The sequence below is a fragment of the Astatotilapia calliptera genome, chromosome 22 (genome assembly GCF_900246225.1).
Source record: "Astatotilapia calliptera chromosome 22, fAstCal1.2, whole genome shotgun sequence".
NCBI lineage: Eukaryota > Metazoa > Chordata > Actinopteri > Cichliformes > Cichlidae > Astatotilapia > Astatotilapia calliptera.
The window spans coordinates 21057623-21201801 of NC_039322.1; positions in this window are offsets into that span (position 1 = coordinate 21057623).

Consider the following 144179-nt stretch of genomic DNA (forward strand, 5'->3'; position numbering starts at 1 on the left):
CCATGATGCATTGAGTATTTCTTCTTCAGTCACCTTATTGACTCACTTTGTGTTAATAGACCTCTCTGCATTGAATCATACTTGTTTTTAATCTCTGGCTCTCTTCTACAGCATGTCTTTTTGGCCTGTCTTCCTCCCCTCAATCCAACCGGTAGTGGCAGATGGCCGCTCCTCCTTGAGCCAGGTTCTAGTGGAGGTTTCTTCCTGTTAAAAAGGAGTTTTTCTTTCCCACTGTTGCCAAAATGCTCGCTCATAGGGGGTCATGTGATTATTGGGTTTTTCTCTGTATGTATTATTATAGGGTCTACCTTACAATATAAAGTGCCTTGAGCTAACTGTTGTATTAATTTGGTGCTGTATAAATAAAATTGAACTAAATAAACTACTTGAATACAATGCTAACATAGGGGGGAAAAGGTAAAGATCAGAATAAGCTAAAGGTACAGCATCTGATATGCATCTTTTAGAAACATGGTCCCTGTGTGGCTGAGGCAAGTTTGAAGACTTTGTTGGTTTATATTTAATTTAGATAATTAACCATGTTGATGGGGCTCCATTACAAAATTTAATTGTATTTGTATCATTATTCTCAGGTAGCTCATTATTCCTGTTAGATGTTCCACAACAGTTTCTATATATATATATATATATATAGATAGATAGATCTTTTTTCCGTGTGTGTGAAATGAGTCCCTGCCATTTGTCTTAATCCCTCTGCCCTCACCATCTTTCTTTTGACCTGTTTCAACCTTCGCATTACTGCCTCCTTCACCCTTTCTTTAACTCGCTCCCTATTTCGTCAAATAGAGGACAGAGGCCGCCTCCTCCAGAGGAATGCCATTTCCTCTGTGGATGTTGCCACTGCTCTAGGCCTTTCTTTTTTCACACCATTTCACTCACAAGTAATTTTTGTCTTTTTCTCTTTCTCTTATCTCCTGAGAGGAAGACAAGGGGAGGAGACCGCCAAACAGGCATGCAGCGGGTTGGAAAGATGGTACATGAGCTTCTCTTCTGAGCACTCATTTACTTGGTACGGCGTTGTTTCATCCTCACGTCCTTGGCTGTCTGACCTGACAGCCCCTCTGTCTTTTGGTTATACTATCCTCCACTCCACGTAAATTGTCAACGGTATGAGCAAAATCAACCAATCTTTTCTTCCCTCACCGTTGTCTCTACATAAACACATCCTGAAAATTCATTGTAGATATTATGGCTGTTGTCAGAGGTGGGAAGTAACGGACAAAAGTATCAGTTCTTTGTTATTGTACTTAAGTAGAATTTTCAGATATCTGTACTTTACTCTAGTAGTTTTATTTTCTGAGTACTTTTTACTTTTACTCCCTACATTGTTAAACAAACATCTATACTTTCTACTTCTCACATTTTCAAAATGGGCTTGTCACTTTTGATTTAACGGATTTGGGGGAGTTATCATTTCTTGTCACTGCAAGCCTCCAAACATCAAACCGATTTGATCCTAAACAGTAACGCATGAATGTCAGTCCTATTCGTCCTAATCATTTATAAAGAGATCATGTGTTCCAAAGTCAGGAGTTAAAAGTGGGACTTTTTTTTTTCCACAACACTGGATAGCATATACTAGTTACTGAAGATGAGTAAACATAAAGGGAGTAACGTGTTGCGGCAGGTAACATCAAATGCAACATTTCTATCAGCCCAACAAACATCCCCAAGCACAAACGGTGTGTTGCTAGCTAAAGGTCAAGCTGCTGTATTTCACAGGGAGTGAAAAGAAAGCAAGCTAACTTCACTCAGAGATGAGAAAGATAAGAAAGACAAGACGGAAGAGAAAGAAGAGAGGTTAGATTGTAGCAATAATCAACATATATTTTAGCTGATGATGCTTACATTCATTTACTGAATTCCAACCTTCATACCAACTTTATACCATCTAGAAAAAAGACAGCATAAACAGCGTACTCTCAGTATAGAGGATGGAAATCAGCCAGGAGAACTCATGAAACATCTGCAGACTTCTGCTTGAATTAAATTGTGTACATCTACAGAGAGCAGCGGTTCAGCTAATCACTGCTTGTACACTAAGAAAATCTACTAAAGCTCTAAAAAGAAATTATTGTGAGTTGTATTTCCCCACATTGACCCATTGTGTGTGTGTGTGTGTGTGTGTGTGTGTGTGTGTGTGTGTGTGTATATATATATATATATATATATATATATATATATATATATATATATATATATATATATATATATATATAACATCCAGCACGCCCCTGCGGGCGGTTTATCCTTCAAGCTCGGGTCCTCTACCAGAGGCCTGGGAGCTTGAGGGTCCTGCGCAGTATCTTAGCTGTTCCCAGGACTGCGCTCTTCTGGACAGAGATCTCCGCTGTTGTTCCCGGGATCTGCTGGAGCCACTTGCCTAGCTTGGGAGTCACCGCACCTAGTGCTCCGATTACCACGGGGACCACCGTTACCTTCACCCTCCACATCCTCTCGAGCTCTTCTCTGAGCCCTTGGTATTTCTCCAGCTTCTCGTGTTCCTTCTTCCTGATATTGCTGTCATTCGGAACCGCTACATCGATCACTACGGCCGTCTTCTTCTGTTTGTCTACCACCACTATGTCCAGTTGGTTAGCCACCACCATTTTGTCCATCTGTATCTGGAAGTCCCACAGGGTCTTAGCTCGGTCATTCTCCATCACCCTTGGGGGCATCTCCCATTTTGACCTCGGGACTTCCAGGTTATACTCGGCACAGATGTTCCTGTACACTATGATGGCCACTTGGTTATGGCGTTCCATGTATGCCTTGCATGCTAGCATCTTGCATCCTGCTGTTATGTGCTGGATTGTCTCTGGGGCATCTTTACACAGCCTGCACCTGGGGTCTTGCCTGGTGTGATAGACCCCAGCCTCTATGGATCTTGTACTCAGAGCTTGTTCTTGTGCTGCCATGATTTGTGCCTCTGTGCTGTCTTTCAGTCCAGGTTTGTCCAGCCACTGCTAGGATTTCTGGATATCAGCCACCTCCTCTATCTGCCGGTGGTACATACCGTGCAGGGGCCTGTCCTTCCATGATGGTTCCTCGTCTCCCTCCTCTTTCTTGGGTTTCTGCTGCCTGAGGTATTCACTGAGCACTCGGTGAGTTGGGGTCATCTTCCCAATGTATTCTTGGATGTTGTCTCATCCTGGACTGTTGTGCTGACACTCACCAGTCCCTGGCCCCCTTCCTTCCACTTAGCGTACAGCCTCAGGGTGCTGGACTTGGGGTGAAACCTTCCATGCATGGTAAGGAGCTTTCTTGTCTTTATGTCAGTGGCTGATATATATATATATATATATATATATATATATATATATGTACCGTATTTCCCGGACTACAGAGCGCACCTGAATATTAGCCGCACAAGCTAAAATCAGGGGAAAATCCTTTTTTGTACATACATTAGCCGCACCTGACTAAAAGCCGCAGGTGTTTCAATGTTGACTTATCATATGTAAGAGAATATGCACAAAGCAAATTGTCAGGAAGGAGAAGGCTGTTTGGAGACATCACCTTTATTAACCCTTTACAGCCGATCGGAGCGGGCACGCTCTGTTTTGCGTAACTATTTTTAAATCCCGGTAGCTCTGCAACCAAGTAAGCTAGCGCAATAATTGTTTTTGCATATGAAACTGGAGGAGTTGTACTTACATCTTATGCCATCAGCTTGTCCTAGGTCACAGTTTCCTTCCACATATAGCTTTGCAAAAACTGCATAAAAATCACTTGCAGCAACAAAAACATGATATTCCAGAAACACGCTTCGCCGATCCATCAGCTGTTTGTAACACTTCCTACGTCCATCAGCGCGAACTATCACATGACCACATGACCTGCCCGAAACCGGAAGTGACGTCATTTTGCGGAAATGTAGTTTTTTTACGATCGGGGCCTTATGAGCTTGTGTTTTACTTGTTATGTGTTTTAAAAAGTTATGTTTGACTTTATGACTTTCTGTGTCGTTTCTGGGATGCTGAGGACTCATATTGCACTGCTGGAAATAGTTTATTTTGATGCATATGCTGTTATTTTGCAAATTTGCACTATAATATTTATTTTCGTTTTTCCTGCAGTGTATAAAAATTGGTGTATTTCAAAAATAAAACTATGAAGACACTCAAAATAAATTTCCTGTGGTGGGAAACTAGTTTGTGTAACTTTTTTGTATTTACAGTTTTGAGGGATAAGCCTCTTACATTTCTCTAACTAGAAATATATGTTAAAAAAACAAAAACGATTTTCAATTTTTTTGTAGTTTATTGCACTTTTTTGCAATTTATGTAATTACTATGCACCTAATGCAGACATATTATTAAAGTTTGGGCTATAATGGTTGTATTGATGTATAGCAACTTGAAATGCTCCCAAAAATGGCTCCACAGCATGTAAAAATATAATATAAGCTCTGGCGGACTTGGTTCTATGGTAGGTCTTAAAGGGTTAATATTTTGAAAAACAAGTTATGGGTACATATTTGCACAACTTTTTAGGGTATATGTACAAGTACCGGTAATTACAAGTACAAAACATGTACTGTGCTTCATAAATGAGTAACAAATGTAGTACATAACAATAACCTACAGCACACCAGAAAAATTGATTCGGCCTACCTTTTAGGCTCAGGTGCAGTGACACGGCTTCAACAAGAAGAAAAGTCAGTCATTCACCACCATCTTTCTCTTCTTCCTGCGCACTAAAACCACCAAAGTCCTCTCCTCCTCCAATTTTTTAGCACTAGTATTTCTACTTCTACTTAAGTACAGAATGCCTGTACTTTTGCCAACTCTGGCTGTTGTGGTAATTAGTAATAAAAAGGTGACACATGCCAAGAGTTTATGTTACCTGCAACCATCCAGCAACATCAGCCATGTGAAATTGAGCAAGGAAAGGGGAGTAAATTACTTACATAATTAAGATTAAGGTAAATGCACCCTTAGGAAGTTGCTTGATCAACCGCTCAATGTAATATCCTTTGTGATATCATATGTGTCTATTTGTCTGTGCAAAAAAAGGGAGAGGAAGATGGAGAAGAAAGAGAGTCCTGCAAAGAGGGTCGGCTGTTTCCAGCATTCTAAGTTTGAAGGATATTGAGGTCATGGAGTTTCTGCCTGAGAAAAGACAGCTTTTCATTATGTGGCAAGTGGGAGGTCAGGCCAGGTCATCTTACTCCTACTCCCACACACCCTCTTTCTCACACACACAGAGCTGGTCAGTGGTAGGCAGAATCCCCAGAGGCCCACAGCCTTTATCTCATTAAGTTTAATCAACAGGCGATCAATGAGTGCTGCATAATAACTGATGATATCATATAACTAATGGATATTTAAAACATCTAGGAGCTGTAGTACCTGATCAATGGATGCTTTATGTGTTATGTCTATTTTTACTGCATTTTCACCAGCCTTCATGAAAAAGATTTCCATCACTTTATTTTGTATACACAATATACTAGGAATGATATTTCATATTTTTTTTTTAGTATTTAGTATTTAGTATTTATTTATTTATTGTCATTGTCAAGAACAATGAAATTGCGTTTGGGGCTTCCATACAACCCAAAAAAAAGAAGAAAGAAGAAAATAATAAATACCCCTTAAAACCCAAGTGTACATATTTAACCCAGTGTGACTCCAATGCAATAAGACAATCCTTAGCAATAATGTTCGTAGAAATTCAGACAAAGACCTGAGAAACATGACAAAATACAACAATGCAACCCATTCAATATTATTGTACTGTGAGATATGATATCAGATATGATAGTTATCTATTTAAGAAAGAGGGGGGGGGGGGGGGCAGGAGGGGGAAGAGAATAAAGATATGATGCACCAATGCAGACCAGTTCATTGCTATTAAGAAGTTGGATATGGTTATTGTCCGTGAGAGGGGGGCAGAGAGTTCAGGAGCCTCACAGCCTGTGGATACAGGCTGTTGGCCAGTCTGGATGTTCTGGCCTGTATAGACCTGTACCTTCTCCCTGAGGGCAGCAGATGGAAAAGGTGGCGCGCAGGGTGATGTTGGTCCCGCAGGATACTGTGCACCCTCCTCAGACAGCGAGTGGGGAAGATATTACTGATCTCTGGCAGACTTGTTCCAATAATTCTGCCAGCTTCTTTCACCACCCGCTGGAGTGCTTGCTGATCGGCCTTGGTGCAGCTGGGGAACCACACTAGAGATCCATACGTCAGAACGCTGCTGATGGCACAGTTGTAGAAGTTCAACATCAGAGATCTGGGAATGTGTGCGCTCCGCAGTCTCCTCAGGTAGTAGAGGCGCTGTTGGGCCTTCCGTACAACTGAGGTGATATGGTTGCCCCAGGACAGGTCCTCGGTCACAGTTACCCCCAAGAATTTAAAACTGCTCACCCTCTCCACCGCCTCACTGCCAATGAAGAGAGGCAGATGGTTGTTATGGCCCCTCTTCCGGAAATCTACAATGATCTCCTTGGTCTTTTTGGTGTTTAAGACCAAGTTATTGTCGTGGCACCATGACTCTAGTTGTTGCACCTCTGTCCTATAGTTTGTCTCATCATTGTTGGATATAAGTCCATATTTACACGACATGAAGAGAAACAGTATAATTATTGGGTTATTCTGGCTTTTTTAAAGATATATGTGAGCTCCTAATGTTAACCTATAATTTCACAATTTCCAAATTAGGAAATCCTTCACAACAGCACATCCACTGTGTAATAGCATGAAGCCATGTGCAGTTCCTGCTGTATTAGATTGAAGGTTAAAAATTCAGAAGATTGAAGCATACCTAACTTTGGCTTATTTGTCCTTGTGTTATGCAAGCTTGTCAGAGTCATGTTAGAAAAAAGGAGGCATTGTCAAAAGGAAGAACGTTTCTTTTTTCTTTGTATTGCACATTAGGCTAGTTAGTATGATATTGCAATAATGACATAATTGAGACCCTTAACAAGTTTTTGATTTTAAAATAAGTCACCAAGAACCATTAATGATGTAAGGCCGAGATTCTTCGTCCAATCTTTAGCCAGTTTGGGAGTTATATAGGGACCCATAGTTTTGGTGGGCAGCTAGCAGTAATTCATTATCATTAGCTGGAGTTAATCGCCTGCACATACACTTTGCTCTCCGAATTGATTTTTTGTGAACAGCTAAGGAAAGAGGAAGACAATCAACACTGGAGTTAGTTTTGGATCTTTTAAGTAGTGTTTTTACCTCATCAGCAGTGTGGCAGGATCAGTGAGTGTGTCAGGATAGCTCAATGTACAGTTTTCTAAGAGTCTCTTTAATTTGCATGTAATCCATCCTTGTATGAACTTTATACCCAACATTAAATTTCCCATCACCTTGTGAAATGAATACCTTTCTGAAGCATTTATAGTGTGTCATTTTGTTTAGCTAAATTTTTTTTTATTAATAACTGTTACTTACTGTTTACTAGTCAGTGCAAGTCATATATATGTGGTTGCTATTCTAACAGCAAGACATAAAGAAAACAAATCAAAGACATAAAGAAATGTAGAGACCTAATCCAAGTGCATCTTTAAATTTTTATGACTTTTCTCACATGTGTTTTGGATTATTTCTTTATTTTTTTACCAACATAAGAGCCGTGCATAAATTTGTCATATGAGGTAACTTTGTGTAGTACGCTTAGCTTTGTGTAGCACCTATCCTTGTTTGTGTGTGGTTTGAGAGCTAAGTCGGGCACTGTGATTGTGATCCACCATGTTGTTGTTGAGCAGAGGAGACAGGTCTGCGCCTGCGGTGTCAAGGGCTAGATGGATGTCAGGAGCGTGGGTTAAAATGTGTTCCTGCCTCCTGTCCTCGGTGCTTTCCACATCACAGTGAGTTGAGCACACAGTCCTGGCCAGGGGGCACCATTACTGCTGCCGTGCACAGGAAAGGTGTAGCAAATGTATCTGGATGTGATCCACAGCAGGACTGCTGACTCAAGACATGATTCCCCTCTCTTTGTCATGTTTCAAGTGCACTTTGATCTTAGCATTTTTTTGGTATAGTTTCCCCCTTTTTCCGTTTAATGAATTTAAAGGTAACACATGGGCAAAAAGATGAGTGAACAATGCGTCACAGAGGGAGAGCTGTTGTGCTTCCTCATTCCACATTCAGAGAGCGAAAAGCCCTGAAGGCACTGGATGCAGTAATTGATGCATTGCATTGGACATTCTAAATTTGTTGTGCTTTTTTAGCCCAGTGCAGATGGAAGATTTTAAGCACTAGACTTGACACCTGTTTTTCATTACTGCTCCACAGATGCAATCACATCTTATTTCTTTTAGATTTGAATAAACAGCAGTCAATGTCTTTTGCAGGCTGCCACATGTTAGACAGAGTGTTACTGTAACTTATGTGTATTTTCCATACGTAAATGTAATACTGCTTATTGCTATCTGATAACTACAATAATATATTTTGCACAAAGAAAACTAGGAAGGCTTCTATTGCTTTGATATCTTCATGTGAAATCAAAGCAATAGAAATCTAATTGTTTCTCATCAAAATGTAAAAAAGCGATTGTGAAATTGTGTGTGCGCATAAAACTATCGCCAACACATTTACCCTAAAATGCTTTGTGAAATATTAATATAAAACCCATTAATAGTAGCCTAATTTTTCTGACATTATCATTTAGGCAATAAGTAGAAGTATAAGTAGAATAAGTAGAAGTCACTGGAGTTGAAGGAAAAGACCCTAAAGCAGCTTCAGTTTCACTGACTGTGAAATTGAAACAGCAGAATTAAAAAAAAAAAAAAAAAAAAGTAGAGGAATGAAAAGATATGGTTTGAAGGTCTGGGACTTGGTATTTGAAACAAAAGAAAGAAATGAGCAGTAGAGGGTCACTGATGCAGCTAATCATGTCATTTTGGGGAACAAAAAGAATTAAAGAAATGGTATATAGCCAAAAAGGCAATAAAGCACACAGGGGCTGAAGGAGGGGGCAAGTGCATATTGGGACTATGGCCACCATCCTTCAAGACAGTGAGAGGGAACCTTTACAAACAAGACTGCAAGATGAAGTGATTTTTTTAAAGGTTTTAACCATATGATATACTGAATAGCACAATGAAGAAAAAATATCATCCTGCACTTATATCTCATTCTTGTATTTAAAATCTTTCTGGGGTTTTTTTGTGTTGGTTTTAAATGTATTTCTTTTATTTATTTATTTTGCATCTGTTCAGTTGTAGTTTGTCTTTAAATGACAAAATATGACACTTGGAAAATGTTCTGTAGGATTAACAACTGTCTGCCTAGCAGAGCTGCAATGTGTTTTCTCAAGCACATCAGAGAGTTGGGAAAGGGGGCAGGCACTTGAAAATGAAAGAACTTTAATTCCGATGATTGCGGTATTTAAATACTGACAACATACTGTACCGAACACAAATAAACAACGGTGTCTGCCTGAGCCTTAGAGGAAACCAAGCGATGCAAAAAATGGCTTCTCCTTGTCCTTGACTTTTGCAATAAAAGCCAAGACATACGCACAGTAATACTGACTTTTATACAATTTCTCTCTTTCTGTTTTAGAACTAGAGAACCACTAGAGTAGGTGACTCATATGCTGTGACATTAATGACGAGCCTCGAGTTTGAGTCTGCTCTCAGGCCTTTTACACTGCCACTCCCTTGGTCTTTCTCCCAGCTTTCCCGTCTTCTTTCCATTGTTTTATTGCAATAAAGGCTAAAAAGCACCAAAAGATATACTAAAAAAGAAAGGCCCTACAGTGGGGGAAATAATTACTTGATCCCCCGCTGAATTTATACGTTTGTTCATTTCTTTATAAGTGAGCAGTCTCTTATTTTTATGCTAGTTTCATTTTAATGGAAAGAGAGACTATTCGCCAAAAAATCCAGAATAAAAATGCACTGACATATATTACAATGAGTCAATAAGCCAATCAGTCAGTCTCAAATTTCAAATTTTTATTTGTCACGTACACAGTCATACACAGTACGATATGTAGTGAAATGCTTGGACAACTGCTCGTGACCTAAAGAAAACAAAAAAGGAAAAGGCTATGAATAAGATAGGAAATAAATATGAAAAATTAAAAAGGGTAAATTAAACTAGGAAGGAATAAAATATAAATTAAGGTTAAAAATGAAATAACTGTACAACACAAATTAGAATGAAGGTTAAATTTAACTGGGAAAGAATAAGATAAAATATATAAATTAAAGTTGAAAATAAAATAACTGTACAACAAAATACACAATATAGAACTATATAAGAATGTATGAAGAAATATAAATAAATATATACACAATAACAGCAGCTGTACAAGTATTAACTGGAAATGAAGAATACAATGTCCAGTGTTGTGCAATCCACATTATGTCTCGCACATGTACCCCTGATCTGAACTCATTTTGTGTATAACATACAACAGTCCATAGAATTAATTTCTTCCATTCTAACCACCACCGTAGAGCTGTCAAAGGATGTTAGGGACAAGACTATAGACCTTCATAAGGCTGGGATGAAGTACAAAAACATCAGCAAGAAACTTGATGAGAAGATGACAACAGCTGGTGCAGTTATTCAGAAATAGAAGAAATGACCATGATTTGCCTTTGGTCAGGAGTCCCATGGAAGTGTGTGGCTGATCATGAGATGATCATGAGAAAGGTAGTGGATCAGCCCAAAGCTACAAAGGAGGAGCTTTTTAATGATCTGAAGACAGCTAGGACCACAGTCACCAAGAACACCATTGGTAACACACTATGCTATAAAGGACCAAAATCTTAAAGCACCTGCAAGGTCCCCCTGGTCAAGAAGGCACTTGCACAGGCTCATGAACATCTAAGTGATTCAGAGAAGGTGTGGGTGGTCAGTGATGTGGTCAAATGAAACCAAAATCAAGCTTCTGGCATCATCTCAAACCATCGTGTTTAGAAGAAGAGAACTGCTAAGTATGATCCAAAGAACACCATGTACATCATCAAGCATGGAGGTGGAAAAATTATGCTTTCAGCTGTTTTTTGCTATTGGTACAGGGCAACTTCACTGCATTAAGGGTCAAATGGATAGGGCCATGTACTGTAAAACCTTAGGCAAGATACTCCTTCCCTCAGCCAGAACACTGTAGATGGGTTATCTAACATGACAGTGACCCAAACATACCACCAAGGCAACAAAGTAGTTAAAGAAGAAGTACACTAAGGTAGGCTAGTGGCCTAACCAGTCTCCAGACCTCAATCCTCTGGAAATTATGTGGAAGGAGCTGAAACTTCGACCAGGCAAGTGGCAGCCAATCACCTTAAATGATTTAGAGAGTTTGTATAAAGAGGAGTGAGCCAAAGTCCCTCCTGATATGTGCAAACCTGGTCACCAGCTACAAGAGGGGGTTTTCAACACCCATCCTATGTATATAAGTCAAAGTCAGGCACTCTGTTCTATTACAGGATAACTGGCCTTGAGGACCGTCTTCACCACTTGTCTGTCCTAATGGCCCCAAAATCCTTCTTTACCATCTCCCTGTATTATGCTTATTTGTGTCTTCAGTCATGTGAAGGTCAGAAACCTGAGCTGTAGGCAAAACATTACAAAGTAACTTACCTGAATACAGGAAAAAAAATCTAATTTGTCTGAGGGGTAAAAACGCTCACAGTGGAAGGATAACCTTGGAATTGATTATATGACCTGCAAGGGCTGTGGTTGCCCTGTTCTACAACTTAAATCTGAGTCTGCCGAGAGTGCTTCTGCATTGAGGAACTTCATCTCATTGTGAATTCCATTAACGCACCACATGATGTCTGTACTCTTGTATTTGTAGATGGACTTCTTGCTGATAAATAAATGAATGCAGCAGAAGCATGTTGAAGAAATTTACGACTGATGATAAGATTTAAATAAAGATTTAAAGTCTCATCTTTGCTTTTACCAATCAGAATTTTCTTTTTTTTTCCCTGTTTATTAAATGCATACATTCTTGATTTGAGAAGAATGTCTAATCAGAGATGGGCAGTAACGCGTAATCTGATTACTTTTTTCAAGTAACGAGTAAAGTAAGGGATTACTATTGCAAAATCGGTAATTAGATTACCGTTACTTTCCCATAGGAACGCTGCGTTACTGCGTTACTAAAACCGTGATTTTTTTTGCGAGAATGTCTCATGACAGTGACGTAAGCGAGTGCGCCGTTGGTGACATCAGCTGTGTGCAGATCAACAATGGATCATATATCGATTGTGGGAGAGAGTATGAACGTGCAGCGTTTAAAGCGTGGAAGTACTGACCTTACTTTGAGTTTGATTCCATAAAAAGTGACAAAAACATTAGCGTCCGTTGTGCGTGGGAAGAAAACTTTTTACAGCGAAAAAACCCCCTAAACTTCCAAGCAAGCACCGAGTGAGCTACCACGTAATGGGAAACTCACAGAGAAACTCGCGGATTCTTCAACTGACCGCGGCACACCTGCACCAGGGTAAACCTCCGCCTACCCTAGTCCTGCTTTACAGGTGAAAATAGAGCAACAGGACCACTGAGTCTTTGACTTTATTTATTTTCTGCTGTGTTTTACTTGCATCTATTTGAAAGATTGAGTGTAAACACAAAAAATATTTTATTTTATGTGCTGGAATGTGCAGAAAATAGGTTTAAATGTTAAACAAATTTATTCAAGTCAGAGAATGTTGCATATAATTAAATTTTTGCTTGATGCATAAAGTTAAAAGATTAAAACTGATAAAACAAGTAAAAAAAAAAGAGACTTTTCCATTTGATTACATTTTGTATGATGGATTATGCAGAAAAAGTAGAATTGGGCTGAAAGATCTATCGCTTTATCACCTCTTCAGGTTGTAAATCGTGTTTTTAAAAAGTAACTAAGTAACTAAGTAATTAATTACTTTTGAAAATAAGTAATCAGTAAAGTAACGGGATTACTTTTGGGGGAAGTAATCAGTAATTAGTTACTGATTACTTTTTTCAAGTAACTTGACCAACACTTTGTCTAATACATGGTGCTAAAACATTAGAAGATAACATTTTCCCCAAGTACAAACAAGTTAGTGAAAAAGTAAAAATTAAAAAAAAAAGAAAAATTAGCCCTAATGTTTATTTAATGGTAGTTTTATCACATGATGTAATCATAAAATAGTCACTAAATATATTTTATTAGTGAATAAATATTGGGTTGCACGCTGATAACCAAAATGGTCCCTACTTCTACTAAATTCAGCCATGCTGTATCATTCACACAAGTAGCTGGGCTTTGATAAATAATTTAGTTGCTTTGTGACGCAACCAAAACTGCTTATGATTTCTTCTTGATGTCAACATCACTTGTGCTAAATCCAAAGTATTTTAAAACCACAAAGGATGAGCCATGTTGAAGGATGAGCTCATCAGATTCTGCTGTGGCAGACATTTTCATTGTATATCTGTCTTTGAATGTACAGTTCCTCTTCCAGGCTAGTCTAGGACATGAATTTGCGTGGTGCAGGGAACAGCTATGATTAACACATGCAGGCTTGTGGTCTGACGCTGATTTAGGAACAGCTTGCTTTGCCTTCGCTTCCGTCTTAGATGGTGGAACTCGCTTTTAAATTATCACTCAGTCACACTGATTTAATGATGAGAATCCAAAATCACGATAAGATTAATAATTGAGCCTAATATAAATTATTTTTTAAGTTAAAAAAATATAATAACATTTGTGCATTTCGGCAATAAAATGCATATGCAAAAACCAAGAAAAGAAAAGAAAATACTAAGATAAATATAGCATACCTTTTAAATTACACTGCTATAATTGAGAACATATTATACAAATATCATGCAAAAGTCTTTTTAATACACCGGAGCGAAGACATAGATAAGTAGCTGTTAGGTGTTTTGTGTATTTATTTCTTCTTAAATGTTGCTGCAGGTTGCTGTGAAGGGTTCTTCTTCTTTAGATTTTTGTACTATTTAACATCTTCCACAGTATTGTCAATATCAGTGACTGTCACGTCCCCTCAAAAGGCCACTACTGTGTGTGTCATGGTACTTTATTTCACAGGTGTCATGGCATTGGCAGGTTAATAATTGCTTTAAAAAAAAAATATATATATATATATATATACACACACACACACACACACACACACACACACACACACACACACACACGTATTATTGTTGGAGCTTGAGCCTGGCTGGTGTGAAATTTTGTGAAAATGCATAACAAAGAGTGGAACAGGTACCGTAGGCTTATTTGTCAATTGGGAAATGATTATGTTAATAATTAGAGCCCCCTCAGAAAACAATAGATTGTCTTTACAGAAAAATAAAGGGAAGAAAGGGGATACAGGTGCATCTACTGTGCACTGTTAACATATTTTATCTGTTTTATTCCAAAAATGTGTACTAAAGATGTACATAGCAGGCTCACGTGAATGTGTAAAAGTGCATTCTTTGGAATGGCCAGTAGGGGATTGTTGTGTTTGCAAAATAAATCGCATTTTATTAAAGTCTAGGGGCAAATTACCTCCTACCTTACATGATTCATAACCTCAGTAAACACCTTCCTGATGGGCCTATGGTCTCAATTGCTAGTTTAAGTCTTCTTTAGTGCAAAATAGTGAGAATTTTATAATTTGCGGTCTTGTGTAGAGTAAAACAGGCAGTGTATATTTTAAGAAGTGGCTTTTTTTTCACAGTAGAGTCCACACTGTACTAATGACAAAGTGTCTAAAAGAAAAAAATAGATTGTGGTGGCCAAATTACTAAAGCTTCCAAACAAGACTTTGCCAAGCAACGTTATAGAATGTTATGATGGTTATTTTGGTCTTTTATTAAAAATCTATAGCTTCAAAACAAAAGCCATAACAGCCAAAACGAATGTCACAGCTATATAATTACAAGAATCCTTCTTGTAAATTTCATTTCATTTGTGTTTGTGCAATAAAACAAAACTAGTGCAATGGGAAAGTAATGCAATAAAACTAGTAGCACTTGACAAAGAAGACCAAGTAAACTTTAGCTCCCCTAAAGCGTTGGATCCTTGTAATAGTCTGCTCAACATGTTCTACCAGTCAGAGGTCAGTACACTGTTCTCTGCAGCATGAGCTGGGTAGAAAACATCAAGACAGTCACTGCAGGAAAGATTAATAATCCTGGTGAGGAAAAAGCATGGTTGTCTTGTGAAGGCTGAACACCCCGGAGGCAAGAGCAGATGGGGATATCAGGGTTAAAGTGAACTCCATCCTGGACAATACCTCCCAACTGTCTGCCCTGTGAGGAAGTGGGTGGCTGAAGACACCCCTGAGGTGTTACATTGAGTGCTTTAGGCTCTTCTTGTGGTCATAGCGATTACATTGCTCAATGCATCATGCTCAAATGACTCATATTTTACCCTACTGGGAGGAGATTGACTGGAATGCTGGGATGCGCTGGAGTGTGGTTATCATCTCTATCAACAATTGATGTTCATACATATTATCTGCTCAGGAGTCACTGTTAGTGATGATGTTACCTGTTCTCTGTTTTATGGGACGCAACAGCTCATAAAAGGCACATTACATTCATATGGTACATTGCTATTTTCATCTGATGATTGATTAGATTACACAGATCTGCAATTTATCACACTCTGAAGGGTTATTAAAATGTGAGGCAGACCATTTATGATGAACATTTACTGAAAAATATTCAGCTTTACTTTTTTTGTCAGCAATTTCCACAGTGACATGCATGCTATGACAGAAACTGGTTGATTTGGGATGTGATTTGAGCTCATTATGAGCTCAGTCTAAGATACCCACCAGTCCTGCAGGCAGTTTGTTAAATTTGCATGGCCTACTGATTTGAGTGTTCCCATATAGTCAAAAAGAGTTTAAATCAAGTACTTTTGTTGTTCAAATGTGGTCATTAGGCTTTATTAAATCGACCTCCTTTGATGGGCCTATGTTGCTTGCTTTTTTGTGGCATCATTTTCAAATTGAAATGAATACCTCAAAGTGAAAACTTCATGCAAAGATACGCGAACACTATCTAACTGTAATCAATGTTTAATTCGATTTTGATTGATTTAATATCGGTCAATGTTGCAATAAAAAGTGAACAGTTATGTGTGGAGGACAAGACTTTTCTGTGAAAATAACTTTTCCATTTACTTAAACGCTTATCCAGTTAACAGTTGCATGGGGCCTGAGCAAATTCATACCTACAGCTGATTCAGAATCATCATTAAATGTAACAAGTAGGCCTTTGGATTGCAGAGGGAAGTTAGAGTACCTGGATAGAACCCATGGGCATAGGGAGAAGTGACAAACTCTACCCATTATGGTCCCTTCCTTGCGTCCTTCCAGGACTTCATTTAAACTGAGGTTTGTAAGTTATCTACAACAAGTGGGACATAGGTAGCAAACTTTAAAGTTTCAGTTACACAACATTAAAGCTGGTAGTAAGGCAATTTCTTAATCCCTGAAAGAGGCTTGATTTTAAGTTGTTTTTTTGTTGTTTGCTTTGGTTATACAAACAGTTTTACCCATTAGTTTATTGTAAACATTTATGATATTGTGCAAAAGGCTTGAGCCTTCGTATTTCTTTGTATTTTGCTTCTAAAATGAATAATGTTGAAGCATATATTTTACAGTGGCCTTGAGCAATCGTTGTCCAAGATTTTCTTTCTGTCCAAGAGTTTTTCTTTAGATATTAACTGCTTTTTACTCATTTTCCACTTTGCCTTTGCATGTCACAAAAAACACACTTTTTTCATTTCTTTAGCTGAATGTATGAATAATTCTAAAGATAACACATTTTGACAGACAAAAAATAATATTTTTTTATAAGCACAATGTTGCCTAAAGCCTGCAGCAATAGGAAAAGTCGTGGAGAAAGAAGAGGAGGAATTGGAGAGGAGGCAAAAAAAGAACTGTCTACAGCAGATGAACAGTATGTGAAAGTTATGTCCTTCAGGAAAAAACAGACCTGACATGGGACCTGGGAGATGCATCTGGTCATTCAGTTTATCATCTGTCATAGTCTCAGTGGAAGGCTGCCAAGGAAGAGACACGTGGAGAAAAGGCTGAGCCAAATTACACAACTAGACTTAAAAAAAAGAGTGACAATGGGTGCTATAGCGTAATGAATCCAAATTAAAAAAAAAAATGGTCAAAATTCTGATTGTGATCAGTCAGAATAGAGATACAACAGTGAGTGGCTATAGCTATCTGTAAAACATGGTGCAGGCTCTTTCATGGTTTGGGTTTGCATTTCAGTCATTGGTGTTGGGTATATTGTCAAAATTGATGGCATTATAAACACAGAAAAGTACCATCAGATTTTCATCCACCATGCGATCTGGAAAGTGTCTTATTGGCAATGGCTGTCCATATCTGCACAGAAAAACACACAATGAGAACACTATCAGCCATGGGCTGGCCTCCCCACAGCCCACCTCAACATCATGGAGCAGTGTGTTCTGTTTTCTCTGAAGATGATCCCAAACGCCAGCCCAGACTACTTGAAGAAATTACAGGAATTTCAGAATGTGTTGAAGAATATCAGTGGTGATACCAAATACTGACTTTCAAGTTTGCTATAATTCTAGAATAGAATATTTTAGAATATGTTTGCACATTTTTCAATAAATCATTAGACTTATTTCCCAGTTCCTAATAAAATGTAAAGAAATAAGGGGTGGCTCATGACTTTTGCTCATCATGTAAGCTTGTCTGGACTTAAATTTCGTAAATCAGGGGACATGACAGAACATTTAAGCAGTGGTGCATAAAGTATTTATGTACAGTATACTTCTAAAAATAGTTGAATTCTGATGATACTATATTTCCTCCATACAACACAGAGTCCCCACACCTCACAGAAATGTTAGTAACATTTTTAATTTCTACTGTCAATCTGCAGCTGGTTACAGAGATTAAAACATTAAAAGTCCAACTTCAAATTTCCCCACACAGTCTATAAACAGTCTCAATAATGCTGAAGATGGCGTTGTGGTGGGACAGAGAGGATTAAAATGGTATAGACTGCAAACTGTTTGATATGGAGCAATATGGTGTGATTAAAAAACAAAACAAAAAACAACTTAGTGTTTTTTTCTGTTTGCATGGGAGCTAAAAGCTTCTTTAAGTAGATGCTGCATTCAAGTGTTTTAAGAAATGTGACAGTAAGAGTACTTCAGTTAGTTTTTCCACTAAGTTTACAGACCTTTTCTCCCATTAAAACCCATAATCTGCCTCACTTCTTACTGAGCTGCAATCTTAAGAACTTGTTATTAATACTACATAAATAATTGAATATAGAGACAGATTGTATAAACAGCTATCAAAGTGAAGTGGGAAGAATTTGAGGTCATTCTATTTAGCAGCTTTTCTGAGTAACATTTTTTTGCATGCTGTTAAGTTAATACTCCAGTTTTTAATAACACCTGAAAAAAAGAGTTAATATTTCAATACAAACAAACATGAAGAAAAATGTGGCCTTAAAATGTTTGCTTGTTTTTTTTTGGGCACTTCATAAAATCGTCACTTCAGTGCAGTAGTAGCTGTTTGATCTTAGCAACTCTGCAAATCCCCCATTAATGTGGCTCTTGTGGCCTATGATGAATGTTAACTTTGGGCTTTACACAACCAAACATGAATCATTACATGAATTATTTAAACGTTTGTTTGCCAGTCTGACTGAAAGTACACACAGAAATTAGCCATCTGGAACAGCTATTTTGCTAAATGCATCAGGGATCACCATCCGTGACAAGTTGCTGGTTGACCACACACACAGCTTTTCGTGCTGAGCTGCAGTGAAGGGACTGAGGATTTGTCTCTGTTAGGTTGGTTTTAGTGCCGTAACTTCATGGAATGGTGGAATCAGAGCCGCTGAATGGAAGAGTCACGTCATCGCCTTTCACTCCAGTGGACCATTTTTTTGCAGCAATGGTGGATCATTGAGTTTTGCTTAAGATCCAGAAGTTTTCAACATATGCTAGCCACGCTATAAAGATATATCAGCACACATTTCAACTGCCCGGAACTTTCTGAAGGCTACATGACCCACGTGACAACACTGAATTCTAACACCTGCTGAGACAACTCTGACTTACACTGTTAGACTTTTCATCGCCACTTTACGGTAACATACTGGCGTCACTGTTGCCAGCGTCATACCGTGACGCCGTGTTACAGTAGCTTACCGTTCTGCAGGATGATACCGTTTTTTGCAGGTGTGGTATAATACTCTTGGACAAATTATGGTAACGCACCGTAGCCTTTTTTACGGTATCTCACTGGCGACAGTGACACTAGTGAGATACCGTTATGTCGTAAATTACGTCAACATAGTAACATCATACTGTGATTGGTATACTACCGTTTATTCACGGTATGTCACTGTAAGCCCGCTGCAAGGTAATAAACTGCAATATATTAACCAGTAACTTACTGTCATCACGCATCATCAGTACCAAAAATATTCATCTCTGCTAGAGGATACCGTGTCCCAACAGGCGGTCATTTACTGTTTAACAGGTCGCAATTTACCGTAATTTCAGTTAACAGTAACATACTGTAAGAGACTGGAGGGTTCCAAAAAAATTGGATGGATGGATAGATAGACACACACACACAAAATATAATTCATGTGCTTTACACCACTTTATTTCAATTCTGATTTTTCCCTGCTGAAATACACATTTCCAAAAATCAAAAACTGAAAAGAACTGAAAACATTTTCATTGAGGAAGCAATCCATTATTTTCTCAGATGGTTGTACAAACAGTAACGATATTATGTCATATCCATATCATGGCAGACAACATATGTTCAAGTGTTGGGTTTTCTTAGTTATATTTTGTAGGGTCTTAAACCTACAGTGTGAAGTGCCTTGGCATTCATTTTGTTGGCACCATACAAATAAACTGAATTGTAATGAATATAATATCAAGCCCCACACTTCTGCCTTTATATACACTTTGTCCAAAATACTGGCTCACACCACCAAATCAATGCACAAAACAGGGTCCACAAGGACATGGATGAGCGTGTGTGGTGTGAAGGAACTTGACTGACCTGCACTGAACCCTGATCTTGCTTTGTGGACTGAGTTCATTGATTTGTAGGGTGAGCCAATACATGTGACAATTAAAGTGTAAGTAGCTGAAATAATTTTTAACAAACAGGTAAAAGAAGGAAAAAAAATCAAAACTGTTGCACTCAAAAAACCTATTGGACAGAGACAGCGTCTTGCAAGATGGCAAGAGAGCTTGTCTTCATTGTTGTTCGTCTTGTGTAAATGTCCAGAAAGCATGAGCCATGGATCATCTGTGGAGACACAGGTAACAACACATTGGACACTTAAATTATACAAGAAATTCACTAAAAATGGCAAAAACAGTTACCTAATTTGAAGTTCTCCACTCAAATTCAGTAAGCCGCTGGAGGAAAGTTGTGACATGAGGGTTAATGTGAACAACCTTTCACTTCACAGTGGTCCCAGGGCAACATGTTGTCATTATGCAACATAAAATAATTTCAATACTTCACTTCTTCACACTGTCTAGATAGTCATAAAGCAAATAGCTATGTACAGTTAATTATTAATGGCCTTATGTACATAAGTCCATTTTAACATATTATAATTGTACAAAATTGGGAATTATTCTGCACATTAAACACAATAGTCAGCCCAATTAAATTACCGGAGATAAATCAACTGTATGGTTATTTTGGAGTTTATAGTTTGTGCTGCTCTTAAACTTTACAGTATTGACTTCAGTATATCTGCTGTTGGTGTAGCTAGACTATATGTTGATCAGTAATATGTAATGTGAAATTTTATATTGTTACTTTGCTGGATTCACTGAGACACATGTCCAACAACCTTGGTTTATAAAGGAAATTACAGAAATTTGAGCTAACAAAACAGAGACTGGATACCTGTGTCCACGAAAAGCTCCTGTGCCAAACAGAAATTTTAATATGGTCTAATCAGCTCTATTTCATAAATGACTTCTTACCAAGCATAATCAGCCTTGGGGTGCTTGGCAGGCTTTTAACTTGCAAACTGAACAATATAAATTTGCATGCACTGAAGCCACAAAATTTAGAAATACACATAGTTGCAAGAAGTTCAGTGACCAATTACCTTTTCTAAATGACATATGCAATGCAAAAAATAAGAGTATTGTCAATAGGGACCAATTCCCAGTTTTTACATGATCAAAATTATTCACAAAAGGCTTCAATAAACAGAAAATGTGTGCCGACAAGAGAACAGTGCACAAAAATGAAAAGATATTTGAGCTCAGTGCTTTAATGGGTTTAACATGACTCAGTCAGCACTCCGCATCGGTAGTACAAGCACACCTGAAAACACTGACCAGCTAACAGCTTTAAGCATTTGGGCGCAACCTCGGTCACCGATTCACCTGTTGCAAACATCCAAGTTTCTATATCAAGTCTCATAAATCCATCGGCAACTATTACCAAACTAGTCTTTTGAGTCTCCACATTCATAGATATTGACATTTTGTCTTAGCATTTGAATGAAAATATCCTGGTAGGGTAGCTTAAAAGTCAAAACAAACAGTAATAGGAACGCATTTCGAACTTCTCTCGAATAAGTGAAAAAAACACTTACCTTCAGACTGATTAGCTGGTTCCGATCCAACTTTAATGTGTCCCATGTCAGTCGGTTTTAGGGAAAAAGTGTTAAGTGGTTTCATTTAATTTTGAGATACTCCCGCATGGATGAGCAATTTGGAGTCTAGCAGAGTTATCACGAATAGCATATGATCTTCAGATATAATCCAATCAACCTTGCATTTAACCCGACTGAACATCCAGTTACCTCTGACAACTTCTAGTTGCACATGTTAACGGTCTCATCATCACTCTGTGCTGCAGCGAACTGGATCTGTGGCACAGAATAGTTGATGGCCATGTTGTTCTCCTGCTTTGCAGCTTTGTTTGAGTCTGAATTGCGGCTTAAACGTGCAAAACTAAGAGAAGCAGATCAATATTTTCTTCTTGTTGTTATTTAATGGTGGTTGGCAACCAGCGAAAGAAGCATTAACCACTCGAGCAATATTTTCTATCCCCATTGTTGTTTAGAAAGTGAATACCCGACGTGTGCGTCACACGTCACGTTGTACGTCAGGTGAAGGTGTGGTGTCGGCTATCGCACCTGTCGCATTAAAAAGCTTTAAAAACGTAACAATCGCTTTAAAAACACAACCCAACGCGCTAAACTGTGATAACGTGTTACATTATCACGTATATCAGGACATCTCTTCTGAACCAAGACGAAGTGGTGCTACAAAGGAATTATTTCTTTAGGACAGTGCATTTAATAGCAGTCTGGCCTGCAACAAAATGCACCGCTAAAAATACAATTTTCTGCTTGTCCCAGAATTTATTAATTTTGAGAGTGAAGTTGTAGGACTGATGCTGGTTAGTGGTGTAGGTTTCATGGATGTGACACCTTAACTTGTGTAAAATGACGACCAGAGCATATTATTAGGTTAGTTCACTGTAGTTAGGCAGAGGTGTCTTAAAAAGTACTACCTTATACAAAACAAATGAAGGTCCAGTATAAGAAAGAATAAGAAGAGAAAAAAGTGCTAAATGAAGTCATTTTTAAACATTACTCCAAATGTAGCTATTAGTTTTTGTTGCTGGCCATACAAAAAATAAGTATACTTCAATTATATTTCCCAAGTATACCTTACCTAGTACGTATACTAATAATGCTTCTTGGGATTATATTGGCCCCCGTTTTACTACATAACAGTATTCTTGAAATTAACTTTTAAATGTACTTTTTGTTCACCATAATTGTACTAGCATAATGTCATAATGTCTACAAGAGTATAATTAAAATATACTCGACTCTATCACAATACTAACCTTACAAGTATACTATTAATTAATAGTATTAATAATGTTTCACATTGTTTGAATAAACAAATACATTTATTAATATATGAGGTTATATTCAGTTCAAGGAATTAAATTTTAGTGTGGCTGCAACTTACACCTTAAGTTAAAAATTGTGCTGTATATTGTAGTTTATATGTTATACTACTTTCACGGTGAATCACATTTTATAGTAATACACTCTGAATGAGGATTTAAGTAATTACTCTTAGATCTACAGTAGAACATCCTTTAGAGGTTTTTACTGTTGATTTTGCAGTACTAAGCTATGGAAATTACTGCAAAGGCTAACAGTGTACTTAAGGGCTCTGGGTGGAATAACAATCACTAGCCAGTTATCCTGAATAACATGTGAATAGTATAATTGACCTTAACCCAAATCTAACATTGATTATAATGTGCAGAACTGACAGCAGAAAACTGACTGAACATTCCACTCATATGCAATCTTGTGCTGTCACGTTGTACTAAATAACTCCTTTCATATATCTGTAACCATCTGAGTATGGTAGAAGGAAAGAATTGAATAATGGGAAGTTTTGTTTTGCATTTTTGAAATGTTGTAAAAAGTTGTGTTACATTTATAGTTTTAGTATCTTTGAATGAATGATTGAATACTCCTGGAGTGCAGTTAGTTTTCCGTGAACTTCAATTGTCATTTTGAGTATCAAAGTACTAAAAGTATACACTGTTGCAGAGATGTAACTGTGAATTAGTGCTCTTGTTGCCTCCAAAATGTATAGTTCTATCAGTCACAACAGATGTGTGAGCTGTATACTGTTTTTGTGTGTACAATATACGTGTGTGTGTGTGTCTGTGTGTTTGTTTATGCATGAGTGAGTCATGGTGACAGGGTTGCTCGTGAGGCAGGCGCTCTGGCACTATGACAGAATGAGGTCGCCACACTACAGAATGACACGCTCACCATGTCAGCCTCTCTTTCGCGTACACACACACCTCACCATGTCCCTGAATAAGTCAGCTTGGATAATAGTGATGCCTTTGGCTGTGAAACTTTGCCCCTCTCTCAAACATACACATAAACAAAGAAGAGAGAGTTTGCATAGGTGCACAAAACAATGATATGGTTACGCAGGAGTCCTAGCTGAGTCACGGTTTAGAAAGTCCTTTTTAGGTATTTTTGTTTCTTTAAAACTGTTACCACATTATGTGCCATGTCAGAAGAGTTTCTTCTCTGAAGAAAGGACAGTAAAGGAGAAGTCCCATTTCCCACGTTTGGTGTAGTGTGTTGCATCATGGGAATGATCAGAAGAGGCAGGATGAGTCTGAGATTATTCAGACTGCTTGGCTGAAACTACATCTATTGTATTACTCTTATTTAACACAGTCGTGCTCTACAGGTGGGCTGATAGTGGTGGTGGTGTGTCATTTCTGGAACGACTACAACGCATATTGGTCACAGTTAATTGATAAGCAAAAGGGAGGGTGAATATGTGGGGGAGGGAGTAACGGCAACAGCCAGTGCTGGAAATAAAGCTGTAATTGTGCGAGTGTCAAGCATACAGGAGGAACAGAACGGAGCTTACCTCAAGCACTAAATTAACAAAGGATAACCTTAAGGTGTTAGTGGTGTCTCAGGTATTAGTCATCGGTTATTTCAGCAGAAACCACCTCATTTCCATTTCAAGATAACTCTTTGTGGATATCAAAAAGAATTAAATAGAATAAATATAACAGTTTATTAGCGATGAAATTAATTTATAGATCAAAATGTATTCTAAAGTTTTGTCTCATCAAAGTTGCCACTTTTGGCTGTCATAACAGCTGAACACACCCTTGGCATTCGTCATACAACAGAAATCAAATAGTTTTCATAAAGTTCTTCCCATATCTGTTACAGAAGTTGCCATCCTTTTTGTATAAAGTTGGGGTCGGCTTCATCCTCTGTGGCCCCTCTGCTTTGGGGTGTGCCACAGGGATCTATTCTTGGGCCATTATTGTTTTCACTGTACCTTTTGCCTCTTGGCGTGATTTTACAAAAACATAAAGTGTCATTCCATTTATATGCAGATAACTTCCAGCTTTATTTACCTTTTAGTCATTCTGATAGTCTCCCAAGTCGACCTCTGCTTGACTGCCTTAGTGATGTTAAAGCATGGATGGCAAAAAACTTTTTAAATTTTAATGATCGGAAGACGGAAGTGATCTTATTTGGCCCAAATCGTTTTTCTCACTCTCCAGATGTTGATCTTGCAGCTTTGACTTCCCATTTAAAGAGTTCGATCACAAATCTCAGAGTAAAAATTGATTCTGCACTTACCGTTGATAGTCACGTAAACAGGGTGGCAAAATCAGCATTCTATCACGTCAGATGTTTGATGAAGGTTAAGCCCTTTCTTTACAAGTGTGACTTGGAAAGTGTTATTCATGCCTTTATCACTTCACGCTTAGATTATTGCAATTCTCTTTTAATAAGGGTTGGGCAGGGCACTTTGTCACGCTTGCAACTAGTGCAAAATGCCGCGGCACGATTTTTAACTGGCAGAAGGAAATTCGACCACATCACTCCCTACATTGGCTTCCAATTGATTTTAGGATCCGTTTTAAAGTCCTTTTATTGGTGTTTAAATCTCTAAATGGTCTGGAACCTACTTATTTGTCTAACTTGTTGAAGCTCCATGTCCCCACTCGTTCCCTTTGGTCAGCTGAGCAGTTGCTGCTTTCGGTCCCAAAGTCATAGCTGAAACTTAGAGGAGACCGAGCGTTCTCTGTTGCAGCGCCGATGCTTTGGAATAACCATCCTCTCAATATTAGACAGGCTACATCAGTGCCAGTTATCATTAAGTCCTTATTAAAAACCAATTTTTATTCCCTGGCTTTTAACTCTGTGGATAACTGACATTTTATTAATTTTATTGCTATGTCTGATTTTGGCTATTTTATTACTATATTTATATTTGTATTGTACAGCACTTTGGTCTACCGGGTGTGTTTTTAAAGTGCTATATAAATAAATGATAATGATTAATGTGTGGCACTTATAGATTGCTTTGCTTTCACTCTTCCATCCAGTTCATCCGAAACCAGCTCGATGGGGTTTAAGTCTGGAGACTGTGCTGGCCACTCCATGTTTTCAAGCTTGCCATCTTGTTTTTTCTTTCCTGAGGTAGTTCTGGCATAGCTTGGACTTATGTTTTGAGCCATTTTCTTGCTGTAGGATGAACCCCAGACCAACTAGTCACATACCAGAGGGTATTACATGGTGCTGCAGAATCCTATGGCAGCCGTTTTGGTTCAGGGTGCCTCTCGCTCTGTACAAGTCACCGATCCAGCAAAACAGCCCCAGACCATTACACTTCCTCATACAATTTTGACAGTTGAGGCCACAAACTGTACAACAACACCGTACAAAGATCCTGCGTGATGAAGCGAAGATTTAACCCTTGTATGGTGTTCGGGTCTGTGAGACCCGTTTTCAGTTTTTCTCAAAAGAAAAATGAAACAATTAATTATTTTTTCAACCTGAAATTCATTGGCTTTGGCTTATTTTCTGTGAAGAACATAAATCTGAACAAATTTTCGATGACCGCATACTGTACCTCCCCCCACGCATTTACATTACATACAAGGTGTTCGGGTCCACTGGACCCAGGTCTAATAAAAGTGTTGAAAGTGTAGGTCCTGTGTTCCCACACTCTGTCTTCCTCCTTTCTGGTGCTGCTGATAGTGTTTTCTTCCCCTCCCGCTCCCGCACAAAGTTGCAACATTGTTGAAAATTCAACTATCAACACCGTCTGCTCTGGCATTCCCGCACATTTTACCCTCTTTCTTGAGGTATCCAAATTTTATTTTCTCATACCCTGTCCCACCTGCAAATTAGGGGCAAAATACTATAAATAAGACTTTGCCAGTGTGGTTCTTTATCACAACTGATCAAGATGGCAAAAGATTATCTGCTGCGAGGGCCATCCAACTGATTTTGGAAGAGAGAGGGGCTTTGGATGATGATGTTGACAAAGAGGTTTCAGAATATTTCACATTTCTGAAAATTCAGAGTCTGACAGTGACTTTGAAGAAGAGGATGAGGTTGAGCACCATTTAGTAACAAAACGAAGACGAGTACCCCATCTGCAGCCAGCTCCAGGACCAGAACAAGCCCACCAGACAGCAAGTGAAGAAATATGGACGTCAATAACTGGTGAAATTGAATGGTCTTCTTGCCCAAGAAATGAGCCACCCTGCAGAGCTGTTACTGTGATAAGCCAGGGCCAACACGGCTGACAGTTACTCATGTGCAGGACATCAAGTCTTCATTTGAGCTTTTCATCCCAGATTTCATCCAGAAAATTATTCTGGTCTGGTTTGCAGACCGATACCGATACGTAATATCGGATCGGTCCATCTCTAGTTTGCAGTAATCTAGAATGAAGGTGTGTTTTTGGAGAGAGGTGGAAGGAGATGGACCAAATTGATCTACAGGCCTACTTTGGGGTTCTTATCCTTGCAGGAGTTTTCAGGTCCAAAGGGGAATCCACAGAATCTTGTGGGATGCAGAAACCGGCACGAACCTTTCCATGCATCAATGTCTCTGGAAAACTTCAACAAAATTTCCAGGATTATCCATTTTGATAACCGAGATGACAGACCAGCTCAACGGCAGAGAGACAAGCTAGCTGCCATCAGGACAGTGTGGGATAAGTGGGTGCACCACCTCCCCCTGTTTTACAACCCTGGGCCTAATGTCACCATTGATGAGCGGCTGATGTCATTTAGTTGTGACACATGTTGCTTCACGTGTAAATGTGTTGTGTCTTTCCACTCACTTCACTTGATTATAACTGATTTATTTTTTTATAACATTTTATAAAAAAAAAACAAAAAACGAGAAGCACATTAATTCATAAATGTGATCTAACAAAGGTAAAGGGAAAAAATTAACCATGTTTGCTGTTCATATGGCTTGTAATTGGGATGAAGTAAACATCTGTTGAGTAATTTAACATAAAATTGTTTGATAGAGTTAATTTGGAAAGCCAAAACTCTAGCGGGTCCACCAGACCCATGAACACTGGCTGAGTAACAAAAATATGAACACCACACAAGGGTTAAAATTTTGATTCATCAGTCCAAAATACCAGTCTTCAGTAGTTCAATGGTGGTGTTTCATGGCCCAGGCAAGCCTCTTTGTCTTATTCTGATGTCTTACCAATGACTTTCTTGCTGCAACTAGTCCTGTTAAACCTGTAGCTCAAAGTCTTCTCTGTTCACAGTCGAACCTGAGACTTGCTTACTATGACCACTTTTAAGCTCTGCTTGAAGCAGTTTTCCTGTGAGCTGCCTATGACACAAGCTGTTAACTCTCAGAAACTTGTCCTCTGATTCAGTTGTGGCTTTGGGTCTTCCAGACCTCTTCCTGTCAGAGTTTGACCCAGTTTCTGAGTGCCTTTTGATGGTTAAGTCAACTGCACTCACTGACACCTTGACTTTCCTTGCAATTTCCCTGTAGGGAAGACATACATTTTTAAGTGTTATCATGGTCCGTCTCTCTTCCTGTTAGTTGCCTTTTTCTCGCCATTTTTGTATCAGCACACTACTTTCTGCAGTACAATACTGTTCAACTGATGGTCACGAGGGTATGGTACCACGGTGTGTTCCAACACTGCTTTCATGCAGACAGAGAGGGTTATAAGTAATGCAGAAAAGCTGGAACACCTGTAGTAATTAGTAGCAACAGCTTTCAAGACTTGATCAATCTCCATTGCTGCAGAACATCTTTAAATTGTTAACTCATTTTGTGTTCCCTGAAAAAGGCATTTTTTTGTGTAAGTCTGAAATGTACATTATTTTTCAGTTTTGGGTGACCTTACCTTTTTTTTGGCAGTTCACCAATTACCTTTGTACCCTTTCAAGCTATTCATTGGACTTGAACGACTTGAATTACAATAAATAACTGAAAACATTTGGGTTTTCTTAAACTGGAAGTGTAATTTTAAACATAAGAATGACTTTTATTACTTGTGTAAAATTCTCTTCCAGTCAGTACCAGACTACCTTCACTCCACTGACAGTCATACATACATAGTGCCTCCACCACGTTTGACATATAATGTGGCATGTGTTGTATTATGAGATGTTTCTCTCCTACACATTTTCCTCTTCCTACTATTCTGATACAAATTGTTTAATCTATCCAAAGAATTATTATCATTATTCAGCTTTGAAGGTGCTTAAGATACTTTCTGGTACAGTAGTGACAATTAAACCATCCCCTCTATTTCTTTTCATAAAGGGTCTCTTGGTATTGGAAATATGATACTTCTACCCCCTTATGTTTTGTCTGACTTGTTAGAGCTGGTCAGTGTATTCATTGATTCAAGAATGAACCAACTTGTTGATTTAGCCACCACCAAAGGCTTTAGGTCTCCAAAAAACCATGGTGAGAGCCATTATCCACAAATGGAAAAAGAGCACAAAGACTTGCCTCACATTTACCAAAAAACATCTGGATAATCTCCAAGACTTTTGGTACAGTACCATATTCTTTGAACTATCCATCCATTCGCTTCCGCTTATCCTTTTCAGGGTCGCGGGGGGGCGCTGGAGCCTATCCCAGCTGTCATAGGGCGAAAGGCGGGGTACACCCTGGACAGGTCGCCAGTCTGTTGCAGGGCCAACACACAGGGACAGACAACCATTCGCGCTCACATTCACACCTAGTGACAATTTGGATTATCCAATTAACCTATCCCCACAAGCTGCATGTCTTTGGACGGTGGGAGAAAGCCAGAGTACCCGGAGGGAACCCACGCAAACACGGGGAGAACATGCAAACTCCACACAGAAAGACTCCGGCCTGATATTGCAATTGAACTCAGGACCTTCTTGCTGTGCGGCAACAGTGCTAACCACCATGCCACCGTGCTGCCTATTCTTTGGACTAACAAGAAAAAAACATCCTAAAAAAAACATTATACCAGCAGTCAAACATAGTAGTGATAGTGTTCTTTTGGACCTGGAAGAATTGCCATAATTGATGGAACCATGAATTCCGCTCTTTATCAAAATATCCTGAAGGAAAAAGTCAAGCCATCAGTTCATGCTCTGAAGCTTGCACTCGGGTTATGTAAGAAGACACTGGCATGACCTTAAGCAAATTGTTCACTCTCAAAAACCCTCCAACACGGCCAAATTAAAATAACTTTGCAATGAAGTGATGTGATGTGAAACACTGATTGCCAGTTATCAAAAACATATTGCAGTTTCTCTAATGTAATGGATTTTTTTTTTTTTTTATCATTTTTATTCAGTTAATGGGGTGACTAGATTCTTTGATGTGGCCTAGAAGCCACAACACAAAAACTGCACAAATTTAAAAGACAAAACAGCTCTTTGGCCTTAAATGAGAGGAACTTTGATTTGATTTTACTGCAGTGTTTGCCAGTACTATTGCTGGCAACTTGCTGACAGAAGTACATTACTTTTCTGGCATCATAACCCGACTACTCTCTAAAAGTATCACAAGAAGCACTTCAAATTTATAGTTTTACAAAGTCGTAGTTTATCTTCTTGGAAGAGTGTTCCTGATTTATCATCAACTGTTCAAGTTTTGTTTGGACTTTGTTGCCCTTGCAGTGTTCTCTGGTCATTTTCTTTTGATTTTGTTATTGTGCTGTGCTGCTCTTCAGGCCTTTGTAGTACTGTTATCAAAGGGGCTCAGAGATTGAACCGTGTTCTGCTGAATAAAATATTTAGCAGCTGATCTTCTGCAAATACTCAAGCAAAAGAGATAGAAAGGAGAACTCTGCTCTTGTACTTCTGTTCGTATCTTGTTTTCTCATTTGTGTGAGTGTGTGTGTGTGTGTGTGTGTGTGTGTGTGTGTGTGTGTGTGTGTGTGTGTGTGTGTGTGTGTGTGTGTGTGTGTGTATAGGTGTGTGTGTGTGTGTGTATAGGTGTGTGTTTCTGTGTGGCAAAGTTTGAAGTTCCCTTTAGGTCGCTTCCTATCTCTCTTCTTGGCTTGCATAGCCCTGCAGCTCTGCAGAATGGAGTTGTGCCCTGATTATTTTTACTTGTAGCATCTCTGCACTTCTGCACACTGTCAGAGTAATGCATAGACCTTATCTTCCACAGATACCTCTCTGCATATGAACTTAGCCTTGGGCAGACTACAAAAGGATAACAGTACAGATTTGGGCACAGGGGAGAGAAATGGTAAGTGGAGAAGGAGGGAAGGAAGAAGGAAAGAAGAAGTGCAAAGGATTAGTTCACCTGAACAGCTGATAAGACCCAAAATGGCTGGAAAACTTTTGCTTATAATTTAATAACAACATTTGTTTCTCTTGTCTCTTGGGTTTTGCATTTCATTATAGAGATAGGATAAAGTATTGAAAAGTAATGGGATGAATTTTAATGAAATGTTTGAGGATTTTTGTTTTTTAAAAATCTTTAATGCACCGATATAGAGGGCACAAAGAAACCCGGCCATGGGGGTGGGGAGGTTCACTGTACTCTTAGTATCTGTCCAAAGCTTATGTAAATGGAAAGGGCTGAGTCAAGAAGAGCATCCAATGTAAAATCTTGGCCAAATCAAATATTTGGATCATAACAAATGAGATTTCCATACCAGATAAGTTTGGGCCTGAGATAACAATGACCATCTCTCATGCTGTTCCCCAACAGAGTACAACTGTGCTGCTGTTGGCAAAGGCAACTGAAGAAAAAACTGATAAGACCTCTTAGGAAGCAGCAAAAGCCAAGCCAAAGTTTGGAGGTAATAGTAGTGACTTTAAATGTAGCGAGTATGGTTGGTAAAGGGAGAGAATTGGCTGATATGACGAATGGAAGCAGGTCAGATATATTTTGTGTGCAGGAGACCATGTAGAAGGGAAGCAAGGCCAGGAGCATTAGAGTTGAATTCAAGCTGTTCTACCGTTGATAGGAAAACACATGGAGTAGGGGTAATCTTGAAGAAGGAATGTGTAAATAGTGTTGTGGAGGTGAAGATAGTGTCAGACAGGACCACGAGTTTGAAGCTGGAAATCGAAGGTGTGATGTTGAATGTTCCCCACAGGTTGAATGTCAGAGGAGAAAGAATCAATAGAGAGTGTGCCCAGGTGAGAGAGATTGATTGGACTTTAATGGTATCTAGGTCAAAGAAAGAAACAGAGATGATGAGGAGGTGTTGGGTAGGTATGGTGTCAAGGAGAGGAATGCAGAAGGACTGCTGGTAATGGATTTTGAGAAAAGGATGGAAATGGCTGTAGTGAACATGTGTACCAAGAAGAAGGTGGAACATGTACATATAAGAGTGGAGGAAGGTCCAATTGGAAAGCAATTGGAGACGGCGAGGTCGAGTCGTAAGAATGTACTCAGGCAGCATCAGCTAGTCTGTAGGATGACGCTGGAAACCAAGAAGAGGAAGCAAGTGAAGGCAGAACCAAGTATTACATGGATAAAGTTGAAGAAGGAAGATGGAATTCAGGTAGGAGTTGAGACAAATTCTGGTTGGTAGGGAAGTATTCTCAGATGACTTTGAAAATATAATTGTAGTGTGCTGACTAAAATGGCCAAACTTTGCTGGGGAAAGCGTACAATAAAAGTTAAGAGAGGAAATGTTTGGCTGCATGAGTAATAGAGAAGTATGTGAGGGGTGCAGGACATGTATAAGGACAGCAAAATAGTGTTGAGGTGTGTGGTAGAAGTGACAGATGGGTTTGAGATGGGTGTTCAACTATATCAGAGATCAGCTCTGCCCCCTCTTGTTTGTAATGGTGATAGACAGGTTGACAAATGGGGTCAGGCAGGAGAATCCATGGATATGATGTTTGCAGATGACATTGTGATCTGTAGTATTGTGGGAAGCAAGTGGAAGAGAGTCTGGAGAGGTAGAGGTATGTTTTAGAGAGAGGAATCAAAGTCAGTAGAAAGTTTCATTTGCACACAGAATACATTTGTGTAAATGAAGTTAAAAAAATCAGTTTGGACATATTAAAACGGATGGAGGACAAGGAGCACGTGATCATGGTTAGAGGCTATTCTAATGTGTTTGTAAATTAAAAGTATAAAAATATTGATAAATCACTGATTTGTCCAAACCTTCCTATGCACAGATTTGTGCATATGCACTGTTAGAAAATGATGCCTGGTGACTATCAACTGGAAAGAGAGCCTAGACTACACAGAAACAATTCATAGTACAAAAACAGCAGTGTCTTTATCTCATTCCAAAACACTAGTGTCCACGGACAAATTGCAACAACCCCACATAACTGAGTTTACTGAATCCCTCAAAAGGGGGTGGGTGGGAGTTTGCATATTATTTTTTATGGTATGAATTCTATATTCATTCACACTATCATAGCACCTCAGGTAAAAATATTCTGTGATTTATGCACAACAGTGCATTCATGTGAACCGTACCTTTCTTGTTGTCTCTCTGAGGCACAGAGTGCCCATTCACACACAGACACACACATACTGCCAGGGATAATCACAGTTCTCTGTGCCAGCTCTTGCCCTGGGATATGGCTGCTACACTCCTCAGATTTTTTAGATAATTGAACAAATTATGTGTGCCTTAATGTCATGTTCTGGGGTAAGTGTGGCTCCTAGCATTAAATACTTGCCCCTTTGTCTATTATTAATTGTGAAACTTGTTGTTATTCAATGTTGTTTTGCTGTGAAGGCATCATTAGTCACAAAATAGATCTCCTGTAGGCTACACTTGCTACCAGTCAGCCAGTTGGCAACAGCAGAAAAACACCAGTAAGAATGAATGTAGGGAGGGTGTATGGTAAACATGTCTGTGCTAGAGACAACGTGCACAGCAGCTGATGTGAAAGTGGCTTTTGAAAATAATGATTTCCCAAATAGAATTGCTTTCAAGATTGGCGCATCTTGCCAAACAGAGGTTTAAAAAAATAAACCTCAATGCTGAACTTTTGAATTAAGCACTTGATGTGCAGCAACTGATTTTCGCAGCTGTTACCATTTTAACATCTACCAGTTAACGTTAAAGAAAGTACATCTTAAAGTAATGGAAATGCCATGTATTTTCCTTTTTGGATATTCACATATAACAATAGGTATAACAAATTAAAAATTGGAGTCAAGTTAAACTGTGACTGTAGTGTAGTGTAGTGCCAAAATTGTGTATTAGTCTATCAAGTAGATGTTCAGTTAAAAGAAGCAGGCAGGGGCTCAGGCTTTAAACCATGTCTGACTTACTGAGAGTCCTTTATAAGAAATCCAGAGAATTACAAAAGTCATTAAGCCTTATCATGGCTCAAACATTTGTGTAAAACTGCATCTGATCCAACTGGGCCTGTGAGCATATCATTTAGCGCTGCAGTTAATCGACTCTGACATTCACAGGCATGTTACATATTGATTGACTGATTTATTGATCATTTATTTTGAGCATATGTTTACATATATACACGATAGAGCATGTAGGAAGGAAAATATTGTCTTCTGGTACAACAGGTGCTTGAAAAGGAGTGGGAAGAAGCTATACACATATTCACATATTCATAGATCAGTCATGTAGTCGGGCAGCTTCTTCCTGAGTAATATGTTTTCTAACAATGATAACTTATCACATTGGACATATCTATATTGAAAACATCTCTTGTAGCTTAATGCTGCCCTCATCCCTGTACAGCAGGTACATTGATTTAAATTTTGGGAGATTTCACGTTGCTTGTGCTTAGACCCTAACCCATTCCACAATTTAACCCCACACACAGACACAGAAATTTTTCCAAGTAGTTCTCACCATGTGCACTTTAATATTCAAATTGTAGCCCCCATCTCTCTCGCTGAAAATGACTACGTAATTGCCCATATGAAAAACATCTATATAAATCTTATAAAGTTTGTATCTGTCTTGTGTGAAACTTGTATGAAAAGCATACAAGAGTGAAAACAGATATAAGATCCCTTGAAAAATTATATAAATGAAACTTGTATGTTTTGGATACTTACTAAAACAATATATGTAAGTAATGAGAAAGTGGCCACTTTCACGAGTAAATCATATAAGCCTTATGTGATTAACTATATGAAGCAAGCCAAATCTTATGCAAGTCTTTTATAAGTTTTTTCTATTTCTTTTCCATATTGGTGACCCGATAGCTTGCAAACAACTTTTTGAAATGCACCTTTTCTACTTCAACATACTGCTAAACACTCAATACAAAATGTTAGTTATGAAATCTAAACTAAATATAAGTTTTGCTTTCAGGTTTTGCATTTATTGAAAAATTGCACTCAGGGGTCAATCAGGGATGTTGTAATACTGTTGTATACTTTTCTGCCATCAGGTCTTCGGATAGTTATCTAGTTTAGGTTAAACTCGCATCTTGGGTAACTCATCTGTGGCATGTTGTTATTTACTTCAAACTTTTTCACAACAGAAGTTGTTAGCTTTAAAATAACCAGCTTTTAAATGTTAAATAATGCACATTAGCTTGCACTGATGATTTTGGTTTGTACATTTGTAAAGATTTAAAGGCCTTATTCTCATTTTAAACAGTATAACAAAGAGGCTGCTGCAGTAATGCTCAATAATGAAGCAGAATTTAACACTGTAGAAAATACTTAAGCATTAAAAAGTAATGGGTTCCATTAGGTATGGCCAGTGGATAAAAAACGTTTATTGAACTTTAAAAATTCATGTAAAATCACAGGGGCACCTCATAGGAACTGCATTATTTAAAACGTGTCAGTAGCTGAGCAGAAGTCCAATAAGTGGAGAACAAATGTGATTGGTAGCCTCCCGCCATTACATCTATGGTTAAAAAAAATTAAAAAAACAAAACATTTAATTAACTCCACAGAAAGTGTGTGGAAGGATTCTATGGAAGGCGTTGAGGTGTAATGGATTGGGAATGAGTCCAGTTTTCAGGAACCTGCACACATTCTGTCAGTTTTGAAGCTCAAGGTATGATCTATATGAATCATCACTGTTTCAGGGATTTGAAGCAACCTGCAAATCCAAATGCAGAAGACCAAAGTAGAATGCAGCGGGACTGTCTCTAGTCTCTGAAAGACTGTTTTGGGGGCTTTGATGTCAGATTGCCAATTGCTGCTGCAGTTTTTTTGCTTTTGTTTTACTTCTGTGCCAACTCTTTAGGCACTATAGCCAGGCAATTCAAATATGGGCAGACATTCTACATTAAACTGATATTGGTATCTTATGCAAGTGGCCATACAAACTGACAATCTGTCTATGCCCAGATTTGTTTATAGTTTCAAGTTTTCAACTTTTTTTTAAATCTCAATTTTAATTAAATATACAAAAATCAAAACAAGAGAAACCCATAACAGCCGGTCTATCAATCTTTTTTTTTTTACAGTTTTTTACAGCCTTTGGCTATAAATTGGTTTTGGTCGCTAGAGCCAGGAAGAGCAATTTTAGTTTTTTCTGCTGGTAAATGGGAAAAGGGGCAGCCAAGAACAGAAAATCTTTAAAACGTGAATTTATTTTTAAAAAAAAAACAACCCAAACTATTAAATATTTTGAAATCTGAAGAAAGAGAGAAAAAAAGAAAGAAAGAGAAAAGAAATGTCATAATAAATTACAACTTTTTGCTTTTACTTTGTAAGTCTATGTCAAGTATGTAGGTGTCTTTTTCTTTGGAAAAAGACCCTGTTCTCAGGATTTTGTGAAATGTTAAATCTGTGCCTCACATTCCCTGGCAGTGATTTTCACATTTGGTCTAATAGCTTAAAATCTGATTCTAAATTTTATGTGTAACTCTATTACATCATATGGCAGAATGTCACTACCGAATTCTAAATACCTGAAAAAAGAAAAATTACACAGCAGGTTTTTATCAACTGCTAAAAAAATCAATATTTATGGAAAATTACATAAACTACAACTAATATCTGATTTAAACAGAAAAAACATGATACAAGAAGAAGAAAGAAAACATTGGATTTGACTGAGTTTGTTTAAAAGTTCAACTCCAAAAAACAGCAGAAGCTGCTTTAGTTTTAGTTTTCACTTATCCTTTAAAGAAAAATCAAGGATATGTTACTATAAAGGCAAACATCTCTCAACAGACTGAGTGATCAAAACAACATAGTTCAAAACAACACTTTTCAATTTGCTTCTTCACTACTTCACCAGTTACAATCACCGCACTACAGTTGAGGATGACAGAGCCAACAACGAAATCCTTCTCACTGTGCAAAGAGTTCTTCCCCCAGGCTAAGTGTTAAATGCTTTAGACCTTAAAACCCCTTAAAGGGCTCATGTAAGAACTCCAGTGGGCATTATGCCAATACTTTCAATCATCACTTAGGACCCACTCTCTGGACGCCATTAGATGATGAATTCCAATTTTCAATTTCAAGCATTGCTGTTTTGGTGGCTTGTGTCCAGAGGGAAGTGTTTCTTGTGCAAACAGCAGCCAGGATAGCAGATTGTGTAATTGTCTACGTCCGCTATTCACGAGGATGGGGGTGGCTTGGGTCTTTGTGGCTTTTTTTTTTAATTAGAAAACTATAAAACATGTATAAATATCACAAATTTGCAAGAGAATAGTTGTTTCTCCTCATTTGATACGCCAATAACTCAGCAACATAAAACAAAGACGGCGTAAAGTATGGTGTGGATTAAAATCGGTTTGCTATATTTTGACTTCAACTTTCCGTAACAGTGTCCTTTCTCATGGTTTCAGTGCTTTATAAGAAAGCACATATTATGCATATTAGTTTGAATTCAGTGGGAGATAATGAATTTTTCTCTGCGCATGCTCCCTTGATACAAATCTCTCCCTTCTTTTCTATTTTGTGAAGACAGAGCAAGCGATCTCTAAGGAAAAATCACACGAGGGCTGAGGGCTGATTGTGCTATTCAATGGAAGCGTTATTACAATCAGTCCATGGCTGGCAATGCAGACAAATTACTGATAGGGAGTCTCAAAGAGAAGGAGAAAAACCAAAGAAAGGAAACCGAAGGAGATGATATCAGTCTATCACAAATCCTGCCACCACCATTGAGAACTTTTAATTTGTTCAAACTGTCATGGCTGACTACATTTTGAAACCTTTGTTTGTCATCAGATGAAGTGAAATGCGTTTGGATTTCTTGTGATACCCAATATATGTGGGAAAATGATTTACTTTTTTCCCCTCAGTGTGTTATTGACTTAATGGTGTATCATAGCAGTTAGTTGAGGGGATGTATACAGAGCTGGACTCTATGTGTGTGTGAGTGTGTGTGAATGGCATTGAGAGGCGAGGGGAGAAATTGGACTGTCTGGCAGTATTATAGCAGCTATCAAACCCTGCTGCTGCAGCAGTGCTCATAATCAGAGCCAGGGAGGCAAATTGACTGCTGAATAGATTTTGAGTTTTGCCTCTTGTTGAAATGCCCTGTCAAAACTGAATAGAATCCTGGCTGGAGGCTTGCGACATTGCATTTTTTTCTTGTGGAAATTATTCACTTATAATAGGGTGGATGACCTTTGACATTGTAGGGATGTGTCATTCAGCTAATGGCCTCATCCTGAGTCATACATTCACGCGCAAGAGAGAAGAGGTGGGCTGAATTCATTCCCTCATTTGACATAAACCACTGTAAGCGGGATACTGCTATTAATTCATATTTGTCTTAACAATTGGAAACATGACTCTTGTTGAAGTGAGAATTGGGTACGAGCCTGCCCAACACCATGAAATCACTGACAGCAGCCCTAAGGGTTCTCTGTTAATTAAATCACCCACCTGCATACGGAAGAAAGTGGCCACATATGTTTATGCTAATGCACACAGCATATAGCAAAAGGTCTAATAAACCCTGGCATCCCTGCGAATTGGCAAAATGAGTTCTGTGCTTGGAATAGCACTGCCTTGTGAAACCAAGTAAATCTAAATCAAAGAACGTGTTAGTCACCTATGGGCTTCTTCCAAATCACGTCAGAGGGTTTTTTCACAGTCCAACGTATTAGATAGATGCCTCAACCTGCACTGCAACTTGTTCTCAAAGACCCGACTGAGCCACTTAACTGGCCTGTCGTTTGATATTGAATTTGGCAGTTAAAAAAAAAAAGAAGTTAAAATTAGAATGTTCCTGAGTGGCCCTAATTTCCCCGGATGACAGTGTTGGTTTTCTACTTTGGTGGGCACTGCTGTTTAGACAAGGGAGACTACCTGCCATGGGACATTGTGGGTAATAACGCATTGGCATTGCACCAACTTAAAGTAGATCTGACAGCAAGGGCACAGAGAGCCATTACTGCCTGTCTAGAGGATTTATGGGCTATTTAGGTAAATGTGATGGGTGCTTATCGTGGCAAAATTATTACTGTCAGAAAAACTTGAAAGAAAAACAAAATATTTCCCATTGATACAAAAAGGGTTGTACTTTATGCTTTTCATGTAGTTAGTAAAGCAGAGGTTATGTAGAACACACATTTAGAAAACAAATACAAAAATTCAAGGTCTGTATCTTGTAAACTCTTTTGTTATTATAAACTTTAAAAGAATGGGACACATTTAATCTGAAAAGAAAATCATCTAAACCTAGAAGCCCAAAACACTTTAAAAAATCATGACAAAGGACTGTTTAATGAAGGGCATTACATTAGAAATTCCTCTCGCCGGAGACTTCACGTAAGATAAACACATGAAATGAAAAGTTTGAAACTGAAACATTAGCTAAGGACTGGAAATCAGTGTGTGCTCGAGGTCAAACTGTGGCTAACTACCTCAGATTAAAATATCACAGTTATTTAAATTGCTTAAGTTGTTATGATAAAGCATTATACCAGGAATTTACACTAAATGCAAAAGGAAAACCATTTTGCTATATTTTAGCAGTGCAGAAAGATTAAAGCACTTTGGGAAGAGGTCAGGGTGACATGACAAAATAATTTAAAAAGTACTGGCTGACAAATGTGTTGTCTATATTTGCTCCAAAATGATTCTCTCTCTTGCAGGTGATTGTCAGAATATTACATGTGAATTTAACAATTTTACTGTACCACCAGTTTTTCCAAGTTTTGGCAAATCCACTTCAACTTACATGATTCAGCTGTCAGTAAAGTGTATTTTTATGTTTACTTGTAGGTTTTCACTGTCATGAACCGTAGTTCAGCACACAAGCTGGACCCAGAAGCAGAGACAACATGCCAAGGTGCACGCAAAATAAACTTTATTTTAACTAAGGGTGTCCCGGAAGGGTCAAAGGAAAACACTCCAGGTAACTAGAAAACCAAGGGACCGGGAAATAACTGAGGAACGCCATAATCGGGACTGTGGGAGGCTGCAACAGAAAGAGGAAGAGGGTTACTGGGGAACGGAGAAATAACAGCATACGTGGGTAGAGAATTAATCTTACGGTCCAGATGGGGCCGTGGGAACCAGAGGGAGGGGTGAGGGTCTGCGGGGAAGCTCCAGGTGAATAGAGGAGACGAGTGCCGGTAGTGATCCAAAAACTCCAGGCGGGCAGGAAGACAGGCAGGAGAGGGCTCCAAACACGCCGAGCTGTTACCTAAGCGCACAAGGAAAGGGTTAGCGTTTGTTCCAGCAAAAGAGAATTTCGCAACCGCCTTCATGTGGAAGCATGTTACCGCTGAGAGGCGACTAACGGACTGGCGTGGAGCACACCCGTGGGCGTGGGCATCCCATCAGCTCCTTGGACACCGGGCCGCGGACCATGACAGTTACTTCTTACCTCTTCCCTCTGTAACTAGTTACATCACATGTATTTGTTTTTGGTCACATTTACTTTGTGTGGAATTATAGTACACCCATTCATACTGACATGACTAATTTTACTGATTTCATACATCAGACTGTTATTAGTGTTTTGTTATTGTTTTTAAATAAATATTTGTAAATTGTTCTCTTGTGTCCTTTCCCATTTTTTGTCATAGCCCATGAGCCAGGTTGTGACAAAATCTGGGCTGTTTAGAGATGGTTTTGTGATATTTTGTTGATTTGGTTAATATTTGAATTTTGCACAGCACTGTTCTGTCTGTTTTGGTTGGTGTTTAAATTTTTTGTAAATTTTACAATTATTTTATAAGTGTCGTGCTACCGTTGAACCTGTCAACCTGTTATTTTTTATTGATCACAGTAAACAAAAGTGCAACACCTGTTTCGGTTCATAGTCTGGAATTTGTTGTAGCACCTCCATTTTGGTGTGCTTTTGTTTAGTGTCACACAGGTTTGAACCTCTCTGATCACATAAGTTGTTCAAGAGGGAAAGGACGGGACAAGACCAATCTGACTTGAGTGAGTTTTTTTCTCTCTTTGGTGGTTGTGTTTGGAGAAGATTTGGTGATTTTGCTTGAAATAATTGCGAGTTTTGGGCTCAATCTTGGTGCGTTTCTGAGTTGAGCATAGTTTTTTTTTCTCCTTTTCATGCATATTGTTTTTCTAAAGCAGTGTGAACGTTTCCCCAGTAGGTTTAGTGATGTTCCTCTTTAGGATCAGTGTGAAGGGCACTGTTGCGTTACAGCCAACTGTGGTTAAAGCTTTGCTTGGGAGTACATCTGTGGATATCAGTAGAGTTGCTGGTGTCTCTTGCCCCCTAGTCCATTGGGCTCTGGTACATCGATACCCACCACAAGTGCTGTATGACAATTAGGGAGGAGATTTGCAATAGATTAGTTAGGGGAAGTTGCAGTTATTTATATGTGTACATGAGAATCTGTCTGTTTTAAGAAGTGCAACTTAAAACATTTACTGCTTATCCATCAGAGGAGTTGTTGGAAAAATGCACCAAGGAGCAGTTGTTGACATTTGTTGAGCATTATTCTGTTCCTGTGACAGATAAACATCTCAAAGAACCGATCAAAGCGTCTTTGAAATTAAAGTTATTGGAAATGGGTCTTATTAAGGCTGGCCAAGAAGGGTTTTCGTCTGTGTTTCATCCAATTCCAGAGGAAGTGCTTCACTTCAGTTTTCTGGACTAACTTTTGAGCAACAAGAAGAGCTCCTTTTAATTCAATTGGAAACATGAATTGGAAGTTAAAAAGCAAATTGAAGTTGAGATGATTCGTCAGGAAACAGAAAACAACAAGGCTGGACATTTCTCGTTTGTCCTTGGAAAAATAGGATGCTGATTTAGTGGGAAATTGTCCACTGTGCATCCTTTGGACAATAATGTTTAGTTCCTCAATTTAACAAAAAGGACACAGATTCTTTTTTTTTTTTTTTTTAATTTAAGTGTGTTTCTAAAGCAAGAGACTGGTTGGATGCAGAGTGTGCGCTGTTGCTTCAGTGTGCCCTCAATGGTAAGTCAAAGGTGATCTTTGAACTTTAACGATAGCTCTATTTTACGCCAAAATAAAGACAGCTGTGCTTAAAGCTCATGAGGTCATTCCGGATGCATACAGGCAGAGATTCAGAACATAAAAGAAAAGAGATAAACAAAGGGAAAAGAACATATGTTTGAGTTTGCCTGAGACTTAATAAGTAATTTTAAACGGTGGCTAGGCGCACTTGAAATTTCCACATTTAATCACTTGTGTTAGTTAATGATTTTGGAGCAGTTTAAAAACATGTTGTGGTTCAAGTAGCAACATATATCACTGACAAAAAAGACACAACTGGTACTGAAACTGCTGTGTCAGCAGATGAGTTTGCGCTGTTCCATAAGAGTGATTATCGGGAGCCCTATATCTTTATATTGAGGATGTGGATCTTTAAAAAAGATTTATATATATATTTCTTAATTGTAGTGCAGTTACACTAGAGTAAAAATAGGATATCAACCTCCTTGCAAATAGAAAAATCTGTGATTTTCCAGTTATTGCATTCAACTTTTTTCCATTTGGTGACAAATTGTGACAACTGGCTGATTGATCATACAATGCCCTGAGCATCTGGGCTACCACTTTCAGTGACAAGGCAACTCTACAGTTATGCTTAATGGGAAGCAAACAGATTGTAAGCTTGTTGCAGGATATCTCAGTCAGTCTGCGACTCGTCTCTTTTGATGAGTCTTTTAAATGACTCTTCAGGTATTACATCACCATTTGTGGAATAATTTCTGTTTCAAATTTTTGAGGTTCTGTTTGGACTCTGAATGTTAGTAGTCGCATGGATTTCTGTGGATGTACATAGCAACAGATTTGAAACAGTTTACAAAAGATATGCAATTTTCACTGATTTATCACAGTTAATTGCTGTGTTATCACAAACAGATTGTATGTAATTGCCAACTTTACCCCATTCAACTACCAACTGATAACAGACTGGCTCTATCTTGTTGCCATTTTATCTCTGACACACCAAAGTTGCTTTCAGACTTGGTCCCAGTTTGTAGCAAACATTTCATTACCAATGAGATTACAAGCTCATTGCACCTGTTCCAGTCTCCAAAAGCTAAAGAAAGGATTAAGGAAATCAATTTTCTTGAAAAGGAAGTAAGTATTAAATGCTACTTAAATAATAGTGAACAGTATATTTTTTATGGGGACTACCCAAGGTAAGATGCATTCAAAATAAGATACACTATCCATGGTCAGGGTAATGAAAGCATATATCATCTATGCAGTCCAACAATGTGCCTTAGCTGAACAGATGTATCTTATTTTGTTTTTGTGGTCTTTCAAAATCTTGGTGAGCAAAGGACATTTTTTCCGCCTTAGGAAAAGACAATAAAGTCATATTCTATTCCCAGGCCAATGCCTTGCAGACTCCAAATGCAACCTTTATGCTACTACCGGTTCACCACTCTCATCACTACTCTGCTTCAATTTTTGTCCATATTTCAGCCTCATCAGATGATTTCTGCAGTCATTTTAGTAAATATGAAGACATTATGATACAGACAGAGCTGCCAGCCACTATATGTTCTCCCATTCTGCAATCTTCACAAAGCTTTCTGCACTACATCCATGCTCTAGTGCTTCTTCTGTCCCTTAATCGCTGGTCCTTAGCGGGACCACTGAATGTCATTACCGGCTCCTCTGAGCTGCTGACAGACACATGCTGGGGCCCAGGAATGGCACAAGCTCCCCAAAAATCTCATTACCACCGAGTCACATACATAGCTGAGAGAATGAAACAGGATGTCCACTCTCACACCATCTTCATTACATACCCCGCTGTGTCACTGAGAGAGCAAACTGTTTGAAGACAAATGGTCATTCCATTCTTCTTCTACTTGTCAGCCCTATTATTAAAGTTCACAAGAGCTTTACCTCCTGTGAAAAGCTAACTCGCCCTCCACTCTCTCAAATCACTAATTCCTTTGAAGAACATGCAAAAGCCATTATGTCATATATACGTGTATATTATCATTCATATTATCATCAATTCAGAGAATACGTGCTTCTTTTGCGGTGGAGGAACACCAAAGTAATTGCTTACGGATCTTGCTTATTCAACATCTTTAAGAGTTCTGAACAAATGTCTGTCCTCCTCCAGAACATCTAATGTACGCAAACAAGCATTCCAACTTCTTATCTGGTATGCGTCTTTTATTTTGACAGCAAATGCGCACCTGCGGACTATTTATGTGCAGCCCTGTTTTCCTGTGCATTTCAAACATTGTCCTTTCTGATGTTTTTTTTTTTTAAATATTTAAAGTAACATGGCTGCTATGAGGCCAGCAAGGATCCCTGTGGACCTTGCCCTACAAATGATCCAGGGGGGATGGGATGAAGAGCCCATTGGAGGCTTTGACTCAGAATCTGACATCTCAGATATAGAGGACCCAGACTATTGTCCCCCCCACTGAATGAGAATGAGCCCATCTTACTGCTCTAGCCACAATATTCTGAATTAGTCGGCCAGGGCTTGCACCTGGGTTTAGTACTGGCTCCCCAATAGATGCATGGAAGCTGTTCATGTCCGATAATAGAAGAGGTGCTGACATGCACAAACATGGAGGCATGAAGAGTAGCCACAGACAGGGGAAAAGAGTGGAAAAATGTAATCAAACATAAGCTCCTGGCCTTCATTTGACTGACCATTCTTGCAGGAAGTGAGAAGAACTGGGATGTACAAGTTGGTGTGCTTTTTGGGAGTCCTCTGCATAACCCATTGTACAAGGCCACTATGTCAATTCAAAGATTTAAAGATATTCGCCGTTTCTTGCACTTTGATGACAAGAGGACCAGAGCCTACCCACTGAAAACAAACCACATGGCACCTTTCTGCTACATATGGGGCCTGTTCCTGGTCAACTGCAGGCAGAAATTCATCCTCAGTGATTGTGTTACAGTGGGTGAACAACTTGTGCCTTTCAGAGGGAAGACCCAGCTTCTGCAGTATATGCAGAGCAAGCATACAAATCAGAATCAGAATCAGAATCAGAATACTTTATTGATCCCTGGGGGAAATTATTTTTTGTTACAGTGCTCCATTTTAAACCAACATTAAGACAAGACAGACAATACGCTAACTAAGAATAGTACAATATATACATATATATACATACATACATACATAAGTCACTTATAAATAAATATTTGGAAAAGAAACATGTGTAGTTGTAGCAGCAAACAGTGTGTTAAGTGGATGCGTTGTACAGGGAGATGGCCACAGGCAGGAATGATTTCCTGTGTCGTTCAGTGGTGCTTTTCGGTAATCTCAGTCTCTCACTGAACGAGCTCCTGTGACTGATCAACATGTCATGGAGTGGGTGGGAGGTGTTATCCAACATTGTCTTTATCTTGGACAGCATCCGCCTCTCCGACACCACCTTGAGGGAGTCCAGCTCCATCCCCACAACATTGCTGGCCTTACGGATCAGTTTATTAAGTCTGTTGGCATCTGTGATGCAAGTGATACAAAAAATTCTTAAAATTAATGAAAAAATAAATAAAAATGCAAAGGGCCTCATGACACAAACATGTTTTATGAGGAATACCTCAAATATGAAAATATTACATCTCTTTGTTTTAAAGATTTTGAAGAATAACAATCCAATTTTATAGCAAAATGTATTGTTTCTATTTGGGGTCATTTTTGACCCCACTCGTGGAAGAGTGTAGGTATTGGTAGGTTGTGCATCCAAGGGTCAAAGTATAAAATCAAAACTTTGCAAAAAAAGTTCAGTGTTCTTGAAAGCTGTAGGTCAGGGTTAGTGCAGAACGTTCATCATCAGCTGGTATTTAATTTACCAGGTTCACAATTAGATTTCTCAGAAATGTGCTGACAATCCTTTCTGCCTCAAAACATGACAGAATTTTTTTCTTGATTTAAACTTTAGTTTTTTACTTTTCTTGAATGACTGGATAAAATGTGTTCATATATGTTAAACAGGAACACTTCTTTAATATTTTTTTAATACAGCCTTATAAGAAATTGTTCTGGGAAATGTCCTGGATGCAAGCTACGTATGTGTTCTTACATCATATGAGTTTTTTTTTTTTTATCTACAATGCACTTCCTTGAACATTTGTTTTAGCATTGTAACTTGAAGGATTCTATAAGAAAATAAAATCACCATCAAGCACCATTGCATAGTGGTAGCAATGAAAACCTGAAGTTTGATATTACTGAATGAAAAGAAAAGAAGATTCATACTTTACAAAATTCTTGCACAAAATGGAATATAAAAAACCCTTAGTGAGTTTGAGTGTCTTGCGCTGGAGCTGCTGTCTGTTACATCGACAGCCTTGATAAACTGGACATCTCTAAAGAACTGTTCCGCTTGCGGGTTGTTGGCTTTGAGACTGATGGCACAGCTGCTGTAGTGGTCTGATCCAAAGGAGCAGCTAACCTAACCTGAAGATCATTCACTGCACGAAACACAAAATACAACTTGTGACTCGTGATACTGTACAGACTAGCGTAATAGTTGGATATTTTCCTTAATTTTTCTTGCAAAGTCTAAAAGTCTGCTGCCCATCTCAGTAAATGGGATAGGAGTTTTCTCCTTCCCTGACTGTAGATTTGCAGAGCAATAAAGAGAAAAAAAATGACACCCTGCAGATGACCCTTTCATAGCAAACAGAAAAAGAAGGCAGACATTCTTAGTCTGACAAAATTAGACATGTAGGCACATAAAGCTGGTGAAGCATATCTGTGCATATGCATGGACATCCATGGCTAACTTGATTGTCAGTATGTTGCTGCATTTTGAGATTAACTAATTTGTTGTTTGTTTGATTACATCCAATATTACCATAGAAAAAAGAACAAAGCACAAGGCTAAAATATTATTTTTAAAGTCATTAAGTTTTTAACTTTAGTTAAAATTCACAATTATTCTGTATGCATTTCACCAATACCAGCAATTAATATACTAGGCTTTCATAGCCCACTTTGACTCCTGAACAATTAGTATTAAACAGAATTGTGCTTTATGTTCATCAAGACATTGACTTACATGGCTTTTCTTGGGAAATTATCTTGTATAACAAGTACACTGAAAGCTGTTCTGGTGAACAGAGTGACCCATCTAATTACAATGACACTGCTGACTCTAGGTTGATGTCAAGTATACAGCCGTGATTCCTATATCTATATATATATCAACTTATTCCCAAAATTGTACCTAGTAAGACACATTTTTACTTAACTCTTTAGTGGCAGTTCCTGCATTTTATCATCATTTCATTTTTATTTATAATCTGTTAATAATCTAGTAACTAGTAGTCACACTGTCATGACGTTCTGATGGCAAAGTCAAATGTGGGTTGTTGAACTGCATAAGCAGAGTCTCTCGCAGCGTTCCAGTCATGCAGAATTTCTTAAATGATCTTGAGGGTTATAGAACAAAAAAGTCAAGTGGAAGACCCCCCCTAAAATTTTACCAGCACTGAGTCGGAGAATCCAATTGGCTGTCCATCAAGACACTGGACGATCCTCGACCCAAATTAAGGCCATTACTGGTGCCGACTGCAGTCCCATAGTCATCCGATGGCATCTGAGACTGAAGGGCTTCAAAAACAACAACTGTCTTCAAAGGCCAATTATTATGTCAGACAAAAACGTGAATGGGATTCACTGTCAGAATAAGAACAGGAAGAAAGTAAATATTGAGGAGAATATTAATATTAAGACAACTTATTACTAATGCCTAAGCACGCTATAACTTTTTAATAGATGGTTGAGAAAGAGTCCCTTGTCAAACACCTGTACACAACTGCGCTGCACATAAGCGGAAAATTAGATATTAGATATTAATACAGTAGTAACAGTTTTAGAGTCGTGCTTAAGATTTGGGGTTTAGATATCACAAAAATGTGAGATAAATAACCATTCACCATTAGAAGAAAATAATGAATTATATTGTTTTTATTAATACTTGGGTGGCAGCCATAAAAGGATATAATATCTTTATATTTCTTTCCAAAACTCTGGATAAGAAGTATAATTAACAGCAATGTGAGTTTCTATTTTGTGCAATACCCAGCTTTTGTTTTGTTTGTTCATATGGATGCAAACAGTCCAGTGTTAAAATCAGATGCATGGAACACCAGCCTGGATTAGGGGTAATTGTTATGTGAATGCAAAAGCTCTTAATTGCAATGCGTGCTCATTAGTCAAGTTTTTTTTTCTGTAGTCCATTTGGACTTATGCGCAAAATGACCAGGTGTGGTTTTGATGAAGCATTCCTAAGAAGACAAAATGTAATTCAGCATGCTAATCACATCTATTTAAAGTAAATCATGGCTTAATTAATCTTGAGTGGCTCTGATCAAAAGGAGATGTGGGTTGGTTTTGCAAGTTGGAGGGTCCTTTGGAATATAATGTGGTGCCAGAGAAATCCAAAGACAACAAATGATTACAGTGTTTGAGATGATGACTAGTGACTGGAGAAGTGAAGACAACAAAATGATGGGTATCACACACATCAGTATGCTCTGCATATTAGCCTGGGATTGTGTGTTTGTTGTATTTGGCAGTTCTGTAAAGACGAAGTGATGCCTCTTTGCAAACAAATTGTTGAACTGAACACACAATTGTTATATCATGTTGTAGAGAAAACAATTATAGCAAAATTTCCAAATGCAACCAAACTATTACATTATTTGAGTTTGAAATTGCCGAGGCTTAGAAAAAGGAAAATTGGGTATAGAGTTGATTTGCACATTGAAGGGAAGACATTAACTTGGGGATCTGGGGTTCTCCCCTAGGACATTTTGGCCATAAGACACTTCATTTCATGCATTGTAGTTGAATTTTATGCAATTTCTGGTTCTCTGCATCAATTTATTATGGAAATTATTTTGTTTTGACTCTATATATGTAAAGGAAAATACAAAATCAGGTACCAGTGGATTCTAAACATAGTGGAATATAACAGAATACAGCCCACATGCAATCCGTGCTTTCATACAAATACATGTATGTATTTTCCTCCCTGGGGAAAGCCTCTCTGATTTAATATGATCCTTGGTTTGCAAAAACATATTTTTATAATTTTCATGCAAGGCCACATCAATATACAAACCTAACCTATAGGTTTGTGTTCCAGTTTTATGGAGGTCTCAGAGTAGGTGTTTATTATGTGACTGAAGACTATGAAAAGGCATGATTTAATCCCCAATTTTCTTTGTCTCTTAGGGTAAGTTATCTCTTTAAATGTACAGTGCTGTCCAGTTTACACTGTGTTTGAGCCACTACTCATTTCTCTGTATGTCATGCAGAAAATGGGAAATAGGTGAAGCAATTTAATGAAGCATGTGCAAAGATAAAGTTAAAGAAAGTATAGAAGGCAGAAGCAGAGTTCGGAGAATTCTAACAAGCTTAATAGTGAATATTTGGTAAGACTACATTTATTCTTCTTATCATTTCTTTAAGCAGTATTATCAGGAATAGTTCTCCAGTAGTTTTTAAGTCAACATTTTTTTGGGTGGGGGTGTTGGCCCATTCTTTGTCAGGAGGATCCCATACTACTTTAGCAGTGCCAAGATCCAAGCTTTGAAGAGGCCAATCCATGAGTGATACCATTCCATTGCATAATCTGGCCATAATCCTCAGCCTTTTTCACCTGTTTCCCTCCCTTCCTTCACAGTCACCATTCCACTGAGACCATGAGGCTTCAGCAGGCGTGCCACCTCTTCTGTCCTCCAAGTTTCTTTTTTTCCCTCCATTTTCTGCATGGCTCACAGCACATCATTCCAAGATATGGCTTAGAGGTTTGTTGAGACCATGGAACAAGACTTTCATTCAGCGCAGGAGAGGAAAGCGCTGCTCTACTATAGTATAGTGAGGATGGGGTGCTGCTGACATAAACTGAGGATATAGTTAGGTTGTGGAAAGAACACTGAGGATCTCCTCAGTCTCACTGACACGCCTTCCATAATGGAAGCAGAGCCATTTATGGTCTCATGATTACGATAAGGGTATAAAAAGACCCATGTTAGAGTCACTGGGAAAGTGTGGAGTTACTGTATTATCTGACATTGCAATATGAAAGCTATTAGCATTAGAAATATGTTTATCCAGTCAGTGTTTTTTTTAATGCAAATTCTATTCCCTTCCTCTTTCTGTGCACTGTCATGTCTATCACCATTTACAGTACATGCTCAGAGCAATAGAAGTTTGAACCACATGTTTATTCATTGGGACGCAGAGAGTGGAACACGGGATGAACAAGTTGACCTTGCTTTGAATATTGCTACATTTGCATATGAAAGGGAGGTTCATAGAGTTCAAGTTCAGATAACTAGAGAATATGAACGTTCGCTTTCCTCTGTCTCCTCCCACCATTCTTCCATGAGGCATCTGATCTCATTGCTCTTTTTATTTTGTCGGTGGTTTATTTTTTTGTGCTTAACACAAATAGATACAAATGCTTTCATGAGCACACATGCCACACACATTCTCTCTGCATGGCTCTCTGTGAAAAAGAACACATAGGCTCATATTGAATCCTATCCCACTTCATCTTGCGCTAAGCTCTTGAACTCTGTAATAGGCACTTAAGAATTCAACAGAGATATAAAGTTTACCGTGCAGTTTCTGCACAGTACCAAGGTACTAGAGGTGGCTATGACTGAGAGAAGACAGAAAAAAAAGGAATTGTTGTTAATAGTTAGAGTACTCCAGATGGGGTCTGGGCTAAACTCACTCTTCACTCTATCCCAGGTAGCATTCTCCATGGCGCTGGTGTCAAAGTGGAGAATGTGTCATATGATTGTTTGTACTTATGCTATATTATTCTTGACTAATATAAGCTTTTCAGTTACAAATAATGTGTTAATTGTTCACTGTTAATTTTCTAAGGTGCAGTGGTAACATTTTATTTATTTTGGTTGAAAAGAGCAGGTTTTTATTGATAAGCGTCAGACATGTTATTAGCTGGATTTTACTAGTATAGTGAGGCTAGCATTATGTACTTATATGATGTCCTGTGCTAAGCCAAACTAAGCTTAACCAGAGCCCAACTATAGGCAGTGTAATACACAGTCAATCAGAATAATAAAAGGGAACAAAAATAACTGAAATAGTCTACACTTCAACTAAAGCCACTTGCTAGATTTTCTTTAATAAATAGGAGTGAAAAGAGGTGATAGGCTCAAATTAAATAAATAATAATGGTATACACAGATGTAAACTTTCTTTTCTTATATGTGTAACATTTTTAATGATAGTATTTTCATATTTCATAAATGACTGATTAACCTTTAGCAAATCAAATATGACATCAAGTCCAAACCAGTTCTTTAAGCGCTAGCTGTTACTGAGTGATGGATTTGGAAAGTCTGAGTAAATAAGTAACAAATTATTTCGATACACGCTTATGGGCTTTGGGTTATAGTTAGTTAGCTACTCTTCTTCACATGAGTGTCAAGTCAGTTTCAGTTCCAAAGCATTCTCCTATATTTAATGGAGTTCGATATAGTGCTTCAAGAGTTCTACCACACAGGCAAACTCAGTTAATGAAGAGGTTAACAGTTTCTTTCTTGGGAACAATGCGAAGTTAATGCAACTGCTTAGAGTACGGAGATGATCATCTTCTTTGTCAAGGAGAATCCCAAATCAAAGGGCAAACCATAGAATCTCAAATATACCCTGCCAGTAAAGAAAAAGGATATATATATATAAAAAAAAAACACCCAGCACGCCCCTGCGGGCGGTTTATCCTTCAAGCTCGGGTCCTCTACCAGAGGCCTGGGAGCTTGAGGGTCCTGCGCAGTATCTTAGCTGTTCCCAGGACTGCGCTCTTCTGGACAGAGATCTCCGATGTTATTCCCGGGATCTGCTGGAGCCACTCGCCTAGCTTGGGAGTCACCGCACCTAGTGCTCCGATTACCACGGGGACCACCATTACCTTCACCCTCCACATCCTCTCGAGCTCTTCTCTGAGCCCTTGGTATTTCTCCAGCTTCTCGTGTTCCTTCTTCCTGATATTGCTGCCATTCGGAACCGCTACATCGATCACTACGGCCGTCTTCTTCTGTTTGTCTACCACCACTATGTCCGGTTGGTTAGCCACCACCATTTTGTCCGTCTGTATCTGGAAGTCCCACAGGATCTTAGCTCGGTCATTCTCCACCACCCTTGGGGGCATCTCCCATTTTGACCTCGGGACTTCCAGATTATACTCGGCACAGATGTTCCTGTACACTATGCCGGCCACTTGGTTATGGCGTTCCATGTATGCCTTGCCTGCTAGCATCTTGCACCCTGCTGTTATGTGCTGGATTGTCTCTGGGGCATCTTTACACAGCCTGCACCTGGGGTCTTGCCTGGTGTGATAGACCCCAGCCTCTATGGATCTTGTGCTCAGAGCTTGTTCTTGTGCTGCCATGATTAGTGCCTCTGTGCTGTCTTTCAGTCCAGCTTTGTCCAGCCACTGGTAGGATTTCTGGATATCAGCCACCTCCTCTATCTGCCGGTGGTACATACCGAGCAGGGGCCTGTCCTTCCATGATGGTTCCTCATCTCCCTCCTCTTTCTTGGGTTTCTGCTGCCTGAGGTATTCACTGAGCACTCGGTCCCCTGCAGGTACCCTGCTGGGATAATAGGCTGGCCAAAGGAGGAGATAGAATAAATATATATATATATATATATATATATATATATATATATATATATATATATATATATATATATATATACATATATATATATATATATATATATATATATATATATATATATATATTTATTCTATATATTAGGGGTGCAACGATACACAAAATTCACGGTTCGATATTTTTTCGATACAAAAAAAATGTTCATGCCTTTTTAATTTGTCATTTATTAAAATTATAAATATATATTTTAACTCAAAAGTACAGTTTTTAAATTTAATGTTGCTGAAACAAAAGTAATTAAAAAAATAAATATATCTCAGGGCTCTCAAAATTTCAAAATCCCTGGTAGCCCTTTGGGCAGGGACTCTTCAGTTTTTGGTAGCCCAAAATAAATTTAAGTAGCCCGAATAAAAAAGAGAGCAATTTTTTGATTGATGTTTTGTTTCCTTTTACAATATTATACATTAGTATAATATTGTAAAGGAAACAAAACATTAATCAAAAAATTGTTGAAAAACAAATTACAACATTGTATAAAAGTTACAATCATCAACTCAAATACTTGGTTCTAATTGAACAGAAATTTCTATGAACTTGTAAGAACTGTGTAGGACATGAATCAGTCTGTATCAGATCCTGAATTTGAAATTTCCACTGAAGTCACGGGTAAGAGACAAGTGGAACCAAGATCTAGGCCATTTGCTTTTTGAAGTTTGCAAAGACTGCTAAATTTTGCCAGTGGTAGTTCACTCTTTGCAACATAGTACGCTGTTCTAAACAGATTTTTCAGGTTTATTTTTAGTATGTTATTTGCAATTGGTGTTTGTTCTGGGAAAGATTCTGCAGACTGAGCAATAATGCATTTCTTGCATTTCTCATGGGTTCTAATGGGGGCCTTTCTTAAAATGACTGGTCCCAGTAACAAAGGCGCTTGTCGACTCAGAAATCGAGAGAAAACCAACAACACACCTGGCAGAACATTATGTTATTTACACGGGTGCACATAAGTGGTCCGCATGTGCGCATTCGCTGTCAAAATAAAAGACGCGCACCAGATAGGAAGTTGCAAAGCACTGTTTTTGTCCGCTAGAGTGGGATTTTCACGGCACATTCCACACCACATCTCTGTGCGTTCATCATTTGTTTGAAGCCAGCTCACCTCCTGCAACCACTTTTCCGAGAATACGCGCTTCTTTTGTGGTTCGGACTCCTTCTGACATTTGTTTGGAGGTGGAGGAAGACCAAAGTAATTGCTTAAAGGAGCTTGCTTCTTCGACATCTTTAAGAGTTCTAAACAAATGTCTGTCCTCCTCCAGAAAATCTTATGTATGCAAACACGCGTTGCAACTTCATATCTTGTGCGCGTTTTTTTTAATTTTGACAGCGAATGCGCACCTGCGGACCACTTATGTGCAGCCGCGGTTATATAGCTCGTCATATTGCAGCCACAGAAATTATTTTGTCCATGAAACCATAAAGCTGCACTTTCTTTTTGCCTTATAGTCTGATTTGTCATAACTTTTCCATTTTGTGGTAAGCTTTTCTTTGGCTGTCACTTCTTCACCCTGACCTGTCTTATTTGGCTCAGCAGAACTAAAATATATATCCTGCTGCTTTTACACACACACACATAACGGTCAGCGATTCTCTGTGCGATCAACCTCTCATATGTTTAAGCTTGCTGCGGGAGATTTCACTTGTCATGTTTGCATAGTAAGCTAACAATTGATAAGACGATGTCAGAGGAATTGGTGCGCAAATTATCATCACTCACCAATTAGTACTGTCGCTCTCTATACACAGTTCGTGCGATTGCAAAGTGAAAGCAAAAAACAAGCGCAAATTCAAACGGGAAGCAAGACCAAACGACACCTCCGTCTCCTCCTTGTCTGAGCTCGCCACATTGGTGTCAGAAGTGGGATGATGGTGGCACCACATGTTCTGACCCGAGTGACTTTTCCCCCGCCGGTCGTGACCGGCCGGTGCGCCAAAAGAAGGCACCTGGACATTTGCAGGACTTTGTGTGGGGTAATGGGGTCGTCGGGGACGACTGACCCCTTAGGTGGGGGCTATGTAGCGGGTCAGGGCTGTTCGGGGTTCTGTTTGTACAGTTATGTTTTGTTTATGTTGCCATAGTGACGGGTGACGCCCTCTTGCTGCGACGGTGTGTCCTTCCGGGGTCAGAGGGCGCCCTGTGTGTTGTTGTTGTTGCTGTGCGGTTGCCGCGCTGAGCAGTTAGCTAGCGGCAGTGTTCTTCTGCAGATGTCAATAAACAGCTGTGCTCCCTGGCCTGTAAGACCAAACGATACCTCCGTCTCCACCTTGTCTAAGCTCGCCACAATATTAAACATATCAGGTCCCCATAAGGAGAATCATGTGCTAACGGCTGTCTAAATGACTCGGGTAAAGTTTGTAGCATACATGCTTGTTGTTTTTGTCTGCTTCCACTTGTCTTTGCACTAGGATGATGTCGGCGTAAACGTGCAGTCATATTCGTTGTGTTCCCACTAGTGCTGTCAGCGTTAATCTCGTTGAAATGACGTTAAAGCCACAACATGGCAAATCTCCGTTAACGAGCTACCCCTGATCGCCCCGTGCGTGGGGCTAGATATGAAAACCAAAATAATTCCAAACGCCAGATCTGAATGAGGGTGGGGGAGGTTCAATTTGCCATGTTGCAAGGAGAGCTTAACTTCTGTCTCGCTAGCTTGCCCTGCGCTCTTCCTTCTGACGATGCTGTCTGTGTTGAGCCCTCAGTGGATCTGCGCTTGACAGTGCAGCCTAGGCGGAGTAGTCGAACGCAGATTCACTGAGCGTTCAACACAGATAGCATCGTCAAAATGAAAGTTGATAAAATAAATTACAAATTTTGTATTGTTCGATACATATGCGTACCGAACCGAAAGCACTGTATCGAACGGTTCAATATCGATACGAGTATCGTTGCACCTCATATATATATATATATATATATATATCTCTATATATATATCGCTATATATATATATCTCTATATATCTCTCTCTATATATATATATATATATGTATATATCTCTCTCTATATATATATATATATATATATATATCTCTCTCTATATATATATATATATATATATATATATATATATATCTCTCTCTCTCTCTCTCTATATATATATATATATATATATATATATATATATATATATATATATATATATATATATATATATATATATATATATATATATATATCTCAAGCTCTTCTCTGAGCCCTTGGTATTTCTCAAGCTTGCTGTCATTCGGAACTGCTACATCGATAACTACGGCTGTCTTCTTCTGTTTGTCTACCACCACTATGTCCGGTTGGTTAGCCACCACCATTTTGTCCGTCTGTATCTGGAAGTCCCACAGGATCTTAGCTCGGTCATTCTCCACCACCCTTGGGGGCATCTCCCATTTTGAACTCGGGACTTCCAGGTTATACTCGGCACAGATATATATTTACCATCAGTTTGATATGTATGATCAGCTTTAAAACATGAACCAGAGGTGCTCACTGACACCAGGTGAGGCAGGCAAGTGCTTCAGGGCCCAGGGCATTGGAGGGCCTTCAAAGCACTCACAAACTTTAAGTTATTGCAGTGGATATGTGAAACATTTGCAGTGGGGGAAAAAAGATAAATGAATAAAAAATAAAAGTAGGAGAGGAAAAGCTAAGGAAAGACAGTGGTTAGTGGAGCAGATAATAATGATTAAATATAAAGATCAATGATTAACTAGTTTAGCCTTCTGTAAATGTAAATATGGGTGGGAAACACTTGAATGATCAAACTTCTATTAGCATCACATTATTTCTTGTGTTTACTTTGAAGTTTACTATTACTTCACCTAGCTAGCAAAGCAGCCTAGTTGTACTGAGTACAGTGCCCACTCCTGGGATTCAGCAGTTCAAAATCCACTCCCATTACTCAAAAGCCATCAAAACAACTAGCATGTTTTTGCAGTAGTCTGTCATCTTTTTATTTTTTTATTTTTATAAAACGTGTAACTATGAATCTCTGTGTGTGTTACGTGAGTGAAAGTTTAATTTTCACCACCTGCATTATTGGGCCACCTCTTCTGTGAAATGTAAGAGAGAACCGTCAGTGTAACGATGGTGGTGCTGGTGACACTTTCATTCATTATCATATATGACTCTGCTAAGCTAAGGTTATGTTACTAAACATAGTGTTATCGAGCTGTTTGCTATAGTGTTACCTGTTCTTTTCTTCACTGAAAAGTTTAACCTTTGGGAACATTATTCTAATAATATTGACATTTTTTTTTTATTCCTTGCCTTCAGTCAAAACAGACAAGGTTATTTTTTCTCCGCAGTTAAAATAATACACTCACTAACTCAGTTTCCCCCAGTTTAAGTCTAATTTTTTCCTCTAACTTGTCTGGCAAAGTCGTGCTGTAGCAGTGCCAGAAAGGTCAAAAAACAGTTGATTTTATGCTGATATGATGGAATATGACACAGCTTGATAAAATACAGCTTGACGTGTTGTCAGCTTTCTGATTTTCATTAGAGTTGAATATCTTAACCTTGCCTGTGATTGCAGAGGGGATGCTGAGAAGGACTGGAGATGGGAAATTTTGAGGAAACGAACAGGTGGCTCAATCTGTCTCCACATCAATCTCCTGGTGTCCTGCCCTAATTAGAGTGCGCTCATCCACCACACCTGCTAAAATACTGCTGTTGTTATTCTCAAATCATCTTGTTTTTGCAGCAATAATTTGCTGTTGAGACACTTAAGATTTTGATTGCTCGTGCAGTTATGAAATTGAAGATGTTGGAGGAATTGAGGACAAGGATTATTTGTTGGGTGTGCCGAAGTAATGCTTGAAGACATTTCTTTGAAAAGTGATCCTATTTTAAAACTCCAGCTTAGTCTTATGGTAACTCCATCTTGATCTTCTGTAGCCAGAAACTACCCTATTTGTTATATTTATTTAGCCCATAAGAAGGCTTAGGAGTTTGGTTAGTGGCCTGCATCCATAAACCCTATGTGTGCAACACACTGGCACAGATACACAGATTGCCAAAACTGGAGCTGGATTTTTTGGATGGATTGGGAATTCCATTTGTTTTTTTCTTTTCTGGCTCGTTGGATCTTTGCATAACAATGCTCTTAGTAAACCCGAGTAAGTAATATAAATAAGTAAATACAAAATAAATGCAAATACACATTTGTTAACTTGTGTCAGGTTCTGTCAAAAACAATAATCTGGTTTCAAAAGGTTATGTTTTATTTAAAGTAATGAACACAGAAAATTGTAGTAAATTTTAAAATACATGGCTGAATATAAAGTTTTTGTCTCGTCAGGCACTGGGTGAGTAGGCAGGGCTCACAAAGGCAGCTCAAAGTGTTCATGTACAGATAGACGATTTTTGGGAAACAAAGACAGGTGAGAAAACACCCAGGAAGGGAGGTGGTTCCAAGGGGGCTCGAGGGGATCACCTTGGAGGGATTCCAACTTGCAAACCAAACCAGCAGCCACTCCACACAATCCGATCTCATTCACTCGACATGTCTGCAGACATGTCGAGTGAATGAGAAATCACTTGTGGAGATGACAGAGATGTAGGAGCCAGGGTTTCACTACCAAAATAGATCAATGAGTCTATCCACACCTTAAGTAAGAGCCCATGATTGCTTATCTTCAACAGGTGGGGACCAGCCACAGGTGAGTTGGGTGAGACTCAGGAGGAGTCCCGTCCACAGATGACTTTGAACACAAAGCAAAGAGAGAGAGAAATGAACAGAGAAATAGAATCCAATGGAGAGCCCGGGTCCTGACAGTTTTACATACAACACTTACAACCCATATGGAAAAGAAATAGAAAAAACTTATAAGAGACTTGCATAAGATGTGGCCTACTTCATATATTGAATCATATAAGGCTTGTATGATTTACTCATGAAAGTGGCCACTTTCTCATTACTTTCATATATTGTTTTAGTAAGTATCCAAAACATACAAGTTTCATTTATATAATTTTTCAAGGGGTCTTATACAGTGGGGCAAAAAAGTATTTAGTCAGCCACCGATTGTGCAAGTTCCCCCACTTAAAATGATGACAGAGGTCAGTAATTTGCACCAGAGGTACACTTCAACTGTGAGAGACAAAATGTGAAAAAAAAATCCATGAATCCACATGATAGGATTTGTAAAGAATTTATTCGTAAATTAGGGTGGAAAATAAGTATTTGGTCACCTCAAACAAGGAAAATCTCTGGCTCTCACAGACCTGTAACGTCTTCTGTAAGAAGCTTTTCTGTCCCCCACTCGTTATCTGTATGAATTGCACCTGTTTGAACTCATCATCTGTATAAAAGACACCTGTCCACAGCCTCAAACAGTCAGACTCCAAACTCCGCCATGGCCAAGACCAAAGAGCTTTCGAAGGACACCAGGAAAAGTATTGTAGACCTGCACCAGACTGGGAAGAGTGAATCTACAATAGGCAAGCAGCTTGGTGTGAAAAAAATCAACTGTGGGAGCAATCATCAGAAAATGGAAGACATACAAGACCACTGATAATCTCCCTCGATCTGGGGCTCCACGTAAGATCTCATCCCGTGGGGTCAAAATGATCATGAGAACGGTGAGCAAAGATCCCAGAACCACACGGGGGGACCTGGTGAATGACCTGCAGAGAGCTGGGACCAAAATATCAAAGGTCACCATCAGTAACACACTACAACGGCAGGGAATCAAATCCCGCAGTGCCAGACGTGTTCCGCTGCTGAAGCCAGTGCATGTCCAGGCCCGTCTGAAGTTTGCCAGAGAGCACATGGATGATACAGCAGAGGATTGGGAGAATGTCATGTGGTCAGATGAAACCAAAGTAGAACTTTTTGGTATGAACTCAACTCGTCGTGTTTGGAGGAAGAAGAATACTGAGTTGCATCCCAAGAACACCATACCTACTGTGAAGCATGGGGGTGGAAACATCATGCTATGGGGCTGTTTTTCTGCCAAGGGGACAGGACGACTGATCCGTGTTAAGGACAGAATGAATGGGGCCATGTATCGTGAGATTTTGAGCCAAAACCTCCTTCCATCAGTGAGAACTTTGAAGATGAAACGAGGCTGGGTCTTCCAACATGACAATGATCCAAAACACACCGCCCAGGCAACAAAGGAGTGGCTCCGTAAGAAGCATTTGAAAGTCCTGGAGTGGCCTAGCCAGTCTCCAGACCTCAACCCCATAGAAAATCTGTGGTGGGAGTTGAAAGTCCGTGTTGCTCGGCGACAGCCCCAAAACATCACTGCTCTCGAGAAGATCTGCATGGAGGAATGGGCCAAAATACCAGCTACTGTGTGTGCAAACCTGGTAAAGACCTATAGTAAACGTTTGACCTCTGTTATTGCCAACAAAGGTTATGTTACAAAGTATTGAGTTGTATTTTTGTTATTGACCAAATACTTATTTTCCACCCTGATTTACGAATAAATTCTTTACAAATCCTACCATGTGGATTCATGGATCTTTTTTTTCACATTCTGTCTCTCACAGTTGAAGTGTACCTCTGGTGCAAATTACTGACCTCTGTCATCATTTTAGGTGGGGGAACTTGCACAATCGGTGGCTGACTAAATACTTTTTTTGCCCCACTGTATCTCTTTTCACTCTTGTATGCTTTTCATACAAGTTTCACACAAGACAGATACAAACTTTATAAGATTTATATATATCTTTTCCATATGGGAATCTTTGCAAGTGCCCAGTGTTTTCTCATCGAGATGCATGTCATATTCTTCATACGATAGTTAAACTCACCCCATACTTTTGGGAGCATGTCTGGAGTCACATCAGAAACTCATAAATCTCCTCTTTTTAACATAGGTTTCGGTTGTACTGGTAAAAAAGCACTTTGAAATCAGATGATTTCTTTTTTCAAAATACTACGTTTTTACAATATTTTAAGGTTGAAAACATTTTTAAAGCAGCATCAAATAATTGTCAGAGTCAAAGTGCTGGCGTTTCTATCAGCAGGGTATTAATTATATGTGTTTATAAAAACAATACCTTTGCTTATAAAGATTAATGAAGCTACAGAAGTCAGACACTTATTTTCTTCTGTGACTCTGAAAATTACACTCATTTGTCATGTAATTAAAACTTTGGATAAGTTGTTGTTTGTGTGTTTGTGCTTGGTAATTACAAGAGACACTATCAGTATAAACACGTTCTGTTTCTAGTTTTCACCAACAGTTGCACACCAATACACACATTATACATCATGCTGCGTGTTAAAAAAAAATGCAGTGCTTTCCACCACAATTAATCATGTGAAAAGTGTGTACAGAATACTGTGTGCCTGTATTTGAGCAGTCATAATTAAAGCAAGTTATACTGATTTAGTTTAAGTTCTTTGGGGTAAAAAAAGTTTTAGTTTTATTAAAATTTTAGCATTTCACGTTTTAGACTATATTTCAATAAAAAGTAAAGCCATTTTTGTTCTAGTGCTGCTTAATTACATTTTTGTATAATCTTGAAGTTTTTAATTTTCATGCCATCCTGCAGCTATTTGTGTCTTTGTATATTGTTACCATGGCTACAGATGTTACTCCCTTCTTTTGCCAGGATAAGGGGAAAAGCTTTGTTTTTGCAATTAAAACTGTGCCGTCTATGCTTAGCTGGCTTTTTTGTTAGCACATCCTCAACCAAGGCCAGTGCCTCGTTTTGTAATTTTAAAGTAAGTGACCTGGATCCACGCATAATTTAATGGTTTCTTCCTTTGGCTGAGTTATTGCATAATCTTGCAGACATACAGACAAACGGCACTGAAAGTATAGCTCTGCCAAGGCCTCACCGTTCACCTTGGCTCATGCCTTGGATGAAGAATAAATGGTTGCAATGTAAGTAACTTTGAAAGGATGAAACAAACAGGAAAAAAGATGCCATTGCATGAATGCCTTATACTGTGCATAATGTTGGGGGTCTCTATTTCTTCTTTTGCAATTCTGTTTAAAATTTGTATAGTTTTGAGATTTTTGTGCACATACTAACAAAGTTTTTAACGAACATATCATTCCTGCTGATCCATTGCCATGGGTTTTTGAGAGGGACCCTTAAATAAACATATTGATTTATGAATTAATTTCTGTCAGTGATATGGTTTTTTTTTTTTTTTTTAAATTGTAAAACTATTACGTCAGAAGAGCAAAATAAAATTCAGAAGCGATAATTGAATATTCTAGTATGGCCACCTTAATACATGTTTCCAATTTTTTTTAGCAACCCTCAAGATGATGACTTAGATGTCTCAAGATCTCCACATGTCTCACGTGAGTTCTTCTTTTACTTGTTTGGGATTTAGTTAAATTGTGAAAAATATTTACACTGTATTACAAGCATGCAAGCATTAATGAAGGAGTGGCTTGGTGTAAAGAACGTACTGAATGAGTGTGGGACTATAATGGGATGTCACAATTGAAGCAACTAAGTTTGTCATATTTCTTTCCTTCTGGATTTTTCACCATCAACATCAAGTGGTCTTACTGCAGTGTGAAAATGTTCAGAAACCACAGTAGCTTGGGAACCAAATGAATGCTGAGGTGTATGGTCGACAGTGATCCATTGAATCAATAAGTAGTTTTAAACTTCCCGTGGCATTAACATCAGCACAAAAACTGTGCGCTGGGAGCTTAATGGTGTGGGATTCCATCTGCAAGCTTCCTCAGTGACAGCAGCCAGTCAGTGTTATATATCGGTAGTAAAATGGAGAGAATGTTGTCTCTGGGAGTTTAGCTGATTTGATTTAGAGCGGCAAGGTATGGTGGGTGTGTTCCGGTTAAAGAACACGGAGGCAGCTTCCAAGTTTAAGAGATTTATTCAGCTGTGGTCTGTTGTAATGATACATAAGGCAACTATCAGTACAGCACACATAAAACATTCAACATGCCCAGACATTATTCTAGCACAGAGATAGCACAAGGAACTGTATTCAACACTCACATCTATAACAACTTCAATAATTACACAAGATTTATAATTAGCATTAACTAGCTTAGTAGCTTACATAGCATATTAGCGCATTAGCATAAGATAACATTAGCATAGTCACGAGGGAACAAATACACACAATAGCATCTGACATACGCAACATCGTGTAAACAGAACCCACCTTCTGGCATTCACACACAGCAATAAACCAAAACCCACGAAATGCTGATGAGAGGACACAAGGAGCAATGCTTGGCTATCAGCAGCTACAAGGCAGACTAGCAGCACACGGCACAGAGTGGTGCATTCAAGGAGCGTCAGCATAGATATGGTGAGTTCAATGACGTAGGACATATCAATTTCCACAGCGCAAACACTATCTATAAACAAACCACAACACTTCAACCAAGCAAATAATGTGTAAACAGTGGGCTTTCTAACAGGTAGTCTATAGTGCTATACACTGCCATGCATTAAACTCATAAGCGCTATATGAGGACTCAGTAACTCTGTGTCATGACTGAATTTGAGGTGTCATAATTAGTATAATTCCCCTGACAAATCTTTATTTCAGCAAGTCAGATCTGAACTGAGAATTTGTGAGATTAAGAATTGCTATTAAGCTAGCTAAAGAAAGCAGGCATTCTACACCATGAAAAGTGAGAACATTGATGTCTGACTTGTTCTTTTGCATAGCTGAGTATAAGTGTGGATGTAAAGTTCTATCAAATTTGTCACAACAGGGAATACACTGCATATTTCTTTCTGTGAGTGCATAGACCAGACAAGAAAGACACTGATGTATTTTGTAAAAAGAGGCAATAGAGAGAGGCTCCACATATAAGTTATTTAAAATCACTACAAACACATCAAACACCATGAAAATCTTAAAGGAGAATATAAAATTGGGATTACAAATTGGGAAAGTGTGGAAAAATGCGGCATTATAAACATTTAATTTGCCCTGCTCCAAAATTCAATGCAACACAAACAGCAGAGCTGGACATTAGACTATGTACAAACATGAAAGCAGTAAATGAAGCACAGAGCAAACACAGCAGCTGTGGTCATACTTTCTTGGTGTTGTGAGCATAGCACATGGGTCATCGGACCGGTGGGCCTCTGAGTTGCTGGTGGACTCAAAATCCACGTGAGGCTAATGTGAACATCATTCATGAGGAAACCTACCACTTACTCACCCCCACTTACTCACCCCCAGAAGTCCACTGGAGCTTGTAAATATTCACTGGATATTTTTGGTGGCAAGTTGTACTGCAAAGGACAAATCTAAAGCATTGCGACTGACAAATTTAAAGCATTGCGACTGACAAATTTAAAATTCACCCACCAATTGTAAACAAGTTACAGCAGGTCCTTGTCTGTGGAAATGAGTCTTAGTGAGGAGTGTGTTTGAAATGGTGTGCAACAGAGGAAACCTGGTAAGCATGGAACATTGAATACTAAAACTGAGAGAATACCTGCAAGACAACACACAGCATGTCATAGACACAGTATGTCTGCTGCTCCAGAGGGTAATGGCTGTCCTGAAGAAGAACACAGGTAAAGCCTTCCTCTGTGTGGATGAGCTTCTAGGCTTGAAGTAACATACAACACAGTAAAGTGAACACATTAGAGGAATCTGTTGACAACCGTACCAATACTTGCATACTACTATATGAGCAAGCCCACTGCTGTGCTGGCTGACGCAAGAAGTGATGGATTGGGGATGCAGTCCTTCAACTCTGTGGGGAGCCTTGGAATCCTGTGGCATATTGCTCCAGCAGTATCACAGAAACAGAAACATGCTACACCCAGACAGAAAAGGAAAGTCAGGCTGGTGAGTGGGCATGCAAAAAGTTTGTCATGTATGTCAGTGAGCTGGAGCAATTTACCAATGCTTCCCAGACCCTGTGAATCTTTTTAATCACTCGGAGTAAAAATAAACTAGAACTTTGCTTTGTTGATTATTTCTTAATTGATTCAGCAGAAGCAGCAAATAATTAGAAGAACAGAAATGAATCACAAAGTGTTCTTGTCTGGAAGTACATGATGTTTTATGATTCATTACGCATTAAAAATCATAGCTAAGAGGGAACTGTGCAGTTTTGATGGGGGTAGCAAATAATATTTTGTAAATCAACATGTTTTCTGTTTGCACTGTGCAACATATGGCCCAAAAGCTGCCATCAAAGACTGTCTGAATAACAATATAATCACAGGTAGGTATACAGATTCATGCAGAAAAAAATAATCTGCCTCTATCATTATGTATGATTTTCACAGATTTGCACAGAAGTTAAAAAGCACAACTACACTACAGTGTAGGTTCAACTATGAGAAAAGCCTTTGCTCATGATAAACAAATATTTCAGTATAAAGAATTATATTTTGGATTTAGGAATCAATCCCCTAAACCGTCGTGTTACTATGTCTTTGATGCATATGAATGGAAAACATCCTTCTTTTTCAGCTTGCTTTACAAAATGCAAAGCTTTCTGTTTTTACAATTTAATTTTATACTGTATAATAAACAAATGAAACTTGATATTTTGAATAGAGCCATCTTTTTATTGTAACTGTTACAAGAACATTGAAAGGCAGTTTGGCATTTCTTCATGTGTGTGAAGTACACAATAGCGTAAGTATTTACACAATAACAGACAAATTTACATTTACACAAGAAAGATATGTGCAAGTTATATACCTGCAAACATACACGCACATACATACATATATGCATCTGTACATACATACACACACATATTTCCACATACACGCTTACATCTATATACATACACATACATGCCATCTAACTAGCAGGTGCATTGAGAGGTGCAGTGTGATCAGTGATATTGCACATTGAGGGGGGGGGGGGGGGGGGATGCTGTTCCAACTATACTAAATAAGGTTATAATAAATACAGTTTAAAGAGGTAGGGGTGTTGGTTGCATTGAAGTATAAATACAAATACGATTTATAAATAAGGTTTAATGTCCATGAGTGTTGGCAGTGCAGTTATCCTCCAATCAGGGTGGAGGTAGGGCATGTTTGACAGCCTGTGGGTAAAAACTTCTGTTGAGTCTGTTTGTCTTTGACCTGATGGTAATGTTTACCAGAGGGAAGAGGGGGGGGGGGGGGGGGGTGAGTGTCCAGGGTGCGAGGGGTCTTTAATGATGATGCTGGCTTTCTGCTGAAGTCTGCAGCAGATGTCTCTGAGGGGGGTTAGTGAAGTGCCGATTGGCCGCTCTGCTGCCCTCACCACCCGCTGCAGCTTCCTCTTGTCCTCCGCGATGCAGCAGTTGAACCAGAGTGTGCAGCAGTAAGTCAGAAGGCTCTCGATGGTGGAGCAGTTGAACCAGAGTGTGCAGCAGTAAGTCAGAAGGCTCTCGATGGTGGAGCAGTAGAAGTTTACTAGCGGTCTTTGGGGTAATTGGGCCTGACGTAGTTTCCTGAGGAAGTACAGCCTTTGTTGTGCTTTCCCTACCTGGTGGGAGATGTTTGTGGACCAGGTAAGGTCGGCCGAGATGTGGACTCCGAGGAACTTAAAGCTTTCTACCCTTTCTACCTCCTCCCCATCAATGTAGAGAGTAGAGTGCTCAGATCGCATTGTTCTCCTGAAGTCGATTACCATCTCTTTGGTCTTGGCTGTGTTCAGATGCAGGTTGTTGTCGTCATACCATTGCTTCAGATGCTGAACCTCCTCTCTGTAGGCTGATTCATTGTTGTTGTCGATCAGTCCTATGATGGTGGTGTCATCAGCAAATTTTATAACGGTGTTACTGGTGTGGATTGGTGAAGTCATGTGTGAAAAGTGAGTATAAGAGGGGACTGAGGACACACCCCTGTGGGACACCCACATTCAGAATCAGAGTGGAGGAGCTGTGCTCTCCCATTCTGACGTTCTGGGGTCTGTTGCTCAAGAAGTCCAATATCCAGCTGCACAGTGAGCGGCTGAGCCCTAAGTTGCTTAGTTTATTAACCAGTTTGTGGGGTTGAACTGTATTGAAGGCAGAGCTGAAGTCCACAAACAGCATTCTAACATAGGTGTTACTACTGTCCAGGTGTGTGAGGGCTGTGTGAAGAGCTGTTATTATGGTGTCCTCTGTCAATGGTGGCTGACTTAAGGCAGGATGGTACTACAGACTGTAGCAGCGAGAGGTTGAAGATGGTGGTGAAAACCTCTGCTAGTTGATCTGCACATGCTTTAAGCACTCTACCAGCTACACTGTCAGGACCAGCTGCTTTCCTCATGTTGACTCTGCACAGTGTGTCTCTGACCTGATGCTGCTCCAGCTGGTTGGGAGCGTCGTCCCTCTCTGTAACGGCAGGATTGGTGATGGTGTCCCTGTTTTCTTGGTCGAAGCGGGCGAAGAAATGGTTTAGGGTGTCAGGTAAGGTGATGTAGGGAGAGTTGGTTTGTGTGCAAATGTCTTTGTAGCCAGTGAGTGTCTTGATCCCCTGCCACATGTTTCTGGAGTTCTTTGTGTTAAAGTGTTCCTCGATACGGTGTTTGTATTTTGCGCTTGGCTTCTTCTATGCCTTTAAGCAGAGATTGGCGTGCCTCTTTGTAGACTTGTTGGTCTCCTGATTTGAAGGCGCTGTCACGTGCTCTTAGTAGGGCTCTCACCTCACTGTTGAGCCATGGCTTCTGGTTTGGGAATACTTTAACAGTCTTTGTTGTTGTTACACTCTCAGTATAGAAGCTGATGTATGAGAGTACGGCAGATGTGTGGCCCTCCAAGTCTGATCCTTCTGCAAAAACACTGCAATTCGTGTTATCAAAACAGTCTTGTAGGGCCGTGGTGGTGGTCCACATTCGTACAGATGTTTTTTGCCTTTGAATTAGAGGTCTATAAGCAGGGATCAGGGACAGAGAGAGATGATCAGAGAGTCCGAGATGTATGCGTTTCCCGCTAGCTCAATCGCAGTGTCTGGGGTAAAAGAGTCCAGCCAAGTCTCTGTGATGATCATAACACAGTAATCCAAACAGCGTGAGGTGATCCACAGCGCGAGGTGATCCACAGTCGTAGCTCATCCATCTTGTTATTTAGTGACCGTGAGTTGGTGAGGAAGAGACTCGGAATAGCCATGTGGGTTAGCACGTAGCCAAGCTCTCAGCCCTGCTCTCTTCCCTCGCTTCTGTTTCCTGTGCCTCCGTCGCCTACGCCATTTCAGTGGTGGTATGGTGAAATTAGAGTCAGTGACCCTCCAGATCTCTGGGGGAATTGAGTCCCAGTCATTGTCAATGAAGGTATGCAGATTTTTGTGGTTTAGAACCGCAAGCAGTGCTCCTGCATGTCGGAGGAAAAGTGAAACAAAAATACACAAAATAAAAAGAAAACCGCTAAGTTGAGGAGAGCGCCGGGCCGCTCATGAAGTCTTTCTTTTTAGTTATGATGAAATGTGTCCATTGATTAAAGTATACTCCTCATTTGAAATCTAATGTCACTCTATTCTTAGTTTCGTCTTTAAAGTACTAAATGACCTTAGTCTAGTCAGCCAGTTAAGTCATTCTCCATCATCTTGTTTAAGCTTGAAACCCGTCTCCTTAAAAAAGCCCATCATATCCCCATCTCCCCTCTGAATCACTTCCTATTTCCTCTAATAACCCTAATTACTCTAAAAACCTTTAACTCTCTACTTAGCTGTTATTTTGTTCTTCCTGAGGCACTTCTGTCTAAGAGGATTATTTACAGTTTTATTTTTAATGTTATCAGGGCACAGAGGCCTTGACCTTGACCATAATTGCTGGATTTGATATAATAATAGCTCTGTGCTCAGAAGACAAAAAGCAAGTTGTCTGATTTTTAAGTTCTTGGAAAATTTTCATTAAAGCACATTTATGGTCTGTGTTTCTCTATTAAGATAAGGAAATGTCGGGTTGTGATTGCATTAATATAGTCTATACACAGTGATAGTAAACATGATCAGTGTTCCCTCTAATTTTTCATGTGTCTGTATAAATGGTAAAGAGCAGTGATGACATTCCTGTTTGTGTGCAAAGTGACCAATGCAAGAAACACAAATGGGCCCTGACTCCCTGATTGTGGTGTCAGAAAGGAGGAGCCTATCTAGGTCAGACCTTCCCAAAGTGTGGGGCCCATCCCCTAGGGGGGGTGCAGAGTCATGGCAGGGGGGGCGCAGTATGAGAAGGAAAAAAAGAAAACGCTTGGACACTGCTAGCACGGGGCGCCCACACAAACGCAAAGCAGGAGATGAAGCATCGCTGAATATGTTTCCAAACCAACTTCATTCTAAGCCAAAGACTAGAAAATATGGTGAAGCATATCTTCCCTTTGGTTTCACATGCACAAGTGCCGAGGTAGGTCTCCCCTGCAGAATTGGTTTTCCCTTTGTCGGGAGCACGTGCTGGGCTCTTCAAATCACGGACAAACAGTATCCCACATTCTTGATTTTTAGTTCACAAACACTTGTTGTAATAAATAACTACTCCTGACATTTTGGAGATGTTTGCTCTTTATACAATAAAGTTACAGCAGGATACAAATAATATCAGGCGAATCCTGCCACGATTTGTTCCCACAGCTGTTTATGTTTTTAAACCTATTTTGCACAGAGGCATTTTTTGAAAAATGTATTGATAGCAATGTTGAATATTATTACACAGAAGAAAAAAAAACAGCTACATGTAAAATAATCACACCGTGACGCCTCTGCCTTTGTAAATGGAGGGACAGTAACTGCATGTAAAACTTGAAAATAGTCAGATTAACAGTAACAGTATTTCGTCTCTCTCTGCCATTCTGCAATTCATCTCATGTAAACATTAATGTGGCGCACAGCATGGCGTGAAAAGAGGCACATACTTTTGATGTTGCCAGACGAACTCTGTATTCCTCGTCCGCGAAAAAAACACGGGGACTCAGGGGTTGGTGTGGTTGTGATGTGGCGTGAATAAGGTACGGCGGGACCACGGAGCAACGTTCAGAGCCATCTTTATTTAATTCACGTCACACCACAACCACACCAACCCCTGAGTCCCCGTGTTTTAACCCTTTACAGCCGATCGGTAGCTCTGAAACCAAGTAAGCTAGCGCAATAATTTTTTTTGCATATGAAACTGGAGGAGTTGTACTTACATCTTATGCCATCAGCTTGTCCTAGGTCACAGTTTCCTTCCACATATAGCTTTGCAAAAACTGCATAAAAATCACTTGCAGCAACAAAAACATGATATTCCAGAAACACGCTTTGCCGATCCATCAGCTGTTTGTAACACTTCCTACGTCCATCAGCGCGAACTATCACATGACCGCATGACCTGCCCGAAACCGGAAGTGACGTCATTTTGCGGAAATGTAGTTTTTTACAATCGGGGCCTTATGAGCTTGTGTTTTACTTGTTATGTGTTTTAAAAAGTTATGTTTGACTTTATGACTTTCTGTGTCGTTTCTGGGATGCTTAAGACTCATATTGCACTGCTGGAAATAGTTTATTTTGATGCATATGCTGTTATTTTGCAAATTTGCACTATAATATTTATTTTCGTTTTTCCTGCAGTATATAAAAATTGGTGTATTTCAAAAATAAAACTATGAAGACACTCAAAATAAATTTCCTGTGGTGGGAAACTAGTTTGTGTAACTTTTTTGTATTTACAGTTTTGAGGGATAAGCCTCTTAAATTTCTCTAACTAGAAATATATGTTAAAAAAACAAAAACGATTTTCAATTTTTTTGTAGTTTATTGCACTTTTTTGCAATTTATGTAATTACTATGCACCTAATGCAGACATATTATTAAAGTTTGGGCTATAATGGTTGTATTGATGTATAGCAACTTGAAATGCTCCCAAAAATGGCTCCACAGCATGTAAAAATATAATATAAGCTCTGGCGAACTTGGTTCTATGGTAGGTCTTAAAGGGTTAACACGGCAGGTGCGTCCGCACAGCACCGCAGACCACGCCCCACCACAAAGGAGTTTTAAAAATTCTCAGTTTTCGGTGATTCAAAATGCCGTTTACGTGTGGACGAAACAGCTGCGTTTTCAAAAATACCCGTGTGGTTGCGGACGTAGGGTAAAATAGTATTTTATTACTACCTGTCATTTATTGCAGGTTACTTGTATTTGCTTAATTGTTTACTAAATGTTTGAGGTGTGAAATAAACCCCAATGAAGCAAAATGTGTGTGGTTGGAGGATGTGTTAGTGCGTGCACGCGCGGGGGGGGGGGGGGCAAATGTTTTTCGTGTAAAACAAAGGGGGGCCCAGCAAAAAAAGTTTGGGAACCACTGATCTAGGTTGCAGACCATAGTGGATAATCCTTTTCACCCTCTGGATAATGTGTTAAACCCACCACAGGAGCGCATCAATCAAAAGATTCATTTCACCACAGAATCCCACAGGAAAAGGCTCTTACCTCATGGCCAACAAACTTTACAACTCTGTATAGATAGAAAGATACCTTATTGAAAATAACAGTAATTTCACTTCATGGAACAATAAAGTATCAACCTATATAAGACAGCTAAGAAATTTTCTGTCATTGCTATGCAGACGATACACAGCTGTACTTTTCTGTTAAGCCAAACAACCTCTCCTACCTCAATGAATGTTTCAGTGCCATTAATAAGTCGAAGCTTCAAATTCCTTCCTTCTTAATCCTGGCAAAACAATGGAGTTTTGCTGAGCAGGTCTGTCATTAGATGAAATCATTTAGTAAGAACTTTGGTGCTATTTCTATACAAAAGCAGAATTTTGAATCTCACATCTTAAAGCTCATCCAGTCTTGTTCATTCATTTGAAAAAAAAAAAACCCCATACAGTACAAAATATGATTTAACTATGGAAAATTTATATTAACATGATGTACTTATTGGTGTCATTTTTAATTATTTATATAGATTTATATAGATTATATGATCTATTTTAATCTTTTCTAGCTTTCATTTTTGTATTTGAGCATCTTTAACACAGCAATTTCTGGCCAAAATCTCTGTTTGGTTCCTTTATAATGAAATAAGGGCAAAACATTGATATAGTGATGTGTCTCACAAATAGTCCATTTGAAGGATTCAAAAACATGTAGGCATGCTGGTTACAAGTCATGCAATACACAGTCACATCTCTTTTTGTACCTTTCTTCCTTTACATGTTGCCAAGTTTGCTGTGGGCTAAATTGGTTTTCTGGCAGCAATGCTCAGTGTGCAAAACATGTTCATATAACCTTTGTTACTATGAGATATGGAAAATGGTCTTTTGGTATTTCTGATGTTTTGCGTAAGTGCCTAATCACTATGCACGTACATTGCCTTGTATACTTTTTAAAAAGATTGAAGCAGTCCTTATTTTGTCCTTGTTTTGGCATATAAGTATAAAACACAGCAGGTACTTTAGTATTTGTGGGACATAGAGACATTACAGATCAAGAGGTTATGGCTGAGTGGCTGCAGTCTTTGAAAAATAGTATGAAGCCAAAAATCAATATTAGGAAGACAAATTGGAGGATAAACTGAAGAGGGAAAGTGAAGTACTTTTCACCTTGACTAGAGAGATTACTTTCAGTTTGTTTGTTTTTGGCTCGGCAAACATGCCACTAGAAGAGCTTTTAATATGTGAAATAAATTTAAGGTAGCTCAGTTCATCTTGCAAGTTTCACTTTCAGTCAAGGTATATTTTGTTATTCTAATAGTCCTTCTTCAACATCAAACGTAGTGCTACTGAACAACAATATACAAACACATTTGAAAAAGAATCAGACATTGTAAATGGTAAATGAAACAATGCTATGATAATCAAACTTCCCCAATATAGAGTAATAAAAGTTCCTCTATGGCCATATCAGTGAAATTCTGAATTTTACAATCTTGATGCTTTTGCACGAAGGATTTTGAATGACACCAACAAAGTTTGCACTTGCTCTGCTTAATTCTGTTGGAGTCAAGGATATTCCAAATGGCAAAAATGGCGTTAAGCATTTAGTTTAACATGGCTGACTTCCTCTAGGGTCGGGGTATGACTGTTGAATGCTCTGAATGCACCTGCTGCCAAATTTGGCACATGACGATCATACCCGAGTCTGAAACAGACAGGTTCAGTGGAGCCATTTTTCAAGCCCACTGCACCAAAAATAAAGTTTTTACCACATCTGATGCATGCATGAAGTTTTCACACATTTTTAAAGCATCCTTCACTCCTCAACAAGTGCAAAACAAAAAAAACTTAAAAAGGTAATATAAAATATACAATCATTATATCATATCTATTCTAAACTAATAACTAAACTAGCAACCAAAATGATGAAAAAAGGTAACATAAAATGACTAGAAAAAATATATGCTAAATATTTTAAGATTTATTTTACAATTTTTTTAGACAATAAAGATTTCACAGTGGTGAAGATGTGAATATAGATTGCACAAGGTTGTAAAAGAATAAAAGACAGGCATCATGTGACACAATGCTTTATTCTGGTCTCCCTTCTTAAACTGTGGAGTATGTCATTGTCTCTGCTTGCCTTTCTGTAAAAATTACCACGTGTCATTGTATGAGCGAGCATTATCTGGGAATCATGGATTACACTGGCAACTGTCATTATATATACGAGCTGGTGAAATATTCTAGCCTGGATCAAATTGGAGAGACTGATCAGAGCAGAGTGTCATCACATAAACAACACTAACAACATGAATGAAAACATGGCCTTCAACTGTCTTACCTTTGTAATTTACAGTTACTTTCTAAAGGTGCATGAACGTACGCATAACGAAAACCAATGTCGAGTTTAATTTAGAAGACAGGGATTAGCTAAATAGATCTGGTCTTTGCGATAGCCTATAGTAAAGAAATCACTTATAGTTTTAAGAAATTTAAATATCATATTGTTATCTATGCTGCCTGTGGGCTAATGGCACGCTATAATGCTCACATGAGCATTATACAAGCGTTTGCTGCTAAAGCCAGTTTTGGAAGCCTTTGTTAAAGATACAAAGGTTGTAAATTTTGATATGAGTGGGTGTGAGAGTATTAATGCCCTTGCACTTTCCTTTAAAAGAACTCTGAGTAATGGCTATATAGTGGAGACAGTTCTAGTTATTATGTCTAGTGCAGTTTTTTATGGCATCTGTGCTAATGCTTTTCAGCCACAGATATGTGCAACGCACTACAACATCTCAGTGTTCTTTTACTACATCTTTAATGCTCACTGCGCACAAAGTCCCTCAAACTAGGATGAGGCGTGAAGTGATGTAATCAACTATTTCAATTACATTGATTAATATGCTGTGGAGAGTCCCCAGAGAGCAGTGAGAGATCTATGAGGAGGGATTTGTGAAGAAAGTGGTGATTAGTTTTTGCTGTGTGTGTGTGTGTGTGTGTGTGTGTGTGTGTGTGTGTGTGTGTGTGTGTGTGTGTGTGTGTGTGTTTGTAGTAGAGAGAGATAGCTTGGAGGGTAGTGTGGATTTCATGAAATGGGTTAATGCTTCAAACTTATAGTTTCCATGACAACAGCAGTCTGATGAAGGATATGTAATTTGTGAAACTTAGTTGTTGATGCTGTAAGTATTTTTGACTTTGGTCTTGTTTTGCCCATCCCAAACATGCCCTGGTTAATTTAATCATAACACACATGACCTGATGTGGCCTTCATTGTCCGTTTTAGGAAGAAGAAACACTCCGGCATTCTTAAACATTCAGATTAGGTCTATGTTCACATAACAAACATCAAAAACCTCATCTGACTTAAGTTTGGCAGATTGCTCAATCAAGGCCATCTTCTCGGGTATAACCAGACAGCTTCCAGTGTGCTTCTTGAAAGTCTCAAAGAGCACTTTTTTGAGGAATGGCTTACATGAAACTAGCAGAGCCTTATTATGCAAAAATGGGGCAGGCAACACTAAGGAACAGATTGATCAGGGACAGTTGTTCTCCCAATAGCAGACACACATCTCTTACTTTCTCCTTTCGGATTCTACATGGTTAGCTCACTGTTCTTGTCTAAAGTTGTCTTAACTTATTTATTACACAGTGTCTCTGAATTTTCCTCATCACCATCTAATGATAAATTTCACATTCATTTGAGCATCGTACCATGATAGTCTGTGCCAAGTGTTTTCTATAATTCTCCATAACTGGAGCGCGCCAATACAATATTTAGTCTTTGTCCATCTAAATCTTAAAATAAACAACTCTGAAAAGTCACACATTTTCAATTCTTGGAGCCTGATATCATCCTAGCCATACTTAATTTTGTGGCATTTGACACTCAGCACCCTATAAAGTTTACGAAAAAATAGTGCAGTGACCGAAGAATATCCAGTTAAGTAGAGGATCCTAAGGGGATAAAAATGCCATTTTGATGTGAGAGGTCACAGGAGAGTGGGAAAACGTGTTCAAGCTAACACACAGGCTAAAAAAGTGCTGATAATATCTCTGTACAACTGAGATGTGCAGAAAGGCTATTTCAGGGCAACAAATACCCATCCATGCTAGTTTGTAGCTTGTCAATTCTGGGCTCCAGGAGATGTAAACCTCCATACAATGTCTCTTTAGAGAAACTGAAGGTTCTTCTTACACTTTGGCTTGCCCTGGCAGGTTTTTCCTTATTTATAAGTTGGGTTCGAGCTAATATCTTTGTCATTATTGAAATGTGAGTAGTTAATTAATAGACAAACCTTGAAAATGTTTTTCACATTTTCTCAGAACCCATCTTGTTATGTGTGCTCAATAGTACACAAGGACAGAACCTGTTGAACCATGTTACCATTGCTACCCAAGGAAAACTTAAAATAAACAAACAAAAAATCTTGTTTTTGATATAATGTCCAAAAAGAAAACACCGGGTAGCACACCTGTTAGTAAATCACAAAATTATTACAGCTATTTCTATGTATCTATCACCATACAGTATGTATTTAAAATCATCTTGATATGTATTTTGATAAAATAAACTTTACGCGAGGTTCACTTAACAGTCTGTTTCCTAAGTGTTTAACTCTATCTCTCAGTCTTTATTTGGAAAGAGATTTGCTCAGTTGCTCAAACTGCATAAGCCAATAAAGATTTCAAGATGTTGATAAATGTTTTCAAAAAATCTAGTTAATAGAGTTTGAGTTAAGATTGCTTTGTCATGCCCTTATGCTGTCATATTGTGCAGTAAGCCCTGTCATGTCCCTGCTTTTCATTGTCCCTCTTTTCTAATTTTCTCACATTTAAAGTGTGACTATTTTAAGATACCTTTTTTAATACCTTGGTAGAAACTATATAATATATACTGTTAAAAGATCACTGTTGTTTCAAGTAGATATCACAGTATCACCCAATAGCCCATGTTGCATTCTGCGTCTCACACTATGAGATTGCCCGGAGCAGGATAAACACACCTCTCAGAGCTACCTTATCATGTTGGCTATAGACCCTGGCTTATTCCACTCACTGACAGCTACCTTTAGAGCTAACTAATAGCCCTGCCACCCACCTTTAATTGGAAATCTATGGCTGCATTTATTTTAGAGCACAGCTGACAAGCGCGAGTCTACACGTTTACGTATTATCAAACTGCAAACAATCAATTACTAGTGGACAGGACCTGATATTTCATGGGCAGTGCTTTTATCAATACATAAGAAGGATGAGAGGTCAGAGCTGAAGAAGAGTTTGTGGGGAACAGATTGTAGTGTGTATCAGATGAAAGCTCTTCTTTACCAGAACAATACCAAGAAGCATGGCCAAGATATAGACCACTAGTTTGTGAAAAGTTAAGAGCTTTTAGGAACTTCCTGTTAGATGTTGTAAGTCTTTCCTGTTCCTTCAGCATATAAGGTACTGATCTCACAAATTAGGTTGGTTATACATGACTGTAAACTGTTACAAGTTTCACAGGATTTTCCTGTTATTTTTTAAAAACATGAACTATATGTAGAACTAAAATAACTAAAATGAAATTAAAAGTAACTGAATAACCATGACATTTAAATCTTTTTAAGAGTCACAAATGTAAAATATTGTCACAAATATGTAATGCTAATTTAATCAATGAAACTGTTAAGTTGAAATGTAACACAGTATGAAGTAAAAAGTGTAAAGTAAAAAAAAAAAATCAGGTAATGTTTATGTGTCGATTTATGGTTTTCTTCTGTTTTTGTTCTACTGCAGAATATTTTTAAGGTGGTTATCTGCTATAAAAAGACAGGCCAGGAAAATCTCCTTCATGTTTTTCTGTGTTTTATGCTCTGTTACTTTGACACAAAGGCATCTGCTGTGATGCTTACACCTCTGATAAAGTTTCACAAGTGTCAGCTTTCTTTTTATAGCATATTACAATTCCAATAACATTTTTCTGGACTTTAAAAAAACCCAACACATGCATATGAAGTGTATACAGTTGTAACAATTGTTACTGAAAAATGTGTTAAATGTACATATATTCTAGTTTTATGTACAGTTACATCTAAAATATATTACTGTTAAAATGATAAAAAATGAACAGTAATTATGAACACAGTTACCAGTTTTACAAAAGTCTCATGTTATTAGCTGAAAACATAAATTGAACATCTGTGAATATAATACTTTTCATGTGTTTTGGCCCAGTTTTATGGAGTGTGAATTAAAAGCTTTGATCTACTGCATCTACAGTGTGTGTGATTGTATATTTATGTTCATTTTAATTTGAGTGGGTGTGTCTGTGGGACTTGGTGATTTGCAGCATGCAGGCAGGAGCCATTTAATCAAACGAATGTGTCACAATGAGAAGAACTTTGAATATTCTGCACTCTTCTTGGAAAACAGGACAAAAACTTGACCTTGGTTATGAACAAAGCACAACTTGTATTCAGTAACTCTTCATGCTCTGCAGCTTCATATCTGTTTGTTCATATTGTTTCATTTCAGAGCCCATGTTCGAAAGTTCAAAGTTAAAGTGCCTGTTATTTATTTATATTTTTAAAGTTGTCCTGTAGTTTCTTAGCAGCACCATGGACATTTGTCAGGCTGCATGAGGCTTTTGTGAAGGGATTGATGGTGAGTGATGAATTAGCATAGTAATTGATAATTACTCAAAGATCAGCAGGGCCATTGTTTCTTAGACGGCTCAACATGTTTTCCCTCAGGTTTGGGTCAGCTTTAAAAGGAGAAATATAATTGAGTGCCTTGTGGCTTAATTAACGAGCTCGCGCTAATTACTGGAAAATGAATGAAGAAAAGGGGCCACACATGTGCACATGCTCGAGACTTTAATTCTTTTCATTTAAGGTTCCACGAGTTACTTTGAACATAGGCAATTTGTCCTCAGACAAATTACTGATACATAATAACTGTGAAAACTGATTGACTACTAGATTAATAATCAAAAAATACCAAAAAAATGCAGCTTCTCAGCCAGGGGCGGAGCGTGGGGGTGGCTTACTGGGCTTAAGCCCGGGTTGTTTTGTCAGAAGCCCGGGGTCTTTTGGAGTGTAATTTTCTCATAGTTAGATGCCTGGCTGACAACTGTATAAAACAAAAAGTACACACAATATTGGAAGCACATAGTGCACACCGTGGGAATTTACGACTGTGCGTGAATCCCCCCTGATATTGGTATGATCCGAGCTCAGGCACTAAGCAACTGAGCGAGGGGGCGGGGCAGCTGCTGCCTGTGAGTGCGCTGTTGGAGAAACGGAGCCAGCCATACTAAGGAGATCTTAAGTTTGACCAGGTACCAAAGCAAATCATTTGTACCATTCAAATAATGTAAATATGATGGTGAATCACGAAAGATTGATATCAAACTGATCACTTGACCAATATTACATTACTTGCTCTTCAAGTGAGTCAACAAATGGCGAAATGAAAAGCCGAACAAATGCTATTTTTTTTAGAGCCTTAGCTTACGTGTGTTTATTTCATATTTTCAGTTCTTGCCCTCCCCGACTAAATCGGTTTCAGTTATGTACTGAAATATAAGAATGGACATTAGAGGCTTCTTTCAAAGAAAAAACTCAGGTAAATGTTATTTTATATATTGTATGTTTATATATTTGTATGTTGTTCAGTATATTTCTATGCAAAACAAGAGGGATTTCAGTACACAGCAGGATATTCACATTTGTAACCAGATATTTACATACACTTTAGGGAGAAAACATAAAACATTTTTACTGTACAACATCAATTTAGAGTAAACTTTTGTTTTAGATAAATATTGAAATATATTTTGAATTAGTTAAATGTCAGAATAAAGAGAGACAGAGCTGTCTATTTATTATCACTTTCATCATATTAAGGAGTACATGTACACTAAGTTTATTGTTAATTAATAAGAAAACTCCAGAGGATTCCATTCGGAGCTGAAGAAGCTTCTGATAGGTTAGTAGAGTCCATGTGAGTAAATTGGTGGCACAGCTGTGGATGCATATAAGGCAAAACACAGAGCCTGTTTCTTTGAAATGGGAAAATCAAGTGATATCAACCAAAACACCAGGAAGAGAACTGTGGAGCTCCATAAGTGTGGCTCAATTTTGAATACAATTTGGTGCCATTTGCAATTAAGAAATATAGATAGTTTCTCTCTTTACTCTTAAAGTTAACAAATATGTTTTTTATATTTATCAATCTAAAAAAATAAACATTTAGTCTGATTTGATGTTACAATTAAAAAAGTGTTTGTGTTTTGATCTGAAGAGTGTGTAAAGTGTTGATGATTGTCAGCACAAAGAGAGAGAGAGAGGAGAATGAGGACAGAACAGAGATGGAAGAGCAGGTGAGACACACATGTTAGTCAAATGGTTGTTTACCAAAAGTATCACCGTATCATAGCTACTCATGTATCTCGTACCTAGTGTTTCTTTTTAGGTTTGCTATTTTTCAAATTCTATATTTATTAAGTTATGCAGGCTTGTTTGCACAACAAGGCTAAATAATTATATAAACTTTTCTCAATCTAAATAGTGGACTTTGGTAGAATTAAAAAAACAAGTGTAGTGCAGGTCTATGATGATTTTTAGTGCTACTATCATCTAGTTCTGATTCTGGTTCTGTCTTGGTTAAATCCTCAGTAGTCCTGATTTTGAACTGTTGTAGTCCTGTTTTAATTCTGGATCAGTTCTGGGTCTGGTTGAATTGGGGTTTAGCCCTCGTGTCTTGATACAGCCCCGACTTTGTTCTGCCTTGCTGCTTAATTAAAAAACTAGTTTAAGGTGTCCTGCACATGTGATATATATTTTTCCCTATATGAAGTCATTTTTTTTGAACAAAACTCAAAACAGAGCCTATTAGTCTATCAGTCATTTCTAACCCCCCCCCCCCCCTTTTTTTCAAGGTAGAGTTATTTTTTTCCAGTTTATTTAATAGAAAAAAAGAATAATGTATTTGTGAATATACATTGGTTAGTCTGTTGTTTAATTTCCAACAAAATCATAGATCGTAGAGTTACCATTAAAATACATAGGAGTGAGTGCTGGTTTGTGGAAGGTGCTATGTTATCCCACCACCTTGAATATCATGGCGTCAACGTTCTGCCTAATATAATGTGACACCTGCCACATAAATAGTATGCCTAAGGTGGAGGAAAGGAGAACTCTTATGTGTTCCTGTGCTGTGGAGGAAAGCCTTTCATTTGTGTCTGCACCGTCAGACTTAGGTATGAAACTTCATAACCTATGTTTTATCTCTGTTTTATCCTTACAGAAAGTTCTGTGTGTGGAGTTACTTCAGAATGAAGAAAAAAGCAAGACTGCCGAATGTAAGTTATGCAGTGCAAGTATTTTGGTGGTAGCAGTGTTGGGAACTTTAACACCACAAACATGATTAAACACTTACAGAAACACCACAGAAAGGAGTACACAAAACTTATCTAGGCCTCCAATACTAAGAAGAAGAAAAGTGTACCGTATCAACAAACACTTTTGGAAAACATTCAGAGGTGTGAGAAACTCCCTCCAGAAAGCAATAGAGCAAAGCTGATAACGGAGAAAATTGTTGAATTTGTCGTGTTCGATGACCAACCCCTTTCTGTTGTGGATACTGTCCATTTTTGATGCTTAATGGAGCATTTGGAGCCTCGCGACGTGCTGCCAAACAGACATTTTATCTCTGAGTAAGCTATCCCAGAGAAGTACAAGCAGGTGTGTAAGTTCATCTCTGACTGTTTGGAAAGCATTCCCACGTTAAGGTTAACAACTGATATCTGGAGCTCGGATGTTTGTCTATTGTCATTACTAAGTCTGACTGTACAATGGATAGACTCAAGTTTTACTTTGCAAAAAGCAGTGCTGCTAAAGAGTTTGGTTCACATTCAGGAGAGTCCATCGCTACCGCTATGGAGTGTTTTGTCTTTTTAAATGTGAGTATGAACTCATACAAAATGCAGCACGACATTAATAAAAACAGTTTTGTTTAAAAAATTGACTATATCGGATTCATATCGGTATTGGAGATATCCAAATTTATGATATTGGTATCGGACATAAAAAAGTGGTATCGTGCCATCCCTAGTTATAAGCTAGCATTATGTCAGCTAATGTTAGGCTTGTTATACCTTGTTGGGTCATAAAAAATCAAATTTTCCCTCTGATAAAGAGTTTGATTATATTCTGATGAGAGTTACACTAAGCATCAGAGTTCAACAATTAGTTTCACTTCAAAGAAAGTTTCACTTATGCTGACTAACAGCCGCTAGCAGAGGCCGACATGGAATTAAAGCAAAACCAGAAGTTTTTACCAAAAGAAAAGTTCCAGATATTAAAAAAACTCCCCTCAGTTTCGCTGTCAATATAATATCACCAGTCTAGCTACGATGATGGACTTGAACTGAGAGGGGTAAGAAAACAAAATAAAGTTCACAGCAACTTTGAGGCTCACACTAGGGCTGCGCGATTAATCGTTAGAAAATCGCGATCACGATTCATACTTATGTGCGATCTCATTTCCAAATGACAACGATTAAAAAAAAAAAAAAAAAAGACGACGACGACTGTACCGCATTTTGATCCGGGACGTAATCTGCATGAAAACAAGCGCTCACTCTTCCTGCTCAACAAATGACAAGGGCGGAGCCTTATACCACGTGATACAGAAGCTGTGCCGTGTGATGCTAAAATTAGCAGGGAAAAAACAACGGAGATCACATCAGGGATGACGAGAAAGTGACTGGAACCACCCAAACATCAATAACGGGAACCTTATACAGCGCTTCCCTATACCCGTCGAACTCCCACAGGCACAAAGAAATTACGGAGGCTATCACTTATCACCTGACCAAAGATATGGCTCCCATCAACACTGTGCAAAACAAGGGATTTAGGAAAATGATCAACACCCTAGACAAACGCTACACAGTGCCGTCCCGCAACTATTTTTCTATTGTTGCACTACCTGCTCTATACACGCAGCGTCGAGCAACGGTGGAGACGGAATTTCAAGCAGTACAACATTTTGCGGCAACAACAAAACGTGAGACATTTGTTGTTTTTATGTTTATTTATTGTTTTTATGTTCAGTCTCAACTGTTACGAAGTTGATGTCCAGTTAATAAGTGCAATACATATTTATACTGGAAAAGAAAATCGTGAGAGAATCGTGATCTCAATTCTAAGCCAAAAAATCGTGATTCTCATTTTATGCAAAATCGTGCAGCCCTAGCTCACACCATACTGTATAAGTCTGGAATTATGCTAATTATCGCGATTTTGTCATTTTATTTGAAGAAGTTATTACAGAAAAAAGAAGTATGTGCATTTTTGTAAATACATACACAACTAGAAATAGTGAATGAAGGGATTGTTACCCATTTATTTGGGGCTTACCCTCTTTTCCTTGCTAATGTTAGTGATATTACTTTTATTTGCTATATAATTATTATTATATAATTTTGGTCTTTTTTCATCTATTTTTCCTGTGTTTATTCCCTTTCTGTAAGGTACAGAGTCTGATACTCTTGGTTTATTCCCCCTCCACTAAGCCCACCAGTGCTTCTTGTCAGTCATTTAATCTGGCAGAGGTGTTATCAACCTAATGACAGACCCAATTTCCTCTTCCTCTAATGACAAGCAAATAATACCATCACATCAAACTGTAAGCCAGATGAAAGCGAAACCACAGTGCACATAAAAGAAGAGAGGTGATGCAGCTGTTTGTCAACCAAGGACAGGGGTGTCTGTCGATCTTTCTTATCTTTGCCTTTCTCCAGGACGTTTGTTCTTCATGTGCCCGCCTCCGCTTCTGATGTCAGATAGAATGAAAGCCGGGTGTTCATCATCGGGATCCAGGAGACCATCGGAGCACTCACTAGGGTCTCCCATGCGCGCAATTTCCATTTCAAAGCCATCTCCTTTTAATGTTATAATTCCATCTAAGGCAATTGTTAAATGAACATTCCTAACTGCTGACTAGGACAAAGATATTTTGAAAAAAAAAGATAGGAAGATGTATGCATTGGTAATGAAGTAGAAAGAAGGTAGCGAGAGTGCGATCAAAGGTATGGTAATGTCTGTGGTAAAAAGGATAGGAACGTGCAGGGCCTCTGGAATAAGGAGGTGTAGTGAAGAGACAGAAAAGATCGCCTTTTGGGGAACAGCATGTGGAGGAAGACGTGCAGCGGGTTGGAGATATTTATATAATATAGCATTAAGGCTATAGATAGGTTGGTTAAGAAATCATCTGAGATGTATAGTCCTCTTGTGGGCAAGCACCTGGGAGCATCTTGGATATTTCATTCCCACTTGTTTCAATGTCTTTAAGAGTGCAGTCCCAAAAAGCAGATAAAGCTGCACCTATGCTGTTGGAAGAGAGTTTTTAAAAATGTCAAAGTGCCGACTGCGCTTTAAAAACTGTAGACACTAATAACAAATCCAGGCACTTTAAAAACTTTGAGAAGAACTACCGAATGAGTTAGGAAGAGAATGGTCCCATTTAGAGTTCCACTTCTCCCCATTTTGTGTCTTTAATACCAATAAAGCTTGCTCACCTCCTCGTCTCCCATCTTTTCTCTCTGTGAGAACAGATGGATGAAGCTGCACCAGTGTCGCAGAAATGAAATTTTAAGGCTGATGAAACACTGACAGCTTTCCCTAGCGAGAAAACAAAGTTCACAACAAAAGACTGAAGCCGTTCCATTTATCTATTCAGACACTGTGATTTAATAATCCGTCTGTAGGAGTGTTATAGTAGTATTAGAATCAGCTGTTACTAACTTGAAGGACCCAAGCTCACATAATGTGATTATGAACTGTGTAAGAGGCAGATACTTTTGCACAGTACAGTTTACAAAAATATTTCAGGGAACAAGTGTTCCCACTTGGCAGGCTGCATCTTGGTAATGCCTTTGGGTACTTATTTGGTTACACTGAAGCCCCCAAATAAATGAACGGGAAGAGAGCTACAACTGTCTATTGTTACTGGGACTAACAACTGCCTGTGTATAATCACCAGCCAAATCTGAATTTCTATTTAGCTTGGTAAAAAGTTTAGATTTTTTTAAAAGCTTTAATTCTGCTGCACATATACAAATCAAAGTTATATGGTGTCAAGGCCTCCCTAAAGACTCAAACAGAGTGCTGGTGTAATTACGACAAATCTGGCTTAACTCAACAGAGCTGTTGAAAGACAAAATGACATGCTGATCTCATGTGCCAGTACAGCAATGCCATTTTGCCACAAAGAAATTCTCCTTTAGATTTTTACTCAGCATTTCTTAGAACCATCTCTATCCGATGTCTTGAGCATAACTCACTGTCTACTCTCTTACGCGTGCCTACTGAGGTATTTATGTAAGAACAAATTAGTTTTGACACATACAAAAGAAAAAAAAACATAAATTTTAATAAAGTGGGTAAAAAAGTCCATAAAAAAGTCTAAAAATCACTCTTCACATATCAGCACGAGAAGGCAATATCACCAAATCTACATGCGTGTCTTTATAACCTCTGACATCATAATTGTGAGCCTTTCATCTGTCTCAGCTGGAGGTATTCTGAGTCAACAAACACAATCTGTTTCTCTTCGCCTTCATCATCATTGTTCTTCTTTCATTTTTCCCCCTCATCTGCAATTAATGCATTTATTTCTAGGCTTCCTCTTGTTCTTCAAAGACACTCACCGGGTACACAGCTGTCGCTCCAACCATCAAAGTCCTCCTACACACCTCCGTCTGCCCTCCATCTCATTTTTTTCCACTCTCTCCTTCCTTTCTATCCCCTTAGAGCTTTGCACAATTACTTTTCTCTATAAATTCCTGAAATCCTCCACGTCTATCTCTCGATCTCCACCTTAAAAGTAGAAACTGGCAAACAAATATAGCAGAAATCTTGGCTCTGATGCTAAATGGTCAAGGCCAGTTTCTGGACTCTCATGGTCTCCATTTGGTCTCGGTGTCTGCAATCGTCCTTTCATCTTCCCACAGGATGCTGGTTGAAAGATCCAGGTGCACATGGCAAACACTTATTCATCTCTGACTTATCATTTCAGTCATGATACCTGACTCTCCACACCAAAACACCACACTCCCGAGCAGGGCACTTTGGGACATGACTAATGCTTTCTCCAAATGTTGTGATTCGTCTAATCTACATTGCCTTCTGGGTGTAAGACTTCCTTGAATGTTTTCTGAGCTTGCTCACATCAGGTTTCCACTTGGTTGGCTAGTTGATATCACCCACCCTGCTTTATATGCAGTCATTCCCCCATGTTTATATGTTGGTTTCCTCTCTGGTTTCTTGCTTCATCACGTTACACACTCATGCATAAGCTCACATGTATGCAGGTGATGTAGTCTAAGAAAGGAGAGAGTCACATAGTTCATGGCACCTGGTTGCTGCAGTGCATCATTATCAATAACAGCCAAGGTTGTGTTGTTTACACTGCCCGAGTATATTCTGCTAGTTGTATAATGGGCCTTTCTTTGTAAGCTTGTTATTTCCAAATAAAGAATACATTAAACTTTCAGGTACAAATGTTTCTCTCCAAGGAGGCTCTCCTCTAATTCAACCAAATATAGCTGCTTAAACATCTTTTCCTTCAGGCTTATTTAGCTAATCAGGGAAAAGAAATTTAGCTGTCAAGAGGGATTCCTTTTATATACTTGGTGTTTGAAACTTTACATTTCATGAACAATCTCGCTCTCACACACACACATATACAGAGCTATACCCCTAGGAAAGAAATTTACTGGTAGATACAAACATGAAAACACATTATTTAATAACATCCAGTACCGTACCTTTTATAATAGATATTAATATTTTATGAAGCATATAATGTTCAGCAGTGCTGTACCTTGACTTTATGGGAAGGCGGAGTTTATAGCAGTGCAATCACAGCTTTTGAGTCTTTGTTAATGAAACTAGTTGTCGATTTAATCAAGCAAACCTACCAATAGCCAGCATGGTGGTGGGTCACAAAACCCGGGATTTGAATGTTTATCACTTGCAATTTATCAATCTTTGACTGTGCTTGGGGTCCCTCTAGCTGACTTGTGTTGAACAAAACTTACCTTGTTTTTCAAAATTTTGAGTAAATATTTATTATTATATATCATATGATCCATCAGAGGGGCCCCAAAACAATCAAACAAATATTTTCTCCCTGGGTACTTCAGCTTCCTCCCACAGTTCAAAGACATGTGGGGTTATGTTAATTGATGTCCCATGTGTGAATGGTTGTCCGTCTCGCTGTGTTCGCCCTACGACAGACTGGCGACCTGTCCAGGGTGCATCCTGCCTCTTGCCTTAGGGATAAGCTCCAGCACCCCCGTGACCCTGAAAAGGTTAAGCGGATGGGTGAACTTATACAACTGATTCATTTTAAATACATCAGCCATATAACACTGAAACAAAAACAACTTTTCAATCTCTGTTCTTTTCTCTCACTCTTCTGTTGGACTATTCTGGAAGTTGTACATTGTAGGCAAGTGTTCAGTACATACTGTTTTTACTGAATTTTGGGACTCATTTTCACTTATAAACTCAACAGACTGAAGATATTCTGTCGCAGTTTCCCGCTGGAGGAGACAGTGCTGTGATTGGAATGAGGTATTTTATTGTGCACAGGTGAATATGAGGCTGTTTGCCATGTCATCAGTCTGTAGCTGTTTGTTTGCTTGTGCATACAGGAAAGGTCAGAACAAATGACCCGTGCCATCCCTGCAGGGAAGTGGGTCATTGGACACACACACACACACACCTACACACACACAGAGTCTCTAACGACATCCAGGCCTGTGTGAAATAACATATAAATATCTGAAATGACCTTACCTTGACCCACATAACCAGAAATGAATTTACAACATTCAGCTTAGCTTTTGACTTACAAGCCTCTGCACTGCAGTAACATGTGGCTGCAGTGCTAAAAGCTTTAGGTTGCTTTGTTGCCAAAAATCATCTGGGAGGAGATATTGTGAAGATATAGCACACTGTTGGGACTTTGAGAGAAATTTATCCCTGTAACTCATGAAGTCATGAAATATTGAGTGCGATGGTATCAAACTGCAAAGACGTACTGGTCTCAAGGTAGAACAAGAACAATCTATAAAGAGCTGGGATGATTCAGTTTTGATAATATGTTCGAGCGAGTGAGGAATAGGCAATAAGGTTCAACCCCGGTGACAGATAAACATGATATCTGCATCTTGTGTCAAACCTCATCCTGGCTGCAGTTCTGAAGCCAGCACATAATGATTTTGCCTCCTTTATTTAATCCTTCCAATGCCAAGTGATTGAATACACATATTGAATGTTTGTAAAAGATGTTCCACAGTGTTGTTTAACCTTAACATTATGTGTGTATTTTACTGTAGCCAGAAGGGTCTAATTTCATTGATGTCCTTCGTGAATGATTGTAGCTTGACCACTATTGTTCAAAAATGTCTCGCAGATATTGAAACACTTCATCCATCTTTTTTTCCCTTTTTCTTTTTTCCCCACATTTGTCTACATTATTGCTTTGGGAGTTCAACCACAGTATTCACATCAATATTGATGTGAGTAATAACCTTGTGTACGTGTCTTCTTGTTATAGGCAACGCTTTAGATAGTTGGTATTTAGTGATATATTTCATAAGTCTACGCCTTGAGTTGGTCTTCTTGATACTGAATCTTGTGAAATCTTCAATGTCATATCTCTAGGCCATAAAATTTATTTCAGTTTAAATTAAAAATATTCAGATATAATGCTCTATCCTTGATGGTTTTCCTCTCTGTAATCTTATGGTGTCAATCTTTGTGTCACGAAATAAAATCATTGTAAAGAGATTACAAAATATTTTTTCCACAATTGTGTTGAACTTACCTCATACGTGGGAGCTTCTCTACACTGACTATTTGTTTGACAGTTATGGGCTACAGAGGTCCAGTCTTTGCAACAACACTTTCTTCATACTGTACATTATTTGCGACTTGTCTCAATCTTGTTTTTATTTAGCTTGGACTTACCTGCTTTAAAAACTGCCCAATACTGACTTGAGGTGCAACCTGTAATCAGAATATACCCTACTGCTAATAAGTGCTATTAATGCTACAGTCACACTAGGAAAAACAGTAGTTGGAGACCATCTCATGAATAAAATTAATGTGAAAATGCGCAAAGAATTTGTAATCTCATTCCTTTTTAATGGTTGTTTTGAAGCTGTGAAGTTACTTAGTGTGTTAAAGTGATAAAATGGCAAAAAGACAGCAATTATGCTATCAGGCTGTAATTGAGTGGGTTCCATCTGGAAGTTAATATTTGTGTAATAATATGAATGTTGACACCAATAAATCAGTGGAATTTGTTGCAATTTACATACAATTCACATAAACAGAAATTCACATTAGCCAGCCAGAAAAATCATAGATGGGAAGATCAGAATGTCTTCGCACAAACAATGAAGCAGTTGTTGCAGGACAGCTTTTTATAATGGAAAATAGCATATGGTTTTTATACAGGAATATATCTGTAACGCAACCACTTAGGAAGCAGCTGTCTCAAGTTTCCTACTTTAAAGAGATGCATTGTGAACGTGTTATGCTCATCTGTGCAGACTAACTCATACTGAAAGCAACATTATGGGACTTATGATGGGATTCTCCATTAATAAATTAGATACCAAATATTTGCAAACCACAGTTGCTTGGAGAAAGACATGAACATTTGTCTTTTAAGGTGGACCCATCATGGTCACATATATATCAGTCATATAGCCATTGTCTTTGACCGCATACAGATCCGTGAGTAAAGAGTAAAAATTCTGTCTGAAACTGAGCATTTAGTATTGTGCATCTTGCATATGCTAAACTCACTATTTCAATCTGCTGGAAGTCTTCTAAATTTTTCATTGAAATGCTGCAAGCTATTTATTAAGTTATTTATTTGTCTGTGCTCCCAGATTTTCTATGCATCCATAATCTAAATTTCACATTCAGCAAAAAGTCAGAGATTGCTTTTTTCTGATGTGATTCATAATGTGTACCTGAGCTGCTTTTAAGGACTCTGGGACTCATCTATAAAGTAGAAAATACTTTTTAGTAGCCCTTCTCAGTTAAACATCACAGTCCCTATTGTTACAGAGGTAATATACTTTAAGTGCATGTGTTTGGACAGTTGTGTGTAGTCCATTGAGTCCATGCGTATGGACATATATACATTTTGGTTTCTGTATGTCTGTTTTCTTTTCCTTGCTATTAAATCCTTTACGTTAACTGTACTCACTGTACTGTAATATATTCCCTTACCAGGCCCCATACAAAGACACACGCACACACACATCCTAGCACCTCTCTTTGTCCCTTTACTCTCTAATTCACTGCTTATTCTTCTAAATGCACCACAAACCTATAGCATCCATGCCTGGCCTACTGGTAAAGACAGGAAATGGCTGAACTCCCACCAGCTTTCTTCATCACCCATGTCAGAAATGCAGCAACAGGACACAAAGTCACTTATTCCCCAAGGCAGACAGCCTCGGACTCAACACACACAAAAGAAAATAACACTGAGATGTCAGTCAATCTTGTCTGTGTTCACTATGGTGAAACTTTAGTCTATGCTGTCAAAATGCCATTCAGTCTCCTCTGACCACCATATTATTGAAGAGGGAAATGTCATTTTCTAAGTTTTTTGCAATGTGTGAACACAAAAAAGACAAGAAACTTACAGAAAGCTGACAAACCAAAGGTATAATCACAACCCTTGATACAGTGAGGGGACTTGTTACTCTGTTTTGCTGCAGGGTTATTTTTCCAGCATATTTTGGAACAACTTGTCTCTCAGTATAAAATTGTTCTGTGTGATCATCTTTATCATATGATGGAGCATGTTTATCCTGATAGCAGGGGGTGAGGATCGGTGGAGGACGAGGACAAAACCAGGTAAGAAGAGGCCAACCACATAGACACGTTCCTGACGAAATCAGGGCAACACTTGTGGATCATGTGATAAACCATGGCCTCACAATGGCCGAGGCTGGTCGAAGGGTGCAGCCAAATTTTGGGAGAACTACTGTAAGTTCTATTATTCAGACATTTCGTTGGGAAAACAGGTGAGCATACTGTAATGTAGTTATTCAGCACAAACTAATTTGCTCTGCACTTTCATAGTCATACAGGAGACTTGCATTAGGACATGACCTTATAGATCTTTACATATAGACGTACTGTAACTGATGCGCAGACTTGGCCTAGGTGTGGCATAGTGTGCTGTGGTACAATACAGTAATGCTGTAAAGAAAGGAGTTTTGAAGGATAGTCCTGTAACAATTACTGTAAGCATGTTTGCGCTTATTTATGTTTGTGTTTTTTCATTTGCATCTCAAAAAGGACTGCCAGAAAACCTAGAAGAGGTGGAAGAGGTCCACTTTTGACTCCGCAGCAAGAGGAAAGAATTTGTGCAATGGTGGCTGCAAACAACGCTTTGAGACTGAGAAAAATACAAAGAACTGTCGTAGAAGATGACACCATCTTCGGAAATATTCAGTCAATATCAACTTCCACCATAGACAGAGTCCTCAGACGGAATGAAGTGTCCATGAAGCAATTGTACAAAGTACCATTTGAACGGAACAGTGATCGAGTGAAGGAGCTCCGTCACCAGTATGTACAGGTAAAACATGTTTGCATATGTACCTCTGTTTACTGTAAAAGTTTAGGCCATGTACTGCACTTACATTTATGCATGTTACTGTAATCCTATTTACAATTCAAACTGTACAATCTGTTGTGTCAAATGCACCATTACAGACTTCTGTATTCTCATCCTTTGTATAGCGTATCCTGGAATTGGAGGCCAGGGAACCCCTGCACACGTTTGTACAGGGAGTGCAGAATTATTAGGCAAATGAGTATTTTGTCCACATCATCCTCTTCATGCATGTTGTCTTACTCCAAGCTGTATAGGCTCGAAAGCCTACTACCAATTAAGCATATTAGGTGATGTGCATCTCTGTAATGAGAAGGGGTGTGGTCTAATGACATCAACACCCTATATCAGGTGTGCATAATTATTAGGCAACTTCCTTTCCTTTGGCAAAATGGGTCAAAAGAAGGACTTGACAAGCTCAGAAAAGTCAAAAATAGTGAGATATCTTGCAGAGGGATGCAGCAGTCTCAAAATTGCAAAGCTTCTGAAGCGTGATCATCGACCAATCAAGCGTTTCATTCAAAATAGTCAACAGGGTTGCAAGAAGCGTGTGGAAAAACCAAGGTGCAAAATAACTGCCCATGAACTGAGAAAAGTCAAGCGTGCAGCTGCCAAGATGCCACTTGCCACCAGTTTGGCCATATTTCAGAGCTGCAACATCACTGGAGTGCCCAAAAGCACAAGGTGTGCAATACTCAGAGACATGGCCAAGGTAAGAAAGGCTGAAAGACGACCACCACTGAACAAGACACACAAGCTGAAACGTCAAGACTGGGCCAAGAAATATCTCAAGACTGGTTTTTCTAAGGTTTTATGGACTGATGAAATGAGAGTGAGTCTTGATGGGCCAGATGGATGGGCCCGTGGCTGGATTGGTAAAGGGCAGAGAGCTCCAGTCTGACTCAGACGCCAGCAAGGTGGAGTACTGGTTTGGGCTGGTATCATCAAAGATGAGCTTGTGGGGCCTTTTCGGGTTGAGGATGGAGTCAAGCTCAACTCCCAGTCCTACTGCCAGTTCCTGGAAGACACCTTCTTCAAGCAGTGGTACAGGAAGAAGTCTGCATCCTTCAAGAAAAACATGATTTTCATGCAGGACAATGCTCCATCACACGCATCCAAGTACTCCACAGCATGGCTGGCAAGAAAGGGCATAAAAGAAGAAAAACTAATGACATGGCCACCTTGTTCACCTGATCTGAACCCCATTGAGAACCTGTGGTCCATCATCAAATGTGAGATTTACAAGGAGGGAAAACAGTACACCTCTCTGAACAGTGTCTGGGAGGCTGTGGTTGCTGCTGCACGCAATGTTGATGGTGAACAGATCAAAACACTGACAGAATCCATGGATGGCAGGCTTTTGAGTGTCCTTGCAAAGAAAGGTGGCTATATTGGTCGCTGATTTGTTTTTGTTTTGTTTTTGAATGTCAGAAATGTATATTTGTGAATGTGGAGATGTTATATTGGTTTCACTGGTAAAAATAAATAATTGAAATGGGTTTGTTTTTTGTTAAGTTGCCTAATAATTATGCACAGTAATAGTCACCTGCACACACAGATATCCCCCTAAAATAGCTAAAACTAAAAACAAACTAAAAACTACTTCCAAAAACATTCAGCTTTGATATTAATGAGTTTTTTGGGTTCACTGAGAACATGGTTGTTGTTCAATAATAAAATTATTCCTCAAAAATACAACTTGCCTAATAATTCTGCACTCCCTGTATATCTTGACGAAGCGGGATTCAATCTCGCAAAAGGCAGACGGCGTGGACGAAATCACATTGGAGAAAGAGCCACCATTGATGTCCCAGGCCAACGAGGAGGAAATATTACAATGTGTGCAGCAATCTCAGAAAATGGCGTTCACACCCATATTCCTCGTATTGGTGCATACAATACACAACACCTGTTGGCTTTTCTGGACGCTCTTTATAGGGACCTAATCCCACAAAATGAAAGGGATGATCCTGGTGACAATCGGACAATGTATGTAGTGGTTTGGGATAATGTTAGCTTCCATCACTCTGCTGTAGTCAGGCAGTGGTTTGCAGCACACGACAGGATGCTTATGGAGTTTCTTCCTCCTTACAGTCCATTCCTAAATCCAATTGAGGAGTTTTTCTCTACCTGGTGGTGGAAGGTATATGACAGGCATCCACATACCCAAATGACCCTGCTAGCAGCTATGGATGCAGCTTGTGATGACATCACAGCAGAGTCCTGCAGAGGGTGGATTCGACACTCCAGAAGATACTTTCCCCGATGCATCGATAGAGCTGACATTCGCTGTGATGTTGATGCAAATTTGTGGGCAGACAGACGGGAGCGTCTAGATATCAATGATTGATATGCAGCAGTGTCTGTTTTTCAGGGGTTTTTTTGTTTCATAACTACTGCAGTAAGGTTTACTGTCTAAGTGAGTTTATGTTTGCTGTAAAATGTTTGATTTACTGTATTTCCCCAGTTGCACAATGCTTGTAGCTGATGCTGAAATGTTTGTGTGGGTTGCCATGACAACACCAAAGTGAATCTGAGATCGTTATTGTTTTCTATTTGTTTTCTTTATTTGCTTCTCATGCTTGTGTACATTTGCAGTAGGAAAGATAATCTATGAATCCAGTGATATATCCTTCTTATAAGAAATGTTTCTGTTAAAATATTATTGTGAAGTAGTCACTTCCTGTGAGTTGCGGGAACCAGAAGTTGTGCGCGGGAGAGACAAGACAGAACGGTAACACGGCGGACTTTTCGGAATGTACAACTTTTCTACTGCTGGTTTTACAAGGCGTACACGGTAAAAATCATTATGCTGTTATTTGTTTAACACTTGTGCACTTTGTGAAAGGAAATAAGTGGCTGAGATGAATATCATACAGTGGGGCAAAAAAGTATTTAGTCAGCCACCGATTGTGCAAGTTCCCCCACCTAAAATGATGACAGAGGTCAGTAATTTGCACCAGAGGTACACTTCAACTGTGAGAGACAGAATGTGAAAAAGAAATCCATGAATCCACATGGTAGGATTTGTAAAGAATTTATTCGTAAATCAGGGTGGAAAATAAGTATTTGGTCAATAACAAAAATACAACTCAATACTTTGTAACATAACCTTTGTTGGCAATAACAGAGGTCAAACGTTTACTATAGGTCTTTACCAGGTTTGCACACACAGTAGCTGGTATTTTGGCCCATTCCTCCATGCAGATCTTCTCGAGAGCAGTGATGTTTTGGGGCTGTCGCCGAGCAACACGGACTTTCAACTCCCGCCACAGATTTTCTATGGGGTTGAGGTCTGGAGACTGGCTAGGCCACTCCAGGACTTTCAAATGCTTCTTACGGAGCCACTCCTTTGTTGCCCGGGCGGTGTGTTTTGGATCATTGTCATGTTGGAAGACCCAGCCTCGTTTCATCTTCAAAGTTCTCACTGATGGAAGGAGGTTTTGGCTCAAAATCTCACGATACATGGCCCCATTCATTCTGTCCTTAACACGGATCAGTCGTCCTGTCCCCTTGGCAGAAAAACAGCCCCATAGCATGATGTTTCCACCCCCATGCTTCACAGTAGGTATGGTGTTCTTGGGATGCAACTCAGTATTCTTCTTCCTCCAAACACGACGAGTTGAGTTTATACCAAAAAGTTCTACTTTGGTTTCATCTGACCACATGACATTCTCCCAATCCTCTGCTGTATCATCCATGTGCTCTCTGGCAAACTTCAGACGGGCCTGGACATGCACTGGCTTCAGCAGCGGAACACGTCTGGCACTGCGGGATTTGATTCCCTGCCGTTGTAGTGTGTTACTGATGGTGACCTTTGTTACTTTGGTCCCAGCTCTCTGCAGGTCATTCACCAGGTCCCCCCGTGTGGTTCTGGGATCTTTGCTCACCGTTCTCATGATCATTTTGACCCCACGGGATGAGATCTTGCATGGAGCCCCAGATCGAGGGAGATTATCAGTGGTCTTGTATGTCTTCCATTTTCTGATGATTGCTCCCACAGTTGATTTTTTCACACCAAGCTGCTTGCCTATTATAGATTCACTCTTCCCAGTCTGGTGCAGGTCTACAATACTTTTCCTGGTGTCCTTCGAGAGCTCTTTGGTCTTGGCCATGGCGGAGTTTGGAGTCTGACTATTTGAGGCTGTGGACAGGTGTCTTTTATACAGATGATGGGTTCAAACAGGTGCCATTCATACAGGTAACGAGTGGGGGACAGAAAAGCTTCTTACAGAAGACGTTACAGGTCTGTGAGAGCCAGAGATTTTCCTTGTTTGAGGTGACCAAATACTTATTTTCCACCCTAATTTACGAATAAATTCTTTACAAATCCTACCATGTGGATTCATGGATATTTTTTTTCACATTCTGTCTCTCACAGTTGAAGTGTACCTCTGGTGCAAATTACTGACCTCTGTCATCATTTTAAGTGGGGGAACTTGCACAATCGGTGGCTGACTAAATACTTTTTTGCCCCACTGTATGTGCTATTGATATTATTTTACTTGTTTCTAGTTTTCACGGTGCTCCATGATTTTGAGAGGAATAAAAGAATTGTGGACATCAGTACGAAGCGTGGATTCTTTCGACCAGAGTAGATACAATGCTGTGAACAGTTTCAATTAAATATTATCAAGAGTGCATATGAAGTGTCTTGATTTTCCTTTACAATTTATGGTTTTCAACATGCCATGCATGCTGTCCAGACTTGACATGTCATTGGGAAGCACCTACAAAGAAATCTGTCACAATGAGAACATGTTCAAACCATTTGATTTTGTGACCAAAGGTGCTGGTGTAATGACTTGTAATTGTGACAGCCCTGACACTTTGATTGATATAAGTACTTGCTTTTGATGAATATATTATCTGTTTTGGTTAAGGGACTTGCTTTTGAAGCATTGACTACTTATTTTGAACAACTGACTTTTCTTTTTGATGAAGTGACTCACTTTTGCAAGTTATCCACCATGTTTTGCAGTTTGCACTAATTGTTTTGAGAAGAGCCTTAGTAGTGGTGCAGAGATCAATTCTGTTGTGAGAAATGCACCAAAGCAACTGAGAAAAACTGTAATAGGCATTTAAATAGCCCTCAGTCTAAAACATGTCTAATAATCTCATTCATACAGTTTTTTGTTGCACTTTCACATGTGATCACATTATTATCCATGACATGTGCCCAAAACATTATTTAATAAGGTACCTCAGTTCCAACTGTATGTCAGAAAAGAAACCAACTGATGAAATCCAGGGAACTCTCTTGGAAAAATAGGTCAGGGCAATCGTATAAAACCGTTTCTAAAGTATTCAGAAATGGAAGAAATGAAAGGAGTACAGAAACACAAGCACCCCTCCTGGAGCTGGCTAAGTAACCTGAAGGTCCTCGGTCAGAAAGGTGTTCTACAACGTAATGATCTTTTCTAACAGCACTCTTGAGTTAGCATCTAATATTGCCACAACCAGATACTATTACTTAAGGAAACCTTGGATACATCTTGAACACCAGTGGCTTTTGACAAAAGAGCCCCATTTGACACACAGGGAGGAGAACACATTGAGCTGGCAAACTAATCATTGGCTGGTTAATAGCATTCCTGCAGTGAAGTATGGTGGCACTGCTTCTCATCCATATGGACAGAAACACTAGTCAAGGCTTAAGGAATGATGAATGCAGCCAAATACAGGAGGGAGTTTAGGACAAGTCTCTCAAGCCTTCATTCCTTCCCTTCAACAAGTCCACTAGGGTCCCTTTGGAAATGTAAATTCTGGCATCAGACTGTGGGGACATCTGTATGCCTGCCATGTTTTTTGACGATGCAGAGTCATTTGGTGGGACTTTACATTACAATACACCAACTGTGCAAGCAGGTGATGGACTTCAAGCAAATTTTAAAGGAGTATAACAAAGAACACTCATTGGCTATAGTGTTTACTGTCTATAATTGTGTCCCCAGCAGAGTATAATCAAGACTTTACCATGTTTGATGGACTCAACGATGAAGCTCAGACTAAGCTCCACAATCCATCTGTCAATATACTTGAAAATGGCAAGCTAGGGACACCATTCAGTCTGGGAAAGTTTGAGAGGATCTGCCACTAATAATCGTTTAAACTGACCAAATAAAGATCTTGCAAAAGTATAAGTTCAGCTGCTAGTTTTTTCCTTTACATCACTAGTCCAACCATTTTCTTGCCCACCTTCTTTGAGCCAATCAGCTTCCATTCTGCGTACTTTAAATCTCCATGTTCTTGAGTTATTTTCCCCTTTCACACTCTCATTCATTTAACAAAAAACTTCCTCCCCTATCTCCACCTCACCTGAGTCACCCTGAGCTCAAGCCAAGCCTTAGTGTTGGATTGTCACCACCTCCAGCTGCTAGACTCGGGGAGAAATCCTATCACTGTAGGGATTCCGTTCTCCCCTGAAGAGTCAGTGGGAGTCTAAAAGCTAAATAGTTTAATTTCTCAATCAAAATAATTATTGCTCAGTTCTTCCAAATGATATCTCCTTATTGAAATCCAGGTGTGCAAACCTTGGACTGACTTTTGCAAGGGTTGATGTGCATGGGATATGATTTCTTATTTTTCCATTATCTTATTCATTTGCATCATTTTAATGTTGATATTTTCTAGAACTAGTTTAGAGGCATATTAACAATGTTAAATTAATCCATTCTCTGGATTGATCACCAGTGTTGGGACTAACGCGTTATTAAGTAACGCGTTACAGTAACTACGTTATTATTGTGGTAACGAGCACGGTGACTAGTTATGCCAAAACCAGGAACGCGTTACTCGTTACTGGGATTTGAATAGGCTCGTTATTCGTTACTTCGTGTGGTGGCTATTGCGGAGCTTCCACAGATTCAATAACATTAGCAAGTGGTGGAAGCCAGCAGGTGGATGAAGGAAAAGGGAGGCAAGAGGAGAGACCCGAAGCGGCCGCCGGTCCGAGTGTCAGGTGAACTGAACTTCAGGTAAGAAGTTATGACCTGCAGTCTATCTGAGTCAGATATGAACCAAGTTTAGGTGGAGTTTATTTTCGTTATGCTGACTTTTTCGTACTGCGTGCTAGCTAGCATGACGGAGTTTCTATACAGCTGGGTGGGTGTTGAACTTTATTTTGTTCATAAGGTTAATTATTAGAGTTGCCTACTGTCCCGTAAAAAACAGAATCGTCTCGTATTCAGAGAAAATATTACGGGTTTCGTATTGAGGTGAAAAGGAACATTTTGTCCCGGACTTCAGCTACAATGAAAAAGACACAAAGCTGGAGTTATTCTGTCTTTGCTGCACAGCTGCCTCTTCTCCTCTCATTCTCTGCCCCTCCCTCTCCTGTTTATACTTCAATCATGAAACTGATCAATGATCAGCTGATCGGCTCTCTTGTTTGTTTATCGCCCACTTTGCACCAGAAAGAGGAAACCAGCGGATGTCGCGCTAAACAACAGCAGCACGTTTAAGCTTGATCAGCTGTTGTTAGAATTTATTTAATATTACTTTTTGCTATCAGCTGATGTTTGCTGGAGCCACAGCTGTAAAGCTGCTGGTCATGATGTCACCTTTTAGGTGACATGAATGAGTTGAAGGGAAGTTATGAACTGTTTCTGAGAGACAAATAACACCAGGATCCTTTTTTTATGTAGCTGACAGCTGGTAACTGTGCAGGGGCGGGTCTAGCAAAGTGTTGCCAGGGGGGCAGGTAGGGCATTAACAGGGAGAGGTGGGCACAAGGAAATACTTTTCTTTCTTATTCTCATTTAAAATTTCTCGCTTTTAAAAAAATAATTATCCGAGTCTTACAACAAACGATTGATAGATTAATGCATATATACCATCAGAACAGTGTACATCACTGTCACAACAGCGTTTGTTTTCAGTCAAAGGCTTTATGATTTTTCCTTTAATGGTGGGCCGGTCTCTAGTCAAATTCCCTGGGACAATTTTTTTTTGTCCCAGTCCAGCCCTGTAAGCAGCTCATCTTCAGTCTGGTGTTGCCTACATCTTCCTATTCAGAAGGCAGAATTTCCGAGTTCTGAGTACAATCGAAAGCACCACGACTGCAGTTTTTGTGTTGGATGTAAAAAGCAGGCTAGAATCATGCGGCGGTCAATGACGGTCCAGGCGTGGGATTTCTCTCGCGGAAGTGTGCACATTATTTTTTTCCTTTCTATTGGTAGGTGGCACAGTGCACTTGTGGCAAGTAAGCAAGCTAGAAGACTGGCAGTCTGGCTGGGTATCCAGTTACGGAAGCAACACATTAACAAGAGAATTCTGAGTAAAACCAAAGTTACTTTCCCTAGTAACTAGTTACTCTGAAAGTAACGAGTAACTTGAAGTAACTGAGTTCCTTTTGATAGAAGTAACTAGTAATGTAACTAAGTTACTAATTTAAAGTAACTTACCCAACACTGTTGATCACTAAAAGTATGTCTTTGGACTGTGAGAGGAAGCAGGAGTACAAAGGGAGAACCCACGCAAATAAGGGGAGAAGATGCAAACTCCACACACTAACCACTGTGCCACTATGCTGCCCACAATGACGCAACTTCAAATCAAAGTTTTCTAAGGAACTGTACTTTGTCTCTCCATCTATAATCTTCTATATCATAGCTATGTTGCATGGCTTAAAGCACAGTATTGTGGTGATGAACAAAAGTATTTTACCAGCACTTAAGCTTCACTGGAGTGACTGTCCAGGTGATACATGCTGAGGGAAACTAGAACATAGAAGGAATTGCAATACATGCTTACAAAACACTTATATCAGGTCATTTTTATTATCTTTTATATGTTCATATTCTTCTATTCTTGTATTGAGTTTTAAGTAGTATCAGTTGGTTAAAACATTTATTCAATTTATATTACAGCTATAGCTTTAGTAAATTGTTGACAGTGGCCTCTGTTTGACTGTGAGCGTTAGTAGGTGAGCGGTGACACAGAGGGCCACGTAAGGTCGTGACATATCATGTTTGCTTGTAATTGTGGGCTTGCAAAAGTGCTCGCTCACTGCAAAACATTGTCTGCAGTTTTGAAGAAGCGCTAATCAGAAAGCTTGACAGGAAACATCTGCTATGAAGACGAAGACAATGTTCTCTTCAAACTGTGTTAAAAGTCATTGTGGTTTTGATCTGACCTATGTATGAAATGGATCTGACGTTGAGGGGGCGTCATTAAATTTAAGCCCTGATGGTATAAAATAACTGTTTATGCTTTGATTAAGTCGGAGATCAGCCCTGTCTGCGAACGGAGCTGGTCTTCCCACGCGTGTATTTCATTAAAATCAATTGTCTGACCAAGTTCTGGATCATGGTTGTTTGTACTCTCCTTCCCCAATATTTGAACCTTAACAGTATATAATCAACATAAATGTGCATGCCCCACTGTGCTTTCCTTTGCATCACAAACTTTAAATACATGCGTACCACTTGTACAACATATAATTACAGTGATTTTTTCTTTGTATTTTTTTTTTATGGTTAGGTCTTCTGGGAAATCTTAGTGGTTCCCAAGAATGCAGTCCTTTAGACAAAGACCACGGATGTTATACCTAGAATCTGATAGAGCCAGTCTTATAGGTTGTAGGTTACACAGACGTCGCCAAGTTTCTATTTCCACTGTGTCCAATTGGACTTTACCTTACGCAGTTAATCAGTCAGTAGTTTGACAACATCATACCCTTATGGGGATCCTTCATGATCATCATTCCTTTGCTCTATGTTAACCAGTTTGGGTGAGTACCTGTTGTTAGTAGCCCTTCTATTTATGCTGCCAGGTGCTCCTGGAGTGCTGTTAATGCCTTCAACCAGTAAATTCAAATTCAAATTTTATTTGTCACGTACACAGTCATACACAGTATGCAGTGAAATGCTTGGACAACTGCACTGTAAACCCGAATCAGTTGACTGAACTTAAAACATTTGTGGAAACTGATTACCTCAAAAGTTTTAAGTACACAAACTCATCTTTTCTAAGTATGGGGTACTCAAAATTTGTATTTATTGTTAACTTAAAAATTTTAAATTATATTTTTATTTTATTAATTGAGCTTTACTTAAAAACTATATACTTTAATTTTAATATTTTTGTGTTTGTTGTAGTTTACTATTTTGATCCAACACAATGCAATTATATTACAAACTAAACGCAAATTATATGATTATTAATTAAAAGATATTTATTATTAAATGTTTGCGTGTAGACTAGTAAAAAAAAATTAGAGAAATTCATTTACTTTACATTTTGTTTATTTAACATTTTTTATGGAAATGTAAAAACATCACTTAGTGTTTTTATAAAACCACTAACATGGACATTGGCACCATAAAGTGAGCATTATAAATTCAATGTAGAACATGTATCTTTTTATAAAATCACAAAGGACAACATCAGTCCTAATTGCATCTTTCTCAAAATACATAAATTCAAAATAAAAAGTCAAATACTAATCACTTTTGTTTGAAAAAGAAATGAAAAACAATTTTATAAAATGGGTACAAATAAAGATGATCATCTTCCAAATAACCAGAGCAAAATTAGGTAAACTGATGGAGTTAAATCCACCCAAAGTCCGTAGTAAACTTAAAGTGCTTTAAATAAAGTGCTTAAAACAAAGTGCTCAGTAACAGAGTGCATGTCCTAACAAACATTGCCTTATATTCCTTCCAGAACTACTCTTTCAGCAACAAATCATTTTTAAGAGCATGTAGGCAGGGTTTCAGAGGTTTGCCGTCAACAAGCCCCATGAAGATTTTTTGGACAAAGGTAAATGTGTGAACGAGCTTCCTGGGGTAGTCTAAATGCAGAGCATAGATCAAGCCAAACAATAAGGCAAATGCATCTGCAAATCTGGGAATATCACGCATCACCAAGTCGCCTTCCACCACAATGGCCATGCTTGAGGAAGTAAAATGGACTGGACTGGTCTGGGAAGCGCCGTCGGTAACCACTGTGAGAAGGGCAACTGGAGTGTCAATGAGGGTCGACTCATCCAATGTGTCCGCCTGGAATAGACACAGTATCAATAAGTAAGGTTGGTTTGAGAGAATGTGACAAGCAAGACCTGTAATCTAGCAAAAAATTCAGCAGTGTAGTGGGTTACTTTGTAACGGGTTAGGGTACTCTACTTTTTTGAAAAATGTACATTAACGCGTTAGCTTCTTGCATTACATAATTAGTATGTTTGTTATTTTTCTAAAAAAAAAAAAAAAAGAAGTAATTTTTTATTTTATGACTTTATCTCAAAAATAAACTAAATCTTGACTTCAGCCTTGTTTTTGGGGCCACCTGCAGCGTAGCCGAAGTGCTGTGATACGCCTGTGCCCTGCCCCTGACCCTGTGTGTGTGTGTGAGGGTTTTCTAAAGAGAGGGTATTTTGCTTGTACAATTTGGTAGCTGCTAGGGTATTAAATTGTATTTAAAAAAATCCATGGTGTTTTATCTCACTGGCAGAATTTAAGTGATGCAAAAATACACTTACATTACATGTCTTAAAGAATTCTGGGTCCTCCTCCCGCAGGTATACAGGAAGGGCACGAAGCACTGCAGTGCGTTTCACGTTGATATCAGGCGCCTCCTAAAAAGGGAAAAGAAAAGTTCATTGAACACAAAGTTTTCAGGTGTCATTCTTTGGGGAGAATACATGTTTATGAAACTGCATGACATGTGACTCTACATAATTTTGGAGACATTTCTTTTAAGACACAACCTTTCTGTCTCTTATGACAAAGAGTCTGTATCTTACTCATTTGACAAAAATCCTACACAGTATTTTAAAGTAACATACCAGATCAGAGCTGTAATCTGTATAAAACACAGATGTTCAAAGCAAGGAAAAATTGAGTTTTTATCAGTGAAACTTTTAATTTGTGTTAATTTTATCATTATCAATATTCACCTGAAGATCATAATGATTCAGGATGGTTCGCAGAGCCTCTGATATCTTGCCAGTCCGTGCAGCCTTCTGTCTGTATAGAGCCATAAGTCGTGGTGTGTGTCTGTCAAGTTCAGCGTAGAACTGGTTCCGCAGGTTAATGTCTGTGACTCGGTGGAACTCCGCACAAATCTAAAATAAAACAGGACAAAAACATCCAACATGAAGCCAAATTACTGCCCAAATTTACATCTTATCATTAAAGAGGAATTGCCCAACTTCTGTCTAACCTTGCTTTATAGATGTCCTATGAATTTTTTTTTTCTTTAAATTGGACCCGAACCACAAGCACAAATGTATCACAAAGCTGAAATATATTTTTGTTTGTTATCTATTATTTATTTATGTGTTATTTATTTATTATCTGAATCTGAAGAGATCTGCTGAACTTGCATTGTTTCATGTTAAACTGAAGAAGAAGAAAAAAATCAAAGCACAGATACCTGAGAGTCAAATCGCAGAGCAGGCCATTTCTCTAAGAAGTTCTTTACCATTGGGTTGTCTTGAACAATTTCATGGCGACGAAGTGCGAAGGTAGTCTGCATCAGTTTTTCAATCATTACTTTGTTGGGCTCAGTCTTCTCAACCTCATTTTTTATCTGGACTCTCATATCCTCCAAACTGACCTGATCTTCTCCTCTTGGAAAGTTTGGGAGGTAGTTCACCTCAGCTCTTCTGGCTCTTTTTATGTTTGAGTGGGGATGCTCTCCTTCAGGGTTGTTAACACTCCTCCTGCCAGCGTTGACAGACACCTCCACACATCCAGATCTGGCTAGCTTGGTGCGATAATTTCCCATCTTGAATTTTAAACTGGTCTTCCAACCATAACTTCCATTCCTACTTCCAGGCTCTTTAAGACATGGATGAGTGGTAACAAGAGCTTCTGCTGCCAAACCGACATCTCCATCACTCGGATAGGCTTTGAAGGTGTGCATCACTGAAGCCATGGTCTCCAAGATGTTGTGCTTTTGGGCTCGAGTCAACTTCAGATGTTTTCCAAACATCTCAAAGGCTCTATTTCCCTCCTCAAGGAGATGTTCAACTTCGTAAGAAAAGGTAGGTACTGGGAAAGTGTCAGGCCAACACTTCAGACGCTGAGCTAAAGGCACATGAGGAAGGATGTCTGTATCAGAACTTGCACAAGAACTGACATCACTTTCAGATCTCAGTACTTTTAGTGTGCCCTTCTCCGGCAACTCTTGAATATCCAGTAGGCAGGTAAGTTGCCCATTAAAGTCGGGGTCTTCGTATTGTAAGGTAAACTCAAAGTCCAGCCTTGGGTTGAGCTTCTCACGGAGTATGGTGATTAGTTCTTCCACCGACTCAGGCCGCTTAGTTAGAGAAACCTTCACAACAACATCTGTGGTGAGGTGAACTCTCAGCAGGAACTTTTGGGATACTGCCATCATCCTATGAATAAAACAAGGAATGGAGATGATTTTTAAAAAAAATGAATCGTCTCATATATAAAAACACTGTACATCATACCATTAACCTTATTATGGTCAGTGATAATTATATACTCAGCCATCATTACAGCTTTCAAAAATTTCAAAAGTACACTGTACATTTCATGACAAAATAAACACTTAGCATGGTAAAAAAAAACCTTACAATTACTGCTGTTTACTTTGAGTGCAGTCTTGAATTCTATGGCCGATCATCCAACAGTCCAAAACATAGGTAAGAATTTCAGATGTTACAAAGTCACAGGCCATCATTCCATTTAGTCATGGTAAACAGTAACCCTCTTTTAGTTTTAAGTTTTTACCATATAATCAACATTGTCTCACCATGTATAAATCCTGTTAAGTTGGGAAAAAAAAAAAAGAAAAAAAAAAAAAAGCACAGAATACATATGAATTTACACTGCAGTTATTTTAAAAAACCAAGCCAAACTGCGGGATAAATCTTTGCAAAGACACATTGTTATGCAATAGTACATAATACATCAGTGAGATACTTGTAATATTACACAGAACTTCTACTTACAAACTACTTCTTTTACAGGCTGCTGCTTAAGATAGAAGTTGCCACTGCTAGCTAAGTCACTTTTGAATGATGCTAATGAGAAGAAGAAAAAAACCCGGCCGAACAATGAGGCTGCTGTTGTAAAAACGCCAACTTTCTTGCGTTGGCAATGGGTCGTTAAAATATCACTAAGACACTTTCTTTATGTGCAATTCTTATTAAAACTGTGTTTTAATCGGTTAAAACTGTAAAACTGACGATATCATCGGTTTGAAAAAGAGCGCGAACAACAGCGAACAACAATTCACTACCTGGGTCTGTGCTGTTTAACACAACGGCGCATTCAAAAACAAGTTAATGGCTGCAACATATTAATATACTTGCTTTTTTACGGAAAAAATAAACATAACGAAGGTTCCGTTTTACTTACAAGTTTCTCCAAATGTGCTCTCCGGTCGCTCGAGAAGGGCAGCCATATTGAACAGAATTTTCTGTCAACGTCGTTCAGGTTAGAGAGAAAACGTCATGACGTCATGACGTACAAATGCGGAGCTCGAAAAAAAAAAACATTTACTCAAAAATCATAATTAAAAAAGCAGTATTTACTCTTAACTTCTAAGCCATGTACAATTATAACTGTTTGAATCGTTAAGAGAACAGAAAAGTTTTAAGTTGTTTCAACTTTGTGACGCATTTTAATTGTTGTATCCACAAACTTTATAAGTCAGGTGGACTGTTGGGGTTTACAGTGTGCTCGTGACCTAAAGAAAACAAAAAAGGAAAAGGCTATGAATAAGATAGGAAATAAATATGAAAAATTAAAAAGGGTAAATTTTACTAAGAAGGAATAAAATATAAATTAAGGTTAAAAAGGAAATAACTGTACAACACAAATTAGAATGAAGGGTAACTTTAACTGGGAAAGAATAAGATAAAATATAGATTGAGTGCAGGTCAGGGAGCTCGGAGCGGATGGTGCGCTCAGCTGACCGCACAACCCTCTGTAGAGCTCGTCTGTCCTGCATGGTGCTGTTTCTGAACCAGGTTAAGATGTTTCCCGTCAGGATGCTCTCTATGGTGCACGAGTAAAAGTTCCTGAGCACCTTGGAGGGCAGTTGGAAGTCTCTCAAGCGTCTGAGGTGGTAGAGACGCTGACGGGCCTTTTTCACCATGGTGTTGATGTGACAGGACCATGACAGGTCCTGCGTGATGTGAACTCCGAGGTATTTGAAGCTGTCCACTCTCTCCACTGGGCACTCGTTGATGACAGGGGTCTGGTAGTTCCTCTCCTACTTAGTGCTGAAGTCCACTATCAGCTCCTTTGTCTTACTGACGTTTAGAAGGAGGTTGTTCCTCTGGCACCAGTTCTCCAGATTCCTAATCTCCTTCAGGTAGGCCGTCTCGTTGTTATCAGAGATCAGGCCCACCAAGACGGTGTCGTCAGCAAACTTGATGATGGTGGTGGAGCTGGTAGTGGCACAGTCATATGTGTACAAAGAGTACAGCAGGGGGCTCAGAACACACCCCTGGGGGGCTCCAGTGCTGTAGGCACTCCAGTAGGCATGAATAACAATCAGGGCCTGGTTCCTGATTCCATATATTAAGGCTAAAGGTCTCAGCTTGTTGCTTGGTTTAGCTCATTTGGTGGAGTAGGTGAGCCATATGTCTAGGCCACTACAGAGACCCTTATGTCTGATCCAGACCAATTCTTGGATGTAATTCCTCCTGTTCTCTCTACCTCCTTTCCTGTCTTCTTCGCTGGCATAGTAGCAACAAAGGTAAAAACATGCAAAAGTAACTTGAAGCCTGAGCTTATTGCACAAAAAATACAGAAATAGTGTCATGTTGTGAGGGGAGAGAGGGAGGCAGGGAGTGGACCCAGAAGGCAGGACTCAACAGAGAGAGAGCAACTTAAAATCACAGCTGACAAAAAAAGCAAAACCAGAATGAACCAGCTGACTGACTACAGACTGACTACAACCCAAAGTGTTGGACAAACGGAAACTACAACTACAATAAGGGAGAACACAGAAACAAACTGGGAGAGACACAGACAATATATACAGAAGAGGGTGATTAACGGAAGTGAAGACACATGGGAACACAGCTGAACTAGATCATAACTACTGAGCAGTGATGGGAACAACGGCGTTACAAGTAATGGCATTACTAACGTCGTTACTTTTTTCAGTAACAAGTAATCGAACTAATTACTATTTCTATCCTTACAACGCCATTACCATTACTAACAAGAAATTGCAGTGCGGTCGCGTTACTATTTTTTAACAAACAGACGGTTGAAGCTGTGTTCAGCTTACTGCATCTTATATCAGTTGCGCAAAAGTCGCTGTCTACGTAAGTAATCTGGGCACTACAGCTTTAAACAGCTGCGCGCGCTCCCACGGACGGCAATCACTTTCTGCCCGACGATCACTTTTTGGCACAACATCTGGAGCTAAGGGGGCAAAACAATCGCATGAGTGCTGCTGTTTGACTGAGGAAGAATAAAATAGTCATGGTAAGCCAAACACATGACCACTTTAAGATGACAAACCAACAAGGTGATATATACCAGTTTTTAAATTGTGTTGATAGGCCACGTAAAACCAAAGTCATCATAAACAATATATACACAGCGTTTTTTCCTCAATAGTTTCGTCACGTTTACTGTCTAAGGACAGCGCCAACAAGCACTCGCTGCTTATGAGCAAAAAAAAGAAAAAGAAAAAACTGCCCTTTCATGTTGGTGGAAAAATGCACCAAGTCAACCAATCAAAAATGATTTGGCAACATGACATTTGGTTGTTTAGGAAGAGGGGGAAGTTTTAGGAGTGATGGCGAGAGAGAGAGAGAGAGAGAGAGACAGCGGAAAAAGAGAGAGAGAGACGAGTTTTGAGATGTGAGAGATTTGTGACGTTTAGTGTGTTTGGAGTGTGTAGTTAATATGTTGTAGTGTTGTGGATAGTTTTGTGTTGTGTGTCCGAACAATGAGTCGACTGCTGTCTCCAGGTAAAGAACAGGAGGAGTGATACATCTGCTGCTGTCAGACCTGCAGGTATCAGGCTGTGATGTTCTCCTTTATAGTGGACAGAAATTTTTGGAGTGGCACAAATAATTTGTGTGGCATCTTATTGAATACAGAACAGCTGATTGTTATGCAAATAGTTTGAAATGGTTGTTTAAAAAAGGGTAAAAGGTAAATGGCTGCAAATAAAAAAAATTGACAATTTATATTTGCAGATAAAGTTATGAAATATGATTCAATAAACATGTTTGTGGTTGTTACAGTAAAAATATAACTACTAGGATTTTATGTTTTTTGTCTGATTTTAGATCAATCATATTAATACAATATGCCAAAATGAAAACATAACTGTAAATTCAGACACGTGAGGTTGTGCTGAAAAGAATGATACCAAACAAGGCAAAGTAAACAGTTTTTAAAGGTGAAATGTAGAGGAAACATCAAAAGTAGTCAAAAATGACCAATTATACCCTGGACCCCAGAGGGTTAAACATTTTTTTAAAAAGTAACACAATAATTACTTTGAAATAATTAATCACTTTTAGAATCTTGTAACTCAGTTACTAACTCAGTTACTTTTTTGAAGAAGTAACTAGTAACTATAATTAATTACTTTTTCAAAGTAACTTGCCCAACTCTGCTACTGAGACAGGGAAAGCAAAATTGAACATCACACTTGCAACAGGAAACTATCACAATGAAACAGGAAGTGACACATACACACACTGAGATTCAGACTAAGATGTGAAGTTGACACTGGGTCTGGGGTTGAACAGACATAACACGCAGGGCTGAACATGAGAAACTGAAGGGAGAAAACACAGGGACAGGACTACATATGTAGTTAAAGGAGACACAACATGGGACACTGATTACTGGATGTGGGCACGAGACATGAAGAAATAAAAAAGAACAAAAGACGAGGAAAAAGAACTACCCAAAACAAATAGAATAGAATAGAATAGAATAGAATAGCCTTTATTGTCATTGTATAGAGTACAACGAAATTGGAGTGCCACTCCCTTGGTGCAAGTTTCAATAATAAATATAAATGTAAAATATAAAAAGTACAAAAACACAATCGTAAGTACTCAAACAATAGTATGTACAATATATACAGGATAGCAGCATTAATATAATGACAGTATGAATAGCAGCATAATGTAATGACAGTGATGGTATGGAATAGGTTCAGTTGTTTTTGTGCTTATTTACTACGGTGATAGCTCTGGGAAAGAAGCTATCCCTGAATCTGTTTGTCCTGGTTTTATGTGACCTGTACCGTCGGCCTGACGGTAATAGTTCAAACAGTTGGTTGCTGGGGTGAGAGTGGTCCTTGATGATATTGCCAGCTCTGCTGAGGTACCGAGAGTTTGCAGTGACCTCCAGGCTGGGCAGAGAGCAGCCAGTGATCTTCTGGGCTGTGTTGATGACCCTCTGCAGTGCTTTCCTGTCCGCAGCTGAGCACCCTGCATACCATGTTGTTATGCCGTACGTTAGGATGCTCTCTATGGTGGCTCTGTAAAATGTCACCAGCAGCCTCTCCTCCAGGTTGTTCCTCCTGAGCACTCTCAGAAAGTGGAGACGCTGCTGGGCCTTTTTAACCACCGCTGTAGTATTTGCAATCCAGGAGAGGTCATCAGATATCTGCACGCCCAGAAACCTCATGGAGTGTACCCTCTCCACACAGCTCCCGTGAATGTAAAGTGGGGCCGGGTCTGCTCTGCCCTTCCTGAAGTCCAAGATAAGTTCTTTAGTTTTCGTGGTGTTCAGTTGGAGGTTGTTAACTGAACACCACTCAGTCAGTCTGTTGACCTCATCTCTGTAGTCCGACTCATCCCCCCTTGAGATGAGTCCAACCACTGTGGTGTCATCCGCGAACTTTATGATGGTGTTTGAGAGATGGGTAGGGGAGCAGTCGGATGTGTAGAGCGTAAACAGGAGGAGACTCAAAACACATCCTTGTGGAGACCCGGTGCTGAGTGTGATGGTGCTGGACCGGTGGGGGCCGAGTCTGACGGACTGTGGTCTATTTGTCAGGAAGTCCTTGATCCAGAGGCAGATGGGGGTGGAGAGTCCCAGGTGAGACAGTTTCTGGACCAGGATCTCCGGGATGATATGATTGAATGCTGAGCTAAAGTCCAGGAAGCTTTAGCTTTAGCTTCCTCGGTGCTCCAGGTGACTCAGCGCAGTGTGGAGCGCTATGGTGATAGCGTCCTCGGTGGAACGATTTGTCCTGTAGGCAAATTGGTGGGGGTCCAGAGTGGGAGGCAGACCGGCCCTAATGTGCTGACAGACCAGTCTCTCAAAGCACTTCATCACTACAGGCGTACAGTGGGGCAAAAAAGTATTTAGTCAGCAACCGATTGTGCAAGTTCCCCCACTTAAAATGATGACAGAGGTCAGTAATTTGCACCAGAGGTACACTTCAACTGTGAGAGACAGAATGTGAAAAAAAAATCCATGAATTCACATGGTAGGATTTGTAAAGAATTTATTCGTAAATTAGGGTGGAAAATAAGTATTTGGTCACCTCAAACAAGGAAAATCTCTGGCTCTCACAGACCTGTAACGTCTTCTGTAAGAAGCTTTTCTGTCCCCCACTCGTTACCTGTATGAATGGCACCTGTTTGAACTCATCATCTGTATAAAAGACACCTGTCCACAGCCTCAAACAGTCAGACTCCAAACTCCGCCATGGCCAAGACCAAAGAGCTCTCGAAGGACACCAGGAAAAGTATTGTAGACCTGCACCAGACTGGGAAGAGTGAATCTACAATAGGCAAGCAGCTTGGTGTGAAAAAATCAACTGTGGGAGCAATCATCAGCAAATGGAAGACATACAAGACCACTGATAATCTCCCTCGATCTGGGGCTCCACGCAAGATCTCATCCCGTGGGGTCAAAATGATCATGAGAACGGTGAGCAAAGATCCCAGAACCACACGGGGGGACCTGGTGAATGACCTGCAGAGAGCTGGGACCAAAGTAACAAAGGTCACCATCAGTAACACACTACAACGGCAGGGAATCAAATCCCGCAGTGCCAGACGTGTTCCGCTGCTGAAGCCAGTGCATGTCCAGGCCCGTCTGAAGTTTGCCAGAGAGCACATGGATGATACAGCAGAGGATTGGGAGAATGTCATGTGGTCAGATGAAACCAAAGTAGAACTTTTTGGTATAAACTCAACTCGTCGTGTTTGGAGGAAGAAGAATACTGAGTTGCATCCCAAGAACACCATACCTACTGTGAAGCATGGGGGTGGAAACATCATGCTATGGGGCTGTTTTTCTGCCAAGGGGACAGGACGACTGATCCGTGTTAAGGACAGAATGAATGGGGCCATGTATCGTGAGATTTTGAGCCAAAACCTCCTTCCATCAGTGAGAACTTTGAAGATGAAACGAGGCTGGGTCTTCCAACATGACAATGATCCAAAACACACTGCCCGGGCAACAAAGGAGTGGCTCCGTAAGAAGCATTTGAAAGTCCTGGAGTGGCCTAGCCAGTCTCCAGACCTCAACCCCATAGAAAATCTGTGGCGGGAGTTGAAAGTCCGTGTTGCTCGGCGACAGCCCCAAAACATCACTGCTCTCGAGAAGATCTGCATGGAGGAATGGGCCAAAATACCAGCTACTGTGTGTGCAAACCTGGTAAAGACCTATAGTAAACGTTTGACCTCTGTTATTGCCAACAAAGGTTATGTTACAAAGTATTGAGTTGTATTTTTGTTATTGACCAAATACTTATTTTCCACCCTGATTTACGAATAAATTCTTTACAAATCCTACCATGTGAATTCATGGATTTTTTTTTTCACATTCTGTCTCTCACAGTTGAAGTGTACCTCTGGTGCAAATTACTGACCTCTGTCATCATTTTAGGTGGGGGAACTTGCACAATCGGTGGCTGACTAAATACTTTTTTGCCCCACTGTAAGTGCAACAGGCCTGTAGTCATTTGGGCTGGCCACAGCTGTCTTCTTGGCGATGGGGATGATGGTGGAGGTTTTGAGGCAGGGCGGGACGGTGTTTGATGACAAGGAAAGGTTGAAGATTTTAGTGAAGACTCCGGTCAGTTCGTCAGCACATGCTCTGAGAACTTTTCCATGTATTCCATCAGGACCTGCCGCCTTCCTGGGATTCACTGACCTTAGAACACACCTCACTTGGTGCTCCCTAAGTGTTAGTGTGCCAGTGCTGGGGGCGGGTGGAAGTGGTGTGACAGCTGAGGGCCTGGTCGTCTCAAAGCGGGCGAAGAAACGGTTTAGATCCTCAGCCAGTGAGGCATCAGTCCTAGATGTTGCCTGGTTATTGCTTCTGTAGTTGGTAATGTGATTGATCCCCTGCCACATTTTTCTGGGGTCGTTGTCAGCAAAGTGATCTTCAATCCTCCTCCTATAGGCAGCCTTAGCTTTCCTGATGCCTCTACTCAGGTCTGCCCTGGCCGCCCTATACACAGCCCTGTCCCCTGACTTGAAGGCAGTGTTTTTTAGGAGGGATTGCACTTCGCTATTCATCCAGGGTTTTTGATTTGGAAACACCCTGACCCTTTTGTTGACAGTGACATTGTCAACACAGTTCCTGATGTACGAGAGTACAGTGTCCGTGTACTCCTGGAGGTTGTGGCTGGAGAATAAATCCCATACAGTTGTTGAGAAGCAGTCCTGCAGTTGAGAAAGGGCTCCTTCAGGCCAGGTTTTTATAGGGCTTTGGAGCGTGATGTCACGGGGGTGGGCGTGGAAAGGATTTTGGCCTGATCCGCCATTTTGGGGGTCTAAGTGAAAAAGGAGCAAAAGCATAGCCATGGTTCGTTCTTGCTGTGTGGTCGGCTGCAATGTTCGATCGCACAACCGGCAAGAGAATAAGCTTGAAAAGGGTTTGTCTTTTCATTCTTTCCCAACCTGGAAGCAACATGAGGCAGCTCAAACGAAGGCGTCCAGCCTGGATAGCAGCTGTGAGACGAGCTGACGTGCAGTTCTCTTCCATCTCCAAATATCTGTCGGTGCTCCAGACATTTTCATTCCGGTAAGTTCTAAATATGTTCATATCACTCTTTATAGCCTATTAGTTTTATTTTCGATGCGCTCTGAGGTCATAACAAATTAGAACATAGATCCTATTGAGTGATTTTGCAGAACTACCTTCTATTTATAGAGTTGCTAATTATTTGGCATTATTGCAGCAAACCAGCCAATGAAATGGATGAAACATCGGGACTGGGTTCCAGCGCTACACAAGGGACCTGCTTCAAACATACCACCATGCCAATCAGATTACTTCTTCCATGTGAGGGTGAAGAGGTGACCCTTCTGGATAAGATGGTGAAGGTTTGCTGCGTTTGGTGAACAGTGTGATAATAAAACCAGGGAAAATGAAACCTGCTCCTGTTAAATATTCTTAAGTCTTTTGCTGTATAAATAGTGGTATTTTTTCAAAAGATACAGTAAATAAAGTAATGTTAGTAGTGGGTGATATCATGTAAACACATGATTTTATGTAAACATTTTGTCATTTGTAAACTATAAAGGACATGGATTCTACACTGTAACTGATGTGATGTTCTATAAAGTGGTTTTAATAAAAAAGAGGCAAAAATTAGTTTGTTTCTTTATTCAACTTTTGAACAGTGGGACTCAGTCAGTAGATATTCAGTAAATGCAAATTATTTACATGGCAGTGCACTACAGGCATAAATCTAGACCCCTAGATAAAACATTATGGCATTATAGCAGTGACAACTCCTCCACAGTAGCAGGTGTGATTTTTCTTTTTTGAGGACGGCTCCTTTTACCTTTCAATACGGATGGTCTGTTTATGTTTTGATCAAGAGCCTTTTTTTAGGCAGCTGAAGAGGAGAAGTCTATCTTATGGCCAACCTCTGGCTGTATCTTGGTCATATTATCCAGCAAAACCCAGTATGCAGGTTCATCTGTAACAGTCGTTGTGCCGTAGATCAACACTGTTGCTTCTACATTAAACAGAAGAGCAGCGACATGGCTGCAGGTCTCCGCGACTCCGGCCATACAGGTGCAGTGGGCAGCTTCAACCTTCCCTGTGATGCTCACAGTGACCCATGGCTGCAATGCTGGTTCATTCAGTCTTTGAGAGTGCAGGACCTGAAACACACACAAAGTTCATTTAAAGACAAGAACTATGAGCCAAGGCCGACGTAAATGTGTTTAATCTACTTTATCATAAATGTAACAAAGTGTCTAGAAAGTCAGCACACACATGTAATTATGCATTTCTTTATGTGTCCATCTATAGAACGCTGCATGTTATAGTGTAAATCTGCCTGTTCTGTCAGAAACCTGCCTGCAGAAAATGAACCTAAAGTATGTAATGCAAGGATGTAATCATTTTCAAGATGGAGAAAGCATAAAGTGACAATTATGAATCACTTAATATGATAAGGAGATTCTGCAGGTCATTAATAATGTATAAAATTAAAATAAAATGTATTTTTAGTGACACAAGATACAAATATGGAAGCAAGATGTATAATTAGAATTATTTATAATAAACATTAATAAATCATTGCAATTTCTTTAACCATAAAGAATAACAATCCTTCAGGACAATGTCACATCAATGCACTGAACTCACTATGTTATCCACCTAACAGCCTCCACATGTTCTCACTGTAATTTCCCCTCATGAATGAATTTATGCTGCACTAATCTGAATGTTTGCAGGGAAATCAAACGCGTTTCACTCGCAGTACTCGAGCTGACTTACCTTTGTTTGAATGACGACTTGTACGCCCTGACTCCACAGATAAGGTACGAAACATATCAGGCTACGTCAATAGCGCTTGGTCTTCAGGGTTTCTACTCCAAGTTCGTATGTCATACGGGTCCACATTTCCAATGCACGCTATTTTCTGCAAGTACAGCTGCTTCGCCTCTGGACGCAATCGGTCTCTATACAGTCCATTCTCTTTTGAGCTGCTTTTAAGCATCTTGTAATTGTCGTTCCAACACACTGTGTTTGTTTTGACTCGTAGACCCCGAAAATGGTGCCGCACTCCCACAATGCATTGCGGCGTGACGTCAACTCCAAAGCCCTATTGTCTTTGTCTGGGGCTTTGTTTTTCTCAGCAGGGGGGTGTAGGTGGGGGTGAGGGACATGCAGAGGTGGTCAGATCCAGCCAGGTGGGGGAGGGGTGTCGCTCTGAAAGCATGCTTGATGTTTGAATAGACATGGTCCAAAGTGTGTTCTCCTCTCGTAGCAAAGTCCACAAACTGGACAAATTTAGGAAGCACAGTCTTTAGGCACGCTTTGTTAAAGTCGCCGGCGACAATAAAAACCCCATCGAGGTGGGCAAGCTGTTGTTTGTTTATGGTGTTGAGCAAGAGGCTGAGAGCCGTGCTAACATTAGCATCCGGCGGTATATAAACAGCTATCACAATAACTACTGTAAACTCCCTCGGGATGTAAAAAGGTCTGCACGAGACTGCCAGAACCTCCAAATCAGGAGAACAGTGTGTGTGAATGATCCTGCTGTTACAACACCACTCGTTATGCACGTAAACACATAGCTCCCCTCCTCTGCTTTTACCTGAGTTGCTGTTTCTGTCATGCCGGTGTAGCGTGCGGCCTACTAACTCGACTGCAGCGTCGGGAATCAGCGGGTGAAGCCACGTCTCCGTAATAAGAATAATGCTGCAGTTACGTGCAAAGCTTGTGTTGGCTATCTGTAGCTCCAATTCGTCTAGTTTGTGGGTGATGGATATGGCGTTCGATAGGAAAAGGCTCGGAAGTGCTGGCCGGTGTGGATGTTTGCGTAGCCTAGCGTCTGAGCCCGACCGGCATCCCCTCTTCTGCTTTCTTTCCCTCCATCGCCTTCTACGCTTGCTGGGCGGGCAGACCATCCAAGGTGACCCTGGCGGTCTCGCTATCTCCACCAGGATGTTGTGTGTTCGCTGATAGTCACCAGAAACGGACAAACTATATTTAAAACCTAGGTCAATTAGGTTCTGGCGACTGTAAGAGATGGCGGCGTTGCAAACATTCAAAAATATCCACATTATAAGTAAAAACGAGCACCAAACTGGAGAGCTAAGAGCCGCTGCACCCGTGCGCGCCGCCATCTTGTTTTATGATGATCATATCATATACAAAAAGACAATAGATCCAAAATACTATGTATCATAGTCTCTTGTTTTCACAACTCCATAACTTTACATCCACATGTCAAAGTCAAGTACCTACCCTTTTACAACCTTAATATATAAATCACAGTCTTGAATGGACAGTAGCGGCCTAGTCATTGCGAATGACCAGTACTCTCTTATGAAATGTCAAATTGAAGCTGAGTAGATATTTAATATTTCCTGGCATACGCTGGATTTGTGTGTGAAAGATGAGAGACGGAGAGAAAGTCAATTTTCTCTGATGCTCTGAGGCAAGCTAGCCGGAGGTAAATTCCCTGTCCTTTTTAATTCAGCAGTGCATCCCTTATAAGCCATTATTTGGATGCAAATTCCACACAACAAAGTGCTCTCAGTAAAGGTTTTTGGCAAACAACTATGATGAACAATAAACAAAGTGTAAAGTGCTGAGCAATGTTTTTTGGAAGGCTAATTAGGAAGCACCCAGTGACAAAGTTGAAAGAGTGACTTTATCCAGATCTTTCCATTTTGTTATTGATTCCTTAATAAGTGTGAGTGCAAACTGTTAAATAGGCTGTTTAATGTTCAGTCCACCGGATAAAACTGTATCGATCGTTTATAGCTCCAATTTAGAGCCAGGTATAAAAGGGCTTTAAATTAATAGTGAGGGACAGACAACAAAATGTAAATCACAAACACACACAGCTAATGACAAATGAAACCAAGCTGACTAAGAAATATTCAACCCAATAAATAATGGACAACAAGTTTGTCTGTGTCTTCGAAATAGGTCAGCTGCTACACTAGAGTGATTTATGAGTCATAGTACGGTTGGAGAGAGTTCTAATTCCCCTTTGTAGCCTTTTTTATACTCAATATTGAAATATAGCCTTTCACCAACAAGCATGCATGGCATTATTTACATTAGCTTAGGTTGTTTATTCCTCCCCATTCCTCCTCTTCTTCTCCCCCTCCTTCCTTCTCTCCATCCTTATTTCATTTGCTCTACCCGTGATGATTTACCTCCCAGACCTCTATTTATCCACCACTAACAAATTGGGTTATCATGCTCCACCACTCCCCTTTTCCTCCCCTGCCTCCTCTACCCTTTACCTGCCTTCCCTTCCTCATCTCACCAGCCCCTCATTACACGCTCCCCCCTCCTCCCCGACCCCCCAGCCTTGCCAGCTGACTTATGATATGCCAAGTCAAGGTGAGGCATCTCGTCTGGCGCAGAGGACATGTGGTTTTAAGCAGTGTTTGTGTTGTGGTTTTGTGTGTGTTTTCATACTCTTTCTCCTTGTATATATATTTATGTGTGTGTGTGTTTAGGAATGGTGCTCCTGCATTGTTGTTCCGCATGATTTCTGCCTGCTCTTACCGTGACAGGTGGCTGGTCTAGGACAAGATGTGTGGGTGTACATGTTTGCATTGGTAACCTAAAGAACAAATCTAATAACTACACTTCAAAATGTAGTTTGATTTATCACCCAAATCTTCATAATTCACCCCCTAAATGCAAATGTATTTCATGTTTTTTGTCTGGTATTGTTTTAAAGACAATATATACAGTGCAAATGTGATGTGATGTTTGTGTGTATTTGTGTGTAAGTGAGGCTGAAGTCTGACTGTCTGACAGCAAGTTGTATCCTTGCAGGGTTTCACAAGCTAATGTTGGCTTGACATTTAAACTTGGGTGACAGAGTGGGTGTAAAAGGCCAAGAGCAGCTGCGTACAGCCGCCATTCTGCAAAATGTACCAAGCTTTAACTACAGATAAAGTCTTTCTCAAGAAGACTTAATGTCAAGAGGCACTCTAGCACATAATGTGTAGAGATATATGATGGGAAATCCTTTCACTTCCTCACGACACACGGATGTTTTTTGGTTCTAAGGTCATTAGCACTTGCTTTTGGGGCAAAAGATAATGCTTTTAGGCTAATAGAGTTATGAATATCACAAAGTGAGTTGTCTACAAGAGTGTGCTTTGTTATATATACAGTGGGGCAAAAAGTATTTAGTCAGCCACCGATTGTGCAAGTTCCCCCACTTAAAATGATGACAGAGGTCAGTAATTTGCACCAGAGGTACACTTCAACTGTGAGAGACAGAATGTGAAAAAAAAATCCATGAATCCACATGGTAGGATTTGTAAAGAATTTATTCGTAAATCAGGGTGGAAAATAAGTATTTGGTCACCTCAAACAAGGAAAATCTCTGGCTCTCACAGACCTGTAACGTCTTCTGTAAGAAGCTTTTCTGTCCCCCACTCGTTACCTGTATGAATGGCACCTGTTTGAACTCATCATCTGTATAAAAGACACCTGTCCACAGCCTCAAACAGTCAGACCCCAAACTCCGCCATGGCCAAGACCAAAGAGCTTTCGAAGGACACCAGGAAAAGTATTGTAGACCTGCACCAGACTGGGAAGAGTGAATCTACAATAGGCAAGCAGCTTGGTGTGAAAAAATCAACTGTGGGAGCAATCATCAGCAAATGGAAGACATACAAGACCACTGATAATCTCCCTCGATCTGGGGCTCCACGCAAGATCTCATCCCGTGGGGTCAAAATGATCATGAGAACGGTGAGCAAAGATCCCAGAACCACACAGGGGGACCTGGTGAATGACCTGCAGAGAGCTGGGACCAAAGTAACAAAGGTCACCATCAGTAACACACTACAACGGCAGGGAATCAAATCCCGCAGTGCCAGACGTGTTCCGCTGCTGAAGCCAGTGCATGTCCAGGCCCGTCTGAAGTTTGCCAGAGAGCACATGGATGATACAGCAGAGGATTGGGAGAATGTCATGTGGTCAGATGAAACCAAAGTAGAACTTTTTGGTATAAACTCAACTCGTCGTGTTTGGAGGAAGAAGAATACTGAGTTGCATCCCAAGAACACCATACCTACTGTGAAGCATGGGGGTGGAAACATCATGCTATGGGGCTGTTTTTCTGCCAAGGGGACAGGACGACTGATCCGTGTTAAGGACAGAATGAATGGGGCCATGTATCGTGAGATTTTGAGCCAAAACCTCCTTCCATCAGTGAGAACTTTGAAGATGAAACGAGGCTGGGTCTTCCAACATGACAATGATCCAAAACACACCGCCCGGGCAACAAAGGAGTGGCTCCGTAAGAAGCATTTGAAAGTCCTGGAGTGGCCTAGCCAGTCTCCAGACCTCAACCCCATAGAAAATCTGTGGCGGGAGTTGAAAGTCCGTGTTGCTCGGCGACAGCCCCAAAACATCACTGCTCTCGAGAAGATCTGCATGGAGGAATGGGCCAAAATACCAGCTACCGTGTGTGCAAACCTGGTAAAGACCTATAGTAAACGTTTGACCTCTGTTATTGCCAACAAAGGTTATGTTACAAAGTATTGAGTTGTATTTTTGTTATTGACCAAATACTTATTTTCCACCCTGATTTACGAATAAATTCTTTACAAATCCTACCATGTGGATTCATGGATTTTTTTTTCACATTCTGTCTCTCACAGTTGAAGTGTACCTCTGGTGCAAATTACTGATATAGAGATAGATAGATAGATAGATAGATAGATAGATAGATAGATAGATAGATAGATATATATATATAGGGATGGGTATCGTTTAGGTTTTATCCGATACCGGTGCCAAACCGGTACTTTTGAAACGGTGCCGGTGCTCAAACCGGTGCTTAAAGAATGGAGAACACAAAATTGGTCCAAAAACCTCTCATGTTCAGCTGGTTTTTGTAAAAAGATAACAATGTTAGCCTTTTCTGCAGCTATGGGGCATATATGGTATCACTCTTGGCTGGAAGCAGTCTTTAAACAATGGAAAAAATACAAACTTTGTCCAAAAACCTCTCATGTTTAGCCGTTTCCCTCTTTTTCTTTGGTCATTTTAGCCTTTTTGGCCAGGGTGAAGGGAGTATCTGCCATCAAACAAGAAGACAGCCGCATGTAGCTATGATGATGTTTGCTAGTTCACCTTACATGCATTAATGTAATAACGTGGTTAGCCTACTCAACGTAAATTACACATGAACAACATTAAGCTACTCACGCAGAGAAGAACGGCTGCTGCTGCCATCATCATCCTCATCATTTCCGCTACACTGGCAGGGCTAGGGGCCAGGACTCTCCTCTTCGGGTTTTTGGGGATGTTGCTAACTCCAGGTCTGATAACAGGCACCACAGCCGCAGTAGATGCGCTCGGTGTGAGGTCTCGCAGCAAGCTATCAAATACAGCGCATTTCTTGGCTTTTAAAAAAAACCGCTATGCGTCGCCAGGTGTTTCATCGGATTCGAGGTGTTACCTCCTTTGACTGTATCACAGTATCAGCTTAAAGCACTTGTTGCAGGCTGCTGAGTTTGCATATTTTGCTGTGAAGTACAGCCAGACTTTTGACCGCTTCGCCTTGGGCATTTTTAATCTGTAGCTCTGCTCTAAAAGAACGTACGTACCTGGACCCGCCTACTATCCTCGGAAACGTAAAGTGATTGGCTAGACTTGTATCACAGCCCAGGAAAAAAAAGCACCGAAATAAAGCACCGAAATGTGCGCTGCTTTTTGGTCTGGTTACTACCGTTTATGTCAGAACCGGTGCCATCATGGCACCGGACACCGGTACCCATCCCTATATATATATATATATATATATATATATATATATATATATATATATATATATATATATATATATATATATATGTTAATACAGAAGTAACACTTGGGACTAAAGAAATAAAGCCAAATAAGTGCAGAGTCCTCAAATTTACAAGGCTGTAACTGTATTTGGTTTCAATGCAATTGTATTTATAAGACTGTGAGTACTGTCTCACTGTAAAGGCAATGGTGACAAGAAAACAAAAGCACTCATATCAGGTAGAACATTGATCAGAACACATCTGCTTGATGCCGACTGATATGGAAAGATGGAGAAAAAGAGCGGTAGGAGGGAAGAGGAGGATGAACTGCAGAGAACAGACAATCAGAAGCAAGAAAACATATCTGCAATAGGACAAAACATGTTATTTTATACACAGAAATCAAAGGATTAATTACACAGACGGTCAATGTGTATACTTTATCCTCATAAAGTTATTGTTAATAACAGTTCGCTGGCAACGAGGCATGAACTATGCCAATAATGACTGTCTGTCTGTTTGTCTATCTATCTATCCAGTACTGTTACTATTAAAGGTACATTACAAGAAGGGTAGAAAAGTGCACACTTTATTGGGAATGGGCAGCTGTAAACAATACACCTGGGGGAGGATGGTGGAGCCTGTAACTCCACATCAGGCCAAAAATGCTATCACTACTGCAGAGGGAGGGAGAGGACGGGGAGAGAGAAAAAAGGACAAATTAGGGGACAGACAAGACACATGCAGTAGTTGCATATAAATGCATGGAAAGTGACAGAAAGGAGAGTGGAGTTGCTCAGTGCATCATGGCAGGTGAGCAGCAGCTCTGGGTTATAGCAGCATAGCTAAAGGACAGTTTAGGGTCACCAAAGCCAAATTAAACTATAAGCTTCAACTGAAAGTAGGGTGCTTGTCTATATTGTGTGACTAATGGACAAAACCTTTTTTTAGATTTCTTGGGATTTTTGCAACCTGTCAAAATCTGTTAATAGCAATAAGAACCACGTTGTCAAAAAAGAGCAAGTGCTGTTGTGGAAGCTTTCCACTTAAATAAAGCCTGCAGACGAGCGGTGAGCGGTAGCTAACATTCTTTAATCCAAGCACACAAAGACAACATACAACCAAGCTTGATGGAGAGCCTACATGACCATGGGGCAGGGTCAGCAGAGTCTCACTGAGCCTAGCATGGCTCTCGGTTAAATACCTTCTTCAGGAACAAAAGGCAGTACACAGCTGTTTCACACCTTAAGGTTCACACTCCCTTGCTACCTACCAGAGTCCTCGAAGAGACAAAAGATTCCTTCCTGTGGAGTTGTCTGCTTCCTTACTAGACCCCCACCATTTGTCTTTCAGTATGAGTGTCAGACATGTTAATACAATAAAATAATGTGATTAAAACCTAAGTAAAAGAAATTCCTATACAGTGCTCACCCACAACTGCTTTAAACAGATCAGCATGACAGATAACGCTCTTGCCATTGCACTAGCAATGCAATGTTTACAGATAGCTTAAGCAAAAGATGTGATCAGTGTTAGCCAGTGATGGATCACACCTTTGTCTGTGCTGCATCACAACCCTCTCCCAAAATGTTTCCATAGGTACTAGAGATGGCATGATACCACTTTTTTATGACAGATACCGATACCAATATCATAAATTTCGATATCTGCCGATACCGATATGAATCCGATATAGTGTTCTTTAATCAATAAAATTGTTTTTTTAATTTCTTGCTGCATTTTGTATAAGTTCATACTCAAGTTTAAAAAAACAACAACAATAAAGCTATTCTGTTATACCTGTATGCAAAAAAAATTTCGCAATACTGATCAATCTAATAAACTTGAACCTACACCATCCTCCCTATTCTGGTATTTTAAAGAGTAATTAGCGTAAATATTAAGCAACCTAACTAATAGGGTTCCAACTCCCAGCAAAAAAAAAACAAAAAAAAAAAACATAGGGAACCATGCCTCACGCTCCACCTCATGATACTTAATTGACATAATCAACCTTAATTTGATGCAGTGTGGAAAAAAATGCACAGAAATCAATTATTTTTCAAGAATAATTGAACAGATTCAACATCTTTCTTCAACAGAATTGCAGACTGCACAGATGGTACCTTCCCAAAGGAAAAAGTACTATAGCTTACTAATAGACTTAATAGTTACTATACTGTATACAGTAATGGATTTCTATACATTTTATATCAGATTAAAACTTTGGGTGTAAAATTCGGATAATTATTTATTAAAAGCTAGACATTTTAAATGAGAATAAGAAAGATAAGCCCTACCTGCCCCCCTGGCTAAACTTTGCTAGATCCGCCCCTGCACAGTTACCAGCTGTCAGCTACTTAGAAAAGGATCCTGGTGTAGAACGTAATATTAAATAAATTCTAACAACAGCTTATGAAGCTTAAACGTGTTGTTGTTGTTGTTTAGCCGCTGGTTTCCTCTTTCTGGTTTTTATTTAGGTCCGTATCGGACCGATACCAATACATAATATCGGATTGGTCCATCTCTAATAGGTACACAGATGGTACTTGGGAGCAATACATAAATGGAAGAAGTCTCTTTTTTTTAGGACCTGCAGTCAGCGCATTACTGAATAAAAGCTGTATTTGCTTTGAAACCTCAGAAGAAAAATAGGCTCATGATGTATTTTACAATGCACTCTATTAATAACAAGAGAGTGAAGAACTAGCATGCCTGCAAGTTTCCTAATTGCTAGTAAGATTTTATTGATGGTTTTTAAAGCATTAGACAGTATGGCCTTTGGCTGTAATTCACACCTCTCTCTTGTGAGATAAGGCACAGTTTCTTTTCTTAAGGCCAGGCCTTTTTTGTTCCAAAGTTGAGTTTGACAAATAAAGGTGATCAGCCTTATTCCATCAAAACCTCCATGCTCCTGGAACAGTGTGCCTGAGGAGAGAACGGGCAGCTGAATCAATATATTCTTCTGAGTTAGTTTGAGAAACTTCTGCAACTTGACTTTTTATGGAGTTGTACTAACCCAAACATACGCGTCTTTTATTGTAACCAATTCTTTGCTGTTGCATGCCCTATGCATTCAAGCCTCTGTGAGGTGTTATTAAACTTTGACTGTCCTCTTTCTACCCTCATCACCCGACTTCAAAAAGAAAGAGTTATCCATCATCTTTATTTATTTCCCACTGTTCATCTTCATTGCAGTGCGGTGATAATAACGCCTCACAATTGGTTTTATAATAGATTTTAAACAGTCTTTTGCCTTTTATAGTGTTGCACAGCTTTTCATTTACAAATTGGGCCTGTGGATTCACTGCATAAGGCACTGGCAGGGTGTAAAAGCTGTTATGTGTTTATCACAGGTTGGCTCGGCAATCAGTCACTCCATAAAGAATGAACAGATGTGCTTTACAGGGTCATAAAGTAAAATCTGATTGCTAGACTTTTACTGGAACTTGTACGATTTCAAATGAACCCAGGATTCTTGCATATTAATGAAATTCTTTGTAAAAGGTGACTGCTCATTTCTAACTGCATGCAACTGAACTCTTGTTGTGAGAAATTGCTGCTATTGCTGTTGGCAGGAGTAGTGTGTCTGATGTGGGCCTGTCTGATCATTACTGTGTTTTCTTTGAAAGTAAAATTTCAGTCCACACAAATATATCAACAGCAGTGATCACAAAATGGTGTATAACTGAATACAGTAGTGAGATATTTAACCAGGTCTTCCCCTTGACACCTGGCCTGTCCAGAGGTTCAGTCAATGAGCTCGTAAATAGTTTCAATGCTAAAATGTTAAATGTAATGGACACTATTGCTCCCATTAAGGTGAAGGTTATCTCTGGAAGGAAAAAGTCTCCCTGGAGAAACTCCACACTGGTGAAAAATGAAAAAAGAGAGTGTAGGAAAGCTGAGCGCAGATGGAGAAAAACAAACCTCCAGGTTCATTATGACATCTATAAAGAGAAACCTCACAATTATAATTTACAACTGAGGAGTGCAAGGAGGTCCTACTTCTCTGACATCATCACCAAAAACAGTCATAAAGCTCGGGTCTTATTTCCTACAGTTGACAGCCTAACAAACCCTCCTGTGTCAGTGGCAGCTGAACTTCAGTCGACCATGACTTCGCCAAATTCTTCACAGACAAAATCCAAAAGATTAGACAAGCAATTGGTACATCAACAGCAGATTCAGGATATGTACTGTGTCCACCAAAAAACTGTTTAAACACCATCAAACAGTTTCACCCTATTAACAGCAAAGACCTGGAGGACATCTTAGGTCTACTGAACTCCTCCTCTTGCTGTTTAGATGTCCTGCCAACACGTTTTTTCAAAAAGGTCTCAAAGACTTTGGAGTCAGACCTGTTACAGATCGTCAACTTTTCTTTAATGTCAGGTGTGTTTCCAGAACCACTAAAAACTGCTGTAATTAAACCTATACTGAAAAAGGACAATCTTGACAAGACACAAATGAACAACTACAGGCCGATCTCAAATCTCCCATTTTTAAGTAAGATCACTGAAAAAGCAGTTTCTCAACAGCTCAATTACTTCTTAAAACAGAATAACTGCTACGATGCCTTCCAGTCAGGTTTTAGACAGAACCACAGCACTGAAACTGCTCTGACTATAGTGTTTAATGACATATGTCTGAATACAGACAGTGGAAAAATGTCAGTCTTAGTTTTACTGGATCTCAGTGCAGCATTTGATACAGTTGACCACAACATATTACTCAAACGACTGGAGAACTGGGCAGGTCTTTCTGGAACTGTACTAAACCGATTCAAAACATACTTAGAAAACAGGAAATACTTTGTATCAATAGGTAACTTCACATCTGAGCAGACAAGTATCACATGTGGAGTTCCCCAAGGTTCCATCTTGGGACCCCTTCTGTTTAACATTTACATGCTCCCACTGGCACAGATTATAAAGAACAACAAAATAAACTATCACAGCTATGCAGATGACACACAAATATATATCACAATGTCACCAGGAGACCGAGGCCCTGTACAGGCTCTTGGTAAATGCATTGAGGAAATTAATGACTGGCTGTGCCACAATTTTCTCCAGCTAAACAATAACAAAACTGAAGTAATAGTCTTTGGTGCCAAAGAAAAACGATTACAGGTCACCAGAGAACTTCAATCTATACACCTAAAAACCACAAACCAGGTGAGAAATTTGGGTGTAGTGATGGATGCAGACCTAAACTTAGAAAAACACATTAAGACAATAACAAAATCAGCTTACTATCACCTCAAGAATATTTCAAAGATAAAAGATCTGATGTCTCAACAGGACCTGGAAAAACTAGTCCATGCATTCATCTTTAGCAGGCTTGATTACTGTAACAGCATCTTTACAGGTCTACCTAAAAAAATCAGTCAGACAACTACAGCTCATTCAGAACTCTGCTGCTCGAGTCCTCACTAAGACCAAAAAAGTGGACCACATCAGTCCAGCTCTGAGGTCTTTACACTGGCTGCCTGTCCATCAGAGGATAGACTTTAAAGTTCTGATGCTGGTCTATAAAGCTCTGAATGGTTTAGGACCAAAATACATTAGTGACCTCCTGACCCAGTATGAACCTTCCAGATCCCTCAGGTCATCTGGATCCGTTTTTTTATCAGTTCCCAGAGTCAGAACCAGACACGGAGAAGCTGCATTCAACCTTTATGCTCCAGTTATCTGGAACAAACTCCCAGAAAGCCTCAGATCAGCTGAAACACTCAGTTTATTTAAATCCAGGTTGAAGACTCACCTATTCTCAGCTGCATTTGAATAAAATACCAAATCCACACTTTTAAGCTTAAATTTCAAAACTTATATTTTAACTACTGATTTTATCTACTGTTCTGATTTTATCTACTGTTATTTTTTAATCAATTTTAAATCATGCTTTTTATTGTTTTTGTTTTTTAATGTCTCTGTGAAGCACTTTGAATCACCTTGTTGTTGCGAACTGTGCTATATAAATAAACTTGCCTTGCCTTGTCCATTGGACTAAGAATGAGGTCTGTCTCCTAATTTCTGCGTTTTGTATTGCAGGCTGTAATTAAAGCAAATGGGCGTGTCTTCGAAAAAATAGCCACTATTTGCAGTTTTTACTCACCCGTCTGCCGAACTTTACTTCTTGGAACCTCAGAGGTATTTGCAGATATGTGCGTAGGCAAACAAAGCAGTTAGAAATGATAATTACACATTCCCAAATGTTTGGTTTCTTTCATCCTCCTTAATTTATTTGTGCTTAGCGCTCCTGAATATGCAGCATATTGAAGTTTAAAACCTTTTCTTTCTTAATGAATGATAATGGTGCAACATGAGACTTTGACTTGGGCTATTGAATTTAATTAATTGGATGAACAAGAGCCAAGAGTTATGCTAATGGTGATTGATTGGAGATCTTTAAAAACAAAAGAAAATGACTTTCCTGACAATGGCTCATTTATTGGACTGAAGTAATCCGAAGCATGATGGTAACTCTCAATACACTGTTTGGCATCAAATGCAAGGGCTGAAGAATGATTCAAGCATAATTATATCGTAGTCTTTGTTTCCCTTTTTTGCTGTTTTACAAAGTCTTCTCTGCCTATTATTATACATTTTGTACATGCATTAATACCAACTGTTAAGGTGCCATGTTAATGTCAGCATATGTTCACATATCACTTGCTGCTATTTACATCATGATAATCACAGTACTGTAATGTTTTATTTGTGGCCCAGAGCAAAACTCTTAACTGCTGACTAAATCCCTTTCTTTTCATGCTTTCTGTCTTTTGTTCTTTTGATTCTGGTGCTACAACAGCTATGAAAGCTGCACAATGTATCTCAAACATGGCACACAGCTTGTTGTTGATACTCGGCTTGCTCTTGAGCGCTCAAGAAGAAGCTTACACAATTTAATTAAAACAATGCTTCTATTTTTAAATATAAATGCTATCATTCAAAGTCAACAATGCCCTGCTCATAGTTTCAAACATGAACAGACAGCTGCTCGGCATCTCACTGAAAACTGTCACACAACACCTGATATGTCTTGATGAGCGTTGATAGTGAAGCTTACCATCTTGTTACATCTTGTTAAAATCATAAGCAATAACAGTAAGTAAGCATGAGGTGTTTCACCTGTAATAAGATGTTTGTTTCACACTTTGGTATGCATGAAATACACTGCAGTTTCTTAAAATGTAATCCTTATTCATTTTTCACACGACACACCTCAGGCATTTCTTTGTTGTTTTGACTGTCAGCCAGGCTTCATGCATTCAAGTTTGTGAAATGAGCCACTCTCCCTCAGTGTAACTGGCAGGTGAGTTGTAGAATAAGTTGATGCAAATTTAAAAACAACAACAACAAACAGTTAAGGTCACTTATCACTGTACAGGTTACCTGATAGTTTACCTTTTATCTCTTATGGGGTTTGTTAATATCGAGTTGGAAAGGCTAACAGCATGAATGCCCTCCTTTACTCAAAGTCAGTAAAGAAAACTGGCAGACTTACAAACAGATACCATCAGTACATGGCCCTGATAACAGCTTATTGTGGGGTAAGTTTGGGTAAGCACATAAGACAGATTAGAAGAAAGAGGTACCTCCCACGTTATTATAACTCCCTAGTAAATGGACTTCATCTTTTTTCATTTATCATTTATCAGTTTCAGTTATCTTATGATCTGTAAAGTTAAAGTGTGTAAAATCTGACCACTAGATGCCAGTCAATTGCAGACTGCAATCAATAGTTTGCAGTCAATCATCAGTCAAACTATGAATAGCTTTGTTTTCTCACCCCTCCCATTCCTAGCTAGGGTGGCAACTGTAGGACAAACAACTCTGGCCGCAATTCATCTGCAGTAAGTGTAGGCTGTCAGCCTGCTTTTTACCATAGCTGTCAAAATACCAGGTATCTGGAGTATGATAAAAGCTAATGAATCGGTGAAACTTCTGTATGATGACAGTGATACTGAGGTGAGTTGTTGAGGATATCCTAAACTTTTCTCATGGTAAGCACTGTTCTTGTAGGTCGCTGTTAACTGCTCGTTGCCTCTGTTAACTGCTCTTAGCCTGCCTTAGCGGCTGTTAGCAAGGGTTAATGATGTTTCTTTTGGTGTTTTTGTAAGTGGGTCTAATGTTGTTGGGCTTAACAAATAATTTTTCATACCATGCAAGAATGCAATCAAACTGTTTATAAGAGGGAAAGTGTGATTTTTTAGGACACTTGAGCCTAACATTAGCTAACATTAGCTATACTATTACAAGTATTCTTCCAGCAGCTTGACTTCCCTAAACATGAGAGTGATGTTCCTTGTGCATTTACTTTACATGTGTGTGTAGGTCTGTGTGTATGTGTGTTGAATAAAGCTAAAGAAGCCACGATCCTCTTTGTATTTGTGTCAGTTCTCTAGCTGCCTTCTGTTGTGGAGATTCTGGCCTGCCGAATAGGTCTCCTGTGAGGGAGAGAAAAAGCAGGGGAGTCAGAGAAGTGAGCACCTCTTGCTCCACCCATCCATTAAAGGGTAAAACCCAAACTGCTTTCCACATGCTGAGGTTAATAAGCATCCAAATATTCCTTGGGCAGCCAGCCCTAGCAGCGCGCGCGCACACACACACACACACACACACACACACACACACACACACACACACACACACACACACATACCCACAAGGAGATTTACACAAGCTAACAGCAGACTCCTAACAAGGGATACAATATGGTCAAGGTTCCCTGGAGGTTTGGAAACTGGAGACAGAGATGTCTAGCATTAAACAAAACAGTCCATCCATCAATCCATCCCAACCAGCTATCCATCCATTCACTTCTGGCAATAAATAGTAGTTTCCTCTTCTGAGGCAGGTGGTGGCAAATATAAGGCTCAATCAAACACTGAAATCAGCATTGCTGATGTTATCAGAAACTACTCTGAAATGCCTCATTGAAAAAGACATGAAATTTAAGTCAACAACCTGGAGCCATTTTTTTCAGTATTTTCAGCAATCATCTTTTGAAACACAGTGTCGCAGGTTTGGGGCAATTATAGACTTTGACATTTATCACATATTAGCTTAAAACCTGTTGATTAAGAGTTTGTCAAATTGTGTGTGTGTGTGTGTGTGTGTGTGTGTGTGTGTGTGTGTGTGTGTGTGTGTGTGTGTGTGTGTGTGTGTGTGTGCTGGGGTGGGGTGGGGTTGTTGTATCAGCTAACACAATTTTAAAGTAAGGTGGGGGTGTTGCATTCTGCTGAATCTCGTTAAAAACCCTGACAGGTAGCATGTTTGTGCTGTGTTATGTGTGTTGATATTGCATCTTGTGTTGTGGTTCAGAATGGTCTTATTTTGTCCCAATCTCTCTAACTAGGTCAAATACATATATTTAATGCAAGGTAAAACTCTTAATTGGAATAAGTCACAACTAATAAATGTTAGTGTGCAGAGACATTAAAACGTCATTCCAGCTTTTATAAAGACGGAAGGATTGTTTCTCTGTTTGTCTTTGTTTTTACGAAAAAGTGTACAGATTACCTCCTTATTAACAATGCACACTGATTGTTTCATCAGAATGCTGCTTTGCTGACTACTTTCACTAGCATGCCAGACACATACTGTAGTCCCTAATCAATAAAAGCTAAACAAAAAATGCAGCAGCTGTATGTAATTTATGACTTATTGTTGACTTTGTGTTGACTTGTGGGGTTGTATTTTACAACTATGTGACTTTGTATTTTCATGCTGTAACCTTCATCAAATATTAAAGTCAGTCAACCAATACAAGAATTTGTAATTGCCCACTGTCTATCTGATGACTGTGAATGTGTGTGCTTGCACACATGGCATGGATGCTGCCATCAAAGCCTCAAGCCTCCATTCATTTGTGGTACAAGGATTTGTGCAGTCAGGCAGATCATCACCCAAAGGACTTGCATGGAAAAATAGCAGTTATTTATTCATTTAGCAACACAACGGTATCAGCACTATCTTTAGACACTAAATAATGGCACCACAACTGACTTCACACCAGTGAAACAGCATAATTCAAGTTTTATGACATAGTGTTGACCATAATTCTTGAGACATCGTGAACTGCTTTGTCACATGTGTACTGATTAAACTGTGAAGGGCAGCTTATTAGGGCTGTATGTCTTTTAGTTTAAATACAGGCATGCACATTTAAGGATTGCATCAACAGACGGATGGAAATATACTGTGCTTAAAAAATTTGTTTGATTCGTTACTAGCTGACAGTGGGGTAAACTTAGAGTGATGGTTATTGCTGTCTCCCAAACTGAGATAGCTTGTATTTTCACATTTAAATAAAACTAATTTAAAAATCCTAAAATTGAAACCATATATATACCCAACAAAAACATTTTCTGGCTGACTGTTTGGATGAAGTGGGACATTTTCATTGACATCTCAGTGATCTACATGGTGTAAGCCTCATTTGTTTGGGTAATTTGTGGAAAATTGGGACATTTTGGAAGTGATTTGTGGAATTTTACTGGATGCAGTGCAGAAGCAAAAAAGAAGAAATTGTCCACATTATATTGATTTACAAATGTCCCCAACAAGTGAAATATCTCAGGAGACACAAATTCCCTGTGACTTGCACCAGGACGGACATCCAGTGTAAAAATATACAGAGCTAGCCACTGTGGTGATTTTTTTTTGTGAATAAGGGAGCATTGAATTTTTTTTCTTCTTTGTCTTAATAACAGAAGAAAAATGAAGTTGTGCTGCAAAAGCCATGTTTTTCTTCTCCTTACCCAGTAGCAGTGGTATAAAGCATGGCCAGCTAGGTTTCAGTGATACTGATGGTTGTAGATTAGTTTGTCTGAACTTGTCCGCTTATCTGCAAAACTTGAATTGTACAAGAATTGTGAGCTGCAACTTCACCTCAGTCATAATGTGGTAATAGTGGAGTAACAAGTAGGAGACAAGAAGGTAATAATATTAGCAATAGTAGCCAGTTATTAGCACTTAAAAATCAAAGTTGTATTCAAGCAAAATCTGATATCAACAGTGGCTATAGCTAAGTAACCATATAGGATTACCACATAGTATTACCACAAAGGGAATGATTGTCTGTTTTTCTGAACGATACAGTCAGGAAAACACACATTCTGGTGATGGATAGAGTGGAGAACAACAATTAAATATTGCTGGTACATTGCTGATGAGAAACAGCTGCACTAGCAGAAGCCTTGGGCAGCCACGGCAGAAGCCATGACACAAAGCTTCGTGACTTTATGCCATACTTTTACAATGTGGTATGGCGGCTCTTCCACAAGTAAAGAATTTGTGTACTTCCATGATGAATAGCTATGGCATTACAAAAAAATAAAATAAAATACAAGCATTTTTTTTTTTTTACCACTGCTTGCTCTAAATCAGCATTCCAAAACTGTGCATACTTGCCGTGTCTATATATGTAATTTCATTATAGCAAACACAGGTCAAACATTTAGATGGTTCTCTATTATTTGAAATATTACTCAAGTCACTATTATGAGAAAGTTTTTCATTATTTATGAGATACTATGGTCCAGATTTACCAAGATGTTACACTAGTGAAAACTGATTTTTGGCATAAAGAAAGTGCGATCTATATTTATAAAGACAATGCATTTCTGTTCTTTCCCAAGTGATTCTTTCCCAAGGCACAAAAGTATATGGAGAAGAATATTGAAATCAAGTTGGAAAACTAATTTACTAACATTTACAAATACCAGCAGCAACAACTTGCAATCCTTTGATACATTTTTATGTATAATGGCTTCTATGCCAGGAATTTCATATCCTGTGCAATGTGGTTCAAAGCAAAATTGCAGAAGAACTGAAAGAATGGAAGGATAAATACAGTTGCTTTGGACCCTGCACTGAAAAGAAACAGGCCTTTGGACATCAGGCACAGAAAGTCTTAACATTTTTCATCTTGATGTTTGGTGCTGTTTATTTTTGATCAGATCAGATATGATAAGATAAGATAAGATAAGATGAAACTTTATTAATCCCTCAGGTGGGTCCCTCTGGGAAATTCAGTTTCCAAAAGCACAGGACCGACAGAAGTTACAGTTACAGAATATTATATATACTGTATATATATATATATATATATATATATATATATACACACACATACACACATACACACACACACACACACACACACACAGAGACATATATAAATAAAATATAGGAAGGGGATAAATACAGGGAGTGCAGAATTATTAGGCAAGTTGTATTTTTGAGGAATATTTTATTATTGAACAACAACCATGTTCTCAATGAACCCAAAAAACTCACTTATATCAAAGCTGAATATTTTTGGAAGTAGTTTTTAGTTTGTTTTTAGTTTTAGCTATTTTAGGGGGATATCTGTGTGTGCAGGTGACTATTACTGTGCATAATTATTAGGCAACTTAACAAAAAACAAATATATACCCATTTCAATTATTTATTTTTACCAGTGACACCAATATAACATCTCCACATTCACAAATATACATTTCTGACATTCAAAAACAAAACAAAAACAAATCAGCGACCAATATAGCCACCTTCCTTTGCAAGGACACTCAAAAGCCTGCCATCCATGGATTATGTCAGTGTTTTGATCTGTTCACCATCAACATTGCGTGCAGCAGCAACCACAGCCTCCCAGACACTGTTCAGAGAGGTGTACTGTTTTCCCTCCTTGTAAATCTCACATTTGATGATGGACCACAGGTTCTCAATGGGGTTCAGATCAGGTGAACAAGGAGGCCATGTCATTAGTTTTTCTTCTTTTATACCCTTTCTTGCCAGCCACGCTGTGGAGTACTTGGACGCGTGTGATGGAGCATTGTCCTGCATGAAAATCATGTTTTTCTTGAAGGATGCAGACTTCTTCCTGTACCACTGCTTGAAGAAGGAGTCTTCCAGAAACTGGCAGTAGGACTGGGAGTTGAGCTTGACTCCATCCTCAACCCGAAAAGGCCCCACAAGCTCATCTTTGATGATACCAGCCCAAACCAGTACTCCACCTCCACCTTGCTGGCGTCTGAGTCGGACTGGAGCTCTCTGCCCTTTACCAATCCAGCCACGGGCCCATCCATCTGGCCCATCAAGACTCACTCTCATTTCATCAGTCCATAAAACCTTAGAAAAATCAGTCTTGAGATATTTCTTGGCCCAGTCTTGACGTTTCAGCTTGTGTGTCTTGTTCAGTGGTGGTCGTCTTTCAGCCTTTCTTATCTTGGCCATGTCTCTGAGTATTGCACACCTTGTGCTTTTGGGCACTCCAGTGATGTTGCAGCTCTGAAATATGGCCAAACTGGTGGCAAGTGGCATCTTGGCAGCTGCACGCTTGACTTTTCTCAGTTCATGGGCAGTTATTTTGCACCTTGGTTTTTCCACACGCTTCTTGCGACCCTGTTGACTATTTTGAATGAAACGCTTGATTGTTCGATGATCACGCTTCAGAAGCTTTGCAATTTTGAGACTGCTACATCCCTCTGCAAGATATCTCACTATTTTTGACTTTTCTGAGCCTGTCAAGTCCTTCTTTTGACCCATTTTGCCAAAGGAAAGGACGTTGCCTAATAATTATGCACACCTGATATAGGGTGTTGATGTCATTAGACCACACCCCTTCTCATTACAGAGATGCACATCACCTAATATGCTTAATTGGTTGTAGGCTTTCAAACCTATACAGCTTGGAGTAAGACAACATGCATGAAGAGGATGATGTGGACAAAATACTCATTTGCCTAATAATTCTGCACTCCCTGTAGAATAAATAGGAATAAAAATAAAAATACAAGTGAATTGCACATTTCAAGTATGGAGTCTATTGCACCGTTGACTATTAACAAAAGTATTGCACAGTGAGGTGAAGAGGCACTACAGCTTAGTTGTTCCCCCCTCCTTTGTCCACCTGTTTCCCCTCCCTCTCCCCTCCAGAGAGGAGTTAAACAGTTTGATGGCGTGTGGGACAAAGGAGTTTTTAAGTCTGTTAGTTCTTGTCTTGGAGAGAAGCAACCTGTCACTGAACAGACTCTTCTGGTTGTTAATGGCCGTGTGCAGAGGATGCCCAGCATTGTTCATAATGTCCAGCAGTTTTTTTAGTGATCAATGCATTTACATTACCAAACTTTAAAAAAGAAATGTTTTCATAATATTTTTTTACATTCAAATTAAAGTATTATAGTTTCAGGACCATGTACAGCGCATTCAGCTTTGACCGCACTCTCATGAGCAGGGCTCTGACACATAGCTGTTTTTGGTGGTGGGCCAACACAAATTCAGCTGCACTTTGGCAATGCTTAAACTATCAAAGATACACACAAGACTCCCCTGAAAATCATTTTTTTACTAAACAAATCCAGCATGTAGAACGTGTGGTTGTACCATTAACACCACCAGTTGTAGAGTACACAGATAAACTTTTGTCAATCAGGCATTTCCAGTTCGGTTTATCCCTTGAAGGGATGTAAGCTGTCTCAGTACAAGAAGGCTGGAACTCTGTTGGCTATTTTACTATTTTACTATTTAAAAGTGAAAGTGCTGTTTTTGCCATAGAAACCAATTCAACCATAACTTTAGTGTTTCCAGTGACTGCATTACAACAAAATAAAATCAACGTTCTTAAAAATAATAGTCCAAATGACATTTTGACAAACTTGATTTTTATTCATAGATTCAACAGAAACCAAGAATTAAAAAGAATGTGGACATATATCATGTCTATCGTATGACAAACATGCCTTATTTTTTATGCTTTTTGGTTACTCCCTGGCCTCCAACAGACTTCATTTTTGTGCCCCACAATACTTGTCATCCAGGGTGAGTGGAGCTGCAACTCATTGTTCCAGTTATATTTCCTAGGACCTTGTGCTAAATTGCATGGCTGACAGATTGGGCATTTTTTACTGAAATGAACTGAGTGTGCCAGTATTTGTAAAGCAGCATGATGTTTATAAACCACCCATAAAACTAACCACACTAATTAATATGATATGAATGAAGGTATAAGTAAACTATTAAGTTAGTTCATCTTTGAAAGTTGATAGTTTTATATATATATATCTGGTGGTGGTCAGAGGGCCCGGTGGCACCAGTGTCCGGCAGCCTCGCCTCTGTCAGTGCGCCCCAGGGCAGCTGTGGCTACAATGTAGCTTGCCATCGCCAGTGTGTGAATGTGTGTGTGAATGGGTGAATGACTGAATGTAGTGTGAAGTGCTTTGGGGTCCTTAGGGACTAGAAAAGCGCTATACAAATGCAGGCCATTTACCATTACCATATATATATATATATATGTATATATATGTGTGTGTGTGTGTGTGTGTGTGTGTGTGTGTGTGTGTGTGTGTGTGTGTGTGTGTGTGTGTGTGTGTGTGTGTGTGTGTGTTTGCATGTGTTTTGGAACCCTTTCAGCTCAAGCTATCACCTTAACTGACACCTGAGTAACTTCTGACTGAACTGACAAGCTAAGGACATTTTCCCCAAGAAGTGTGCACATTCCCTTCTCAATATTTCATCACTAAGTTATGTTGCTGAGCAAGGTGAAGTGCTTTAAGGCTGGTGTACTGCTGGGCTTTAAAATGCTTATTAATAGCTGTGTATTATACAGCTCAATGTCTGTTCTTGCCTTATGCCAGAGAAGCTAAAATCTTAATCCGCACAATACTGCATTTGGATCTGCCTGTGTGTTTGACAAATAGGATTGGCTACATTTGTCACCATTTAAACTGCTAGAATGTGTAAGAGCAATGGTTAATGTATGCAACTGCATGCAGGCATGCACACACACAAACCGAAATTGTGAGTAATCACCCAGCATTGCATTAGGAAGCGCTGCACGTTACACCTAATTTCCCAAATAAAAATAAGCTTCATGCATGAAAAAGAGAAACAAACTCTGCATATTAAACTGCTGTAACAACCTGTCAGAACGCTTCATTTTTAGACAGGCTTGCTCCATTTGCGGTGGACTGTGTGCCCTATCTGTGTGGGGGTGGTGATGACTGAGGCTGGGTGAGTGACACTAACAAGAGTGTAACAGGCCTGAGATACTCCTCGTGTCAATGTGCAGGGTGAGAAGAGGTGAGTGGGACCTTTATGGGTCAATTACCTATGGACATCTCGTAAGACACAGTTCCTTAGTGGTGTGTTTGTGTATTCACTCTGAGACACTGTCAGAAGCAAAAGGAAATTACGGTGTTCTTCCATAGCAACTGGGTTTCATTCAAAATCAATACACAGCACTTTTGCTGCTGTTTGACGGTATGACTGTTTGTCTTTGTTCCACCCTAGACTGTAATTAATTTGGTGAACAGTGAATTGTGTTTCTTTTCGTTGCCCTCTGGATGAAAACAGAATTCAGACAGTGCCAGTTCTGGCACCTACTTGGGATGAAACCACAGACAAATTCCTTGTGGAAGAAACATGAGGAAATTATTTCACGAGCTGCTTGGTGAATTAAGATCATTGTGATGCCAAAGGCATCTGCTCAGGAAACTCCTGCTCTGTTTTTAATGCAAGACATTTCAGTAAAGAAAAGAGCATTGTCTCACTTCCTTCACGCGTCTGCCTCCCTCGTCAGTGTTTTTTCCTCTCTTTATGGTGAGTGGCTGGCCAAACTGTATTAGGCTGACTTGATAGATGGGAATATTCTCATTTGCAGTGGTGATACAGCTCCCTTTGACATTTCCCCACAGAAATGACTTCTTTGATGGTTTTGCTTCTCTCCAAGGCCCTTTTCCTATTCTGTCCAGTTCATTGTGTGGAGGAGACCCCGCAGCAAGTGAGTCATTGTCTTTCTAACATCTTCAATCCAATTTACTGCAGCCACATGTCACACTCTGTTGCATGTCTCTTTGGTCACTGGCGTGCGCACACACACACACACACACACACACACACACACACACACACACACACACACACACACACACACACACACACACACACACACTTACTATGCATACAGACATTCAAATGCATAGATTTACACACTGAAGTCGTCACCCATGCACAGCTATGGACTGAAAAGGTGTCATTTATTGACTGCCTCAGTATCCATGCATCTGTAAAGATCAAAGCATGAGGGAAAATAAACACAAGTGCAAAGTGGGTGCTCAAAGACTCTCTTTCCTAGTAAAGAAGATATACACAAATATAAAAATGTCACTCCTAGTTTTGATATTGTTGCTCATATTATCAGTGAAAGACACAGGTGGATTCGTACGTCTTAATGTTCTCATCTTCAAACACCTATAAATTTTTCATGCTTGAAATGTCATTGTATGTGACTGTGGGTTTTTTTAAACAATCAAATTCACAGAGCAGAACCCACAGAGTCTCATTATCTTGCCACCATGTTATCTATGTTATCCGTGTTTTTCATCACATTTCATTCTCATCAGTCACAGTGTGTCTAACTGATTGGGTGTGGGCTGGAACAGAATTCAAAGAAGCCAACTGTGTTTTAGGCGTCATGCCACAGTGCCTGTTTTCTAGTTCAGAAGGAAGAACAATTTACTTGCAGAGCAGTTTTTCAAATCAAATTTCAAGTTGTCGCAAGTGTCACAGAGCCATAGAAGTGATATTTAACATCTAATAAAAATTCAGACAGGTGTTTTAGAATAATTACTTTATGTCTTGCAATTGAAGCTGTTTATTTATGAGGTGTTTAACTTCTATACTGTATATAGCTTAGTAACTTTCTTTTTCAAGTTCCCCTGTATCAGCATGTGGCTCACTTTTGTCTAGATAGAAACTAAATATCCACCCATCCATTTAACCCCACTAAGACAATTCAGGGCCATGTGCCTGGAACCACTAACTACTTTTCTGGGTTCAACACTGCCAAGACCCTGACCAATTGAAAGGAGCCACTTGAGGTTGTTTGGGCATCTGACTAGGATGCCACCTGATCACCCCCTTGGTGGGGTGTTTTGTCCTACAGGCAGAACCAGGACTACAGAGACTATATATCTCAGTTGGCTTGGGAATTACTTAGTGCTCCCGCAAATAAGCTTGAAGAGGTGGCCAGGCTGAGCGAAGAAGATGGATGGATGGGTCTAGATCCTACCCAGCTGTCTTCGGGCAAGAGGCAATTGGTACATCCTGGGCAGGGAACCAGTGTGTTGCAGGGCTAACACATACAGACAGATGACACACTCACATTCGCAACTACAGCCAGTTTACAGTCGTTAACCTTAATTAACCTAACCTGATGCACATCTTTGGACTCTGGGAGTGAGATAGTTATGCTGCTATAGACTTTTGCTGGGCTCCTGGGGCCTTGCACTTGTACATGGTGTGTGTGTGTGAGGTCTTTCCATATACTCTAAAGGCTGGTTCAGGGTCACCTGCCCAGCCTTAACTATAGCACAAGTTTTGTCAGAAAGGAAAGTCAGAAAGTTGAGAGAGTGTATTTCTAACTCTGTGCACTTTTCTCTGCTGGTTTGTTTTTTTAATAGCAGATAGAATTGACAAGAATGATCCTTTATGCAATAAAAAGTCAGTGGAGAGCTATAAATTGTTTCCCCCTCCAGTGTGGGCGGGACTTATTTGCAGTCTATCTCCGTCAAGTTTCTTCAAGTAATGAGCATGTCTATATCTGAATTTATATTGGATCTTTATATTTAATGTGCTTAATAAAATCACAGAAATAACCATTCCCACAGAAGCAGGAGTATCCCTCCTGGGGGAATTATCAATGATGAAAAAGACAATGATTTATTAGACTTGTCATAACCAGCAAATGTACTGCTTCTCACTGAAAAGATGAATTCCCACTTGTGTTTGCTAGATGGACTTATGAATCTGCATCATCTAGATCAATTAAAAAGATAGTGTAGAAGATGAAGGATACGATTTGAGTACATTCATTTTAAAATATATTTTCAATCTGTCATCATGACTCATGTTGTTCAAGCTATTTTGTTTCCTGCTATTTTGGGGGGAATTTTTATAATGCTTGTCCAAGTAAAATTGGTGCAGGCATACTTTGAAATGATCCTTGTATGTTTATCGATTTCCTTTCAGTTTTGGAGTTTTTTTTTCCCTTTATCTTTTGAAACTGAAGTTCTGTCAGATCTGAAGGAATGGATGAACCTAGTATTCATTAATTACATTTTTGGACTGATTGCAAAACTTCATCTTGAGATTGATCATATCAGTCTGCTGTGCTGTAGAGCTTCTTCCTTAAATGATTTTTAGCGGAGCACAGAAAAAAGCTGGTAAAACGGTAGTTAAATTTTTGCCTGCTATCAAGTTACTCATATATTTGATGCCTGATATGAGTGAGAGATTCAGAAATGGTGAAAGCACCTTTCACTGATTCATAAAAAAAACAATTTTTCTGGAGAAAAATGTGTTTCCGAACAGCCTAGCTCTTGTAGAGGACCCCAGGGATTAATCACAAACAGTAAATAAAATATGCTAAACTGCTGAAGCTCAACTTTATTTTAAATAATGATGTTAAACTAAAATATCTGTTGAGATTATATAAGGACAAGAATTGTAGTTTTACATTTTATATAACAGGAAATCAGGAAACCTCAGACTAGACATGCCTGGGCTTTGACCTATGGGGACTCAGTACGAATACACCATGGGGTTCGAGATTCAGGTCACTCAGGGCAGAGGAAGCAGCTTCCTTCTACTGTATTTGATGAGGAGGGAGTGCTGCTGAGTTGAGGACATATGAAGGAGATTGAAGAAATTTCCTTAATCCTATTGACATGCCTTGAATAGAGGAAGTCTGGGGATGAGGGGAATGACTTGTCCATCACTATGACTGAGATCACCGAGGTAGTTAGAAAAAACTCTGCAGTGACCTGGCCTCTAGAGTGGATAAGAGCGAAAGCTGTGGGTATTGTGGGACACACTTCTGCAACATTACATGGGTGTAAAACCCTTGAATGAGTAAACTGTGCTGGTGGTCCGCCTTTTTTCAAAAGGACAAGGGTGAAGGACCCCCGCCAGGGCTTCTCCAGGCTCACTACAGCCAAAGGAGGACTGTGTGTGTGGCTTCAGGATCTCATCCCTCCTTTTTGCACGTGATCTGGTTCTCTTGGCATCATCAAGCAATGACCTCAACCTTGCACTGAGGCAGTTTGCAGCTTACTGTAGTGCAGAGGAGTTTGAGTGACCTTGGGTCTTATCCATGAATGAGGAAAGGAGAGAATAGGAATTCATTGCAGTAATGTGGATGCTGTGTCAGTCTGCCTTTGTAAAGAGAGAGATGAGCATGAAAGCAAAGCTGTCGATTTACTGGTTGATGTACTTTTCAGCCCTCACTTATAGCCACAAGCTCTGGGTAGAAATTAGCTTCTTACCAAGGGTGTATGTCTGCCCTTTGAGGTAGGTTGAGCAGCTTGGTTATTCAGGAAAGAGTCAGAGTAGAGCCAAAAGGGACCAGTTGAGGGGGATTCACAAGCTGGGATGGATGGATGAATGGATGGATGGATGGATGAGCCACCTTGATGACTACTTTTTGTTACAGTGACAATTAGAAACACTTTATTATTAATAATAATTATTTATATTAATTTATTAATATTAATTTATTATTAATTATGTATAATATATTATTATATAATATATTAATATTATTCACTATATTATTTGAAATGTGGATGCATAACTCAATCATTATGCCCTATTGCTTCACATGCTAAAACCTAAGCTACAAGACACTTCAGTTATTGTAACACACAATGGTTTTTGTTTGTCTGTTTTTATGTTTGAGGTATAGTTATCAAAAATGTAAAAAAAAAAAAAAAAAAAAGATTTTAAAGATGGTACTTGGCAAATTATGGCAGTCTAGTAATCAAGCTGGTATTCAGTGCTTTGACATGAAGGAGCTTCGGTTTATATTTAGAGGTGAAATTTACACAAAGCGTCTCTTTCTTAGTCCTATCATTATGTAGTCATTCAAACTTGAACAGTGTGGCATGTAAGAAGTTTAAAATTAGCTTGCATGACATTAATTTTAAAGTCTTTGATTATACTGAATGCTGACAGTCAAATGCAATAAAACTCCACGACTTAAAAGATGTTTTGGTGCACAAACCATTCTGGTTTTATTAAGATCGTTACCTGAAGTACCGTGCGGTAAAACTGCAAGGTAAAATTAAGATCAATAGTGCAATTTATTTGCCATAATAGATCAGGAGAGGTACAGTTGTCTCAATGAAAACCAAGTAATTGTGGTAATTAACACGTTGATGTGGGTGGTTTACTTTATTTGTTGTACAAAGTGTTAATGAGTGTACAGGCAGACAGACATGATTATTCAACAGCAGGAGAAACGCACTAATCCGGGGTGCAGATGCAGATTGCAGAAATCAATGAAGAAGAGAGAACAGAGGAAAGGAAGCAGCTAAACCAACTACTGTTGCATGGGCTGGTTTGAAGGCGTGGAGACCAACATGAATAATAAATGAGGAGAAACGGGGTGAAGCAGTGTAGTTATGGTAGAGATCTGCATCAGCAACTATGCACAAAGTTGACTGTTTAAAAGTAAACTGTAAAAATGTATGAATCATCAATACAACAGATAGATCAAAGTTTAGATTAAAGTGCATCCTTGTTTCCCAGTGCAAGTAGTCTATTAAAGTCTACTTTATGTGAGTAACCCATTTTATGCTATCTTAGTCTTATATATGTGATATAAAATTATTTTAATATGAAATAAATTAGAGCATTTATGGGACAACTTGGAGTGTTAATTTTCGAGTCATAATTTAAATGCACATGTGAAAAACAAACATTAAAATTGTCTTTTCCTCATATACAGTTTATAGTAACCAACCTTATCTTAACTTGCAGAAAACTGATGTTTTTTAATATATGTTTTTAACAAGCTGCAGTTTTGTTTCTGTGTTGCCCCTCCCTGAGTTTGGTTCTGCTGGAGGTTTCTTTCTGTTAAAAGGATTTTTTTTTCTTCCAACTGTCACCACTATCCCTCTAAGAAAACACATTCCAGTGGGGTTGTCTGATTGTTAAAGTTTTCTCTCCATCCATCAAGAGCTGTTTTTGTAGCTCTCAAGAAGCTACCAGTATGTCCACTGCTGCACTGCTGACCAGTATAAACCATTACTTGTAAATCTTGATTACACATACCTCTTGATCCTCAGCAGGAGATTTTTGATCGTGCATGTCCTCTTATTTTTCAGCTTTTTGTGTTGTTTATCTACGTGTTGAGCTAAAGGTCAGGGTGTAATCACAGGCCCAGACATTGCTCCGGCACATAGACAAAGCAGATGATAAGCCAGAGGAAAATGTCAGCCAGATATAGAGTGCTGATTGTCCATTAGAACAAGACCAATGTTAAGCTTGAATGAGATTCGTCAGGACCTCAGGTCTTTCATCTCCTTTGGGTCCTCTTGACAAGGTCAGACAGCACAAATCAAATACAAAATGCAGATAGCAATGAATAAAATTCACCTTGATTTGATGTGTTTACGTAATATGAGCCACTAAGAATTCACAGCAGTATATTGTGATTGTGTACTTTGCTCTTTTATTTCACTGTGGTTGTACTCAACAGTGGGGGGTCAGTGATATTATCAAGCTACACGATATGGCCAGAAGAACTGGGTCACACCTCTTAATCTTTGAAGGTATTTTCAGTCTTGTTGCCACAAGTGTATAATATCAAGGCCTAGCGATGCAGCCTGCCTTTACAAAGATCTGTGAAGGAAAAGAAGAACTCGAAAGTGCCCAATGAATTCAAGCATGATATTATGGTACGGTGCCGCAAACGTCTTGCCTCCTAAATATTTCTTAATCAGCTGTAAATGGTATATTTGGAAAATGGAAGTGTTCAGCAACTCAGCCACACAGTGTCAGACCACATACAGTCACAGAGCATCGTCACCGAGTGCTGAGTCACATATTGCGTAAAAGTCACCAAACACTCTGCTGACTCGATAACTGCAGAGATCCAAACCTTTTCTTTCATTAGCATTAGCACAAAAACTGTACTCCGGGAACTTTGTGTCATGAGTTTCCATGGACAACAGCTCTTGCACACTAAGTCTACTTTCATCCATATAGCGTATGTGGTGTTTACCACACCTTTTAATTACTTTATTTCTTCTACAGCACTTGTATAAAGTGAAAGTTGATACATTAAGTTCATTTCTTTGTTTTACTATCTCTTCGGTGTACATGATTTTCTTGTATGCTCATAAGTATAGCTTATGTACATCAGAGAGTTTTTGTTATTGAGTGGGACTCTTTTCATGCTTTCATTATTTTTTCTTTTTCCAACTGCAGGCGTGAACACAGCATTACAAAAATGAATAATTCTAAAAAATAATAGACTGAATAAAATATTTGGAGGTAGTATTGCTTTTTGCTCTCATTAAAAAAACAACAACAAATAAATCACGCATCATGTCAGTGATTTTTGTGTCCCTGCTGCTTTTCTTTGTCCTTGCCTTAACAAACGCCTGCTTGGGTGAACAGCAATGTGTGTTTGCTCTCCGTGTTTGCCATGCACCTATGAGGTTTCAGATATGGTAGGATTTGGCGATGCCATGCAGCTCACATAGACTGTCCTCGCTCAGTGCTACGCACCTGCTGTGCTCCAACACCATCGTTCTCATCTGGGCCAAACCGGCTCCTTGTGAAATCAATTTCTGCGCTGGGGTCGGATTGTGTACATGCGTGAGGATACACAAGCCTCTGTGTGTGA